This window comes from Vicia villosa, unplaced genomic scaffold, assembly GCF_029867415.1.
Source record: "Vicia villosa cultivar HV-30 ecotype Madison, WI unplaced genomic scaffold, Vvil1.0 ctg.001053F_1_1_1, whole genome shotgun sequence".
Lineage (NCBI taxonomy): Eukaryota > Viridiplantae > Streptophyta > Magnoliopsida > Fabales > Fabaceae > Vicia > Vicia villosa.
The window spans coordinates 12,497-156,675 of NW_026705461.1; the positions used below are offsets into that span (position 1 = coordinate 12,497).

Consider the following 144,179-nt stretch of genomic DNA (forward strand, 5'->3'; position numbering starts at 1 on the left):
TTTGATGAAGATGAAGATTCTGAGTTTAGATTTGAACAGCGTTTCAGCAAGTTTGATATGAGTTGTTTTGGTGCAGAATCGTTAACCTTGCTTCTCATCAGAACTTCATATATATAGGCGTTGAGAAGATGACCGTTGAATGCATTTAATGCTTTGCGTGTTCCGTACAGCTTCGCATTTAATGTTATACGCTTTTGTCAACTACCTCGAGCCTTGTTCACGCTGTGTCTACTGACGTAGCCTTTAGTAGCTTTAACGTTCCTTTTGTCAGTCAGCGTAGTCTGCCACGTGTACTTCCTTCTGATCTGATGTTTGTGAATACGACGTTTGAATATCATCAGAGTCAAACAGCTTGGTGCATAGCATCTTCTGATCTTCTGACCTTGAAGTGCTTCTGAGCGTGATACCATCTTCTGATCTTCAGTGCTTCTGATCTCATGTTCTTCTGATGCTTCCATAGACCCATGTTCTGATTCTGCTTCGACCATCTTCTGATGTCTTGCCAGACCATGTTCTGATGTTGCATGCTGAACCATTTGAGACACAACTTCTGAGCGCTGAATTATGCGTACTCTTTATATATTTCCTGAAAGGGAAATTGCATTGGATTAGAGTACCATATTATCTTAAGCAAAATTCATATTATTGTTATCATCAAAACTAAGATAATTGATAAGAACAAATCTTGTTCTAACAATCTCCCCCTTTTTGATGATGACAAAAACATATATAAATGATATGAATTTGCGATCAGAAAGAGTAGACGGCAAAAGACAAATTACACAGCTATAGCATAAGCATATGAATAAGTCTCCCCCTGAGATTAACAATCTCCCCCTGAGATAAATAATCTCCCCCTGAAATAAATACTCGAAGAACTTTAATAAAAGACTTCCCTGATTATTTCGGTAGAGACGATCATATAAGCTTCTGCCTTCAGAGAATTCATAGCTTCTGACTTCTGCTTCCATTGGACAGCTTCAGAACTTGAATTTCTTTAGATCCTTAGAACACTCACAGCTTCTGACTTCTGCTTCCATTCAGGACAGCTTCAGAACTTGAATTTCTTTGATCTTCAGAACATTCACAGCTTCTGACTTCTGCTTCCATTCAGGACAGCTTCAGAACTTGAATTTCTGGATCTTTTGGAGCATTCACATCTTCTGATTTCTGCTTCCCTCGGATAGCTTCAGAACTTTGAATGTCTACCAACATCACTTCATGCTAGATTTGTATCAGAACATTGTTGAATGTACCAGAGCATCATCAGAGCATCTCTACATCCTGAAATGTTACAGAACAAAAACTAAACGACAAAAGTCAGCATGAACGAGTTAGAACATAAAATGTATATTCAAATACATGATATGTATTAGAGCCAAATGTATCAGAGCATTTAGGCTAAAAACGTGTATCAGAGCAAATAATGTATCAGAGCCATAACATTATATGTATCAGAGCAAATAGAATTTTGTCAGAACAGGATAGACAATGATATTCAAATTCTATTATCAGTGCTTCTGATTCATTCTTCTTTCTTGCTTCTGATCTCTGAAGCTTGACAGCACTCAGCTTGCTTCAGTTTCCATGGTTTTGCTTTGAAGATTTTCTTCACTTCTCTGTACCTGCAAAACACTTAAACCATATAGAACTTGCAGTTCTTGTTAGTGAATGTGTGGGAGCCTTTACCCAGCAACTGATAGATTTAATCAAATCATTTATCATTTATCTTTCTCCCCCTTTTTGTCATAACATCAAAAAGAATGTTTAAAAAGATTCAGATGCATAAAACGACAAAAGAAAACATTTACTGGAATGTAAAACACAAGGAAACTTTTTCATTGATAATCAAAAGATGATTACAAGAAGATGTGCAACAAGGAAAATAAAACTACTAAGACCAAATCCTAGGACCCTAGCTAAGACCACGTCTGTGCCAGCATGCCATGAAGGAGTGAAACGCCTCATTGACTGCTTCTAGGGCTTTCAGGCGAGGGATCAGGGAGACTTGGTCCTGCAGCAGATCTTCCACCACCTTTACCAGAGACAACATCCTCAGCGGGTGAAGATGAAGAGATGTCTTCAGAAGAGATTAAGGGAGAGGAAAGATCAGAGGAAGCTGAGTCTTGAAGGTCGAAAGATGAGGAAGAAGATGGAGATGATGGAGGGCTTTCACCAGGAGGATGAAACACACGTCTAGAATAGTTTCCAGACAACATTGCTTCGAAAGGATTCACCTTGAGAGGATCATAGGTGATTTTGATCTTTTTGGGTTTGGAAGGTGATGTTTCAACAGCTTTTCGTTTGTTGTTTTTATCATTTTCATTATTTCCTGGGCTTGATGAAGAATTCATGATGGGTTTGCAGAAAAATGAACAGGAAGAGTTTGATATGGAAGAGAGAGAGAGACAACCTTTATGAGGAATGCAACGAGATAGAAAAAGTAGAGAGGGAACGAGAAGAGTTTAAAGAGTATTTAAAAGAAAATGAAATGAAACGAATGATGAAAAGCATTTAATGTTACGTGACGTGAGGAGAGATAATAAAGACGAATGAGGTGACTAGCACAGTTACCTATGGTCGGCGTCCCTTCAACTGCACGCGCGCTTATCCATGAATAGTAACGACAGGTTTACCATCCCGAGATAAAACGTAACAGCTGTTTTGCTTTAAAAGAGGTTCTGAATCAACTTAGACAATGAAACATTAGTAATAACCGAATCATAATTTCTAAAAGAATTCAATCAGAACTTCTGATAAAAAAAATTGTTCCACATTCATTTCAGAAGATACTCATACATGAGAACTTCTCATCTTCTCATTCTGGGCATAAATCCATACTGATGTTCTTCAGAATGAACTTAAACCTATCTTCAGCCAGGGGTTTTGTAAAGATATCAGCCCATTGATGGTCTGTATCAACAAAGTTTAAAGAAATAACACCGTTCTGAACATAGTCCCTTATGAAATGATGTTTTATCTCAATATGTTTAGCTTTTGAATGAAGAATAGGATTCTTAGATAAACATATAGCAGAAGTATTATCACAGAATATAGGAATGTTACTCTCAAATATCTGATAATCTTCTAACTGACTCTTCATCCAGAGCATCTGTGTACTACAACCAGCAGCAGCGACATATTCTGCTTCTGTGGTTGATAGAGCAATTGTTGCTTGCTTCTTGCTGTACCAGGAGATCAAATGACTTCCAAGAAATTGGCAACTTCCTGAAGTACTTTTTCTTTCAATTCTGTCTCCAGTATAATCAGCATCGCAGAATCCTACTAAGTTGTATTCTTTAGATTTTCTGTAAACTAAGCCAACATTAGTAGTACCTTTCAGATACCTTAGAATTCTCTTAACAGCAGTTAAATGAGATTCTCTAGGATCTGATTGGAATCTAGCACACAAACAAACACTGAACAGAATGTCAGGTCTAGAAGCAGTCAAATATAGAAGAGATCCAATCATACCTCTGTATAACTTCTGATCTACCTTCTTACTTACCTCATCCTTACCTAGGATGCATGTTGGATGCATAGGAGTTTTGGCTTCTTTGCAGTCTAGAAGATTAAACTTCTTCAGAAGTTCCTTCACATACTTGGTTTGGTGAACGTACGTTCCTTCTGATGTTTGATTTATTTGTATTCCAAGGAAGTACTTGAGTTCTCCCATCATGCTCATTTCAAACTCAGCCTGCATAGACTTAGCAAACTCCTTTCCAAGTGTAGCATTAGATGTTCCAAAAATAATATCATCTACATATATTTGACAAATTAAAATATCCTTTTTAAAGGTTTTACAAAAGAGAGTAGTGTCCACTTTTCCTCTAGTGAAACCATTATCCAGAAGGAAAGAACTTAAGCGTTCATACCAAGCTCTGGGAGCCTGTTTCAATCCATATAAAGATTTCTTAAGTTTAAAAACATGATTAGGAGACATAGAGTCTTCAAAACCAGGAGGTTGATGGACATAAACTTCTTCATCTATATAACCATTTAAGAAGGCACTCTTAACATCCATTTGATAGAGAGTGATGTTATGTTGAGTGGCAAAAGAAATTAATAAACGAATAGATTCTAACCTGGCCACTGGTGCAAAGGTTTCTGTATAATCAATCCCTTCTTGCTGACTATAACCCTGAGCCACCAGTCTGGCTTTGTTTCTTACCACTTCACCTTTCTCACTGAGCTTGTTTCTGAAGACCCATTTTGTACCGATTATATTGAATCCATCTGGTCTAGGAACAAGATCCCAAACATCATTCCTTGTAAACTGATTCAGTTCTTCTTGCATAGCAATTATCCAGTCTGGATCTTCTAGAGCATGATCAACAGAAGTTGGCTCGATCAAAGATACAAGACCTAATTGACAGTCTGCATTGTTCTTAAGGAATGCTCTTGTTCTGATTGGATCATCCTTCTTTCCAAGAATGACGTCTTCTGAATGACCAGAGATGAGTCTGGATGATCTTCTGACAGATGGTTCTTCAGATATGCTTAGATCCTCCAGAGAAGCTGATACTTGATCTTCAGATTCTTTGCTTCTGAGAGGTTCTGCTTCTGATGCGTTGCTTCTTGGCTCAACAACTTCTGATATGTCAATGTCATAACCTGCAAAATTATCAACCTGCTTTGGTTTTTCAGAACCAAGCTTATCATCAAACCTGATATTGATTGATTCTTCTACAACCAATGTTTCAGTATTGTATACTCTGTAGCCTTTTGAGCGTTCAGAATATCCAAGAAGGAAACATTTTTGTGCTTTGGAATCAAACTTACCAAGATGATCTTTAGTGTTCAGAATAAAGCATACACATCCAAAAGGATGGAAATATGAAATGTTGGGCTTTCTATTCTTCCACAATTCATAAGGAGTCTTATTTAGAATAGGTCTGATAGAGATTCTATTCTGAATATAACATGCAGTGTTTATTGCTTCTGCCCAGAAATGCTTAGCCATATTGGTTTCGTTGATCATGGTTCTGGCCATTTCTTGAAGAGTCCTATTCTTTCGCTCTACAACTCCATTTTGCTGTGGAGTTCTAGGACAAGAGAAATCATGGGCAATACCATTTTCTTTGAAGAATTCTTCAAAGGATCTGTTCTCAAATTCACCACCATGATCACTTCTGACCTTTATGATTTTACACTCTTTTTCAGATTGAATCTGAATGCAGAAATCAAAGAACACTGAATGAGTCTCATCCTTGTGTTTCAAGAATTTTACCCAAGTCCAGCGGCTATAATCATCTACGATGACTAATCCATATTTCTTTCCTCTGACAGATGCTGTTTTGACTGGGCCAAACAGATCAATGTGCAAGAGTTCTAATGGCCTTGAGGTAGAAACAACATTCTTAGACTTGAATGCAGGTTTGGAGAACTTGCCCTTCTGACATGCTTCACAAAGAGCATCTGATTTGAATTTCAGATTAGGGAGTCCTCTGACCAGATTCAGTTTGTTAATCTGAGAAATCTTTCTCAAACTAGCATGACCTAATCTCCTGTGCCAGACCCACTGCTCTTCAGAAACAGGCATAAGACAAGTCACCTTCTGACTCATAAGATCTTGCAGATCTGTCTTATAAATGTTGTTCTTCCTCTTGCCTGTAAATAGGATTGAGCCATCCTTCTGATTTACAGCCTTGCAAGACTCTTGATTAAAGATTATATCATAACCATTGTCACTCAATTGACTGATAGATAAGAGGTTATGTGTTAATCCTTCTACAAGAAGTACATTAGAGATGGAAGGAGAGTTACCAGACTTTATAGTTCCAGAGCCAATTATCTTGCCCTTCTGAACTCCTCCGAACTTGACTTCTCCTCCAGACTTAAGCACCAGGTCTTGGAACATAGACCTTCTTCCTGTCATGTGTCGCGAGCATCCAGAGTCCAGGTACCATGACATGTTGTGCTTTGTCCTTCTTGCAGCCAAGGATATCTGCAATAGGAATAATCTTATCCTTAGGTACCCACATCTTTTTGGGTCCTTTCTTGTTAGATTTTCTCAAGTTCTGATTGAACTTGGGTTTTACATTATAAGCAATAGGAGGAACAGCATGATAATTCTTAATGTGAGTTTCATGATATTTCCTAGGTTGTGTCACATGCTTCTTAGTGTGTGTAATGTGAAAACTTTGTGCATGTGAAGTGTGCCTAATATCATGTGAGTGGCCATACTTGAACTGATCATACAATGGCTTGTATGTGATTTTCATCTCATCAACAGGTTCAAGTTTGTATGGGGTTTCACCCTCATAACCAATGCCAACTCTTTTGTTTCCAGACACAGCATATATCATAGAAGCTAGCTGACTTCTGCCAATACTTCTAGATAAGAACTTCCTGAAACTTAAATCATATTCTTTCAGAATATGGTTTAGACTAGGAGTGGATTTTTCTGAATCGGAAGGAGATCCAACATTATTGGATAATTTTAAAAGTTTTTCTCTTAATTCAGAATTTTCCAACTCAAGCTTCTTTGTTTCAAATTCAAATTGCTTTTTCAGCTTTTTGTATTTGAGACTAATTTGAGACTTGAGTTCCAGAAGTTCAGTTAGACCGGAAACTAACTCATCTCTAGTAAGTTCAGAAAATACCTCTTCAGAATCTGATTCTGATGTAGATTCTGATCCGTCATCTTCTGTCGCCATCAGCGCACAGTTGGCCTGCTCATCTTCTGAATCATCTTCTGACTCATCCCAGGTTGCCATAAGACTTTTCTTCTTATGAAACTTTTTCTTGGGACTTTCCTTCTGAAGATTTGGACATTCATTCTTGTAGTGTCCAGGCTCATTGCATTCATAGCACATGACCTTCTTCTTGTCAAATCTTCTTTCATCAGAAGATTCTCCACGTTCAAATTTCCTTGAACTTCTGAAGCCTCTGAACTTCCTTTGCTTGGTCTTCCAGAGTTGATTTAGCCTTCTGGAGATCAGGGACAGTTCATCTTCTTCTTCAGATTCTGATTCTTCAGGATCTTCTTCTCTAGCCTGAAAAGCGTTAGTGCATTTCTTGATATTTGATTTTAATGCAATAGACTTACCTTTCTTTTGAGGCTCATTTGCGTCCAGCTCAATCTCATGACTTCTCAAGGCACTGATCAGCTCTTCCAGAGAAACTTCATTCAGATTCTTTGCAATCTTGAATGCAGTCACCATAGGACCCCATCTTCTGGGTAAGCTTCTGATGATCTTCTTTACGTGATCCGCCTTGGTGTATCCCTTGTCAAGAACTCTCAATCCAGCAGTCAGGGTTTGAAATCTTGAAAACATCTTTTCAATGTCTTCATCATCCTCCATCTTGAAGGCTTCATACTTCTGGATTAAGGCTAAAGCTTTTGTCTCCTTGACTTGAGCATTTCCTTCATGAGTCATTTTCAAGGACTCATATATGTCATAGGCCGTTTCCCTGTTAGATATCTTCTCATACTCAGCATGAGAGATAGCATTCAGCAAAACAGTTCTACATTTATGATGATTCCTGAAAAGCTTCTTTTGATCATCATTCATTTCTTGCCTTGACAGCTTCACGCCTCTGGCATTTACTGGATGTTTGTAACCATCCATCAGAAGATCCCATAGATCACCATCTAGACCCAGAAAGTAACTTTCCAGTTTATCTTTCCAGTATTCAAAGTTTTCACCATCAAATACCGGCGGTCTAGTATAACCATTGTTACCGTTGTATTGCTCAGCAGAGCCAGATGTAGATGTAGTCTTTTCACTTTCATCAACCATCTTTTAAATGAAGCGTTTTTCTCTTCCTGAATCTTTTCTAAACACGGTTAAGTGCTTGCACCTTAGAACCGGCGCTCTGATACCAATTGAAGGATAGAAAAACACTTAGAAAGGGGGGGGATTGAATAAGTGTGACTTTAAATCTTGGACGATAAAAATAAATTGCACAATTATTTTTATCCTGGTTCGCTGTTAACGAAGCTACTCCAGTCCACCCCCGCAGAGATGATTTACCTCAACTGAGGATTTAATCCACTAATCGCACGGATTACAATGGTTTTCCACTTAGTCCGCAACTAAGTCTTCCAGAGTCTTCTGATCACAACTTGATCACTCCAGGAACAACTGCTTAGTTCACTCCTAAGACTTTTCTAGAGTCTACTGATCAACACGATCACTCTAGGCTTAGTTCACTCCTAAGACTTTTCTAGAGTCTACTGATCAACACGATCACTCTAGGCTTAGTTCACTCCTAAGACTTTCTGCTCAGCCAACTGCTAAGACTTCCTGCTCAGCCAACTGCTAAGACTTCCTAGAGTATACTGATCACACGATCACTCTAGTTCCTTACAACTTAATGTAATCAATTCAAGAGTTTACAAATGCTTCTTAAAAGCGATAATCACAACTGTGATATTTCTCTTACAGTTTAAGCTTAATCTCACTAAAATATTACAACAGCAATGTAGTGAGCTTTGATGAAGATGAAGATTCTGAGTTTAGATTTGAACAGCGTTTCAGCAAGTTTGATATGAGTTGTTTTGGTGCAGAATCGTTAACCTTGCTTCTCATCAGAACTTCATATATATAGGCGTTGAGAAGATGACCGTTGAATGCATTTAATGCTTTGCGTGTTCCGTACAGCTTCGCATTTAATGTTATACGCTTTTGTCAACTACCTCGAGCCTTGTTCACGCTGTGTCTACTGACGTAGCCTTTAGTAGCTTTAACGTTCCTTTTGTCAGTCAGCGTAGTCTGCCACGTGTACTTCCTTCTGATCTGATGTTTGTGAATACGACGTTTGAATATCATCAGAGTCAAACAGCTTGGTGCATAGCATCTTCTGATCTTCTGACCTTGAAGTGCTTCTGAGCGTGATACCATCTTCTGATCTTCAGTGCTTCTGATCTCATGTGTTAGAACAAGATTTGTTCTTATCAATTATCTTAGTTTTGATGATAACAATAATATGAATTTTGCTTAAGATAATATGGTACTCTAATCCAATGCAATTTCCCTTTCAGGAAATATATAAAGAGTACGCATAATTCAGCGCTCAGAAGATGTATCTCAAATGGTTCAGCATGCAACATCAGAACATGGTCTGGCAAGACATCAGAAGATGGTCGAAGCAGAATCAGAACATGGGTCTATGGAAGCATCAGAAGAACATGAGATCAGAAGCACTGAAGATCAGAAGATGGTATCACGCTCAGAAGCACTTCAAGGTCAGAAGATCAGAAGATGCTATGCACCAAGCTGTTTGACTCTGATGATATTCAAACGTCGTATTCACAAACATCAGATCAGAAGGAAGTACACGTGGCAGACTACGCTGACTGACAAAAGGAACGTTAAAGCTACTAAAGGCTACGTCAGTAGACACAGCGTGAACAAGGCTCGAGGTAGTTGACAAAAGCGTATAACATTAAATGCAAAGCTGTACGGAACACGCAAAGCATTAAATGCATTCAACGGTCATCTTCTCAACGCCTATAAATATGAAGTTCTGATGAGAAGCAAGGTTAACGATTTCGCACCAATACAATTCAAATTAACTTGCTGAAACTCTGTTCAAATCTAAACTCAGAATCTTCATCTTCATCAAAGCTCACTACATTGCTGTTGTAATATCTTAGTGAGATTAAGCTTAAATTGTAAGAGAAATATCACAGTTGTGATTATCGCTTTTAAGAAGCATTTGTAAACTCTTGAATAGATTACATTAAGTTGTAAGGAACTAGAGTGATCAGTTGATCAGTATACTCTAGGAAGTCTTAGCTGTTGGCTGAGCAGGAAGTCTTGGCAGTTGGCTGAGCAGGAAGTCTTGGCAGTTGGCTGAGCAGGAAGTCTTGGCAGTTGGCTGAGCAGAAAGTCTTAGGAGTGAACTAAGCCTAGAGTGATCGTGTTGATCAGTAGACTCTAGAAAAGTCTTAGGAGTGAACTAAGCAGTTGTTCCTGGAGTGATCAGGTTGTGATCAGAAGACTCTGGAAGACTTAGTTGCGGCTAAGTGGAAAACCATTGTAATCCGTGCGATTAGTGGATTAAATCCTCAGTTGAGGTAAATCATCTCTGCGGGGGTGGACTGGAGTAGCTTCGTTAACAGCGAACCAGGATAAAAATAATTGTGCATTTTATTTTTATCGCTCAAGTTTTTTTAAGTCACACTTATTCAATCCCCCCCTTTCTAAGTGTTTTTCTATCCTTCAATTGGCATCAGAGCGCCGGTTCTAAGGTGCAAGCACTTAACCGTGTTTAGAAAAGATTCAGGAAGAGAAAAACGCTTCATTTAAAAGATGGTTGATGAAAGTGAAAGAACTATACCTACACCTGCATCTACATCTGGCTCTGCTGAGCAATACAACGGTAACAATGGTTATACTAGACCGCCGGTATTTGATGGTGAAAACTTTGAATACTGGAAAGTTACTTTCTGGGTCTAGATGGTGATCTATGGGATCTTCTGATGGATGGTTACAAACATCCAGTAAATGCCAGAGGCGTGAAGCTGTCAAGGCAAGAAATGAATGATGATCAAAAGAAGCTTTTCAGGAATCATCATAAATGTAGAACTGTTTTGCTGAATGCTATCTCTCATGCTGAGTATGAGAAGATATCTAACAGGGAAACGGCCTATGACATATATGAGTCCTTGAAAATGACTCATGAAGGAAATGCTCAAGTCAAGGAGACAAAAGCTCTTGCCTTAATCCAGAAGTATGAAGCCTTCAAGATGGAGGATGATGAAGACATTGAAAAGATGTTTTCGAGATTTCAAACTCTTACTGCTGGATTGAGAGTTCTTGACAAAGGATACACCAAGGCTGATCATGTGAAGAAGATCATCAGAAGCTTACCCAGAAGATGGGGTCCGATGGTGACTGCATTCAAGATTGCGAAGAATCTGAATGAAGTTTCTCTGGAAGAGCTTATCAGCGCCTTGAGAAGTCATGAAATAGAGCTGGACGCAAATGAGCCTCAAAAGAAAGGTAAGTCTATTGCATTAAAATCCAATATCAAGAAATGCACTAACGCTTTTCAGGCTAGAGAAGAAGATCCTGAAGAATCAGAATCTGAAGAAGAAGATGAACTGTCCATGATTTCCAGAAGGCTAAATCAACTCTGGAAGACCAAGCAAAGGAAGTTCAGAGGCTTCAGAAGTTCAAGAAAATTTGAACGTGGAGAATCTTCTGATGAAAGAAGATTTGACAAGAAGAAGGTCATGTGCTATGAATGCAATGAGCCTGGACACTACAAGAATGAATGTCCAAATCTTCAGAAGGAAAGTCCCAAGAAAAAGTTTCATAAGAAGAAAGGTCTTATGGCAAACTGGGATGAGTCAGAAGATGATTCAGAAGATGAGCAGGCCAACTGTGCGCTGATGGCAACAGAAGATGACGGATCAGAATCTACATCAGAATCAGATTCTGAAGAGGTATTTTCTGAACTTACTAGAGATGAGTTAGTTTCCGGTCTAACTGAACTTCTGGAACTCAAGTCTCAGATTAGTCTCAAATACAAAAAGCTGAAAAAGCAATTTGAATTTGAAACAAAGAAGCTTGAGTTGGAGAATTCTGAATTAAAAGAAAAACTTTTAAAATTATCCAATAATGTTGGATCTCCTTCTGATTCAGAAAAATCCACTCCCAGTCTAAACCATATTCTGAAAGAATATGATTTAAGTTTCAGAAAGTTCTTATCTAGAAGTATTGGCAGAAGTCAGCTAGCTTCTATGATATATGCTGTGTCTGGAAACAAAAGAGTTGGCATTGGTTATGAGGGTGAAACCCCATACAAACTTGAACCTGTTGATGAAATGAAAATTACATACAAGCCATTGTATGATCAGTTCAAGTATGGCCACTCTCATGATATTAGGCACACCTCACATGCACAAAGTTTTCACATAACACACACTAAGAAGCATGTGACACAACCTAGGAAATATCATGAAACTCACATTAAGAATTATCATGCTGTTTCTCCTATTGCTTACAATGTCAAACCCAAGTTCAATCAGAACTTGAGAAAATCTAACAAGAAAGGACCCAAGAAGATGTGGGTACCAAAGAAAAAGATTATTTCTTTTGCAGATTCTCTTGATAACAAAGAAGACAACATTCAACATGACTTGACACCTGGATTCAAGTTGGTCTCAACACTTGAAGGGAAGAAAGATTGTCTTTCAAGTTCTGGTTCTTAAAATCTGTTGAAGAAACTTTGTTTGTAGGAATTCAGAAAAGAAAGTTTATTAGTCTTGGAACCATCTGTTTTTGTTTGTCTCTAAAGCATTGATGTTTCATTCTTGATGCTACAGAATATACAAACATTGAAACATTGATTGTGGACAAATCAATAAACATCTGTTTTGATGATAAACTTGTTTCTGATGAATCAAAGAGCTTAAGAATTTCTGCAGATACAGTTTTATCTTATCAGAAGCTGCAGAACAAAGAAGTAAACCTCCAGAAGCTGTGCACATCTGAAGTAATGGATCAGAAGATCATTCAGACTTATATCAGCACACTTCAGAAGGAGTATTTCCAGAAGAGAAACTTGATCAACTCAGAAGCAGTGATCAGAATTTGAAGGCGTAAAATCTCTCTGATATTTACAGCTGTCATCTATTATCTATTGATGAACACGTATCTGTACGGTTGTACAAAGCGTGCAGTTGAAAAGACGCCGACCTAGGTAACTGTTTTTAAATTATTTCATTTACCACGTTCTCTCTCCTCACGTCACTCATCATTTAATAAAATTGATTTCCTTTGATTCTGGAACTGTTCAATTTTTTTTCGTCTCTATATATGCTTTTCAAATCATGTCATACATCTTTTTCGCTCCTTTGTCTCTCTCTCTTCTTGCATTCTCTCGTTTGAAAAGTTTTTAGCCGTTTTTCTAAAAAAAAAAAACCTAATCGAAAACCTAGTTCGCTTCCCTTGCTCGTTTTCGTTCATTCTGCATCAATGGCTGCTTCTTCATCTCATTTTGCTGGTTCATCTACTCTTCTTCATATGCACGATGAAACACACCAGGAACTCACCCCTGTTGTTGCATGCTCCATCCCCAAAGATAAATTGGAAGTTTTGTGTGAACTCATGGTCGACTTTGATAACCTTGAAGAAAATCAATTTCATCTTAAAGAAGACATCATCTTTCAAGGATGGACCTCGTTGTTTGCTGAGTTCGTCGGCCCTGTTTATCCGGATCTTGTCAAAGAATTCTGGGTACATGCTGTGGTTGCACCAAAAGCTATACTCTCCTTCGTCCATGGAAAGTCTGTTGTTGTTACTGAAAACATCCTAAGAGTGATGTTTGATCTGAAAAATCCTGAAGGGGTTTTTGAGTCTGATCAAAGAGAAGATGTGGAAGATATTCTATCCACTCTCTATAAAAATGTCAAGAAAACTACACATGTTAAGAACCTGAGAGATATCTACAGAATCTGGACAAAGATCCTTCTCGGGTGTTTCTATCATAGGAAATCAACTCATGCCTCGGATTTCATCAGTAATGATCAAAGGTATGTTCTTTATTGCATTGCCACTCAGAAGAAGGTTGATGCTATCTACATTATCTTCAACCATATGTGGAAAGCAGTAAAGGATTCCAGGAATGCTTTCAGAAAGGAAAATGCTGGAACAACCATTCCTTTTGGTAGGATTATTACAAACCTTCTGATACATTCCAAGATTGTTGAAAGCCTGGAGTCTGAAGGTATCATCAAAGATCTTGCTGTCACCACTGGATCTTGTCTGAATGCCTTCTCTTTAAAGAAGATGAAAATCATTGACACTTTTCTCAAAGTTCCTGAACCTCTAGCTGGAACAAGAACCATAAGAGAACCAGTTCTGGATGACTTTGAAACCTTCTTCAATAGTGAGGTACCTGATGTCAAAACTGTCTATCTGAAATCTCTTGAAGAGAATAAGAGCTTTAAAGATCAAGACAAAGGTGCCCCTTTCAAAGTAAATCGCAAAAGGGAAGAAAGAACTAAAAGAAAGCATGATTATCCTTCTGTTGTCTCTAAGAAACAAGAGGTTTCTAAAAAGGTGATTGCTAATGTTGTTAAGGCCGTATCTGATGACTTTGAGAAAGAGAAAAAGAAGAAGAAGTCACACAAAAATGATGAGATAGTTGAAGTTGTTGAAAAGAAGATAACCAAGAAGAGGAAAATGATTATTCAAAGCTCTGATGAAGATAATATCCCTCAAGAAGCTGAAAATCAACAAGAAGTTCAGGCTTATGCCAGAAGAAAAGAAATCTCTAGAGGCAAAGCAAAGTTTATTGAAGAGCCGAAGAGTAAAAAGCTGAAGAAAACGGAGGATGTGACCAAAGCGCTTCTGAAAGGTTCCAAAGGTATATGTATCTCTGAACCTATTTCTGTTCCTGTTGTTCGATCAGAAGTTACACCAATAGAAGTTGTACCTACCCCTGATCCAGAAAAAGCCTCATCAGAATCACCCGTTGTTGTCCATATTCTTACACCACCATCTTCCCCTATAACCATTCCTTCTTCACATGCAAACAAATCCAATTCTCTTCCTCCCTCACCATTTCCCCTTACAAAAACTCCACCATCTCCTCAATCTATTCCGTCTCCTTCACCCTCCACTAATCTTGTCTCTGACCAAGCTGTTGACAATCTGGTTTTGAATATACAACCCCTTCAAACTCTCTTTCCATCTCAACCTTCTCCCAATACCACTCTTGAACACACTCCCTCCACCTCTCAAAACAATCCTTGTGATTCCCCTTTTCCAACCTCTGCATCACATGAGCAACTACTCCGTGATTGCAACTACACTCCCAAGCCTCGTCCTGAAGCTGAAGTGGTAGTGTTAGATTCTGATACTGAAGCAGAATCTTCTTATAGGTTGGATAGAGAACCTCTTCCATACTTCACCTCCAACCCTGCCTTTTCAAAAACCCAAATAAAATCCAGCCCTGTATATCCTATTGGTGTAGTCTTTGACAACATAAAGAGGAATCTCAGAAGTACCTTTGATACTCTCAGACTCGCTGAAAGTTCTGGATTGAATGATGTTGCTATGCGAAACTTCTGGAGGATCTTTCGCAGAGAATCAGATGCTCTGTTTTTAGAACTTCAGGAAGCCTGTGTAGCTGCTGCCCCACGGCCTCGTGGAATTCTGAGGAATTATGAAGACTTCTGGTTTGCTCGCCTCAAAGGAGGATATCTTTTGGAAGAGAAGCCCTTTGTGGATGAATTGGAAGTATTGAGACTGGCTGCTGCAATGGAAGCAAACCCATGCAGGGACATGGTTCTCTGGATTCCTGAGTATCCTGTTCTGCTAGGAGACTTCAAGACTCTCTTTGACTTTCTGAGGGAAAACCCTTCTTTGAAAGACCCTAGCTTGGTCATTCCAGAAGTTGTTGACCCACCAGAAGTGGAAGGTCCCTCTGCTCCAAGGAATCTAGCTGCCATTCTTCAGGCACTTGAGAATGGCAACTCTGAAATTCCTGCTGCAGAGTATGAAGATGCTTCTATGAACGAAGCAGATGCTGAAGATCATGTTGCTAAATCAGACCCTGTTGAGGATATCCCAGCAAATGATACTTCTATGGAAGCTGCAGATCAACATGTCATTCCTGTGGTTGAAAGCGGTGAAACTTCTCTTGATGAACCTTCTCGTCTCGCAAGGACTCTAGAAGAAATTCAGAGGAGACAGGATGAGCAAAGCTCACTCAATGAGAAGTATGATGCTTTCATTGAGAGGCAAGAAGGACACAACAATGATGTCAAACAGATGCTGGCCAAGATCTTGTCAAGACTAGGGCCATCTTAGATTGAGTCTATGTTGTTTCTTTCTTTTCTTTGCATCTGTTTTGTTTCTGTGCATCTGATTTTTTCATCTTGTACTTCTGTACCCATTGGTTGAACCTAAATGAAATCATTTTCTTCCTCCATGTGTTCTGTTTTATTCATCTGAATCTTTTCTATTTTTTGATGATATGACAAAAAAGGGGGAGAAATACTGTGATAAATGATTTGATTTAATCAGTCACATTCACTAACAAGAACTGCAAGTTCTATATGGTTTAAGTGTTTTGCAGGTACAAAGAAGTGAAGTGAATCTTCAGAAGCAAACACTAGAAGCAAAACCATGGAAACTGAAGCAAGCTGAGTGCTATCAAGCTTCAGAGATCAGAAGAAAGAATCAGAAGCACTGATAATAGAATTTGAATATCATTGTCTATCCTGTTATGACAAAATTCTATTTGATCTGATACATATAATGTTATGGCTCTGATACATTATTTGCTCTGATACATGTTTTTAGCCTAAAATGCTCTGATACATTTGGCTCTGATACATATCATGTATTTGAATATACATTTTATGTTCTAACTCGTTCATGCTGACTTTTGTCGTTTAGTTTTTGTTCTGTAACATTTAAGGATGTAGAGATGCTCAGGTGATGCTCTGGTACATTCAACAATGTTCTGATACAAATCTAGCATGAAGTGATGTTGGTAGACATTCAAAGTTCTGAAGCTATCCGAGGGAAGCAGAAATCAGAAGATGTGAATGTTCTAAAAGATCCAGTAATTCAAGTTCTGAAGCTGTCCTGAATGGAAGCAGAAGTCAGAAGCTGTGAATGTTCTGAAGATCAAAGAAATTCAAGTTCTGAAGCTGTCCAATGGAAGCAGAAGTCAGAAGCTATGAATTCTCTGAAGGCAGAAGCTCATATGATCGTCTCTACCGAAATAATCAGGGAAGTCTTTTATCAAAGTTCTTCGAGTATTTATTTCAGGGGGAGATTATTTATCTCAGGGGGAGATTGTTAATCTCAGGGGGAGACATATTCATATGCTTATGCTATAGCTGTGTAATTTGTCTTTTGCCGTCTACTCTTTCTGATCGCAAATTCATATCATTTATATATGTTTTTGTCATCATCAAAAAGGGGGAGATTGTTAGAACAAGATTTGTTCTTATCAATTATCTTAGTTTTGATGATAACAATAATATGAATTTTGCTTAAGATAATATGGTACTCTAATCCAATGCAATTTCCCTTTCAGGAAATATATAAAGAGTACGCATAATTCAGCGCTCAGAAGATGTATCTCAAATGGTTCAGCATGCAACATCAGAACATGGTCTGGCAAGACATCAGAAGATGGTCGAAGCAGAATCAGAACATGGGTCTATGGAAGCATCAGAAGAACATGAGATCAGAAGCACTGAAGATCAGAAGATGGTATCACGCTCAGAAGCACTTCAAGGTCAGAAGATCAGAAGATGCTATGCACCAAGCTGTTTGACTCTGATGATATTCAAACGTCGTATTCACAAACATCAGATCAGAAGGAAGTACACGTGGCAGACTACGCTGACTGACAAAAGGAACGTTAAAGCTACTAAAGGCTACGTCAGTAGACACAGCGTGAACAAGGCTCGAGGTAGTTGACAAAAGCGTATAACATTAAATGCAAAGCTGTACGGAACACGCAAAGCATTAAATGCATTCAACGGTCATCTTCTCAACGCCTATAAATATGAAGTTCTGATGAGAAGCAAGGTTAACGATTTCGCACCAATACAATTCAAATTAACTTGCTGAAACTCTGTTCAAATCTAAACTCAGAATCTTCATCTTCATCAAAGCTCACTACATTGCTGTTGTAATATCTTAGTGAGATTAAGCTTAAATTGTAAGAGAAATATCACAGTTGTGATTATCGCTTTTAAGAAGCATTTGTAAACTCTTGAATAGATTACATTAAGTTGTAAGGAACTAGAGTGATCAGTTGATCAGTATACTCTAGGAAGTCTTAGCTGTTGGCTGAGCAGGAAGTCTTGGCAGTTGGCTGAGCAGGAAGTCTTGGCAGTTGGCTGAGCAGGAAGTCTTGGCAGTTGGCTGAGCAGAAAGTCTTAGGAGTGAACTAAGCCTAGAGTGATCGTGTTGATCAGTAGACTCTAGAAAAGTCTTAGGAGTGAACTAAGCAGTTGTTCCTGGAGTGATCAGGTTGTGATCAGAAGACTCTGGAAGACTTAGTTGCGGCTAAGTGGAAAACCATTGTAATCCGTGCGATTAGTGGATTAAATCCTCAGTTGAGGTAAATCATCTCTGCGGGGGTGGACTGGAGTAGCTTCGTTAACAGCGAACCAGGATAAAAATAATTGTGCATTTTATTTTTATCGCTCAAGTTTTTTTAAGTCACACTTATTCAATCCCCCCCTTTCTAAGTGTTTTTCTATCCTTCATCATGTTCTTCTGATGCTTCCATAGACCCATGTTCTGATTCTGCTTCGACCATCTTCTGATGTCTTGCCAGACCATGTTCTGATGTTGCATGCTGAACCATTTGAGACACAACTTCTGAGCGCTGAATTATGCGTACTCTTTATATATTTCCTGAAAGGGAAATTGCATTGGATTAGAGTACCATATTATCTTAAGCAAAATTCATATTATTGTTATCATCAAAACTAAGATAATTGATAAGAACAAATCTTGTTCTAGCATGACCTATCTTCCAAATTGTGGACAAGGACTGAGAAAAGGAGTTATTCTCTTTAGACTCTTTGGTATGGAGTTTAATTTCTGCATCCGAGATTTTGCTGAAATGTTAGAACTACCTCATGGATCAGATGCATACACCAGAGTAACTGAAGACAATCTTGCTTACTGGGAGTTGGAAAAATACTAGGGCAAGATCACTGGAAACGACAACCCTGAAGAGAATGAATTTCAATCTGAGAACATCCATAACCCAGCCTTCAGATACTTCCATAAGATCCTTGCTCACTACATTTTTGGTAAACCCGATAATGTCACTGAAGTCTCTAGAGAAGAGTTGTTCATAATGTTTTGTACCTCTCAGAATCGCCCGGTCAACGCCATCGCATTCATGCTAACAAACTTCGAGCGCATCACGCAAGACGAAGTTTCACCTATTAGGATCGGCGGATTCGTCACTATGATTGCTAATGCTATAGGAATGCGAGTACCTTTGCTTAGATTGACACCTCTTGGCTCCCACAACTCTATGGACATTCACTTCTGCTTTAACCGAGGTATCATCGGTAACCTTGGACCTGATCAGTTTGATTTACTCATTGATAACAAAGTATTGGATCAGTTCACCTTACCGAGTCCTAGGACGAGTGTGCACAACCCTGCCAACTGGCTTTTCTTTGATCAGATTCCTGAAAGAGAACCCTCACCTGAAACCCCTCAAGCCTATGAACATTTTGATGAGGAAATGCATGTATCAGAATCTGAGCCTGACACTCCTCCTGGTTACTATGAACCTAATCCTGAAGATGAACCCATTCCTGATTACGAACCTCTTTCTGTAGATGAACCTATATCTGAGTATGAGCCTGAAACTCGTTCTAAAGATTCTGTTGATGACTACACTGTCGATATGACTGATGTCGAGCTCGAGCAACAACAACCCGCTACATCTACCGCATCGGTGAATCAAAGAATGCCTTATCTAAACACGCACGAGCAAGCCATCACTGCACTTTGCAAATGCAGTTCTTCGATTTTATCGACACCGTAAATGCTCAGTTCGACGAAGTTTTCAAACACATTCAGTCTAATGAGCATAACAATAGACGTGGCTAGATGTTACCGTTTAGATTATTAGATTTTATTTCTAGTTTTAGCAATTTTTATTCATAAGTTTAGATTTTCATTTTTCTGCATTTTACATTCTGCTTATGTTAACACTCAGTACCGGTTTAATTTTAAATGCAATATTCTTTTGATTACTGCTATTGTGTTATATTACACTGCTATTGACTGCTATATATTTGCCTGTTTATCACTTTTTGTTGTTAATAGTATTTAAAAGACACTGCTCTGTACTGATGGACAATTTATGGTATCTGTCAGCACTGTCTGGTCCCTTGCATGCGTGAACCACTTGCCTACAACAGGAGACGCACGTCTCCATCTGTGTGGGACCAGCAGGAATCATTCAGAGGACAGGAGACGCCCGTCTCCATGCTTTGTCCCCTAGCAGACTGACTGCCTGAGACGCGCGTCTCCCAAGGGCAGCAGTCTGCATTGTTGACCACGCTGCAGCACCCCCATAACTCCCATTTTGAATTTTGAATTTGAATTTCAAAATTCATCTTTCAATCCTCCTCATTCTTCCCCTTATTTATTCCATTTAAACTCCATAAACCTCATTCATCCTCCATCATTCACCTCTTAAACTCTATTCATTTCCCATTTCTCTACCCCATTCAAACTTCAAACACCACCATTAATCCATTTTAATTCTCCATTAACCACACCATTTTCAAACCTCACTATAAAACCACACCACCACCACTCTTCTTCCTCACAACCTTCACACCATTCTCTATTCTTCTACACTACATTTCTATTTTTCATTTTCATACTCACTATGCCTCCACGTTCATTCATCCGTAGTGAGCGTCCCGAGAGACCATCTCCCGACCTTTCAAATATTATCTTCCGAGATGATGACAATGATGCTCAACGAACAAAATATGTCGCCTTCTACGAACGTTCGGTCGTTCCCACAAAATTTGTGAACACCGAGTGTCTAGAAACTCTGGGTCTCATTGTAATACGGTGAACTGACTTTTTATTAATCGAAATGTCGCGGTTAAGCAAGAGTCGCCACCGACTTTTATTTTATCCAAACAAATTCAGAAAGGCAAAAAGAAACAAAAAAAAACCTTTTAAAGAAAATCTGAGTTCGGGGGGTAATTTATGCAAAGGGAAGGTGTAAGGCACCCTTTGCATCCATGATTCTCCATGGGCTCTTAATTGCTTTGCTTGCTCGTTTGTTTAGAAAATGTAGATGAAAGAGATAGGGACTTTAGCTTGTGAATAAGCGTTGCCCTTTTGAAAAATTATGAGAAAGAATATAATAAAAAGGTTTGAGCATTGCAAGGCAATTAGGGACAATTACCTTAAACTCAGATGATAGGTCTCTTTTTAGCCTTTCAGAATGAAAGGGTCTATCCTTGCCATAAGAGGGCAGGAAGCCTTTCGTTTGGAGGTTGAAGGGTCGTCGAAGCATCCTTTGCCATAAGACTGTCCCATGCCATAGAAGGGCAGGTAGTCTAAGGCAAGGATCAGAATAAGCCATTTCGTAGGCAGCCAGAAGATACCTCAGCCTTTTTCCGTAGGCAACTTCCGAGGGTCGAGGTCATTTGTGTATCGAAGGCAGCATCATTTAGGGTCGTGACCTTTTTATCGAGGCAACATGGCTGAGGTATCCTCGTATTCGAGGGACTTGGCTTATTCTGCAAAAAACACAAAGGCAACAGGCAGCAGGCAACAGGCAACAGGCAACAAGGCAACAGAGAGGATTACCCAAAAGCGTGCGTGTGTGCACCAATCACGTGATTATATTCAATTATATTATCTTGTAAATTAATGAGGCTAATTCAATTTAATAGTTGTCACTCCCTATTTTACTAATCACGCAGATAATACAAGGCAAGAAACAGTAATATGGGGGAGGGGACAATGAAACCAGCGGATCCCTTAATAGGGTTTGGCATAAGTAATAATAAAAATAAAATAAAAAAAAGAAAAGATTTAGGGTTACCAATGACGTAGCTTTGGCACTCGACAAACCCTGAAAAAGTGGGAAAAATGGCAAACAAAAATAGGGTAAGTGCATTATCAGTTCAGTGGCGAACACAGTTAACCCTAAAAATAAGGATATAATGTATCTAGAATAAAATAAACAAAAATACTTAGCTTGATTTGATCTGATATGGTTAGCGGGAAGCCTCGGGGTTAACCCTGAAAAGAAACAAGGTAGGAAAAGATGAAGGCGAAACAAACCCTTATATAAAACAAACCAAACAGAAATTTAAATTAAATCAAGTAAAATACTTAACTTTGGGTTTTTGAATCAGGCGTGTATTCGGAAGGTATTTGTGAAGACAATCCTGAAAAGGCAAAGCACGAAAAGAAAATATTTCAGTGTATTGGAATGTTCGTCGTAAACCCTGAGTTAAGGTATGATTTAAATAAGAAAATATAAATGATTTAATTAATTATTGGTCTTGCGACCTAATTAATTAAATCAGGATAAGAAAATAAAATCGAATGCAAAAATAATTTTTATGAATTTTTTAAGGTTATAATAAAATAAATATGAATTTTTAAAGTAATTAAAGGTAAATTAAAATAAATAAATAAAATTATTAAACAAGTATATATGGATTTATTAATTTAAATAAATAAACAAATAAGTTAAATAATAAAATAAATGTATGAAAGATTTTATAAAAGTTTTCTAAGATTTTCTATATAGTTTTTATGTATAGAAACAAATTTAATAAAAAAACAAAAGTATATATATATATTTAAAAAAAACGTGGCTGTGTAATTAAAATTAAAAAAAATTCAAAAATACTTAACTTCTGATCGTGTGTGACGCGCGCGTGTTGTCCATGGTGCACCTGCGGCTTCAGTCCATTGGATGTGACGTTGATGAGATCTGACGGCTAGGAAACCAATGCACATGGCATGATGGTAGGTCGCAGAGCACAGGATCCCAGAGTCTGCAGGGAACGCTCCTTTTGATTCGAATAGACCAATGATTCCTCGCCACCTCATCATCTTCTTCAAGAATTTTCTGCAACGCATCTTTTACAGTGCTTATTGTACAAGCGCTATAAAAGCTCTACCTGCACGAAATAACGAACACGACCAAAACACAACCAAAATATGGCGCACCCCTACCAAAACGATCGTATGGTTCATGCGATTTCAACTATAACCATGTCATACGCTAATTTTACCTGGAACAGGAAGCCCTAATTCGAGGCTGAAACCCTAACAATGGTGATCTATCCATAAACGCATCACAACACACCAAACTTTGCAGAAACAATAATTATAACATTATAAACATGAATATGTCATTAGATTCGCGAATGGAAGTATGAAAATATGTAATTGAGAGAACTTATAATCGGATCAAGTATGGCTTACAGTGCCTTGTTCTTGGAGCTTTGAGACTCGAAAACGGTTGGGAATTATTTTGTGATGCTCCAGGAACGATTCTTGATCACTTGCAACCCTTGAATTGCTTTAGATCTCAGAATTGAAGTTTTAGTTTTTTTTGAATAATTTTGAGCTCGGGTTAGGTATGCTCTGGCTGCAGATTTCGTCCCCTTATGATCTGAATTGCTTGTGTATATATACTAGAATGATTAGGGCAAGAGAAACTGATCAAATCTTCTTTGAATCTTGTATTTGCATATTGAGAAAATTTGATTGAAATTTGATTTTTTAAAGTTTCCAATCTTGGCCTAACTCAATATTTCCCTCACAAATTGGTCTAGCACGAATTTGCAATGAATATTTGAATATATTTGGTGATTAATGATGATTCAATTGATTGGAAATAGAATCAAATCAAATTTTTTGTATTTACATGATTTATTTTAATTTTTAATCATTTTTATCATGAATAAAATTTATAATAAATCACATAATTTCAAGTAAATTCTTGGCTATTGGTTATTGGGTTTTTAGATGACTTGTGGATCAAGGTTGGATAAAAAATATCTTAGGCCCATTTGCAAAAATATTCACAATTCTTCATATTTTTCCTTCAAAAATAGCCCAACTTTGACAAGGTGTATCTCCTTCAATTCTTGAGGTATGGGAGTGTTCTTGGACATTTTGGAAACCTTAGAGAGTCCTCTAACCAACTTCTTTGGTCCTATATCAAAATCATTTTCCATTCTCATCTTATGACCTTTTGAAAAAAATGTCTTTTTGTTGACTTTTGAAAAGGACCTATAATGTATGAAGCCATATCTCTTAAACCATTGACCTATGGGCTCTGATTCTTGGATCATTGGATAGAGGAATGAATTCTCTTCAAAATGAGCTTTGGTGGGCATTTTTCTGATGAAGTATGAATATTTGGTGAATTTTCAAAGTTTGGTTGACTTTTTTAGTTCATGCCCAAAATAGTAACTCTTGACTTTTGACTTCTCTGATCTTTCCTTGCATCATCATGATCAACCCTTGATCAAATGATGATTTTAGGGTTATGAGGATGTTGTTGACCAAATATCTTGAACTTTGACTATATATTGACTTGAAATGACTGTTTTGCCCTTGAGAGTCGACTGTTGATCTAATCAGGGTTTGAGGGACTAAATTTGCTCTGTTTGACTTGAAACTTTATATGGAGATACTTTGGGATGTTAGTGACCCTATGGAACCACCTTGAGCCATTGATTCAATGATTTTCCATCGAACTAATCAAACCCTAGTTCAGATTTTTTGTATAGGAGAGTGTGTTTTGGAGCTTTGTCTTTTGTTCTGATTTTATGCGTGAAAAATAACATGGGCAAATTTTGGGGTATGACAGCTGCCCCTGTTCAATTATCTTAAACCTGAAGATGTAGAGTGGTCTATATGCCAGTCGGTATCTGAAGGTGGAAGATGATTGAACACTAGAATACCAAGAAATTTGCCCTATTTGCAGTAGGGACTTTTGTCGGAGATGGGCTTGTAGATGCCATCTGGCAGTTGTTGGAGTATGGATTGTTGCAACATTTCTGCTTTTGTTGTCTTCTCTTTTTTGAATGTTGAGGAACCGTCAAAGGTATCGATTCAAATTTGTGTTGGGTTATTTAAGGAACCGTCAAAGGTATCGACTTAAATTTAAAGCATATTGTTGAGGCACCGTCAAAGGTATTGACTCAGATATGCAGGTAGGTTGTATAAGGAACCGTCAAAGGTGTCGACTTATATCTGAAGTATGTCGTTAAGGAACCGTCAAAGGTGTCGACTTAACTCTTGATGTATGTCGTTAAGGAACCGTCAAAGGTGTCGACTTAACTTTGAAGCATATTGTTGAGGCACCGTCAAAGGTATCGACTCAGATATGTAGATAGATTGTATAAGGAACCGTCAAAGGTGTCGACTTATATCTTGAAGTATGTCGTTAAGGAACCGTCAAAGGTGTCGACTTAACTCTTGATATATTAAGGAACCGTCAAAGGTGTCGACTTAATACTTGGAAATAGATTGTTAAGGAACCGTCAAAGGTGTCGACTTAACTCTTGCAAGTAGAGATAGTAGTATCCTGAAAAGTAGGGGTTAGTTTTCTTATGTCATGATGCATGCGTTTATGTAATGAGTATCTCAAAATAAATGAGAAACTTTGTATGTTATGGATTTGTTATGCAATGATGTATGCGATGTATGAATATGTTTGTGTCGTATGGTATGCGAATATGATTTAGTCAAGAAAATAAATCTCCAAGTCTTTGTAGTTTGGATTTCGTCTTGAAGATACTCAGCTGGGGATTTATAATTTCTGCTTGGGGATGATCAGTAACTTGATGTTCCCTGATTGGGGATAAAGGGAAACCATGTTGGGGAGCCATGCCTTTGTCGGGGTAGGAGTGTTGGAAGACATCTTCTTAGGGATTACTCTGTGGGGATATGATCTTGCGAAATCAGCTTTGTGGGAAGACGCGGATGTCTTGAATATTGCCCCTAGTATTATAGTACCTGTCGCTCCTGGACTTTAATTAGGGCACGATCAAGATGTCAAGCTGGACTTGTATAGATTTGCCCCGGTTAGTAGGAACTTTGGAAAGATTCGTCTCGCGAGGACTTTATGAGATATGAACCATGGGCGACATGCCCCTTAGTAACCATTGGTCCAGGACAATGCCCCATATTGATTGGAAATAGCTTAAGATTTATTTGGATGCATGCCCTTGATTGTTTTTGGCATCTTTGAGAGATTCTCGGAATCTTGACTTGATTTCCCCAGATTGACCGGGAAATAGTTTGACTTCCGCTTGGGATGTATGCTTTTGACTTTTTGGCATTTGAGAGATTCTTCGAATCTTGACTTGATTGCCCCAGATTGATTGGGAGAAACGTGTCATGCCCCTTGTATATGTAGGAGACGTTGCCTATCGGGATAACTTTCTAGTCATTAGTTGTATCATGTGCAAGTTCTTTCTGATGATAACATTTGAAATTATGTAGCAGAATATGTTTAATAATGAATTCATGCAATGCATACGTTTGTCTTGAGTTTTTGAAAAAACATTAAAACAAGAGATGTAAAAGCGTGATATTTGTAAAAACATGTTGTTTTTGTAGAAGCGAAATATCGACTCAGCATTTTAGTAAACCTTAAGGAGTCGGGATACCTTTTTGGTGACAGTATGCTTTCGAACTAACCATGCTTCAATTAGGACTTTCAAGGGTTGTAACGTGGCTTGGTTCACGGTTTAAGAAACAAAGGATAAAGGCTCAAAATTTGTTTATACCCATCCCCTTCTTCGTGATGTTCTCCAGTCATAAGCTCAGTTAATTCAACTTATGCACTCAGGTTCCAAGGGACTTTTGGATTTGCACCTTTGATAATGATGATGGTTCACAAGCAGAGAGAACTTTTGAGATGGCAGTCACTTCTTCCTTTTGGTAGTCACAGCTTTGAGTTGTTCAAGAATTTATTGACTTCTTTTTTCATCTTTTTGATATCCCTAATTTTTTTCTGAACTGTCTCTTTTGAACTTACAGTCAGCGGGACGTCTTGATTTTTGCCTAAGTCTTCTTTTTTATTTTTGACTTAGCAGGCTTTTCTTTGTATATATGTTTTTTTCCATTTTTTTCTTTTTTTTTTCTTTGAAAGATATTGACTGCCTTGTTTGATGATTGATGAACCGTCATTGTCTTTTGATTGACATCTCCAACACTTCTTTGATGTGTGCGGATGAACGCTTGTGATTGAGACCTTTGTTAAAAGGTGTACTGAGTGATTCTCTTAAAATAGAATGCACAGCCAAATTAACTGAGAACTACCCTGCCCCAGGTTATGATCAAGGTTTTTAATTAGTAACAAAAAAAGAAATTTCTACTCCTTAGGCTCAAAGGGGTTGACGAGGGATTAACATCCTTATATCTCCACTGTTTTAGGAATTGAAACAATGCCTGTACATCGTCAGCATAGTCTGTTCGAAAGCATACTGTATGAGGTTGCGGTATTGTTTTCGTCATCCTCCCTCAAAAGGCTTACAGCTTAGCAGGAGTTGAATATCACAAAACACATGCAAAGTAAAGACGTAATTTAAAACGAGTGATAGCGAAATAATTTATTCAAGGCAAACATATGCAATGCACTGATGATGATTATTAAAACAGGTAATGTCTATCATAATTAGAATGTTTAAACAAACAGAATAGAAATTGCAAATGAAAGTAAATCTAATGATCTGAAAAGTTCATCCTTCTAGGTATTAATCAATCTTTTTGTGATTAGGCATAGGAGTAGTGATCACCACAGGAGTCTTGGGATGATAGAATTCAATTTCACCAGCATCGATCATGTCTTGAATCTTGTTCTTCAATGGCCAACAATCATTCGTATCATGCCCAGGGCTATTGGAGTGATATGCGCACCTCGCATTGGGCTTGTAGCTAGGGGCGGAAGTGTTAGGCTTTACAGGAGGATCCCTTAAAGTAATCAAGTTCTCTCTCAGCAAATGTTGTAATGCCTGAGCCAGTGACATGTTGATCTTTGTAAACTGACGTTTAGATGTATCTGACTTGCGTCTTTGTTGTTGAACTGGTGTAGAGATTAGAATTGTCCCCACAGATTGGTTGGGTTCATTGCGACCTTTCCGATTGTACCCAGTATTGGCCATATGAGGTTTCTCAAGTGAATTGAAGTCAATGATCTTGCAATCAATGAGGTCTTGGATCATGTGCTTCAACGGTCCACAATCCTCTGTATCATGACCAGGACTGTTTGAATGATAAGCACATCTTGCATGGTACTTGTACCCAGGAGCGGGATTAGTAGGAAGTGAATATGGAGGCAATATAGTTATCAAGTTCTGATTGAGCAGTTGTTGCAGAGCTTGAGACAGCGGCATATGTAATGGAGTAAATGACCGCTTAGGCTTGGATCTCTGATTATCTTGACCACCTTGATACTTATATTGATTCTTCTCCTTCTCGATCAGAAGTGCCTTCAATTCTTCTTGCCCCTTGGCCAAGTGAAAGATTACTTTTTGGAACTGGCTATTCTGAGCCTGAAGATTTTTGACAGATTGTTCGAGATCCATCTTTCTTACTGAAATAAACAGCATAAAGATGAGGCATTTGTCTTTATGAAACCTGTGATGCGATGTTTATAAATGATATGATTATGCATATGCAATGTTTTCAAGGAATTGAAAGAATTTTAACTCGTGTTGAAACAAAGAAAAAAACATTATTTATTAATTAAATTGTAAGGTCATAACCCCAAAAGTTACATTAAAATAAAAGAAATTAATAATAAATAAAGACACTAAATTCCAGGATTTTTGTCTTCCTGTCGACGCCTCCTCTTTAGGACTCGGACTTCTTCCTTGTGTGCCTTGATCATTTCCTCTCTTTCTTGAACAAGCCTAGAAATTTCGTTTTCCCATGAATTAATCTGATCTGGAGAAACAAAATCTTCAATCTTCCATTTGCGGGAAAAGTAATCAAGTAAAGTCTCTCTCTCTTTGGCATCTTGTATTAACACCTCTTTTTCAGCTTCCACTTTTAGTAAGCGTCTCTCAAAGTCTTCCCTTTCCCTTTTCAGTCGGTTAACAGTTGCAACCAGGTCTTCATTTGGAGCAGGAATATATGGCTCAAATGCAATTGGGGCAGCAGGAGGAGCTACCCTTGGAACTATGGGCGTATCAGATGGATAAGGCATCCCAAATTCCATAACTCGATCATAAACCCATTGGAAATATGGATCCCATGGCATATAATTTCTCCTTCCTATATCCTTTGCGCCAACTTTCTTTACTTTCATCCAAGCTTTGATGAAAAGGTCTCTCTTCTTCTCTTTGTCGGAATCATAATGGAAATATTCTGCACTAAGATACAAAGAACGTGGTTTATCCTTCAAGGCAAAGCCAAACTGATGTCGAGCTAGAATGGGATTATAAGTTATTCCTCCACGAACACCAAGAAGAGGTATATTAGGGAAATATCCACAACTATCAAATAGCAAGGTTCCCTCAAACTTCTTTTGGTACCATAGGATGTCGTCGAAAGAAAGCTTCATAATTCTTTGAGCCCAAGTTAATCCTTCTTCATTCTTTCTTACGGAGAGAGGTAAGTGCGAAATAAACCACTTATGCAATAGAGAAGCACATCCTAGGACACAACCTTTCCTTTTTGATACTCGGAAATGAATAGAATGTAGTAAGTCACCAAGTAAAGTAGGAACCGGATTCTTGCTAAGGAATATATTGATAGCAGCCACATCAACAATCTTGTCATAATGGAAAAACAAAACTTGTCCATAAATTAAGAGAGACAACACAGCTTCCAAGGCATCCATACTTGAAGCTTTAGCAAGAATCTCCGCTTTTTCGTAGAGGAAATCAAGGGGTAATCCAGAATACTCTTTCTTACTAATCCAAACCTTATCGATTTCTGATCTTGGCAAGTACAGAGCAGCAGCAATGACTTCCAACTTAGGCTATTCTTCTTTACCAATATAAGGAATTTTATTAAGCACAGGGAGTCCAAGCAAGTAGGAGAATTCTTCCAAGGATGGTACTAACTGAAAATCTCTATAAGTGAAGCAATGTAGTAACGGATCATAGAATTGAACCATGGTGTTGAGAAGAACTTCATCCACATTAGTTCGTACCAAACTTATGAGTGTATTGAGAGAATCACTAAATTTGAGAGAACCAGAGATGTTGTCGCAGAAAATCCTCAATTGTGTTGGCACTTTCTTGAAATTGAGGAAGAACGGTTTACGACCTTTTGTTTCCATATTCAAACAACCTACAAAACAACATAAAGTTAAAAAACCTCCAATTCCTTGAAATGGGTTAGTCATGCCATGTATGAATGATGCATGTATGCATGATGCACATACACAGGTAAATCCACACAAATCACACAATTTTTGGATTAAGGCTTGCGTGGAGTTTGATCAAGTGTCCTTCCCAAGGGTATTTCTACGGATAAGAAAATTTCAGCAACGGGTTCTACCAAGTGACTCAGAATTGTCGACCCTCCTAAAGCACCCTCGAACATGATACATACATACCATGCAATGATACTTTGAGAAAGAGCCTATCTGAGATGTAGTATCGGGTAGCGACTATGCTCTCAACATACATCAAGAGTAGTCCCCCCACTACGTTCCTAAAAGCCAGGATGGGTTAAAGGTAACTAACGGTCCTTGAGCTCCGACTCACCCACAGGTATCCACACGAACCTCCCTCATACAAGAGAAGCATGTAAACACCCATAGAGGCCTAACTCAAGCGTGAACTCTCATATTGACCAATCCCAAGCATACACAAGGGAGGTCGCCATGACTATGCCACTTCCTATCTTAGATGTACTTGAATCCGGGAATAGGATTCGTCCTTCAGTTAATTCCCAAAACGCCCCTGAAAAATAAAACAAACAAAACAAACAATAGAAAACATTTAAAATGAATCCTAAACTTTTAAGGTAACCCCTCTTTTATCGAAAATCCCCAGCAGAGTCGCCAGTTCTATAATACGGTGAACTGACTTTTTATTAATCGAAATGTCGCGGTTAAGCAAGAGTCGCCACCGACTTTTATTTTATCCAAACAAATTCAGAAAGGCAAAAAGAAACAAAAAAAAACCTTTTAAAGAAAATCTGAGTTCGGGGGGTAATTTATGCAAAGGGAAGGTGTAAGGCACCCTTTGCATCCATGGTTTTCCATGGGCTCTTAATTGCTTTGCTTGCTCGTTTGTTTAGAAAATGTAGATGAAAGAGATAGGGACTTTAGCTTGTGAATAAGCGTTGCCCTTTTGAAAAATTATGAGAAAGAATATAATAAAAAGGTTTGAGCATTGCAAGGCAATTAGGGACAATTACCTTAAACTCAGATGATAGGTCTCTTTTTAGCCTTTCAGAATGAAAGGGTCTATCCTTGCCATAAGAGGGCAGGAAGCCTTTCGTTTGGAGGTTGAAGGGTCGTCGAAGCATCCTTTGCCATAAGACTGTCCCATGCCATAGAAGGGCAGGTAGTCTAAGGCAAGGATCAAAATAAGCCATTTCGTAGGCAGCCAGAAGATACCTCAGCCTTTTTCCGTAGGCAACTTCCGAGGGTCGAGGTCATTTGTGTATCGAAGGCAGCATCATTTAGGGTCGTGACCTTTTTATCGAGGCAACATGGCTGAGGTATCCTCGTATTCGAGGGACTTGGCTTATTCTGCAAAAAACACAAAGGCAACAGGCAGCAGGCAACAGGCAACAGGCAACAAGGCAACAGAGAGGATTACCCAAAAGCGTGCGTGTGTGCACCAATCACGTGATTATATTCAATTATATTATCTTGTAAATTAATGAGGCTAATTCAATTTAATAGTTGTCACTCCCTATTTTACTAATCACACAGATAATACAAGGCAAGAAACAGTAATATGGGGGAGGGGACAATGAAACCAGCGGATCCCTTAATAGGGTTTGGCATAAGTAATAATAAAAATAAAATAAAAAAAAGAAAAGATTTAGGGTTACCAATGACGTAGCTTTGGCACTCGACAAACCCTGAAAAAGTGGGAAAAATGGCAAACAAAAATAGGGTAAGTGCATTATCAGTTCAGTGGCGAACACAGTTAACCCTAAAAATAAGGATATAATGTATCTAGAATAAAATAAACAAAAATACTTAGCTTGATTTGATCTGATATGGTTAGCGGGAAGCCTCGGGGTTAACCCTGAAAAGAAACAAGGTAGGAAAAGATGAAGGCGAAACAAACCCTTATATAAAACAAACCAAACAGAAATTTAAATTAAATCAAGTAAAATACTTAACTTTGGGTTTTTGAATCAGGCGTGTATTCGGAAGGTATTTGTGAAGACAATCCTGAAAAGGCAAAGCACGAAAAGAAAATATTTCAGTGTATTGGAATGTTCGTCGTAAACCCTGAGTTAAGGTATGATTTAAATAAGAAAATATAAATGATTTAATTAATTATTGGTCTTGCGACCTAATTAATTAAATCAGGATAAGAAAATAAAATCGAATGCAAAAATAATTTTTATGAATTTTTTAAGGTTATAATAAAATAAATATGAATTTTTAAAGTAATTAAAGGTAAATTAAAATAAATAAATAAAATTATTAAACAAGTATATATGGATTTATTAATTTAAATAAATAAACAAATAAGTTAAATAATAAAATAAATGTATGAAAGATTTTATAAAAGTTTTCTAAGATTTTCTATATAGTTTTTATGTATAGAAACAAATTTAATAAAAAAACAAAAGTATATATATATATTTAAAAAAACGTGGCTGTGTAATTAAAATTAAAAAAAATTCAAAAATACTTAACTTCTGATCGTGTGTGACGCGCGCGTGTTGTCCATGGTGCACCTGCGGCTTCAGTCCATTGGATGTGACGTTGATGAGATCTGACGGCTAGGAAACCAATGCACATGGCATGATGGTAGGTCGCAGAGCACAGGATCCCAGAGTCTGCAGGGAACGCGCGCGCTCCTTTTGATTCGAATAGACCAATGATTCCTCGCCACCTCATCATCTTCTTCAAGAATTTTCTGCAACGCATCTTTTACAGTGCTTATTGTACAAGCGCTATAAAAGCTCTACCTGCACGAAATAACGAACACGACCAAAACACAACCAAAATATGGCGCACCCCTACCAAAACGATCGTATGGTTCATGCGATTTCAACTATAACCATGTCATACACTAATTTTACCTGGAACGGGAAGCCCTAATTCGAGGCTGAAACCCTAACAATGGTGATCTATCCATAAACGCATCACAACACACCAAACTTTGCATAAACAATAATTATAACATTATAAACATGAATATGTCATTAGATTCGCGAATGGAAGTATGAAAATATGTAATTGAGAGAACTTAGAATCGGATCAAGTAGGGCTTACAGTGCCTTGTTCTTGGAGCTTTGAGACTCGAAAACGGTTGGGAATTATTTTGTGATGCTCCAGGAACGATTCTTGATCACTTGCAACCCTTGAATTGCTTTAGATCTCAGAATTGAAGTTTTAGTTTTTTTGAAGAATTTTGAGCTCGGGTTAGGTATGCTCTGGCTGCAGATTTCGTCCCCTTATGATCTGAATTGCTTGTGTATATATACTAGAATGATTAGGGCAAGAGAAACTGATCAAATCTTCTTTGAATCTTGTATTTGCATATAGAGAAAATTTGATTGAAATTTGATTTTTTAAAGTTTCCAATCTTGGCCTAACTCAATATTTCCCTCACAAATTGGTCTAGCACGAATTTGCAATGAATATTTGAATATATTTGGTGATTAATGATGATTCAATTGATTGGAAATAGAATCAAATCAAATTTTTTGTATTTACATGATTTATTTTAATTTTTAATCATTTTTATCATGAATAAAATTTATAATAAATCACATAATTTCAAGTAAATTCTTGGCTATTGGTTATTGGGTTTTTAGATGACTTGTGGATCAAGGTTGGATAAAAAATATCTTAGGCCCATTTGCAAAAATATTCACAATTCTTCATATTTTTCCTTCAAAAATAGCCCAACTTTGACAAGGTGTATCTCCTTCAATTCTTGAGGTATGGGAGTGTTCTTGGACATTTTGGAAACCTTAGAGAGTCCTCTAACCAACTTCTTTGGTCCTATATCAAAATCATTTTCCATTCTCATCTTATGACCTTTTGAAAAAAATGTCTTTTTGTTGACTTTTGAAAAGGACCTATAATGTATGAAGCCATATCTCTTAAACCATTGACCTATGGGCTCTGATTCTTGGATCATTGGATAGAGGAATGAATTCTCTTCAAAATGAGCTTTGGTGGGCATTTTTTTGATGAAGTATGAATATTTGGTGAATTTTCAAAGTTTGGTTGACTTTTTTAGTTCATGCCCAAAATAGTAACTCTTGACTTTTGACTTCTGTCATACCCCAAATTTGTCCGCATTGGTGTTAATAGTCAATTCAATTTATTTAAACTTTTCTTCTACCAATTTTATTTATTTATTTATTAATATATGTTTTAATCATATTCATTTTATAAAACCATTCTAGGTGAGGAGTCTTTTTTATGTTTTATCAAGTATTAACTATATGGCCCATTAAGACTTCAAACTTAATGTGCAATTAAAAGTTACATAACAAAATGATTAAAAATTATATTAGGATTTTTAAATAAATGCTTAGTATATATATTTAAATACGTGTGTATTGCATCTAATTTATTATGATGTGTTTCTTTTCATATTTTTGGGTAAATTAAGATGGTAATTAAATCTCCTTCTCACCTTAACTATTATAATTTATATTGCTAGTCACTCATTTAAATTATCCTCTCATTATTTAGAAATTTCGTTAAAATTAGGATTGCTTTTTATTTTATTTGTTTCTAATCACTACTATAATTAAATAAATATGGTAATTATCATCAGCTATTATTTTTAAACATTAAGGCTATTTACGATTATTTTTGTCATGATTAATGTATTAACTATATATTTTTTCATTCTTAGTAATTCATAAGATATTATTAATAAAAAATTGTGAATATTAGTTGAATCATGAAATTAATATCATCTACTTTTAATCAATTATTATCACTAAAAACATGCATAATATTTATTAATTTTAATATTAAAATTATTATTAATTGTTATTGACTTAGTCAAACTAGGATATTTTTTTATCCCTTTCTTCTTCAACCTCGATACGGCCACAGCGGCCACCCCTTTACCACCAAAAACTTTAATTCGGTTTCAACCCAAGCACAACAAGAATAGGAAAGAATCTCATCAATTGAATACCAAAAATTATGAGTTACAAGAAAATCAAATCTCTAAAAATCAAAATCCGAACAAATAAATACAATTTACACCAGCATTCAAATCTTTCCTAAATAAAAATCTGATATTATAACTAAATCAAATCAACCACAGATTCAAAACTTTTCCTTAATTGATTCATAACAATAATCAGACTTGAATTTATTTCCTAATCTAACTAATTCTAAACCCCTATAAATTCACCCTAAAACTAGTTGAAAGGGACCGGGGGGAAAAATTAACACAAAATTCAAAGAGAGAAGGTGTAGAAAAGAAGGATTTCGTCGCGAAATCTCCCAAAGTTGCGTCGCCGAATTAGGAGTTTCAAATCTGAAACCCTAATCCCTTCCTCATTCCGCCGTCCACCTGAAATCAGAGACAAGGATCAGGGATCGAAAGCAAATCCAACGCATCAAGGTTCACGGCGAGAAAGAGGTAACGACACTTAGCTTAATTTCTTGATGATGCATGTTGTTGTTGGGGTTTAAAATTGGGGATTTCAAGGTTAAGGGTTTGATTTATACATCGTAGTGATTGTTTGAGTGTGTGAATTTTTTCTGGGTTGAGTTTTGTTTTCTGGATTTTGAGAAGAATAAGGAAGAGAACGTAATGAGAGAGAAAGAAGGACTTGAGGAAATTGAAAATAATAAAATGAATCCTTTCACGTTTTTTTAACATTATTCTTTTACAAATTAAAATAAATAGTAATAATCAGATGTGCATTTTATCATTTGCCATAATTAATTTTTTTAATCTAAGTTAATCATGTACGTAGATCTATGTTAGTCTACCGTAACTTCGAGCGTGCATACGCACTGGATCCCAGCGGATCTTTATTAATTTACTTGGGCTTAAGCCCATGCGCTAATCACACCCTCCAGCCCGATCCTTTTTTTAGTTTTTTTTTTTTTAAAACAAATTACACCCTATAACGTTTTGGACTCAATTGATCTTTTGGGCCAAATTTTTCACTATTAGAAACCATCATTTTACTAACCTAGGAATAAGATGTATCCCTGTATAATTCTGTATAAAATGATTAATTTTAGTTAATGAATTCTATTTTGATTAATTAATATATACTTCTTAAAATCTGAACGAATAAATTAATATAATTAATATGTTTAATAATTTTTTTTTCCATTTAAATCTTTTTTTTTTTTTATATATTCATTAATTCTATAATTTTATTATTTATATAAAATTGTTTTTTTAATAATCTATTTTGAAATGACTAATATGGTTAGTAACTAATGAGCCGATGACATTCTAATAAATGGGTAAGCCATTAACTTTATGTCAATTAACGTTTCTCTATTTCTAAAAAAATCACTAAGTTTATTTTTACTTTTATTAACCCATTCCTTTTTTTATATATATATATATATATATATATATATATATATATATATATATATATATATATATATATATATATATATATATATATAAATTGCTGAAATATCTAAATAATTCAAACCTTTTTTCTTATTATCATTACTAACATAATAATTTGAATCTAATATTATTTTCCCAAAAAATAGGATAGTGAATTTATTTTTAAATCAACCACGAACTACGTCTACGATTATACCATTTCAACTCAGACAAATTCAAGGAGAGTTTCTAAAATACTTTCGCAATCCCTAATAAATACAGTTAACTAATCAAATATGAACTACGGTACTCTGACTTCCTCATTGCACTAGAGGATACGTAGGCATAGGGTTTTGAAACCCTAGCGAGTATAACTATAAAAAATACTAACATATGAATAAAACTATTTTTTGGATATAGGTGAACGTACGTTTACCGTATCTTCAATTTAAATTTATAAAAACCTAAACCTAGAAGGGGTCCCCTTGAATACAAGGGAGACGAAGGGTGCCTAATACCTTCCCTCCGTTTAACCGACTCACGAACATAGAATCTCTGACCATAGGGTAATCCGTTTAATTCCCTTCCTTTAGGATAAAAATAAATGGTGGCGACTCTTTTCCTTAAAATTTAAAGCCGGTTGCTACAACTTCTCTGATCTTTCCTTGCATCATCATGATCAACCCTTGATCAAATGATGATTTTAGGGTTATGAGGATGTTGTTGACCAAATATCTTGAACTTTGACTATATATTGACTTGAAATGACTGTTTTGCCCTTGAGAGTCGACTGTTGATCTAATCAGGGTTTAAGGGACTAAATTTGCTCTGTTTGACTTGAAACTTTATATGGAGATACTTTGGGATGTTAGTGACCCTATGGAACCACCTTGAGCCATTGATTCAATGATTTTCCATCGAATTAATCAAACCCTAGTTCAGAGTTTTTGTATAGGAGAGTGTGTTTTGGAGCTTTGTCTTTTGTTCTGATTTTATGCGTGAAAAATAACATGGGCAAATTTTGGGGTATGACACTCATTGATGGTGTTACCCGTTTTCTCACTAAATCTAGCCTCCACCATCTTTGTACCGAACCCGTCCCTACTTATGAGCCGCTCGTCTTAGAATTTTTGAGTTCTTTCAACTACGACACTCCCTCTAATCAACCATTCTCAACCGGTAGCATCCAATTTTGGATGTTCAACCGTGAATATACTCTAGATCAAGATGTCGTAGCTTCATATTTGCATTTTAATCATGCACCAAATGCTCACCTCTCAATCTTTCAAGAACTCAATGGTCGATCCTGGGAGGACCACACTTTTGAATTTTGGTTCAATCTCACTGGCGAAATTCCTACCGGTTGGAGAGCTCTCCATGCTTCTCACATTCAAAACCCCGCTATACGTTATTTTCAACGTGTTTTGGGGCATACTATTTTTGCGAGATCTAACAACCACAAGGTAAACCAAAATGAATTATTTTTCCTTTACTGTGCGCTTAACAATATCCGTTTCAACGCCGCACCGTTCATGTTCCAACACATCCAAGGCTTAGTCAACGCCCCCGCTACAAACCCATTCTTGCTTGGCGGAATTATTACTTCCTTGGCCTGTGCTTTAGGTCTTGGTGACGAGCTCCTCTCACTCTCACATCTCATGAAGCCTGCTCAGTCACTCGATCTCACCTACTGCCGTGACTCCCACTTGGTTTCACCCCGCCATGATGGCCGATACACTTTGGTCGTCAACAAAGTTCTTATTCCTTATGTCATCCTTCCGTGCCCCGAAAGAATCAACGTCCGTTATGTTCAACGTTGGAGGCTTATTGAAGACAACCCTCAAGATAACCAACAAGAACACCCTAATGAACCTATGGATGCAAATGAAGAAGAACTCAACCAAGGGCAAGCTGATGTCAACCAACCTCATCCAAACAACCCTCCACCTATCACTCTTGAAGCCATGTATGCTGCTATTCTACGCCAAGATCAACTCGTTCAGGCTATGCAGACAAACCAAACTGAAACAATTAGGCTCATCCGAGAGATGCAACAGGAGCACCGTGACTATGCTATTCGGAACGAAAGTCAATACACTGAAATTGCTACATATTTGCATGATCTTGACATTCGTGTGAATGACTCTCCTCCTGATAGACGTCGCCGTGTTCGTACAAGAGGCGCAAGCAGTTCTCGCAACCGCAACAATGAGGAGTAGTTCTTATGCACTGAGGACATTGCATCATTTAAGTCTGGGGGAGTCGTATTATTTCTATTTCCTTTAGTTTTATTTTTCCCTTCAGTTTATTTCCCTTCCTTGTAATGTTTTTCTAATTCAATAAAAGAATATTTATGGAATTTAAGTCTTATATGTATAATTCCGTAGCTATTTCAATTTCTTCCATTTTCTTGAACCATAACAAAAACTTTTGCTCTTAAACGATAAACACAAACCCCACACGTTTGAGAAATACGAAGCTACTCAAACACTCAACGCATTGAAACTGAATATAGTCAATATCCTTATTGTCCCAACACTCTAAAACCCCCAAGTATGCGTAACCGATTTGAATACCCGTTATACCGAAACCATCGACTTTAATTTTTGAAGTAACCCTTAGTAGTTTATTCTAGCAGTCGGCACCGTCTTAGATACAAACTACGCAGAGAGTCGATGAATATAAGTGTATGATCCTCATAATAATAATTATGTGCTTAACCATAATAAGAAATGTGCCTACTAAGTAAGGTGATCCTCACAAGATCATTTAACCTAACGGTCGCAAATCTCAAATACAAAGAATTTAAAAACTCATTGTCGATTGGTTCAGAAGTCATCTGGTACTGAACTTGGTAGGAAGGACTATTGTCCGATTCCCCACAATCTACAAGTGAGTGCTAAGGAGTATACCACATATTGTGCCAGAACTCCATGAGAAGGATCATAGTCACTAACCGACTACTCTGCTATGTGCGTGTCAAGATAATGGGCTTAATGTGATTGCGCGCGAATGAAAAGGGTAAAACATGATGACGAGTCAAAAGGTTGAGCTATAATGGCATGATTCGGATTGGTATGCATACTGGGAGTTGTTTAGTGTTGCTACTATAAGTTTATTGCTAGGATCATTATCATTATTTTCAAATAAGAACACTATGTAGCTAAGTATGACCGAACGACGTGGTGGAAGTGTGTTTCATTTATCTTTATCTTATTATTTTGCTTGAGGACAAGCAAAGGTTCAAGTCTGGGGGAATTTGATAACACGATTTTATATCGTATATTTAGCTTAAAATCCATAGATATTTATAGCATTTTCAATTTATTATGTAAATTTATTATGATATTACGCGAGTATTTGCTTTGTTTCAGGTTTTACACTCTAATCACGACTATTTGCGAAAAGGAAAGAAAATGGAGCTTAAATGACCAATATTTATGCCTAAAAGATGAAAAAGGAGTGCTTAAGTGAAAGAGGGGTGCAATTAGGACCCAAAAGGCCCAAAAGAGACAGTCCAGCCCACCATGGAACCAAAGGCGCGTGGCCCAAACCTTCCCAGCTAGTGGAGACGCACGTCTCCAACGTTCCAAAGGCCACCTCAGCAAAAGGAGACGCACGTCTCCAAGCCTTCCTACATCTTCTCCACTTGAGACGCACGTCTCAAGTCAGTCAAGGCCGCTTCCTGAAGAAACGGAGACGCACGTCTCCACACCCAGTCTGCAAAGTCCCCACTTTTCACGCAGCGTCACAGCAAAACCTCTCCTATAAATAGAACCTGCTACCTCACTTCCAAATGGTCTGATTTCCTGCCAACGAAGTGCTGCCGAAATTGTACCGCGAACCGTATTTCTTTATTCTGCTTTCATTCAAACACTTATTTTCTCACAACGATTTCTACACTGGAAATTGTTGTGAACTTTTTATAGATCTAGCCTTACGTTAGATTTATCGCTTTTACTTCCTTGTTTTATTTACTGCCATTCCAAGAACGATCCAGCCAACCTGTGGTGGAAGTTCAGTACTTGAAGATCCAATTACCATTTATTTAATTCAGGTTTTTATTTACCGCCTTAATTTATATTATTATTGCATGATATATTGTATGCCATTTACTATGCCTATTATTATGAACCGAACCGATTTATGCATGTTTAACCATATTAATATGTCTGGCTAAATTATTAAGATATCGGTATGTAAAGTAAGTTAACCGTAGGGATCCGAAATAAATTGGCTTAATTATGTTTTATTAACTATCACTTGTTTTTGGTCTGTATGTCTAATTTAATTAGTAAGTCTTAAAACCAATAGAGCGAAAGTTTGAGGGGTTAAGACGGTCAAAGGTTAAAATCAATAGAGCGAAAGTTTGAGATCTTTAACTGGATAGTAGACATGGGACATTAGTTTTAAGGACGGCGAAAGCGTATTAGAACTAATTAGAACTTATTTATTTTCAAAAATTGTTTTTACACCCGAGCGGGATGGCGAAAGCGTACGTTAGGGATATTAGCATGTTCCGAGTCAACAGAGCGAAAGTTTGAGATTAGGAGATTTAAATAGATAACAACTTCATAAAACGGGCATTTTATTAATTACGTTGTTTCCAAAAAGCTTTTCTAAAATCTAATGGGATGGCGAAAGCGTACATTAGGATTAGGACAGTAATCTAAATCAACAGAGCGAAAGTTTGAGATGAGGATTTTTAATCAATTGAATTAGTAAAGATTTTTAATTAAATTATGCAAAAGCCAATGGACCTTCGGATCACCTTAAGTTAAACGAAATACATACTGATATCTGTCTTTTATTATATTCTTAATTTTTCACTCACTTTCCCTTAGGAACAATCGAAATTTTAGTAGCCCTAGCTTTACATAGTAACCTTAGATAACGGTAGATCGATTCATAGTCCCTGTGGATTCGATATCTTTTAAAACTACACGACACGACTGTGCACTTGCAGTCATCAGATTTATAGACACGTAAAGTCGCGATCAAGAACATTTTGTTTTTCACGTTGAATTGCTTTTTGAGTTGGTTGATAATACTTATTTTGATATGTTTTCAGCTGATTTTTAATTATTACTCCCTCCGTTCCTTTTTAAGTGTCGTTTTAGATGAATTTTTTTGTTCCTATTTAAGTGTCGTTTTATAATTTAATGTTATAATTTGTCATTTATACCCTTATTTTTTCAATAACTCCACCTCAAAATTTTCAATTAGTTATTGAAAAAAGAGAGTGTATGATTGAATTTATTTAGAAAGTGAAAAATAAATAAGGGTATAATAGAAAAAGTAAATCTAATAATTCATTATCTTAAGTGAAGAGCTTTTTGCTAAAACGACACTTAAAAAGGAAAGGAGGGAGTATCTGACTTTGATGATACTTACTCTTGATATTCATGTACCGACTCTAACATTTGCTTTGTTTGTGCTGAGATTGAGGCTGCCTTGCAGGGTGACATTTTTCCTACATGTGAAGTTGTCGATGAAGTTGTTCATGCAGCTAAAGCTCTTGACATCCCGGCTGTCCCAAACACTTCATCCATTGAACAACAACCTTATTTAGAGATGAAACCACTCCCTAAAAATCTGAAATATGCTTATTTAAATAGGAATGAAAAACTCCCGATTATAATTTTTTTAACCTTGATTTTGATCAAGAAAATAAGCTTTTACAAGTTTTAAAGAAGCATAATAAGGCGGTTGGATGGACATTGGATGATATTCCAAGTATTAGCCCTTCCATGTGTATGTATGCACAGGATTTTACTTTTAGATGAAACAAAAGCAGCGAGGCAGCCCCTTCATCCATTGATCCTTGATGTTGTGAGGAACGACATCAGTTTCACGTGTGCATTCGACACTTGAAACAAATATAAAGGTGAAGGCACTAAAACAAATTTCAAGGTCAAAGAACATCTGAAACTTCTGCATGTGAGCCCTACTTTGAAAGGAGAGACTTTTAAGGAGCCCTCACTAGAAAAGGCTGTGTATGCAATCATCCATCCTCCTTGACTGCTCTGTTTGTTTTCTCCTTTCTCTCCCTCTTACTTCATATTTATGTTCTTTTCATTAAGGACAATGCATGTTTTAAGTGTGGGGAGAGAATCATTTCTTTGTTTTGTTTTCTTTCGGTTTTCTTTGAGTGAAAATAAATTTAGACTTAGAAATAAAATGCATCTTTTGAAAGTTTTAGGCTACAGATTAATTTGAGGTTAAATTGTGGAGACTTGAGAAAAATTTACAAGATCGGTATCGTTTTAACACCTTAAGTTTCCCGAATATGGAAATTAATTTGAATACTTGTTATGACATAGCCTCAAGTTCTCATTCTTTATTAGCTCTTAAGTAGTTTATCTAGTAGTCAACACCATCTAGAAATCACACACTAAGTAATTAAGCTGATTCAAAGAACTTAACAATCCCGTACTTTATAAGAATAAGAAATATGAATATGAATCTGCCTTCTAAGTTAGGTGACCTCACCCGGTCACTTAGCCTAACGATTGTGAAACCTTCAAGAAAAAATTTGTTGTTGCTAAAATGGTTAATTTTAAATTTTTTACAAGATATGGATCATAGTCACTAACAGGCTTATTTAACAAGTGTGTAAATAGATAACAGGCTTAATGTGGTTGCCATAGAATGAAAGAGAATAAAAAAGAGGATGGGTAAGTTAGGCTTAGGCTTAATAACATGATTCAGATTGGTTTGTAAATGAGGGAGGCTTATGACTGCACAATTGCGGATTTGTGTTCTTACGATATCTTTAATGTGCAAGATTGGTATCTATCAATGAAATCTTAACCGAATAAGAGTTTCTAGCCTAAAATAAGTATCTGAACGCTATTGTTTTTCATGAGTGATATTATTATGCTCGGAGTGCAAAAATTCAAGTGTGGGGGAATTTGATCAGTGCATTTTGATGCATATTCTTCTACTATTGTACTTGAACATTTCTTTAGTTTTTTCTATTATTTTTACTATTTTAATGTGTTTTTATATTTTAGTTTATTTTTGCCTTTATTTAATTTTTCGTATTTCATTTCCAGCATTAACTGTTATTTGACACCTCTTCACTGTACAGACCATAACTTAAGCTACGAGAATTGGATTGACGCGTTCTAAGATGCGTTGGAAAGCTAAGAGAAAGAGCTACAAGTTTGGTGTTGAATCCATGAGTTGATTTGGAGTGATAGATTGTCGAATAATTCGTTAAAGTTCTAGACTTAAGAAATATTTAGTTTTGGGCTTTTTTTGGGCCGGTTTTATGTTTTCCCACCCGGTTTGAATTAGAATGGTGAATCCTTATTTATTTTGATTGTTCACTATTCATGAAATATTTCTGAAGTTTCGTACGTTTGTAATGGATAATTAATCCCAAGGCAAAATATGTTGATTGCGTATTCCATTATACTTTGAGGTTATAATAATTTTAATCAAGTTTCTATTCTGTTCAATTATATTCTATAAACATTGTTTGCTTAATTCGATTTTCATAGAGTATATTAATTTAATTAGATTTTTGTATGATCCTTAACTATAATCACGTTAGCATTTGCGTAATTTGTTATCGTGTTTGATTAATTCGTGTTTGCTTAATCCGCGAAGGCTTAAATCTGTTTGCTTAATTCAGATAATATGAACTTATATCACATTAGACTCATTGCGCTTGTCAGTGAGTTTTGTAGTCGAATATGACTAGATTATGAGATTGAATTTATAATAATCGATAAGTCGGAACCAGAATCAGTAGATTAGTCGTTATAACTTATTTGATAATCACTTATTTTCTCTGCTTTCTTAAACAAAACAAACCCCCATAATCGCTTCAGTTTGTTAATAATAATTCAAGAGTCATTCAGATACGATACTCGAGTTGTCGTTACCGTAAATTACATTTTAAATTACTTGGTTTTGACCTGTGTGCGACAGCTGATCACATATATGTCGCTACTATTTCATTTTGGAACCAGAATTCGATGCAGTTAATGAACTGATGATCTTGAACCTGTGGTTTTGATCTCTGATACGACGACACTGGGTGAACTTGCAAGGTTAGCAGTCCAACGCCTAAGTCAACTCAAGATTGAAGATGAATGTAGTAAAAATTGGAGATCAGGAGAGTGTACATTGCTTTCCGTATGAAATGACTTTTATACCTTAGGTCAATTGGAGTGAATTTGAATTAAAGTACGCCTCAGCTATTTTGGCATTTTGCCGGCCAAAACAAATATTTTATATTATATTTTGTTTATTTTATTAAATATAAACTTTTTTAAATTGATGTTTTTCTTTAAGATTTGAAATTTGAAATTTTTATTTTTATTTTAAAATATAATATTGAGAACTTAATTATTTTAGAAAGCAAGTCCTGTCTTTTAGTTTTATTTTTATTTTTTTATGCATAATGTTTTTTAGGGTATAAGTCATGGAAAGTCTTTTTTTAAGAAATATTTGTCTTAATACATCCTTTCAAATTAATTCTAAGTATTTTTTAGCTTAAAAAAAATCTAAATTTATTTATTTGACATAAATGTGCCAAGAAAAAGTCAAAAAAAACTTTACCACAATAGCTGACTATATATATTACAAGCTCATAGCAGTTTTTCAAATGAGATTGAGTTGAAAACATTCACAAAACTAAGTTATAAAAGTTAGGAAATCAGACATTATTCATGAGAGAAACAATGTCATCATCCATTTGTCACATGTTAATATCACTTCTTCTTTTTGTTTTTCTGCAACATACCCTTGCAATTAAACAGGCAAGTTTTTTTTTCTCATTTTTACATTATTAAATAATCTCATTTTCATATTTGAGTGTTTAACTGTATGGTCTAATATTCTATAATTCATGTTTTTTTATGACAGTCCTATATTGTGTATTTAGGATCACATTCTTTTGGTTCAAATCCTTCGTTACTTGATTCTGAATCTATCACAAACTCTCACTATGATTTACTTGGATCTTACCTTGGAAGGTATGTAACTAAAATTAAGTGAATTTGTTGTTGTGGTTAATTATGAAATGATGATAGTTAATTTATTTTTTCATATATAGTACTGAGAAGGCCAAAGAAGTAATATTTTACTCTTACAATAAATATATTAATGGTTTTGCTGCAATACTTGAAGAAGATGAAGCAGCAGAGATTGCAAGTATGTAGTTATGTTATATCATGGATTTATCTTCCATATTACAAAATATTGTTTTATTTTAATTTTCTAATTAATTCTCTATACTATTTTTTTTTTTTGTGAATACAGAAAATCCAAATGTTGTGTCAATGTTTTTAAATAAAAGATATGAATTACACACGACCCGATCGTGGAATTTCCTTGGGTTAGAGAGGGACGGTGGATTTCCTAACGATTCAGCCTGGAAAAAATCATTGGGTGAAGACATCATTATTGGAAATTTGGACTCTGGTAATAAAATATAAATTAATAGCATTTTTTAACGATAATATTACACTCATTGAATTTCTTTTTATGTGCTATGCCTCAATAATTTTATTGATATTGTGACTTATGATAGGTGTTTGGCCAGAATCCAAAAGTTTTAGTGATGAAGGATATGGACCAATTCCAAAAAAGTGGAAAGGAATTTGTCAAGTTGCGGAAGGAAACCCAGATAAATTTTATTGCAACAGGTCTTTTACTCTCAATAATTTCATGTACTATCATTTTATTGCATCTCATATAACTTAACTGATGATTTGTAGGAAACTCATTGGAGCAAAATATTTTTATAAAGGATATCAGGCAACTCCCGGAGCGAAAAATGTAACCTTTAATAGTGCACGTGACCTCGATGGTCATGGCACACATACTTTATCCACTGCCGGAGGTAATTTTGTTGCGGGAGCTAATGTATTGGGCTTTGGAAATGGAACAGCAAGTGGTGGATCACCAAAAGCTAGAGTTGCAGCCTATAAGGTCTGTTGGGAAGGATGTAGTGAAGCAGATATTTTGGCTGGTTTTGAAGCTGCCATAGCTGATGGCGTTGATGTTCTTTCTGTGTCCTTGGGTGGAAATGATCCGCTAGAGTTTTTTTCAAGTGGTCTTTCCATAGGTTCCTTCCATGCAATTGCCAACAACATCACTGTTGTGGCTTCTGCAGGAAATTCAGGACCTGATACCGCGCCTGTAGTAAATGTCGATCCATGGATTCTTACAGTTGCTGCTAGCACAATTGATAGAGACTTTGCAAGTTATGTCATTCTTGGTAACAAAAAAATATACAAGGTATATATATAGCTATCAAATTTTGGGCATTTAATTTCTAGTAGTATATGCTTAATACAATTGTTTTCTGTGTTTATTTTTAGGGAGCTAGTCTTTCAGAGTTGAACTTACCACCTAACAAATTATATCCATTGATAAGTGGTTCAGATGCCATGTTTGATGAGAAGAAATATTTGCTTGATGATGCGTAAGAATGTATTTTTATTTTCTTTTCAAGTTTACGTTTCCAAATAAGTTGGGTACATTCGAATTGATTTAAGTTATTTCCCGTTTGTCTGCTATTTCTGTATAACTTTTATTATTCCATTTTTCACTGTAATTTAAATACACAAATTGGAATTTATTTGTGTAGCATGCGTTGCGTAGAAGGATCTCTTGATCCCAAAAAAGTTAAAGGAAAAATACTGGTATGTCTTAGAGGGGAGACTGGTAGAGTTGACAAGGGTGTGCAAGCTTTACGTGTAGGTGCTATTGGAATGATAATAGATAACTTTGATCAGGGGTACGAAGTTATAGCAGATCCTCATGTGCTTCCCGCTACGCATGTTTCCTTTAAATATGGGAATTTCATTAATAATTACATCAAAGAAACAAAGTAATTGTTCTCATCATGTCTTTATATTAAACTTTGAATTATTTATAAAGATAGAATCTTACATTTCATACATATATTTTGTAGGTCTCCTGTGGCTTTCATTACTAAAGTTAAAACACAATTGGGTATAAAGAACACTCCAATGATGGCTTCATTTTCCCCAAGAGGCCCAAATATCATTGATCCCTCAATCCTTAAGGTATACTGAAACTTGTGACAATTATCATTTTGATTATCGTAAAATAAGATTTCAAATGTAATTATATATTTATTTTGTACATTTCAGCCTGATATCACTGCACCAGGCGTCAATATAATTGCAGCTTATTCTCTAGCTACATCTCCGACAAATCAACCGTCTGATAAGCGTAGAATTCCCTTTGCTCCTCTGTCAGGCACTTCGGTATCATGTCCTCATGTTGCTGGACTAGTTGGACTAATTAAATCTGTTCATCCTGATTGGAGTCCAGCTGCTATCAAGTCAGCAATTATGACCACAGGTAATCAAATTAAGTAAGATCATTGGATTTTTTTCCAACTACCCCAAAAATATAGTTAATAGCACTTTTTTGGCCTTTAATAGCGGTATAAAAGCTCTCGTTATTATAGGTTGGTTATCTATGAAAGCGCCATTTAAGCGCTATTAAAATCCCAATCCATATGCTATTTTATCTATAAAATTTACACTTTTTACAGCAACAACAAAAACTAACAACGGAGTGGATATATTGGATTCATCACTAGAGAAGGCAACTCCTTTCGATTATGGTGCAGGGCACATTCAACCTAATCTTGCGGTGGATCCTGGCCTTGTTTATGACCTTAATGTTACTGATTATTTGAACTACTTATGTGGTCGTGGATACACGAGTGATAAACTTAAAGTGTTCTACGACAAACCTTATACTTGTCCAAAATCTTTTAGTTTGGGAGATTTCAATTATCCATCAATCACAATTAAATCTGGACAGTCTTTGAGTGTTACTCGTACGCTTACCAATGTTGGATCCCCAAGTGAGTATACAGTGGAGGTCCAAGAACCCCCACAATTTCTAGCCACAGTTGAACCTAAGATATTAAGATTTACACATAAGGGTGAAAAAAGAGAGTTCAAGGTAACATTCACTAAGAAGTTAAATGATGTATTTTTCACTTATCATGCCTTTGGGAAGTTGATTTGGACCGATGGAAAGCATCGTGTTGGGTCTCCTATTACAATATCGTTCCAAGATTAGGTTGATATTTCATGCATGCACTTTGATAGAGTTGTGGCTCTCTCTTTTTTACCTCTTTCAATAAAGGCACATGTTGTGTTATGGTTCTTCAAAGGTTGTGATAATATTCTTCTTTTAATGTTATTTTATGATGATTTGAATCAAATGAATAAGATAAAGTATAGCTATCATAAAATGTTTCTATCGTTGAATGAATTTAAATTTTTAAAGAACTCGTAAATTCTTCTTTAAATATAAGAACTATACAAGTATTACTAAATGCTTTTGAAATCAATGTTACAAAAATCGAATCAGAGATAAAAAAACAAATAGGTGAAATGTTCGGTTTAAGGTACAATAAATTAATAACATAAAATTAAATTTCATAGATATGTCACACAATCATATATTTATAATTTGATAAAACAAATATTTTAAAAATCCATTATAAATTTAATGCAACAAGATCAATAGAAATATTTCATAGATTAGAATGATTAGAGGTGGAAATAGGTCAGGCCGATAACACAGGCCTACATGCTAGACTACACAGACTCAGGCCAGACCATACCTTTTTTTTTAAATAGAAAAGACCAGGATTTTTTTATAAGTCTATTTAGTTAAAAAAATGCTAAGCCGCATGCTCTAAAAAAATTTTTTTAAATCTATCAGGCCGGCCTATTTAAGTCTAAAATACATAAATAAAACTTGATTATCTTGAAGAACTTGTGAAAATAAAATAAAAACACTTTATGAACATTGTTTTCATAAGTTCTCTTAAACAAATAGTCTCGCAGAACTTAAGCTAATAGGTAAGTTAAAATAAGTCAATGCAAGCAATTTTTTAAATCATCAGCTATAAGCTATCGGTCACCAGCCATCAACTAGCTTATCATTCAACCGCTATTTTTACCAAACGGAGCCTAAAAATCTTAAATTTTGAGACAGAGCGAGTACGAGATTTTCCAACAAAGTTCATTCTAGTGAAACTTGGCGACAAAATGTTGGGCAAAGGATTGTGGTCGTATGAAACAAGATAGTAGGGGATGCAAGGTTTTTTAAAGTGAATCTAACTGGGGTAAAGACTTATTTGAAGTGTAATATGATGGTTTTATAACTTTCTGTGAACTTACATTCACATACATGAGGGTGCAATGCATGGCAAATAAGTGAGCTACCTTGTAAACATAGTGCATTTGCCATTATATACACACGAGCAAAAGTGGAGGACTATTCTGTTGCATACTATAACAAAGATAATAAATACATCAAAGCTTATTCTAGTTTCATTTGCCATACTTAAATGTTTGTTTCACCAAGTATCTTCTTGAATAAAGTCAATATTTGTTTTTTGGTACACGGTTGCGACATTTTCACCATTAGTCCACATGATCGAAGAGAAAACCAACTTGAACTATACAGATTCTTTCATAAACCACAGATATCTGAAAGTATTAGCGACGCTATGAAGATTTTTCTTCCACTTCGCTATCCTTATTCTCCTTTAAGTTGAGCTTCCTTGCTAGTGAGAGGCACATATCGAACAGCAGTCTCAGTCCGTATACTGATAGAACCATCGGTGTTCTTGTCCACAACCTTTAAATCTTGAAACCTGTTTCCAACAGGAATAACCATTCGACCGCCGGGCTTCAATTGGTCAATAAGTGGTTGGGGAATCTCTGGTGCCGCTGCTCCAACATGAATGGCATCATAAGGGGCAAACTCAGGCCAACCCTGCCTTCCATCTGTCAACACAACAATTATACAAATGTTTCAAATTAAAGATCCATCAACTTAAAATAGCAACCAGTCAAGTTTTAACTGCTTAAGAAGCAATAATAAAACAGTGCAACTATTGCCGCGGGCCAGAAGAAGAACTTTGTGATAGTGAAAATGGAGACACGCAAATATCTTGGATGACCATAACATGAAGAAGGTTTATGGATCAATTCTACTTTTAGCTTAAGCTGACTCAATCATTTCATAAAAATCTCAAATTTAACCACTACGTTATTGTTTTTGTGTATATGAAAGACTCACAATAGTTTAACTATTCATCCATTACTATCTCCTTCATTTCCCATTACAAACATATAGACTAGATTAAACAGTCATTACTAAGTCCAGCATTAGGCAATACGAGATGTTCAGTGAGTGCTTAAGTGGCTTGTTCCTCAACCTTGCTAGCTAGCTATTATGGTAGGTTTCTGCAATTAGTTGGGTGCTTATTACATGGTATCAGAGCTCTGTTGATGGTGTCTCCGTAAGGGATACCTAATAGAGAAAAACTGAACTAACCAACTATGCTAGTAGAAATTAATTTAACCAAAAAAGGCCTTAACCTTGTAACTGATTGTGCTGAGTCAGCACTGTCCTAGCTAGGTATAAATATCTATTATGTTGAGTGCTGTTACTAACTTCTTCATTTGATAATATTCAAAACAGAAAATGCAATCTACTTTCCCTCTCTTTCTTTTCATCTTACAGTTTCTATCATTGTTACAGTTTCTATTACTGCCAATAGAGGAACTAACTAAAACAACTAAATGAAGTGTCGTAGAGCTTCATCGTTGGCTCACAGTGGTTCCACTATGATAGGTATTTGGGTATGATTGAGCACCTAAATCACACATCGTTATCATAAGATGTTCTGTGCAGTATTTAAATGCCATGTTCTTCTCCTTCGACCCATAGCATTAAAGGGATGATTCCTCCCAAGTGCTAGATTGCTTATCATGGTCAAATAGAACAAAAGAAACAGTACTATTGTTGTGCAAGAACTATAAAAGTTTCAATCTTTCGGATCCCTGGAAATAATAGAAACCATACCACCATCATGCAGAGAAAGGGAACCATCTTTCAATAATGAAGCTGCAGCACTTTTTTCAATATTCTTGATTGAAAAGGAAACCAATTCAGGAATATGTTCCACGCCAACAGTACGGCCATTGGGTCCAACCATCAAGGCAAAGCACGCTGTCAGGTACCCAGTCCCTACAAATTGGTTCAAAGTGAAACAGAACATCAAGAGAAACATAATTGTCTAATCAGCAAACATAGTCAACGTCTTTAGCATCACATTGCTCGACAGCTCAATCAAGCAAAGGAAACAAATCATAAGTCTTCGTGCGCTACACACCCTTGTTATTGCACTTCTTACCATCAATTTTAGCAATCAACCTTACAAAACACGACATAATAACTTCAACAATTTAACCACTGTCCATATCATTCATTAAAACCAAACCAATCACATACATTATTTTCTGATAAATCTGATGGAGAGCATACCAGAGCCAACATCCAAAGCATGCATTCCAGGTTGCAAATGATTCTCCAGCAACTGAAGGCAGGATGCATGCATGTGCGGTGCAGATATAGTGGCATTATAGCCTATAGCAAAGGGGCTGTCTATGTAAGGTTGAACCCCATTGGGTACAAATAAACCTCTGTCAATATTTTCCATTACTTCAACCACCTTTTGAGATTTGATTATTCCACAATTCTGCAAATTCTCTACCATCCCTTTGTTTTTATTGATCGCACTCCCAGACCAGTATTGCTGTAATTGTTTGCAATTTTTCAAGAAACATCAGATAAAGTAAGAAATTTGTGATCTGAAAATGAAGAGAACCTAAAAAAACTAATTAGTACTAGCTTATTTATATGCTTAGTCGGTAATTAAGTTTTAATGATCAGATCATTGGAACAATAAGGATTCCATGAAAACTCATTGAAAAGAAACATGAATTAGGTTAAATGGGAGAGGTTACCTCCATCGTAGAGAGGGAGAGAAGTGTGCTGATGGAGTTGGGGGTGTGTTGCTAGCGGTGCGACGAGGATCAGCGGGAGTGAAAATTAGGCAGAGATGCTGTAATCGGAAGTATTACGGGAACACTGACTAAATATGTTTATTCTCTTTCTTTCACTTCGGTACTTTGTTTCATGTTTCAGACACCCAGTAGTGCATGTGCGGAGAAATGGAATGGGCTTGTAAAGTTTGGGCTCGAGTCCAGTATTCCTGTGGGCTTATTGCTTTGAGAAAGAGAATTTCTATGTAGACACCCCTATGGGAAAAAATCTCCAGCGAAAAATTAAAAATACCCCAACTTCGGAAATGTATTTCCGAAGTAATTTTTTTTTCAAAATTTTTTCAGATTTCTGAAATGCACTTCCAAAAACATCAAATGGGGAGTGTTTTCGGAGATGCATTTCTGAAAACATTTTTTTCACATTTTTGGATCATTTCGAATATACATCTCTAAAATATGCAGAAATTGTTTTATTTTTGTGTTTTTCTAAACAACGTTTAGTTCCGTATTTTTAATTAAACGAAAACGCCTGCAGTAAACACTGGTTGATATAAATAACATATAATCCGAATAAAATACGTGACATATCAGCATAAAATCCTAATATTATATATACAAGCCGAATAAAATACTAATAGTGTGCGAAAATGTACGTGAATGTTAAGAAATACAAACCGAATACAATAAAATCCAAGAAAAATAAACTGGATCCTCCTACTGAGTATGTCTAACCCTAACGCTCTGGACCTCCTCTGCCTGGTATATGCCGCCATACCGCCAGCGTCTCCGACCATCCTCTCCACGACTGCAACCACCTCTGGACCTCCGTGCGCAATAATACCTCGGTCCAATGCGTCTCGCCCAAGCATCTCTATCTGCTGGAATATCGGCAGGAGATTAGTGGCATGGTCATCCTCGGCTTGCTGGTTCTCCAAGATCTCCTCATATGTTGGCCTAGGAGCTCCGGGAGCATCGGGTGTCATCTCCCGATAGAACCGTGTCACGTACCCTTCTACACAATGCCCTTAGCATCAGGTATCTCCTCATCATCCTGGTATCTCACCTCCTCCTCCTCCCGTACCTCCTCCTGCAGGGAAGAAGACACCCGAACCAGCCGACTCCTCAATCCAGATGAGGAACCAGCCTCATCCATCTGGACGGATACTAGTACTTAACCCCGTCCCTGTGTCGCTGCCAGCTGCGACGCCCGCTCGCGTCTAACCGACGTTGTCTGGGTCAATCTGCCTTGTCTGAGTCGTGCGGGGTTGTCTGTCATTTTCCTAAAAAAATTGAATTCCATAAGAATGCGAAACAATCAAGAAAATAAAAAAAAAAACATTTTTGGGTATATTTCGGAAGTACATTTCCGAAACTGGTCAAGGAGGTGTTTTTGGAAATGCACTTCCGAAACCCCCATGCGACACCATTTTTGCAGAAAACCCAAAAGTTTGCCCTAAGTGCATCAAAATCTCAATTTTCCTATCTAAATAACACCAGTGACATGTAATAACTTAAATGAACTACACTATACTAATTTCTAACACCCCTAAATCAATTTCAATCTTAAATTGAAAGTTTAAAAAACTTACAGATTTGAGGTGTTGTTGGAGGTGCTTTAGAAGTGGTCTATAAGCCTTTGGAGTAGTCTTTGATGGTCTTTGAAGTTACCTTTGGTGTTTATGCGAATGCTTGAGAAGAAATTTGGTGTTTTTGAAAGATTTAGGGTAAATAGAAATAGGAGGAGGCTGTTTTGTTTAAACAGCAAAACGCGCATTATTTCGGAAATGCATTTTTTAAAAAAAATTACGTAAAAAAAAGGTGATTTTGGAAATGCATCTCCGAAATCACTCTTTTTTTTCAACTTCGGAGATACATTTCCGAAGTATAGGAGCATTTTGGGAAATTCTCCGCAGTTGACCAAGAAGGTAGGGGGTCAATTAAGAAATTCTCTGGAGAAATGGAATGGGCTTGTAAAGTTTGGGCTCGAGTCAAGAAACAATGGAGGTATTACTTTAGGGAATTGCTAATTCCACTCTAAGGGGTGGAAAAGCACCATGTGGAAATCTGAAAGTATCCTTCTGATTCTGGAAATGCATTTTCGAACACACTCCACTCCATATACACATAATTCATTCGTTTTTGAACCACGTTCCAATTCTATGACTAAATTTATTCCGAAATTGCATTTCCAAAAACCTACTAAATTAGAGAAAAAAATGCAGAAACTTATTCCGAAGATACATTTATGGACTCGACATTCATGTCTACAAGCAAAAACTAGATTAATGCAAATAATGTAGAAGAAAAAACATGTTCTTTACTTAAAATTGCATCTTTTATGTTCCTTTTGATGTGATAAAACACAAAACTGTTGTTTTAGAGTACAAAATTTGATTGAGAATGAATGGAGATTTTTTATGTTTGAATTAAGTGCGTTCGGAGCTATATAAAGGCTTTGTAATGAGTGCAAAAGTGTATTCTCTGTCAGTTTCCTTCAAGCCTATATAAAGACTTTGTAATGCTAAGTTGTAAGCAAGAAATGTGTGGTGAATTCAATAAAACCAGAGTATTTCAATATTTATCTACCAGTAGAAATGTAGTGCAAAACGAGAATAAAAATAGTTTTTCCACTCATAATCCTACAACAATATAATTTATAACATACTACCACCTCTAGAATACCACCAACATGATTCATCAGCAAGTTGTGGCTCTTCATGCACTTCAAGCTCCCCTGGTTGTGGAGTTCAGACTAAGGTTATGGCTCTAAAAGGTTTGGTTCAATCGGCTTTGTTTTCTGCTAAAACTCTTGCACGAAGAGGCATCTGGTCCCTAGTCCCTCTAATGCAATCTTTGATAATATTCCTATCTGTGAGGTACTAATTAAACTATGTAGAACTTGTATATTTCATGATTGATACCATGGATTATGTTGTAAAATAAGTGTTAGAAAGGAGCATTATTCTTAAATAAACGATCATGGGCCATATTGACCCTCAATACAAATTTATTACTCTAAACCATATCTTATCATATGTTCCAAAAACACATCGTGATTCCTTATATGGAGTTCGCATAGAACAAGATAGAGGATCCCACTCCAACTTTGTCTACACCCAACTGGCCAACTCAATTTCTGACCAAAAAAGGACTTTGAATCATGAGAATCATCTGCTTCCACCACCAACAATCAACTAAAAATCTGTAATAAAAACCAACAAACTACCGCTGCACAAATAATCAAAGTAGTATCCAACCAAACAAAAATGTGACAAATCCTAGCCTTCATTATTGGTTAAACTGTTTGAAATTGAATAACTGTTTGTCTTTGATTTGTTGTTGTCTTTTTTATTGCATCTTTTCAAATATCTCGTGCTTTTCTCTATTTTGTTTTGATTTCTTAAAAAAGTTTGCAAAATATATACTCCCCTAGACTTTATTTATAAGCAATTTTATAAATTTTTTGACCTTAAATATAAGTAAAAGTGAACAAATCTAGGTTATTATCTCTATATTAAATACTTAATATTATTTTAATACTCTCTCCGTCCCATAATATAAGAGAAAAAAAACAAAATCACACTTATTTTGATGAAGACATTTTGTGATTTTATTGAAATGATTTTCTTGAAAAGATGTAAAAACTACTCTAATTGGTGGTTGATTTTAGAAAAGTAAGAGAGTAAATTAAATGTAATTTGTCTTTAATTCCACCATAAAAATGTGAAAGTTGATTTTTTTTTCTCTTATATTTTGAGACAAAAAATATCCACTTTTTTCTTTTATATTTTGGAACGGAGAGAGTATTATTAGTGGATGACAATTTAATTGAGGATATACTAATAATTATGATATATCTCTCACATGAAATAAAAAAAATTAAATGCACATAACTACCTTTTAAATAAATGTAAAATTTGTCTTTTTTTTTCTTATATATTAGGTCGGAGTAGTATGTGTCATTATCAAGAAAAGAAATATTGTTGAACCAAAATAATTAGAAAAATAAAGACCTCTTATTTTGATTTTGATGATAGCAAGATCAAAAAGAATAATTTTATTCTTTAATGTTTGTTTCATGTCTAAGAAAATTATTGAAACTTCTCTAAGTAACTTGTACTCTAGAATAATGTGCAGAAACAATATGAACTCAAAATACATCCAACAACATATAGTCTAGCACAATGATCAACAAGCGAATATGGCACCCTATCAAAAGACCACTCTCAATTGCCTTTTGGCTAGTGCTTACATTGTTACCCATTATTATCCCCTTATCAACTCTACACAACAAAGTCGACAATTTACCTCTTGTGTATAGAAGAGTAAGTTGTGATCCTCTGGTGACCAATAAATTTAGGAAATTTATTAAGAGACCTCCTAACCTTCTTGACTATCCCTGGCGAAATTCCCAGAATGCCCCTATATTTCGGAAATGTATCTCCGAAATCACTTTTTCTGAAAAAAAGGGTGATTTCGAAAGTACACTTCCAAAAACACGAAAAAAAGGTGTTTTCGGAGATGCATTTCCGAAAACACCCCTTTTTTGAGTTTTCGGAGATGCATTTCTGAAAAATCCCCTTTTTGGGAAAGGGGTGTGTTCGGAGATGCATATCCGAAATATTCTTGGAATGTTTCGGATATACACTTCCGAAAGAATTCAATAATTATTAAAAAATTAAAATCAAAGTGAATCAATACAATTAATAGGTATAAAATCAAGGTGAATCAATATATCAAATGAATTAAATCAAAAACATTTTAATTTCATAATTAAATTTTGATTATTTAGAATTAAATATAAAATTTATTCTTTAAATAAAATTAAGACAAAATCTTTTTTCAATTTTTTTAAACTAAATAAAAATTTATAACTCATTTTTAATTATGAATCAGAATAGAAATATATAAATATATAATAATAATTATTAATTTTATAAGTGAAGTATATAAATATATAATAATTATTATAAATTAAAACACTATTTTTTTAATTTTTTTTAATTATTATATAAATATATAAATATATTTATAATTAATATATAATAATTATTATATAAATATATAAATATATAATAATTTTTATAAATATATAATAATTATTATAATTATTATATAAATATATAAATATATAAATTAAAACACTCATTTTTTTAATTTTTTTTGCAAATATATAATAATTATTATAAATATATAAATAAAAAATTATAACTCATTTTGTAAATATATAATAATTATTATAAATATATAAATAAAAAATTATAACTCATTTTGTAAGTGAAATTATTTTAATTAAAATTATTTTAAATTTTAAAATATGAATCAGAATAGAAATATATAATTATTATTATTCATAACTCATAAATTATATCAAAATATATAATTATTATTATTCATTACTCATAAATTATATCAAATTTATGATATATGAATTAATTAATATCATAAAATTAATTTTTGGGATTTTTTTAGATTTTTTTTTGTTGTTTCGGAGATGCATTTCCGAATTTGTCAAAATCTCAATTTTTGGGATTTTTTTCGGAAATGCACTTCCGAAGTCTGAAAAAATTTTGAAAAAAAAATATTTCGGAAATGCATTTCCGAAGCGGGGTAAAATTGGGTTTTCGCAGGGGGTGACCCCATAGGGAGGTGGGTAAAGAAATTTTCTAAATTTATCTTTTAAAGATCAAGTTTGTATGAACACATTTTTGTGATCCTCTTGTGACCAATAAATAAATAGTACAACCTAATATTTGTTGTTAGTACAAGGTTGTATGAACTAAATATGGCATGTGGTCTATAACGTCTCTAATCCCAACGAATATATCCTACAACAGTCAATTGAAGAATTCAACACCTTTTTCCATTGTCTATTGGACAGAAACAGCACTAGGGTGTATTTAAAATATCATATAATCAGACGGTGGAAAACGTTCAGGAGTAGAATAGTCAATCAAGCATTGCAATATAACGAAACGAGAGAAACGGTCTTTCTTTTAATTTCAATGTAGAGAATTAGTTGTATTCCATACTAGCTCCCCAAAAATCTTCATGAGCATTATGAGCTTTTCATTAGATTCATGATTGGGGAGATAGAAGTTACAGATGAGCATTTCCAATCATCAAATGCTTTAGAAATCTAAAAGTAATTGAGGAAGAATACTCTCTAAATGAGTAGCTTCTATTTGACCATCACCCTCAGTCTCTGCAATAGCAACAGCGCGCTGAACAGCCTCTGCATCCATACAAATATTTGTCAAAAACAACATGACATAGAATATGTGCAAATCATAGTCATGAGAAAATATTAATGTGTTTCTCTATTTAATATGGAAGAACCTGTGACAAAAACCCGGAGAAGTTCACAGGTAAGCTTCAGAGCACTAGCATTAGCTGCATCGAAAAATATGGACGGATAGATGAGTTATGATAAACATCCAATTTGCAAATGCAAACACAACTATAGTGTGGCAAGATCACAGAACCTTCACCAAATAAGAATGTTAGCAGAATGATAACATAAATACCAGAAGTTGTCCGATTCTTCTTGGACGATCCGGCTCCTACCTGTAGCAGTAAAAACCCATTTGCAGATTATTGACAGACACGGCAACAATTAAGTAGATGTTCTGTGACTACAATAATTAAAAATATTAGAGAATGTATGACCAATTACAGATGCTACTCCCATTGAGACCCACCACCCAGCCAAATATAAACTACATTGTTGTAGATCAAGTCTTTTGTGAAATAGATTGAGAATGGAGAACCACCAAACCATAAAAACAAATGTCACAATACTTAAATAATGAAGAAAAGAGAATGAAAGGGAGACAGTTGGAGCCCAATATGGTCTACTGCTAAATATTTTGAGAAAAAAAGAATTACAAATTTGAATGAGTGAGATATAGTAAAAAAAAAACAGTAAGTAAACTACTATGCACTCTCTTGTACTTTAAAACTTTGTGCTTCGCTACATATAGCTCCCATTTATAACAAAAACCAACTCAAAACCCTCTTGCCTTTACCAAAACATGCACTACACACGCCTAACTCTTAATGCTGTCAGGACAGAAATTTCTTAAATATCCAGTTAGCATATGGTCTACAAGAACTTTTCACGGTCATTCAGATTCATATATTCATAGTTTCAAGTTGAGGGCTTCTCAATGATGTGGTCAAAAGTAACAATTAAATAAGTTTTTGAAAAACACATTTTTATGCAGCATTTGAAGGTATCTTGTATCCAATAAAATGACTGATATTGAAATATCCTGCAACCAATACTTAACCAAATGCTGTAGATATAAACAACAGTAAAAACAAATAACACGGCACACGGTAAGAACAAAGGAAGCAACCAAGCACAGTTTGCATCTATGAAGCACGGACCGACACGACACCACCGATACATCGACATCAGTAATATTTGAAAAGATGAATAAGTTGAACATAATCATAACACTGACACAAACATGCATTTTTTCAAAGGCGTCGGTGTTACATATGTTTTCATTATTGCTAATAAGAAAATCAAAGAATCAGAAAAAACAAGGAAAGAAATCTGATAAGCAGGGCTCCTAAAAAGTCCGAGAAACATTTTAATGAGTAAAGCCCACACAAGAAAGTGGATTTAGGTGTTTTCCACCGAAAAACATGCACAAGTAACAAATAAAGTTATTTTTTTAGGGGAAAACAACTTATCATGTTCCAAATCAAAAGTTTCCGAAATTCAACAAGTAGCATTCAGAAATTGATATTGAATTTCAAGAAACATAAAACTAATCATCATAGGTCTCACTCTCCGAGGCCAACCAACAAACACATAGCATGCATATGTTAGAATTTCAAGAAGGATGAAAATTTGAAAACCTCGGAGTCCAAAGCATCACTGGTTGCAACATTTTCACGCTCTGCAAGTGTAAAAACAAACAATTTTAAGAAATTAAAATGATAAAGTTAGGGTTTCATATAAATTGGGAAATTAAGATAAGGTATATAACCAAGGGTTCGCAAAGTCCAAATACGCTTCATGATGGAATGGATTAGATCCTGAATTGAACGAAGAACGCATGTATTAAGAAAAGTGCTATGAAGAGTGGAATGAAGAAGAAAGGGTTGTAGGAGCAACGTACAGAGTCGAAGGTAGGTTCCTCCATTGGTGAATGCTGCAGAAAAGTAAAGCGTGGTTTCGTCAATTACCGCTACAAATGAGACTCGTTTGGAGGGAAAATCACAATAACGATTAACTTTCTTGAGTACTATTGTATAAAAAAAATGACACTTGTTGTACACATTCATGTTTGGAAATGTCTAGATTGTGTCTGGTACATATTCTGATTTTTATTTGTAATGATTTGGCAAATTTTCTTTTTTGAATTATTTTTACTTTGAAATTTATATCTGTCCATTAACTTAAAAAAAATACATATTATTAACTTATTTATAAGGTTTTTATATTAGATATTTTCATGCAAATAAACATTGAGATAAAATTAAAGGACAAAACTTCCTATCAAATTTTTATTGGGGGACCAAAATAAATTATGAAATAAAGTAAAACAGATAAAAAAAATAAAATGAATCAAAATGAGAATAAGGAGTTTGGTGATGCTACAATAAAATAATGCAGTATTGGTTAGTGTAAAATAATCCAGTATTTTTAAGTTATTTAACGGGGTTTTAAAACCCTCGCAATCTTTTATTTTATGTTAATTTTAACTGACGTGATGTGACACGTGACCATGTCACGTAAGCCTCCGTTAGTTGAATCTAACGGGATTTTTAATTAACTAATCACTAATCAACATAGATAATTAGGATTAGATTTTTTTATTTAACAAATTTTTATTACTGCTTTTTTATAAAATAATAATAATTTTCTATGTTGGTGGTGAAGAGGATTTATGGTGGTAAATAACTAAAAAAAGAAAGAATTAAAATAGGAGAATAAGACAAAACCAGCGCTGGCATCCAGTGTTTCTGATTCTTGAAGGTTCACCATGGAGAACCATCTTCAGCGCCCTTGGATTGAGTCTTCTAGAGATCCAACATCAGAAGGAGGAAGGCGCATTGTAAGGCATGGCTGGCAGAGAGCGCTGGATTCTGTTGAGAGCAAAACACCTCAAACTAAAAATAAATAAGTGACGCCTCCATGGATCGAGCCCGCGCACGTTGGGTTTCTAAACTACACGCGTGAAAAACAACAAATAATGACACAACTGACCAAAAGCAAATTCAAAAGCAATAAAACCTGGGGCCCCCACGTCATGAGCAACCAATAGAATGAAGAGGGAGGATTACTGACTCTTTGACTGTCCAACGAACACACACCACGCGTGGAGAGAGATGCTGAGAAAATTGACCAGCGAATGGGATCCATTGCACGCACCACGTAGGAAGTCAAATATTCAATTATCACTGTTCATTGTCTTCCTCGAATTTCCTGCGGATTCTGTTGTGGACGTAGCTGCGGACTTACATGCAGATTTTTCCGCAGGTACTTTTTCTTCCATAAATCCTGCAAAATTAACGTTAATGAAAAAAGGAAACTGCCCAGATCATATGAATGGAACCTAGCGAGCTTCATGGTGATGTTTTTTTCCGTCGAAACGCCCTGCAACATGGGATCCGAAGCTTGGCTATGTGTATGCCCTAACAATGGTGGATTGCGATTCAAGGCTTAAAGGTCGAGTCTAATACGTTGGACCTGCACTAATACATCTCAGGAACACATTGATATTATTAGATCACATCAAGACGCAATAAACATCAAAATATGGAAAAATTAACATGGACGATGGTGATGGTTATGGTGTACTTATCCTGGGCGTTCTGAAACACGTCCAATGAACCAGATTTACTCCTTGGCATCTCAGGAGGAGAATAGAATTACTTGTTTGGATTGATGGTGTCTGCCAATAAGAGAACGAAAAGTTGCAAGTTTATGTATAATTTTGAACTTTGAAACCCTAGTACTCTTGCCTAATTTTTGTCCTCTCTTAGGGCTGAATATGTTATGTATATATAATGGAGCATGTTAGGTCAAGTCATGGGCTTGGATCCTTGCTTGTTTGGTGACTTGGAAATTTGAATCAATATGCATGAAAATCTTTATATTTTTGGGCCAATTTCTATTCAATGCATATTTGGCTTTTAATCATGGCTTATTGGATGATATTGAGTCAGATTTGATCAAGAAAATTTTGGTTAAAAGTTTGAAGAAAGAATGGATTGATTGGTGAGAAATATTTGATTGGAAATTCTTCAAACCTTTCTATTTTGGTTCAATTCCCTTTCCAAACATATCTCTCATGAAATTTGTGTCTATATTTAGCCTTTTGGATGATAGGAATTGATTAAAAATCAAATATTTGATTTAAACTAATTATTTCATATTTTACATGATTTATTAGTATTTAAATAAATTAAAATTCAAATAAATAAAATAAATGATATGAAAATAAAATAATTAGTTTAAGAATGTTTATAAAGCCCATAGACACGTTTGCAATCCATATCTTAGGCCCATTGGCCCAAAAATTCCATTTTGCTCACATTGACTTTTGTGCATTTCTCCAAAATTGCTCAACTTTACCAAGCCATAATTCTCTCAATTTTTTTGTATAGAAATGTTCTAGGACTTTTTGGAAAGCCCAAGATGTCCTCTACAATCCACTTTGGAACCTTTTTTGCATTTGAGGATTTTATCTTGATGATTCTTGATGATATTGCTCCTGACAAAACACAGCTTTTTGCGAGATTCTAGAAGGACCTGTAATGTTTTGGTTCATATCTCTCAAATGGTGCATTTCTTGGTCTTAGGCCCAACATCAAAGTTGTAGAGAATTTAATTTCATAGAGAATAAGCTTTGGTTGGAGAATTTCTGATAAATTATGAGAGAGATATGATCAGTCAAAGTTGGGTTGACTTTCTCCTAAAAACCCTAATTTAGCAACTTTAAGTTTGCATGATTTTTGAGCTTTCTTTGATGAGTCATGATCAATCCTCGATCAAATGATGAATGTGACTTCAAAATATTGATATTGACTAAAAATCAGGAGTTTTGACTGTAATTTGACCACAGTTGACTTTTAGGTCAAACTGATCGACTGTTGACCATTTGAGCAGTTGATTTGGCAATCTTGTGATTCAAGGCTTGCAAATTGGCATGAGGATACTTTGAAGCATATGAGATGCCATGGAGTTCACTTGAAGCATCAGAAGTTGATTTCACCTTGAGAGAAGCAAAACCATAGTTGTGGGTTGATCGCTTAGAAGAAGGTTAATTGTGCCTAATTCTTACACCATCTTGAGCAGTTGAGAGTCGATCATGTGAGTCAAAATATTTGGAAATATGATGGGCAAATTTTGGGGTATGACAGATAGCATTTTAAAATGAGAGATGAAAGGAACAAATATCAATCATTGAATTCATCAAGAGAGAAAAATTAATAGCCACATTGATGTATTAACATTCTCTCTCTTGATGAATTCAATGATTGATATGTATTCCTCTCACCTCTCATTATAAAATGTTCTCACATGATATGCTCCATATATGGGAGCATATCAAGTGAGAGCATTTTAAAATGAGAGATGAGAGGAACAAATATCAATCATTGAATTCATCAAGAGAGAAAAATTAATAACCACATTAGTGTATTAACATTCTCTCTTGATGAATTCAATGATTGATATTTATTCCTCTCATCTCTCATTATAAAATGTTCTCACATAAAAATTCTGTTTTTAAAAATATATTAAAATAGTATTATTAGATTTTTTTTTGTTTTTTATAATAAAAAAATAAAGAAAGTTTTATTTTCGCTTTTTAATAATGTTTTGTATATTTTTGTTTTGTTTTTTGTTTTAATTTTTAATAACTTTGTTTTAAAAAATATACTGAATTAATTTTTTGTTTGATTTTTTTGGGTTATGATGTGTTTTTCACCTAGTAAAAAATGTTTAATCTTAATCCTACTCTGGCACATAGTTGGCATGTTGTTCTATTATATACTCTGACATAGATACTTGCGAGGTAATTTTTATCTAGGCAAAATACCCTTTTTGGTCCCTTAAGTATACTCCAAGGTCCATTCTGGTCCCTTATCTCTAAAAAGTGTCAAAGTGATCCTTTAATTGTCCAAAAAGGACCACGTTTGTCCTTTCTGTCAGCTCCGTTAGTCAAAGTCAAAGGAAAGGCATGGGTGGCATACATGTGGCATTTACGTTTTTATCTTTATTGCCAGGTGGTTTATTTTAATTGCCAGATGTGTAAATCAGCAATTGACATAAAATAGAAAGGAAAATGAAATAGAAACCTCATTGTCTCTTCGTTGGTTCTTGAAGGAAACCCTAGCGCAGCTGCCATTGACGAAACTCCAATCTCTAGTTGATGCGAACGAGAACGAAGACGACATTCAAGGTGAAAGCAAAGACGAAGACGACATCAGAGGTAAGTTTCTGCATCTCTGTGGCTGGTACTCTATTATGGTTTTAATTCCATGTTTCTGAAGTTTATATCGTGCGCTTCTATTTAGGGTTTCGTTTGAAATGGACGAGTATCTAATCATTACAATCCACCATAGTGGTGAATTTGCGAGTGAGGACTTGAGCGTTTACGTAGGAGGTCAGATTGCTAAACTGAGGGTAGATGCTGATAAGTGGAGTTTTTTTGAGCTGTTAGGTAGTATCAAGGAACTAGGTTATCGAGCCATAGAAAACATATATTATAAGGATCCAACTGGTGGGATGAATATATTGGTAGATGATAGAGGGGCATTAGAGATTGCTGATTTATATAGGGTTCATCTTAGTGTTGAGGTCTTTATTAAGCACGCATTGTCCCAGGCTGTTTTTGCTGATGAAGCTGAAGTTGTGTTAGATGATATTCCACTTAATGAAATGCCACCTAATGAGATAGTAGATGAGGTAGCAGTAGAGATTGAGGAAATATTGAAGGAATTTGATGACAGGGCCAATGATGTAGCACAGGATGATGTGAGGAGTACTGATGTAACACAAGATGGTGAGAGGGCCAATGATGTAGCACAGGATGATGTGAGGACTAATGATGTAACACAAGATGGTGAGAGGGCCAATGATGTAGCACAGGATGATGTGAGGACTAATGATGTAACACAAGATGATGAGAGGGCTAGAGATGTAGCACAAGATGATGTAAGTGCAGTTGGAGCTGATAATGGACTTGTGGGTGGTGAGGTTGATGATGATTTAAGACTGACTGATGATAGTTCTGATGATAGCAACTTCGAGTATGATAGTGCAATGGAGATAGTATTTGATGATGATTCTGATGAGTATAGTACTGAACTGGAAGAGGAGGATGGAATGGACTGTGATATAGAAGATAATGAACAAATGAAAAGTAAAAAAGGAAAACAAATGTCTGATGAAAACAAAGAAGATAGTAAAGGAAGTGATAATGATAGTGAGGATCTTGGAAGTGATTGTGATAGTGATGATAGCAGTAGGGCTAGGAGAAAGACGTATCCAATTTTTAAGCTTTTAAAGGATATGTCCAATTACAGATGGGAAGTGGGAACATATTTTACTACAAAGGAAGATTTCAAGGAGGCAATTGTTACTTATGCAGTCCATTCTGGCAGAGATTTAAGGTTCACTAAGAATGACAAGATAAGGGTTAGGGTCAGGTGTAAGGATGGATGTGAATGGGAATCTTACTGTGCTAAGTTACCTAATGAGGATTCATGGCAACTAAGGAAAGTAGTTGACACCCATAGCTGTAGTAGAGAGTATCATGTAAAGTTACTGAAGACAAAATGGTTGAGCAAGAGGTTACAGAATTCACTTAAAACAAACCCTAGACTGAAGCTGAAGGACATTAAGGAAAAGGTTCAGAAGAAGTGGAATGTTGGGGTCAACAAAACCAAGGCTATAAGGGCTAGGTTTGCAGCCAGAGACATGGTTGATGGGTCATTTCTAGGGGATTATACAAGGGTGTATGACTATGCACATGAGTTACTAAGATCTAACCCAGGTTCAACTGTTAAGGTTTGTGTCCAGCCTGCACAAGAAGGTTCAACTGTTGAGAATTTACATTTCAAGAGGTTGTACATATGCTTGGCAGCTTGTAAGGAGAGCTTCAAGTGGAGCAGACATTTCATAGGACTTGATGGATGTTTTTTGAAAGGCTTATGTGGAGGTCAAATACTTGCAGCTATTGGCAGAGATCCCAATGATCAAATGCTACCAATAGCATTTGCAGTTGTTGAAAGTGAAAACAAGGATAGCTGGACATGGTTCTTGGAGCTTCTTATTGATGATCTTGGTGGGAGGGAAGAGTGCCTCACATACACTTTCATTTTTGATCAACAAAAGGTATGACATTTTCATTTTACATTTTACATTTTCATTTCTGATCAACAAAAATGTATGACACTTTCATTTTTTATGACTTAGGGTTTATTGCCTGCAATGAAGGAACTTCTTCCAAGAGTTGAACAGAGATTTTGTGTTAGGCATCTATACAACAATTTTAGGAAGAGGTTTGTTGGAAAAAAACTAAAGGAGATTATATGGAAAGCAGCCAAGTCAACTTACTACCAAGCTTGGGAGAGAGAGATGAAAGTAATGAAAGAGGTCAATGTAGAAGCATACAAGCACATGATGAGCACTCCTCCAAGATTTTAGAGTAGATCATACTTCAAAACTCATAACAAGTGTGATGCTGTACTGAACAATATGTCAGAAGCCTTTAATAGTGTCATATTGGAGTCAAGGGCAAAACCATTGATCACCATGGTGGAAGAGATTAGGGTATACATGATGGAAAGGTGGGCAACAAACAGGATGAGGTTTCAAAAATTAGAAGATGTTGATGTGTTACCAAACATTAAAAAGAAGATTGAAAAAACAAGTTCATACACAAATATGTGGCTTGTAAGGTAAATTCTGATTTCATTCTGATTTGAATCCTAATTTGTTAAATTCTGATTTGTTAAAGTCTGATTTGTTAAAGTCTGATTTCAATCTTGTTTGTTGAGTTTATTCTGATATAAATTCTGATTTTTAGGATGTCTGATGAGTTTATATTTGAAGTGAGGAATTTGGAAAACAATGCCGAAAAATTTACAGTCAATCTGAAAGATAGGACTTGTTCATGTAGAAGGTGGGAGTTGACAGGCCTCCCCTGTGTTCATTCACTATCAGCAATCAAAAGCAGGAACCAAAAGATTGATGATTATGTCCCTGAGTATTACAGGAAATCAAGATATATGCAAGTGTACCAGCCAGTTATTTTTCCAGTCAATGGCTCAAACCTATGGGAGAGGACAGAGTACCCTGATGTTCTGCCACCCAAATTTAGGAAAATGCCAGGAAGACCCAAAAAAAGGAGGAATTTGGAACAAGGTGAACTGGATGGAACAGATAGAAAGATGAGAAGAACTGGCTTCATTGTGAAGTGCAGTAGATGCAAGAAACAAGGACACAACAAACTTACTTGCAAGGTACCATCAACTACTGCACAAGCAGCTCCATCACAAGCAGCTCCATCTCAGACTACTTCTGTACAAGTATCCCAAACAGCTCCTTCAGCTCCATCACAGTCATCTCAATCAGCTCCTTCACAATCATCTCAAGCAGCTCCATCACAATCATCCCAAGCTCAGAAGACTACTCCAAAATCAGCCAAGAAGACTACTCCTAAAGCAAAGAAGTTGGCAGTTAGAAGGCCAAATGCCCCTTTTATCCCACCTGGTCCAACCACAAGGCTGACTGCTGCAAAAATAGCTATAGGTCCAACAACAAGGAGGACAACACATACTAAAAGGGCCACACCAAAATGGAAACCATAGTCTCTTTATTTTATGTAGTGTTTTGGATTTTTAGACATCAGTTTGAATATTTTGTAATGTGTCTGAATATTTTGTGTTTTTAGAACCTGGTATGCAGTATTTTGGCCAAGTAATTTTGTGCTTTTGAACATGTGATTTCTGATGGCAAGGTTAATGTTAAAGTTAATGCAATATTTTGGCCTATAATTTTTGCCTTTTTCTGTCTTATGAATATTAGTGGTTTGTGTCCTTTAGCAAAAGTCAATACATACTTAGCAGTGTGTAACAAATCATAACATTACAACACTAAACCATAACATAATTTTTGCCATTGATCACTTTAAAACATTACAACACTAAACCATAACATTACAAATGACCAACACTAAAATTCGATACATGAATAAATATCAAATTCAGTACATACTAATTCATAACCTTACAACATACTAATACAGACTTTTCCAAATGACCAACACTAAAATAACACAGAAAAGCCTTTTCCAATTTTTCTCAGAATTCATCATCTTCTTCAACTCTCTTGTCTTTTGTTTTAGTCTGTCATTTGTTGCCTTAAGAGTTACCAACTCCATTTTTGCTGCATCAAGTTCAATTTGAATCTTCTCCATCCTACTATTCTGCATCTTCATATACTGGTCTTTCTCATCCATCACATCATCAAAGAACCATTGAAAATAGACACACCCTGTTTGGGTTGAACCCTGTGAAATTCAAAATACCAATCATTCGAACCCTGCTAAGGCAATAAATGACATGAACAAACAAGTGAAGTTCGTTTTTACCTTGTAATTACGACAGCCCCAGAATTGCTTCCCGAAATTCGTGCTTGTTGAAGCCCTACGAAGCAAAGCTATCTCTCCACACCCACATACGGGTCTCCATCTCAAGTTTGCAGCAAAACCATCATTCTTCGTGTTAGATTCGTATGAACATGGCCCTGCGATTGATGATGATGTCTGCTTCATTGGAAACTGGTGAACCCTAGAATTTGGGGAAGAAAGGAGGCAAACGATGAACCCTAGAATTTGGGGAAGAAATTCTGGGAACGATGAAGAAGAGAACGTTGAAGAACGATGAAGAAGAGAACGTTTATATCATTCCACGTCACCTGCCACGTATACAGACCTAACGTCCGTTTGTGCCATTTGGACAGAAAGGACAAACGTGGTCCTTTTTGGACAATTAAAGGATCACTTTGACACTTTTTAGAGATAAGGGACCAGAATGGACCTTGGGGTATAATTAAGGGACCAAAAAGGGTATTTTGCCATAGATACTTGATCCTACTCTGGCACATAGTTGGCATGTTGTTCTATTATATACTCTGACATAGATACTTGCGAGGTAATTTTTATCTAACAAGGTTGTGAGGTGCTTTTCACCTAACAATTATAGTTGCAACTATCATTTTTTAGGGATATTTAGTCTCGACAAATTAATAGTTGTGAGATTTTTTTTAAGTTGTGAGGTGATTTTCACATTTTTGTAGTGACTCTCACATCTTTGTATTCAAACTTTTCTATAATGAAAGAATTTATCCATTCGGGTTTGGCAAACTTGTACTTCTTTTGGTTTGTGGTTTTTTATTTCTATTTCTCATTTTACGACCATCTCCAACGGTCTGATTCTTTTGCTTGTTCACCGACTGTCACGCATGAAATTGAATATGTTACTGTTGAAATTCGACAACTTATCGAGCGTAGCAATGCAATGCTACCGCTGCTTTGAATAAAAACATATTAAATGGATTTTCTCCCTTAATCACTCTACTAGCTTTGAATAAAAAAAATATTATTTTAAATATTATTTTATTTAATAAGAATAAAATATTAATACATAAAGTAAAATTGTAGAATCCAATATAAATTTTTTAGAGTTGCATTTTCGAAATAAAAATTAGATGAATTGCTTTAATAGCATGTTTGGATATACGGCAAAATCCCCAAAAGCACGGTACATTTTTACGATAAGGGAGAAGTTATGTTTTGTTGCTTCTCATTTTCAAGGTGGGAAGAGTTTCAAATGTGCGTTTAGTGTTTCTACCGCCAAACCAAACAGATACTAACATGATGTACCCCAATAAATCCCTCAAAGAACCCAAAGATGCTCAAAAAAAACAAAGAGAAGTAGAGCGAATAAAGCTTGTATAAAAATATCACCCATGAAGATACATACTTGCATTTACAATTATTTTTGTTTTACTTATTGCAACTATGGTTCTAGTCCTAGTGATGATGAACAAGGCTTAGCCACAAATCAGTTTTGAAATTTGATCTCATGCTCTTATGATAACGGGAAGCACGGACTTAAATCATTGTTACACCACCATTGCCGACAAAATCGCAACCGTCACGTCACGGTGACCCTTATTTAAAACCATCAATCATGTTAGTATTAGTTTCAACTTAGCTAGTTAAGATCATGATTTAGCAATTGATAAAGTTTCAAATCAAACCAAACACTCCCACACTCTAATCTCCCCGTCAAGGCTTCCACTAAACAGCTTAACCACCCCATCATCCGCTTCACCGATACCCGAAGTTACCACTAACGACTTCACCGGTTTTTCATGTCCTTCCAACACTCCCCTACAACAATAACCACCATCTCTTCTTTCCCTCCGCCAAATCCTCACTGTATGATCCGCTGACCCACTCACCAACAATTCATTCACGTTTACCAAACAAAGTATTGCCCCACTATGACCCCTCAACGTTTCCATCAACACGACGTTATTATTTTCCTCACACTTCTTATTATTACTCTCCCACCGGCATATCGTCCCGTCACTCCCGCCAGAAAATAGAACCCTCCCATCACCGTTCATCGCCAACGCATTAACGGTTGGTTTCTGCTTCCCTACACTCACAAAAGAATACCGTTTCACCTTATTATCCATCTTCCAAGCCTTGATGCACCCATCTGCCGAAGCCGTGTAAACCGTACCGTCCTCCGAAACAACGACAGCGTTAATGGCGTCATCGTGCGCGTGAAAAGACTCCAAACACCGGTAATACCCGGAAGACAAATCCCATATCTTGAAACTTTTATCCCAAGAAACAGAATACATGAGTTTCTCTTTCTCGTTTACTGCTAAACCAGACACCGTATCATTATGTTTGATCCAAAGACTCTTCCGGTGACGTCGAACAGTCACGTAGTTTTTCGGAACGATGCAGCGGCGCAACCGGTCTTTAACGGTGGGAAGTGAGGAAACAAGACAGTGCTGTTTTGAAGATGTAATATGCCAGATTCGAATTTTACAGTCTTGGTGAGCAGTGAAGACTCTTGAACCGGTAAACGTGATGGATTTTACGAAACCTGAAGTGGAGGTTTCGTTGAATGTGTCGATGAGGGTGTAATTGGAGGAGAGATCGAAGACGTTGATGAGGTTAAGAGAGGCGGCGTAGAGAAGGTTACGGTGGACTGCGAGACATGTGATATGGGGTGTTAGGGTTTTGATGGAAGTGAGATATTGGTAGTTGAAGGGTTGCATGAGGGGTTTTTGTTTGTGTTGATTGTGTTGAAGGTGGAGGAGGGTGGTGATGGTGAAGTCGTTCATTGTGGTGGAGAGAGTGCAGAATGAGGCAAACGGTGGGTGGAGGAGTGAGGAGACAAAAGGGTTGCTGAGGAAGGGAACATATGTAGCGGTTGGGATTTGTTGTTGTTATGGCATGTGGAAAAATCAGAATATTCAACACGTGGCAAGAGTAGAAAGCTATGAGGAGTAACTTGGTGGGGCACAAAGAAAGTGGAGGGGTCCATAGAAGATTTGCCGGACCTTAAGGATCAGATTGGTCAACGTGTCGTTGGTTGATTGATAAAATGTTCATTGATATATTATGGAGAGTGCTGTCAACTATCTTTTCAATAGGGGTGTTCGCGGTGCGGTTTGGGCGGTTTTGACGAAAAAAATCATCTGAACCGCAAGAGAAAAAATCGTGCGGTTTGGTTTGATTCGGTTGGCTTTTAAAAAAAATCCGAACCAAACCAAACTAATGTGGTTTGGTTCGGTTCGGTTGGTTCGGTTTTTTATAAATATTTTATTGAACCATATATATACATATAGATGACAACATAATTTTGTACTTAGACATTCATACACTATCAAATAACAACAAAACTCGTCATATTTTGACAATAACTTTCTATTTAATTCATAAAAATTAAATTAGACAAAAGTGGAACAATAAACATAAAATAATAGTATAAAACAATATAAAAATTATTAGAATGAAAAAAAAATAGAAGAGACGAGAGATTAGTGAAGGTGAAAAAGAAAAAACAAAAGAGTTGAATGATTAGAGAAGAAGATGTGCGATAAAAACGAAACTGAAATAGAGAATATTTGCATAGAAATGAGAAAGTGAAAAAGAAAGAATATAAGAGAGTAGAGATTATAGAAAAAGAGAGAAGATGTATGTGGCAAAGAATGCGTGATAATGCTATTAGAGATTTGAGAAGATCGGGACTAAAATCTTGTGTGTAAGGATGAGAAAATTATTCATAATCATAAGGTTAAGGTATTATAAATTTAAGTTTGGGTTGGATGTGAGTTAAGTAAAAGTTAGGTTGTAACATAATGCGGTTTGATTCGGTTTGGTTCGGTTTACAAAATACAAACCGCAAACCAAACCGAACAGTGCGGTTTTGTTAAAAGATGACTCAAACTAATCCGAACCAAATGCGGTTTTTTGCGGTTTCGGTTTAGTTTGGTTTGGTTTGGTTTGCGGTTTTCTATTGGGTTGGTTTGGTTTTGATCACCCCTACTTTTCAATACCCTTTATATGTTTTCTTTATAAATAAATCATAATGTATACTACTCTCTCCATTCCATAATAAGTTGTCTATTTAGAATAAAATGATGTTTTAAAATGAATGACTCATTTTATTTTTTAATACATTATTCTCTTATTTTTAACCACTTTTTTTAATCTATATGAAATAGTGGGCTGAGTCACTCATTATGGGACGGAGGGAGAACCTTACAACTATAATTTTTCTCTAGAACTACAATACAAAGTCCATGGAAGACTGATATCACTTTTATTAACAAAATTGAGTATGAAATTTTGTGTGTGAATTTATATTGATGATACCGTCTTTGGTAATACTAGTAATTTTTCATATAAGGAGTTTTTTTATATGATCAATAATGAATTTGAGATGTTTATGATGGGAGAGTTGTGATACTTTCTTGGAGTGCATAAATTAAAGAATGAGACCTTCATCAATTAAACAAAATATTACAAAAAATTACTAATTAAAGAGATTTAACATGGATAAAGGCAAATCAATCTCAACCCTTATGAGTATGTCATGTATTTTAGTCAAGGACGGAGATGGAAAGGCGGTAGACGAGAGAAAACACCATGTTATAATATACTCTCTCTTTTATCTTACTACTTCTCATCTTGATATCATGTTTGCCATCTGTTTGTGTGTTTGTTTTCAAGCAATCCTCAAATAATCTCACCTCACTAAAATAAAATGCATTATGAGGTATCTTACTAGCACATTGGATAGAAAAAATTAAGTAGTACTTGTAAAATTTAGTTGGGTACTCTGATTTCGCTGGTGCAACTTGGATAGAAAAATTTATGTAGTACATGTCGTTTTCTTGGGAACTCGCTTGTCTTTTGACATAGTAAGAAATAAGTAAATGTTATGTTACCCATAATCGAAAAAGAATATGTTCTTGTGAGTAGTTATTGTGCGCAAGTTATCTAGATAAAACAACAATTAAATTACTATGGAGTTAATCTCAAAACTATCACGATAAAATACAACACTAACATCATAAATCTCACAAAAAATCTGGTACTTCACTATCGTACTAAGCACATTGAGGTTAGGAACCATTTTACTAGAGATTGTGTAAAAAAAGGAATTGTATAATTGAGTTTGTGTCATCATTTAATTGTTGGAAAAATAACAAACATAAAGAAAAAAGAGGAAAACAATAACAACACAAGAGATTAACGTGGAAACTCCAAAACCGGAGAAAAAACCTCAGTCGTTGTCAATAGACAATTAGAGAATAAAACTATGTGTAAATTGTTACTACACATAATATACCCTCAAATATGCCAGTACACCCACACCCTCCAAAACAAATACTTAACTATATCTCACAACACTCTAATACAAGAGCATAAGAGAACAAAGAAAGTCAAATACAAGCTTAAAGTGTTTTTGAGTGGTGCATCTTGTAACGAAGAATTTGAATCCTTTATATAGCCTTGGACTCCCTCTTCCTTCACAAAATTAAGTGGTGTGGGACTTCTTCAACATATATACTTTCAACCAAATCCAACAATCTCCACCTTGATTGAAAATAAAACGTAAACTTTCATTGTCTTCACCGACAATCATACTCCACCATAAAGAGTATCAACATGTATATTTTTAACCAATCTCATAAATCTCCACCTTGATTGAAAATAATACATCAACTTTCATTGTCTTCACCGACAATCATACTCCACCATAAAGAGTATCAACATGTATATTTTTAACCAATCTCATCAATCTCCACCTTGATTAAAAATAATACATCAACTTTCATTGTCTTCACCGACAATCATACTCCACCATAAAGAGTATAGTCACTCGAAGCTACACCACTCCAAAATTTTCACATTGTATTCACCGACAATCATAATTTTAAAACTATCATACTCTTTCATGAAGAATATATTTCACTTGAAGATAAACCACTTCAAGAAATTCACATTGTCATCACCGACAATAATATACTTTATCATGAAGAATAAATTTCACTTGAAGCTAAACCACTACAAGAATTTTCACATGCCGAAAACCAGGTTGAAAACTTTATGGTGTAACTTCCTTGTTGGCAGGAAGCTCTTCAACCACCGATATAATCTTGCACCTTGTGTAATCTTGATTTTATCAACACACCTTTGACTGGAACTTTCCACAAGTCAAAAAATGATTCTTCCATCAATTTTCTCTAACCCAAACTGCACAGCGGAACTTATGACTACAACTCGACAACTCTTTCACAACACCACCCTTCTTTTCTGACTTGGAAGATCAGACAAAGCTGCAACCACATAGCATACTAAGAACTCATATCCCCGGATCGAACCAAAAGCTCTGATACCAGTTGTTGGAAAAAAATAACAAACATAGAGAAAAAATAGGAACACAATAACAACACAAGAGATTAACGTGGAAACTCCAAAACTGGAGAAAAAACCACGGCTGTTGTCAATAGACAACCAGAGAATAACACTATGTGTAAATTGTTACAACACATAATATACCCTCAAATATCCTAGGCCCCCAGTACACCCACACCCTCCAAAACAAATATTTAACTACATCTCACAACACTCTAATACAAGAGCATAAGAGATCAAAGAAAGTCATATACAAGCTTAAAGTACTTTTGAGTGGTGCATCTTGTAACGAAGAATTTGAATCCTTTATATAGCCTTGGATTCCCTCTTCCTTCACAAAATTAAGCGATGTGGGACTTCTTCAACATATATATTTTCAACCAAACCCAACATTAATCAAATGGAAGATGCTTTTATAAAACATTTGACTAAAGCAAATTTCTTTTTCATAAGAACTAAGTTAGGAATCTTAAATCAATCATGCATAGATTAATCTGCTCTCTCTCTCTCTCTCTCTCTCTCTCTCTCTCTCTCTATATATATATATATATATATATATATATATATATATATATATATATATATATATATATATATATATATATATATATATATATTAAAGATGTTTAATAGAAGATCATTTGTGCTCAAAGCACCAAAAGAGACTTGAGTGTGTTGAAAGAAGTGCATTGGTAGAGGAGATCGAAACATGCATTGGAGAAACCTAATGATGCAGTTGAGGAACACAATGGTGGAGGAATTAGGTGCTATTTACTGTTTTTTTTTGTATTAATCGAGTATAATATACATGTAAATGTAGAAACTAATTCTTCAAGTCGGATAGAATTATAATGGATAATAAAGCTCTTCTCCATAAAAAATTTAACACTATTACATGTTTAAGGCTAAATACAAACCCTTAACTTCTGATTTAAATTTGAAAAGATCATTTACCATCTCATTAGAATGTTATTTAATTTTCAAGTATATATTCTGTGTAGTTTTTATGTTGTTGAGAAACTCTTTATTTGTTTATTATATATTTTTCCATTAAAAAACAAGTTATTATACTAGACATAAATGTTTTATGACGTAGTATACATACTAACATTAAAGTTACAAAAATAGTAAAGTATTTGATGTCTATTCCACTAGCTGTATAGGCCGTCCATTATTATTTGAAATAATGGACACGGTAATGATAACGAGATAAATACTATTCTATTTCAAAAGTGTGAAATTCGTTCTCTTTTTTACAATTTAACATCAAAATAATTTTATGTTGCGTTAAGCTTTTTTTACCACTCATTAACTTTAATTTAACCTTTTTCTTAGTTTACTAGTATTTCCAAATCTTTACCTTTCTCACGGATACTATTGTTCCATTTATCTTGCGTCCGGAAGAACTTTTACATCATAGTATCGTTTTCATTGAAATCTCATCTTATTCCCAACAATGGAAGCAAACATGATACACACTGTTATATAACGACTCTATTTTTAAAGTATTTAATGACTATTTTATAGACTATTCTTCTTCTACACATCAAAGTAATATTTTTAAAGATATGGTCCAAAATTAAAGATGAATAGTATTCTCAGTAATTTCTTCTTTTATATTACAAAATGCCAATTTAAGATTACATGCATGTTTAACATTAAAACTACGCTAGGGATAGATTCATTCAAATGTCCCGCCTTTAATCTATTTTGAAATTTTTTTACAGACATTTTTTTTATTAGAGAGGACGACCTTAATAGTTTCTATATTCAACGAGCTATATATTCCCTTAAATATTTAGAAGGGTTTTAGGGAATGTTGAAGAAACTAGTGATAAACATTTTTCAGTTTCTTTCCATTACAAATTAATGATTTTTTTTTTAAAATCTTGGTATCCGGGCTTGCGACCGACTAATAATTATTAAAACCAATAAAAACTAGTCATTTAAACCAATTAAAAATGACCTAAATTGATTCTCAAATATGTAATTCCTTGATGAGTGTATTGCTTCACATCCAGAAGGGGAAGGAGATGTATTGTGTTGTCAATTTATCCCATAGATTCTTTATTTCAATGTACTACTCAGAAGCATCCCTCCACAAGATCTTCCTATACATCTAGAATTCTCATGAAAAATAATAGTCTGAGCTATTAAAATAAACTATAAAAAAAAAAACTTTTACATGAAACTAAAAAAAAAAAAAAACTTTAGAATACATTAAAGCATATAGTTATTTATTCTGGTGATATAGAATTGGTAACAAATGGTAGTTCAAAATATGATCTATACAATTTCAAGGTTTTTAGATAACAACCTCAGATTTAAAAAATAGTAGAATGAAGCAAGGAGATGGATTATTGTAGTCAACTAAAATTTGCTTGTTACCAACAAAAAAAAAATTGCTTCTCCTCTAACTTAATGTGGCTCAAACTATAATCTATGTTTACATCTTGATATAAGAAAAATTTCATAGAAAAACCATTTTCTAGTGTATATTTGGAATAGTTCACACTAGCTCATTGCAAAGGTAAAATCAAATTTTAGTGTAAAATGCAGAGAAGAATAAATAGTCGAATGTACTCTCCACGAAAGTGCTCTTGATACCATCGTATGAATAAATGATAAATTTTATCTATAATATAAGAAAAATTGTTGTTCTATAAATCACAAAATATTTTTTTGTTAGCTTAGTCTAAATTAATAATTTGGGAGCAAAAAATATCTTTTTTTGATTTTTTTTCAACTCACTTTTCACTTTTTACTTTTCTGAATTCAAATCCTTATTTTCTCATCTTTTTTCACTTCTCTTTTTTGTTTATATAAAAGTACTCCCTCCGTCTCATAATAAGTGTCCCATTTGTAGTTTTTCCTTGTCTCAAATTAATTGTCCTTTTACAATTCCAATGCATCAATCATTATTATTTTTCCACTATTATACCCCTATTTATTAACTTTCACGTTATTCAACTACTATTGATAGGGGTATTCTAGTAAATGACATTAACTTTTTTACTAAAACCAACACATCCAATCATTTTCTTAAAAACCGCGCATTACTCAAATGGGACACTTATTATGAGACGGAGGGAGTAGAAAATAAAAAACAAAGAATTATAATTCAACAATAACAATTAAAATGATTTTTTTTGAAAATCTATGCTAATAACAATACATCAATATAAATAATTCAATATGAAAACAAATTATAATTAATTTAATATTAAAATAAATTATGCTTAATATCAATATATATATATATATATATATATATATATATATATATATATTAACTAATTTAATAAAAATATTAATATGATCACTTTAAATAATTGTTAATTTAAATTTAAAATAGTATTTAATTTTTAAAACTTTAGTAATTGAATATTAATAACGAAGAAATATAATTTGAAATAATTATTATTTTAAGATACAATATTTTTTAATAAAATAATAATAATTTTAGTTTTAAAAAATTATTTCAATTAAAATGAATTTAAAAATATACTTGAAAAGGTATGTTATTGAATAAAATACAAAATATTATTATATTAATGTATGTCATTAATGAAGTTTATACAATTAAAATATTGTTTGCAAAATTAAATATTAAAAAAATCCTAAGTTATTGATGTCTTTTATTGATTTAAATATTTTTATATACGAAAATTTACTATTGTTTCAGATATTTTTCTAGATGATACCTAAACATAAATAATATTTGTATACAAAAAAAATTTATTATTAATTTAAATATTTTTATATATGAAAGATGGTATTTATTATGATCCAAAAGTGATATACAGAAAAAAATTAATTATTTAGTTAAATATTTTATATACAAAAAAATTTATTATTAATTTAATTTTTTTAAACCTTCTATTAAAAATAAATGTGCATATCAAATCAAAACTCGTGCGTATTGCACGGGTTTATCACTGGATGATGGAACCATACAATAAATTTATATAGAGATACATAGACACCATTGTATATAATGTGTATGAGCAAGTGGAATATAAATCTCTCTAACAAATTCTAACAAATTTAACTAATAAATATAACTAACTTGTATATGAACAAAGTGGTTAAGCTTAAGCTATATATTATTAGTGTATGAATTATTCTTTTTGAGTTAATGATTTTTTGAACGGACATCCATTATTAGGATACCTACGCAAGAAACATGAGTTTGATGCAAAATAAAAGAATCCCATCAAAGAAGAAAAAAGTATATTATATGGCCTTGGAATATCACAAAAAAATGTAATGGAGATGTCAAAAGCATTAAACAATGGTGGTGTGGTTGTTATATTGTATTTTAAACCAATTATAATTTGAGCCCTAGGGTCGGGCCTAGGATGAAAACGTGTCATTCTATGTTTCTTTATTCGTTTCTTGGACAAAACTTCACTCCAATGGAATTGCACTATGAAGTACTACTAATAATACTAATGGAGTATTATTTTGGGTTCATAGGATGTAGCACAAAGCTTAAGCATTTTATATTATGTCATCGAATGTGTTATTATAACTAATTATTATGTGCACATGCAATGAATACATGCGTATGTGCATATCAATGGGGTTGTTAAGATTTTTTCTGAAGTAGTATTTTATTCTGTAGAATTAAATTAATATCTTTCTAAATTTAAACTCGAGAGAGAAAATAATTGAGATATTGAAAATACGATATGTTGCTCATTAAGCAACTTAATCCATATTTTTTTTAGTTTAAATTTAGCTCATTAGAGTCAACTTTTGTTTTTACTGGAGAATAAAATTGAGCTAATGTAGACCCAATGAAGAATTTGAAGTAGTTCCTTAAAAATTACTAGTAGTGCTCTAATATTTTTATCGCATGAAGGGCAAAACACATGTACGATTGATTCTAAAGGAGGAACAACAAATCTTCATGCGATCCTTTTAACAAAAAAGGCCACTCGGTTAAGTTGATTTGTGGGATGACCCAAGTGTGATGATGATAATTAAAGTTTTATTTTCCACCTTTCTATATTTTTAGAAGTCATTATAAAATTTAAAATATTTTTCAAATTTCAAAATCTATAGCATGTTTTTAAACTTTTGGATTGAAGAATCTTAAAACATGAAGAAGTTATCTCTAGAACATAATCACAACAACAATCCAGACTCATTTTACTATATGGAACCGATTACATGAATTAACTTATGGTTTAATGTTCTATTTAAGATAATGCTTCTATCTAAGTAATTGATTTCGTGATCTTTCTTAATAATTTCTATTATAAATTTACCTTTAATTATTTGACTCACCTCCATCTGATCTATTATCCTTACCATATAATCTACAGTTCTTCTCTCTACATCTCAAATCATCTAAGTCTATTTTCCACTATCTTTTTATAATATATGTGAAAGTCCAACACTCTCTCGTAATCTTGTTCTTAGTTTTCTTATACTTTTTCCAAGTTTCAACATTTTTACTCTAAACTTACGTTAAAACATTCTCATTCTACCACCACAATGTTTTATCCCTAAGTCCAAAATCTATTGATTCTCTCAACATCTCTTTAGCTACTTTCTAATATCTTGGGTCATCTTATTCCACATTATTGGACATGTGACTTCAAACACAATATAGGTGAATTATGGATGTTTGAAAACTATTGATTGAAAATAAATCTTTGAGAAAATAAGAGTTTAAAATCATTTATAAAACAAACAAAGAAATAAGCAGCGGAATAAAGAAGAAGATGGAAAAACAGGAAAAAAAATAACTTAAATGTAAAAGAGATAACGTAAAGAGAAAGACACCAGTAAATTATAGAGGTTCGATCTAAATGAAAGTGACCTAATACTCTCGCAATGAATTCTTCTTGAGGGTTTCCACTATCTTGAGAACTTTTAATAGGATATGTTCATGAACCTCCTTTTTTTAAGGATGTGAAGTTTAATGACCAACTTCCAACAAAACTTGAAGTTTTGACTGGCTAGCCTCTAAACCAAGATGGAGTTTTATATTGGATATCCTCCGAATCGAGATTGAGTTTTACACATGTTAATTTTGAACCAAGATGAGATTTTACACGGGGTGATCTTGAATGGACAGAGGTTTTACACTGGGTTGAGCTAAGAAACCTTTGTGAAGATTTTGCTAGCGAAACTTCACGAACTAAATGAGAGCTTTTGTAGTAGACAAAACTCACGAACCAAATAAAGACTTCCTAATACAAACCCTAAACCAAGCGTTTCTGATAGTTTAAATAGCAATCAAGAAATTCTCATAAAAGATAATTTACTCAAGAGATTATACATTCTTGAGTAAATTAAAAAATGTCCATTACTCATAATAATGATTCTCACTAAGTATAAGAACACTGTCAAAGCACTAAGACAAGATACAAGGGAGAAAAAAGAGAGATTTATTGAAAAATATTAGAGAGTGAGAAAGTAGGATTAAATATCATTTTTTGAGTTATTTGAAATGGTAAAGGAGGTATACATTTACAACCCATAGCCTGGTATAAATTTGAAAATAATCTATGGGCTATATAATTATCATAATCAATTAGCCTAATCAATAATCACACCCCCAAAATGGATTTTTTTTGTTTCTAGATGTTTCTAATCATTAAGAGACTTGTTCCAATCAACTTTAGGTGTTACAAATATAAATAATTGATTACGATAATATGGCTAATATATTATTCACTTATAAACATATTTCTACTTGATCAGACAATTCCCTAATCAATTAGATAACCTTAAAAACATTGTTATGTGGCTTTAACAAATCAAGAAAAGTTACTCAAAGGTTTTAAGTGTGTGTTTAATTTTGCCTTAGTAATTCTATAAATACGCTTTTACCTTTACAAGACTCTGGTCACTCATAGAGACACGGCTAGTCGGGCTTTCACACTTTCTTTCTTTCATAACTCTGAAGCTTTAGATTCCTTTTTCAGCTACACTGATAATATAAGCACTTCAGTAAAACCTTGAATCTTTTACTTGAAGGGGTTTGAGATATATTTAATTTAATCACCATCATCAGAGAGTTGGAAAAATTTTACCACCAACTTTAACAGGCATTAGCGTCATCGTCATCAAAACATCAAGACAGTCAACAACATTAAGATCATTCTTATAGCAGTAGCTTTATTATATCTATACTTGCAAGCACAAATCTCCACATTCTCCTCCTTTTTGAAGATGAGAATGCATCTGTCAAGAAAGTGGTGAAAGAGAAAACAAAGAGATAAATTTTGGAGTGGCTAAACTCTTCCTCACATGAGTAGAGAGAATACTTTACTCCCTCTGAGAGAATCGGTTGCACCTATAATTGTCATTTGTATATTGACAGCAGTGACATGCTCCTAAGAAACTTTTTTTTGGTCAAGTGTCACTAGAAAGAGAACCTAAAGTATTTCGGAACTGGGGTATTCTAGATCTCATTAGAGAAAGGATGTGGATTAAAATCCTTTATGTCTTCTAGCTGTTAATTGTCTTGTCGTTGTTGTTGCTAGAGGTTCTAAGCGATTGTTTGTAGGGTATGATTTTGGCGACATAATTCCTCCGTAGCGGTTTGCACCTCTATTAGGGCTTTTTGGTCGCCATTAGTGGATGTAACTCTTGTGCCCACCATCATGACACAATGGTTAGGTTAACTGAAAGCTTTTGAAAAAGGTGTGGTCCAAGAATGTTTTACCGGATCCCATAGTGTGCGCCAACTGTACTTGTGGTGAGTATAATAGTAGTGAAATTACCTGTGATATACCTAGCAAGAGATCTTTAAGATTGGGATATGTAAATCAATGATATATATGACATAATCTCTTAGGTAGCCTTTGTCACCAAATAAAGTGAGATGAGTCTTTAGCCTACTATCTTGCTTATGAGTCTTATGACCGCGTTCCACAAGGAAGCGTGGTGATGAATCATTCCTCAAAATATAGCGAGGCATAGTTAGCGAATTTTATGAATCGTGGGGCTACATTATCAATTATGAATTACATAATTATACACAGCTAAAAAGTATGACATACGACTCATCCTTAAAGATATAGCATAATGTGACTAACTCGACTAAAAAACTCGTGTTTAACATTGTCATACCTTTTAAGACCTATTTCATCTCACATGATTATATAAATTTGGACCAAAATTGTTGACATTATATAAATTTGGACCGTAAAATTAATAAAGTTGCCGATCAAAATTGCACCCATTAAACTTGAGAGATAAAATGGCAAAAATAAAAATAAAATAAAACTAAAAAAGTCAAAACATTTGAGAAACTTGATTGTTATTTTTATGTGAGATTTGTGTGTGTGTGTGTGGGGGTATTATGAATGCTAAAATAACTCTCTGATTAATTAATGATTAGAATTTGTTTTTAATATTTTGATTATGAAAACTTTGAAAATTGCCTTAGACGTGGTGGGACCTTATTTTCAGGTCTCTCTAATCTTCTGAAAAATATTATTATTCCAATAGAACCCTAGTGCAAGTTTCTGATCCTAAATTCTCAATTAGGGTTCATCAATCTTCCCCCTTTTGTTTAAATTCCTGAAAACCAAACACAAATAGTCGAAGTAGTTTATTCAGTAGTTTGATTGTTTTCTCAGCAATGGCAAAAGCTTGCAAATCGCAAGAAGAAGTTGCGATTGAAGCAATCAATCATGCCTTGAAAGCTCTTCGGAAACGCCATTTGCTCGAAGAAGCCGCTCACGCTCCTGCTATTCTCGCACTATCAAAACCCATCGTTATCCAGGTACCTTTTATAACAACATTCATGTTAATTTTTTAGGGATTATTATCATCTTATTTATTAATCTAAAAAAAAATCCTTTTTTTTTGTTTCCTTTATCGTATGGTTATAAGAAATTAGTTCAATAATCGGTTCCAATAGAATAGTGCTTAATGGGTATTGATTTTGTTGTTTGGAATTTGGATAATTGCTTATGTGTTACAATAGGAAAGTTTTTGTTTTTTTTATTTGTTTAATTAAGTGTTGTATTTATTTTCTTGAAGGGCTCTGAATGGAAAGAGAAAACAGAGAACTTGGAATTGGAACTTCAGCAATGCTATAAAGCTCAATCTCGGTTGTCCGAGCAACTTGTCACGGAAGTAGCTGAGTCCAGAGTTTCAAAATCTTTGCTTCAAGAGAAAGAAACTGCAATCGCTGATATGCAGAAGGAGTTAACAGAATTGAGGTTGCTTAATATTACAGCCACTAATATTTATTTAACTTTTAGGTTTGTGATAAATTACGGTGACTGAAGTTAATGTTACGAATTGTAGGGATGAGTGCGCTCAATTAAAGACAGATTTGGAACAAAAGGTTAAAGAAGTAGAATTAGTTGTGTGTGAGAATTCAGAACTTAAATCTCAACTGAAGGAGGTGACTATTACAGCCAATAAAGCTGAAGCTGAAAATAAGATGTTGATTGACCGCTGGATGTTAGAAAAAATGAAGGATGCTGAACGACTAAATGAGGTATACACCATCTTATATTCTCATCCATTATACAAGTTTTGAACTAGATATTACTATTGAATATTCTGTGTGAATGGATTTGGCTTTCACAAGTTGTGAAATCTTGATGAAAATATTCTTTCGGTGGAAGTTTTCAATCATCACTTATAGGAGAAAAAAAGTTGAAATCATTTTACAATCTCTACCCCAATTTTTTTAAATAGAATTCTTGTTGCATATAATTTTGAATACCTACCTGTGTTGCGGATACAATTCCACTAACAATTCAGTTTCTATTTCTTTAGGCAAATGCACTGTACGAAGACATGGTTCAGCGGCTAAGAGCTAGTGGTCTAGAACAACTTGCAAGGGAACAGGTAGATGGAATTGTTCGGCGAAGTGAAGAAGGTGCTGAATTCTTTTCAGAGTCGAACATCCCTTCCATGTGCAAATACAGGCTAAATGCACATGAAGGAGGTTGTGCATCCTTATTGTTTGAGTACAATTCTAGTAAATTGATTACTGGGGGACAGGATCGTTCAGTTAAAGTGTGGGATACAAATACAGGATCCGTAAGCTCTAATCTTCATGGCTGCCTTGGCTCAGTATTGGATCTTGCTATCACACATGATAATCGATCTGTTATTGCTGCAAGCAGCTCAAATAATTTGTATGTATGGGATCTGAACTCGGGCCGGGTCCGTCATACCCTTACTGGACATTCAGATAAAGTTTGCGCTGTTGATGTCAGCAAGGTTTCAAGTCGTCATGTTGTCAGTGCAGGTTATGACCGTACAATAAAAGTTTGGGACTTGATGAAAGGTTATTGCACGAATACAATCATGTTTCACAGCAACTGCAATGCTCTTTGCTTCAGCACAGACGGGCAGACCATATTCTCTGGACATGTCGATGGTAACCTCCGTTTATGGGACATTCAGTCCGGAAGACTATTAAGCGAGGTTGCTGCGCATTCGCTTGCCGTCACATCAATATCCCTTTCTCGAAACGGAAACATTGCATTGACAAGTGGAAGGGATAATTTGCACAATTTGTTTGATGTTCGAACGCTGGAAGTTTGCGGCACATTAAGAGCTTCAGGAAACAAAGTAGCTTCTAATTGGAGTCGATCATGTATCAGCCCAGACAACAATCACGTTGCTGCTGGGTCTGCTGATGGATCTGTTCATATATGGTCAATATCTAAAGGTGACATAGTGAGTACTCTGAAGGAGCATACTTCTTCGGTTCTCTGTTCTAGTTGGAGTGGAATGGGAAAACCTTTAGCGTCAGCTGACAGGAATGGGATTGTTTCCATCTGGTCATAATCGTGGTGCGGTAAAACTCAACTATACGGTTTTTAAATTGGCTGGCTAAATTTTATTGAACTGTTCCATGTTTATACACGACACCAATCAAATTTTTGATATAATGTATATATTAACTCTTAAAAAAGGTACTTTTATTTAGGCTAGTCTTTCTCAATATCTCAAGGGAAGCATGAATGACAGTAATGTGCAATGAAGCTCTATTGTAATACAAATAGAGTTGGAAAAGGTTGATTAATAAATCACCGGGTCCTGATACTTGTTATTATTACAAGTCACATTTCTATGGAGAAATATAACTACGTATAGTTTCATCCATGTAAACCAGTACACTTATTTGATGGTATTCTGTTAAACTGTATGTTGAACTGTAACCTTTTGCATGGTATTCTGTTAAACTGTATCATTTTGCATTCTATTGAACTGTAATCTTTTGCATGGTATTCTGCTAAATCTTTTGCATGGTATTCTGCCAAACTGTATGTAACCTTTTGCATGCACCTCTGGTATCTCTGTTCGGAACTAAAACATTGCCATAGGGAGATACGGAATGTAATACTCACCAAATAATCTGTCGGTTGATTTTACATTTTTAAGTATTGATTCTCTTGGGGACTTGGATCCTCGCCTTCCCTTTTTCTTTCCATTCCTCTAGGCCCTCTCCATCTCTTTCTTAATCTTATTCTCTCTCTTTATTATAAAATTATTTTTGCTTTAGAGATAGATTGTGAGATTAAGAAGCCTATGTTTGACAACAAGTTGAAATACTGCTGCTGCGTGTTCAATGTTGTTTTCAGCGTGATTTTAGAAAACTAATAAGAGTAGCTTCTGCTCATCGTGGACTTAAACATGAGTTTGGATTTTCAATGTTGTTTTCAGCGTGATTTTAGAAAACTAATAAGAGTAGCTTCTGCTCATCGTGGACTTAAACATGAGTTTGGATTAGGATGAATAAAATTGATTTTGATAGAATTGAATTTAATAATATTGATTTTAATAGAATTGAGTTTAACATGTTTGGATATATTTAAGTAAAAGTGACTTGAAAAACAAACTTAAGTGTGAAAATCACGTTTAAACTTTGAAATTATAAATTTTAGTTTCAAGTAAAATCAATTCTATTTTAGAACAATCACGCACCTCAAAATCACAAACTTGCTATAAGAGAGATATAGAGGAAGGAGAGAAATTGAGAGAAAAAAGAGTGGAGAGGATTCAAAGTGATTATGTAATTATACAAGTTTACTAACACAACACTTTATTACAATGGTTAGTTGGGGTTGGTTGTAAATACACATGTTGAAGAAGTTCTACATCGTCTAATTTTGTAAAGGAATAAGGAGTTTAAGGTTATATAAAAGATTCAAGTTTTTCGTTATAGGATGCATTAGTCAAAAGCACTTTAAATATACATTAGACTTTTTATATTTTCTCTTATACTTTTGTGTTAGAGTGTTGTAAGGGGTAGTTAAATATTTTTTGTATAGTGCGTTGTATTAGGGCATTGAGTTGGTTGAGGGTAGTCTACGTGTTGTAACAATTTTCACATAGTTTTATTTGCTGGTTGTCATTCAATAACGGTCGTGATTTTTTTTCTTCAGTTTCTGGTTGTCATTTAATAACGGTTGTGGTTTTTTTCTTCAGTTTTGGAGTTTCTGAGTTAAATTCTTGTGTTGTTATTGTGTTTCTCTTTTTCTCTATGCATTTATTTTTCCTAATAATTGGTATAAAGAGCTTTGGTTTTGTTGGGTATAAATTTTTTAGTATGCTCTGTGGTTGCAGTTTTGTCAGATCTTCCACTTCAAAAAAGAAATTTTATTCTCTGTGCTGTTTGGGAAAATTTATTGCTGCAAGAAAGGTTTTGGCTGCAATGTCAAGTTTTTTCAAGTGCAATGAAGATTGACTTAGAGAAATTTGACGGAAGAATCAATTTTGTATTGTGGAAAATTCAAGTCAAAGATGTTTTAATACAAGTAGGATTACACAAAGCGTTGAAAGGAAACATTTTCAACATGGGCAACGTGAAGTGGGAGGAATTATAATCGAAAGCTTCAAGTATAATCCACATGTCTTTAACTAAGAATATTCTTGTGAATGTTCTTGGTACGTTGTCAGCCAAATATCTTTGGGAGAAACTTGAAGGGCTATATCAAGGAAAGAGTATATCAAATTGGTTGTTGTTGAAGGAACAATTTCATAGCTTGCGTATGGGTGAACATACACAAGTATCTGATCATCATGTTTTCAATGGTATTGTTTCTAAATTAGAAACTATTGGAGTCAAGATTGAAGATGAAGATATAACTTTGAAAATCATATGGTCACTTTCATCTTCTTATGAGTATATTAAACCTGTTTTGATACATGGTAAGAAAACCTTGAGTTTTGAAGAAGTTGTTAGTAAAATTATTTTCAAAGAAAGAAGATTGAAGGGTGAGAATAATACTTCATCAAACTCAGTGTTGGTTGCTACATGATGGTCTTATGTGAAGAAAATCAATGAAACGAGTGTGAGATGTTGAAAATATGGAAAGATTGAACATATAAAGTATAAGTGTCCTAATGGAGCAACGTTAGAGAAGGGCTCTGAATCAAATGCTAGCAATGTCTCCCTCGCCGTGAGAGGTGATCTTCTCTAAAAATTGACATATAAAGTATACGTGTTCTGATGGAGCAGCGTTATGGGCTCTGAGTCAAATGCTAGCAATGTCTCCCTCGATGTGGGAGATGATGATCTTCTCTAAAAATTGAGAATTGTGTCCTCGTGACATTTCCGCTGTCATGGAAAAGGACAAGCTATTGCTAGCAGATTAACACATGGACATTGATGTAAAGTGTGTTGTGAGATTTTGTCGATAGTTGAAGAGATTCCTACCAACATGAAAGTCGCACCATAAATTTTCAACCTGATTTTCGACATGTGAAAATTCTTGAAGTGATTTAGCTTCAATTGAAGTATACTCTTCTTTAGGTGGAGGATGATAGGTTTTTAAATTATGATTGTCAATGAAGACAATTGAATTTTTTAAAAGTGGTGTAGCTTCAAGTGACTATACTCTTTATGATGAAGTATAATTGTTAGTGAAGAGAATGAAAATGTATTATTTTCAATCAAGTTGAAAATTATTGGGGTTTGTTGAAAATATACAGAAGTCTCACATCATTTATTTTTATAAAGGATGAGATATTTTAAAACTATGTAAAAGATTCAAGTTCTTTGTTATAAAATGTATGTATTTGACTTTTTATGTTTTTTCTAATACTCTTGTATTAGAGTGTTGTGAGATATAGTTAAATATTTACTTTAGAGAGTGCGAGTACACTCAGTCTTTGGAGTAATTAAGAGTAGTTTATGTACTGTTGTAATAATTTTCACATAGTCTTATTTTTTGTCGTCATTTAACAACTCTCGCGTTTTTTTTTTCACTTTTAAAATTTATACTTTGTAACCAAAAAAATAAAAAAATTCCTGCCTTAAGTTTGTTATTGTGTTTTTTTATGCATTTATTTTCCAAACATTGTTTGGTATATTATTACTTCATATGTAAGTTGAAATTTTCAAATATTGATGCATTTATATTTGAGGAGGGATATTACTCCAAAAGTAAGTTATTAAGACTTACTCTTCGTCATGATCATTGATTCTTTTCAATCTAATGGTTAAAATTAATAAGTAATTAAATGTGGAGAGAGAAAAATAATACTCATTAACTTTAATCATTAGATTGAGAAGAATCAATGATTATAATGAGGAAGATAACTTACTCTTGGAGTAAGAATATCCCTCCTTTTATATTTTATGCATTTTCTAAAGCTACACTTTACACTTTGTAAATTCACGACGACTCATAGTTATTGAAGTATCTAATACAAAATTAAATCAATCATGGATTATTTTGTTGTTGATTAAAATCAATCATGGGTTTAGGAAGTGATTTTATTTTAATTTACTTATCATTAAGTATGATGGAAGAAATTAGAAATGAAGAAGGAGATGGACATGGGTTATTTAATTACTTAGTTTTCTGTTTCTTTTAGTTTTTTTTAATATTATCTTAAAATAGATATCTGTAGTTGAATTAAGTTTTTTTTTTTATATTCCGAATGTTTACTATCTTTATCGACCTCTTCAGAAATGAATAATTGATGATAGTGAAGTATCAACAATTGATTAAGTTGTAGTTTCTTTATCCGACTTTAGCCCATCTTTTTAAAGAAGCTACGGAAGTATAATCAAAGAAGCTCTTCCAATCCAAGTATTTGGGCAAGAAAAAAGGATTGGATATAATAACACTATTCGGGTTTGATTGAAAATATATGTTAAAAAGATTCTACATTGCTTATTTTTGTGAAGGAAGATAGAGTCCAAGACTATATATAGGATTCAAGTTTTTTTTTATAAGATGTACCAGTAAAAAACACTTTAAACTTAGATGATTGTCTATTGACAACATCCATGATTTTTCTTCCATTTTAGAGTTTCCACGTACTTAGCCCCTTTCAATTTAACTAAGACATGCAATTGATCCCTTATCAATATAATATGATATATATTAAATAGTCGGCCGCGAGTTCAAATACCAAGATTTAGAAAAATATAATATGATATATGAAATAGATCATCACAGAATTGACCATACTAGGCAACAATGGCCTACTTGATGATCTTCTTTATCTACAAATGCGATATAATTCAATAATAGGAACTGAGAATATCTGTTTTTCTTTTATTCTCAACTGATAATTTAGGAGAGTCCAACGCATTACGCCAATGCAACTCTTTACTACAAGCAACAAGCAAGCAGCAACGTCACAGTAGAGTCAAAATCCAATTATAATCACTACTACAAAATTCTTTTCTCATATTCCTAAAATCACATCTCTGTTCAATAATTCATGGAAAGTAGAGTTAGAACTTTTGTCCATTTTTCTTTTGCACATGGAACTACACTACCTTTCATAACCCATATCGTGGGTCAGGTTGACGTGCATAAGTCTCGTACGAGTAATATTTAAATTGTTTCGAGTAACATTTTAGTTAGAAACGAGTAATAATATCATAATCCATAAATAATATATGTATTATTTGTACACATCTATTAATTATGAGTAATTATTAATTGTGAGTAATGAGTACACTATTTTGAGTAATATTTACACCATTCAGAATAATATCGAATTTAACCAATCGTTAGTTGGTTCAGTGGTGATTGGCGCTGAACTTGGTAGGGAGAACCATGGTTCGATCCCCCGCAACTGCGATCGGGAGGGGGCTGGAACCACTTGATGCCAGAACTGACCCCCGAACCGGACTAAACCGGTGGTGATATATACCAAAAAAAAAAAAAAAAAAGAATAATATCGAATTTAACTATTTTGAGTAATATATTCATTGTTCTGAGTAATATTTATACTATTTTGAGTAATCTGTATATTATTTTGAATAATAAATATAATACTTTGAGTAATATAAACAATATTTGAATATTTATGCACCGTGCATAAGTATATACCTTATGCAAATCAACACATCCCCGTATCGTCATCTAGGAATAAATGTAGTTAATAATAATTATGATAACGGTTACTTGCAATAATGTCATCCTCTTTCAAGCATTAACATGGTTTAAGGTACTGGCGTGGCGTGTCGCATATAATTTAAAGACAATAACCTAAACGCTATGTTAGTCACATATAATTAATACTAACTTTTTTTTTTTGACAAAATAATTAATACTAACTTATAATATATTTTTCATTAATATCAAATAGCATTTGGATTTATAATTTATAGTGTATGATTTTTTATTTGATTTTACACTTTGTTATTTTATCTCAAATTCATTTTTACCTTTTTTAAATTTAAAATAAATAAAACATTAATATTTTAAGCATACAAAAGATGAGCGAGCGTCACTAAAAGTATTTCATTTATATCATTTTAGATTTATCATATGATTGTACTGATAATTTTACAAAACACTTGGATTATTTCATCTAATATCAATTATTTGTTATAAACTATCTATCATGAGATGAGACACTTCATCTACTATCATTTCATTCCCTATATTATTCTTTTCTATACTTGTCATTAAAAAGTCTTATTTAAATATGAATGGTTTTTAAAAAAATAATTAGATGGGCAAATTTTTAATGATATAATTAATATTTCTTATTAAAATATTTTTATTTATTATAATAGTAAAATATTTTTTAAGGTAAAAGTTAATAAATAAAAGTATAATAATAAAAAATATTATACATTAATATCTATTAAGTCCTAAGAAGGGACACACAAAGAGAAATTAACATCCAAAGATGGACTAGCACCAAAAGAAAGGCTAGCACCTAAGGGCTAGCGTCTGAAGAAAGGTTAGTATTCGAAGAAGGACTAGCAACCAAGGAAGGACTAACACCCAAGGGATGACGCCTGAAGATGAGCTAGTACACAAAAAAGTGTTAGCACTCGAAGAAGAGCCAACAATCAAAGAAGGGTTAACGCCGATAGAATGACTAGTACCTGAAAAAGGGGCAGCACTTAAGGACTATCGCTCCGAAGAAGGGCTAGTACCTAAAGAAGAGATAGCACCCAAAAAAGGGATATCTCCTAAGGGATAACGTTTAAGGGCCATCACCCAAAGGATATCACCCGAGGAGAGGCTAGCACCCAAAGAAGAGCTAGTACTCAAAGAAGGGCTAGCACCTAAAGTATATCACCCAAATATGGGCTAGCACTCAAAGAGGGGTTAGTACGCAAAGAATGACTAGCACCCACATAAGGCGACTGCCAACATTTCTCTCTCAAATAATTAAGAAAAAATGTGTCACACATTCTGGTCCAAAGAGACAATCAAAGGGAGGTGACAAAATTGTCCTCCTTATTAGTGGAGAAGAAATCGCTCCTCACTGAGCGACTTAGGAGGTGGGAATGAAGGAAGTTAACTCGATTTCCTCTCCCATTCAACATCCAAGAGTTCTATAAATACTTCAACATTATAGTTGAGAAACACATTAATTAATTCCACAAAAGATACGCAAACAAAGTCTCTTGCAACCCTAAGCAAGCAGCCTCACATTGTTGCTATTTTAGTAAATACATTTAATATAATTACTTCATTTTCATTTTTGTTACCGTACATTAACTACAAGGAATGTGCTCCCTAGCCACGTGAAATAGTGACGTGATTTTCACGTGTCTAAAATAAACCAGTAGTGACGTGAAATTCACGTCGCAACAAATTTATAATATTAAAAAATAAAAAGTAACGTTAATCAAGGGGGAGAGTCAGAAAGTTTATAAAAAAAATGTTGTGACGTGTAAAACACGTCGCAACTTAAAAAAAAAATTAAAAAACAATTGGCGTCAGATATGCACATGGGGGGAAGTTTGAATTTTTTAAAATTCAGTTGTGACGTGTAAATCACATCGCAACTAAAAATTGCAAAAACCCAAAAACTTTAATGCCAGAGTTGACTGACAAGGAGCACGTGGGCTGGGACGGTATGTTTGTTGCGACGTGAATTTCATTTCGCAACGTGGTGATGTGGAAATCACGTCGCTAAAATGTTTATTCACATTTGCCAAAACACTTCTTTTCCTCTCTCTCGTTCCAGAACACAAACTCTCTTCTTCCTCTCAATCCATTCTCTTCCATTTTCTCTCAAATTTTCTTCTCCCATTCTCTCAAATTCCATCCTCTTCCTTCCCAATTGTAAAATAGTTAAGGTAATTTTCAAATCTTTTTTAATTTTCTGTTATTTTATTTAATATTTTCGTTTTGGTATAATTTATTTCTTTGTGTTTTAAATTTTTTTAGGTGTAATATTTGTGATTGAAGGAGCATTTGAAGAAGATATTTGAAGATTGTTAAAAGATTAATAGAGGAAGATAGAGGTATTTTTGGCATTTTATTTTCTTTAGGTTTTTTTTATTGATGAATGTTAGGTTTGTAGAAAATTAGATTGAAGGTTAAAAAATTGATGAATGTTAGTTTTGTAGAAAATTAGAGTTGGAAATTAGAGTTGAAGGTTAAAAAAATTGATGATTAGAGTTGAAAGTAGATTGTTAAAATAGATTGAATATTGAATTTTGATGATTAGAGATGATGAAAAATTGATGAAATATATTAGGTATAATAAGTTAGTATATTAGGTATAATTGAATTTTGATGATTAGAGATCATAAAAATTGATGAAATATATTAGATATAATAAGTTTGTATATTATAAATAAAATGTTATTAGAAATGAGATATATTAGGTATGTATATTTAAAATAAAATACAATAGAGTAGAATTATATTTTATATTTCTTAAAAGGAATAATAAATTTGTTAAGAACAAAATAGTGTGAAGTAGTATTTTTTAAACAACATTTTAAAAGAATGTTATTACATAGTTATTAAAAAATAATATATTATTTTGTTTTAAAAATGTTTATTATAGTGTGAAGTATATTATCTTGTTTTTAAAAAATAATATAATAATATTTTATTTATAGTTGATATAAGGAAATGTTTAATTATTTACTTATAGTTGATATAAGTAAATGTTTAATTATTTACTTATAGTTGATATAAGTAAATGTTTAATTATTATTACTAAAAAGAGAATGATTGGATATATGTGCAGTATGGAATATTATTTGTATTATCGTAGTTGGATGTACGATAGATTGGAACCAGGAAGACGTGCACTTAAACCTAATTTTATAGAAGGAGTTAACGGGTTTATCACGTGGGCGTTTTTGTATAACTTTAGTTTCTTAATTTTTATATTTTAGAATATTTAGTTTATTGAATTAATTTATAAATTTTATTAATTAATTTTAATATATTTAGTTTATTAATTTAATTATATATATATATATATATATATTTGGTTTTTGCAAAAAAAAATATTAGTGACGTGATTTACATGTCACTAAGTGACATGGAAATCACGTCGCAACTTCATACATATCAATACGTTTTTCATTTACTCCTAGGCAAATTTAGTGACGTGATTTTCATATCACTAGGTAGTGACATGGAAATCACGTCACTAATGAAGATGCTTTTTCTGACCAAATGCTACTACGCCTGCTCTGACTGAAAGTGCATTAATCTCTGGTCCAAATGTTGCGACGTGATTTTAACTTCACTGAATAGTGAAGTGAAAATCACGTCACTAAAAGTTGCCACTTGCCTCCTGCGGCGTAAATGGCTGCGTCGCAAATATTGGTTTGTGAAGTGTTTTTTCTGTTTGTGGCGTGATATTCACGTCACTACTGAGCGTTTTTTTCGTAGTGATTATTATTAGTATTTAATTATATTTTTTAATTAATATTAAATCAAATAGTATATTCATCCAAATCCTACGTCGCACATCACGTAATAGTAAGAAAATAGAATTTGAGTATTAATATAAATAGAGATAAATAGTTTTAGTTTTTTATATAACAACAAAATGTAATCTTTTTGGTGTATTGATGATTTAGGTAGTTGTGTATCTAGAGAGGGTTTTTTATTTTTCTATCAAAAAATAGTTTGTTGAAAAAGTTTGCAATTTTTTTGTCAAAAAATTGTAGTAGAGAGTTTGTAATTTTTCCGTCTAAAAATTATAGTTCAGAGAGAGTTAGCAATTTTTCTGTCTAAAAATTATAATTAGAAAGAGTTTACAATTTTTCCGTTTAAAATTATAATTTAGAGAAGATTTACAATTTCTTTTTTCAAAATTGTAATTTGGAAGATTTGTAATTCTTTTTTTAAAATGACAATTTGTTGGAAGGGTTAGTAATTTTCTCCATGTAATTTACAAGTTGAATTATATTTTTGTGAGTTTTATTTTTGAATTTTTTTCTTTGTTGTATGTTTATGCGTGAGAAAAAATTTATTTTTTTATTTTTGTTATTTTCTCAACAATTAATACTAGAACTAATTTTAAGGAAGTAATTTCACTTTTTAACTTAATTAATTGCTCTCATATTTTGAAAATGCCAACATTAATTGTTGATGCACATAAGAAACTTTTAAATTAAGTTGTTTCCTATCCATTCTTTTAACTTATCTCCCTTAACCCAAGTAACTTTTCATTTCTCTATATAAAGGATTGGAATCCTTTCATATTTTCCATCACGACACAACAAAATGGAAATGAAGAAACTCATGTTTGTTTCGTTATCCCTCGCTTTAATTTTTACAATAGCCAACACCTTTGATTTCAACGAACATGATTTAGAATCAGAGAAAACTTTATGGGATTTGTACGAAAGATGGAGAAGTCACCACACAGTTACTCGAAGCCTTGATGAGAAACATAATCGCTTCAACGTGTTCAAAGCCAATGTTATGCATGTTCACAATACCAATAAATTAGATAAGCCATACAAGCTTAAGTTGAATAGGTTTGCAGACATGACAAACTATGAATTTAGAAGGATCTATGCTGATTCTAAGGTTAGTCATCATAGAATGTTTCGTGGTATGTCACATGAAAATGGAACATTCATGTACAAGAACGTGGAAAATGTTCCTTCTTCAATTGATTGGAGAAAGAAAGGTGCTGTCACGGGCGTAAAAGATCAAGGCCAATGCGGTAAGCAAAATAATTTAAATTTATTGAATAACTAATATGTCTGAACTATTGAACATAGTCTCATTTTCATTTGTTTTGATTGTTGTATAGGTAGTTGTTGGGCGTTTTCGACTATTGTAGCGGTTGAAGGTATAAACCAAATAAAGACACAAAAACTAGTTTCATTATCTGAGCAAGAACTTGTGGATTGTGACACTAAAGAAAATGAAGGATGCAATGGTGGGTTGATGGACTATGCGTTTGAGTTTATTAAACAAAATGGTATAACAACTGAAAGCAATTATCCTTATGCTGCAAAAGATGGAACTTGTGATGTAAAAAAGGTTAGATTTAATGGTTGAGAGAAATACTCTATCTACGGTATTTTATATTTATTAATTGAAATGAAAATTGAAAAGGTAAAGAACACGTAATATCCAAATTAATTTACCAATTTTCATTTAATGTAGGAGGATAAGGCAGTCTCAATTGATGGGTATGAAGATGTGCCTACAAATAATGAAGCTGCATTGCTGAAAGCTGCTGCCAAACAACCTATTTCTGTAGCTATTGATGCTGGGGGATATGATTTCCAGTTATATTCTGAGGTAAATTTTTAACTCTAGTTAACTTAAGGGAGTGTTTAGATTGATAGTGGACATACTTGATTTTGAGAGAATTGAATTTGTTAGAAATGATTTCAACATAATTGAATTTAAAAGGATTGATTTATGTTAGAATACAATCGTATAGAAATGATTGTTATCAATTAATGTTGTTGGGATAGTTTTAACAGAAAAAAAATTTAAAAGAGTTGTAATAAATAATATTTAAAATATTTAGAATTGGTTTTACTAAATTAAAAATTTAAGAATTATAGCTTCTACTAAAATTGTTTTTGGAGGAGGGGAATTAATTTTGGAAAAATATCAACAACAAAAAAAAAATCAATTTTACAAGTTGAAGTGGACTAGAAGTATTTTTGAGACTCATAAAGAGAATCCAAACATGCATTAAACAAAAATAGATGAAAAATGAAGTTTAAATGTATTTTTAATAGTTTTTATTCTGTCTGATTAATGATTTTAAGTCATAACTTTTAAATTTGTATATGCAATCACTCAATTTTTAAAGTTATAGGAAATTTTGCCTCATTCATTAACTTGAGGTGCTTTTACTCACAAGTAGGGGTGAATGAACTTGGCCCGTCATGTTTATTTTGTCTGTATTTTTTTTGTAAAATGTGCCAGAAATTTAGGCTCACACCTTTAATGTGTCAGCCCTACACCGTATTGTTTTTATGCAAGCACAGGTTTTTTCATACAATTTTACAATTTTTTAATTTAAAACTTTCAATGTCTGCGGACCCGCTCTGCCTCACCCTCACTTATTTGCAGGACGGACAAAGATTTTAGGCCTGCATTCTTAAATATGACCGTCCCATACTTTTATTTTCCGAGTTTTAAAAAAAGGGACCGGGACGGACATTGCTACCCCTACTCAAAAGTCACGTTGATTAATGGGATAAAAAAATAGCGAGGGCCTAACAATACATACATATAATTAAATTTATTGGTCCAATTCAATCTTTGAAAGTATTATTCATTCATATTTATATATTAATATAAACAATTTTAAAAATAAAATTTAAAAATATATTATCGCATATTCATTAGTGGCTTGTCAACTTATTATGCAGCCTAACAAGATATGTAATTATTATTTAAAAATTTCAAACTCATAATTGTTTGATAACTTAATTGCCAAAAAAAATTATTTTATAAAAATAAATAAATAGGATGTTGTGAATTCAAATTCACCTTTCTGACAATCTGATATCTGTAATTATTGAATTTCAAATCATGAAAAATATTCGTTAGATGTAGAAATTAAGGAATCAAAGCCATGTTTAAACATAAAATAGAGGATCAAGAGTCCATTTACACTTATTCATCTATCTCTAACTATTTAAACATATTCTAATATAACTATTATGTAATATTTTGGAAATCTATGGATAATATTGGTGTATGGGATTAATGGTTAAGAAAAATATAATTATAATTAATTACAGGGAGTATTTAATGGATACTGTGGCACTGATCTGAATCATGGAGTAGCAATTGTTGGGTATGGTGTAACTCAAGATAAAACAAAATATTGGACAGTGAAGAACTCATGGGGAAGTGAATGGGGAGAACAAGGTTACATTAGAATTCAAAGGGGCATATCTCACAAAGAAGGTCTATGTGGCATAGCTATGGAAGCTTCTTATCCAATCAAAAAATCATCAACCAACCCAACAGAAAGTTCTATTCTTAAAGATGAACTTTAAATGCTGCCATTGCCACACCAAAATTTGTGATACTTCATAATCATTTGTTAATGTAACCATGGAAGTTCTTATGCTAGGATTATGTCACATAAAAAAGAAATAATGTGTGTTTCGATTTGAAGTTTTAAGTTATTTGTATTTTATCTTTTTCTGTTGGAAATAGAAATTTATGTTTATTTTGTGGAAACATTTTTTGTTTTTGTTTTTTAATTTTTTAGAAATACATTGCAAAATTATCTTTTTAAATTCTTTTGTCAAACTATTATTGAGTGATAATGCAGTCAGTTTATTGATGACGTACGTGCCAAGTCCTCCTAAAATTTTAAGAAAAAAAATTAATTTTATTAATTGAAAATAGAAATTTATCTAGTTGATGATATTTTGTATAAAAAAAATTAAAAGTAGTGCACTGTTAGTGTTAGTGTAAACTAGGTTTACACCATCATCCAATAGAATTATAACATCCAACTATGTCATATTAGTATTTTAAAATTAAAAGTGTGACTTAGTTAGATACACGTTCCTGATTGATTGACAGTGTAAAAATATTTTATATTGTCAGTGCATTCTCCTTTTTCTCAAAACAGAATATATTGAGAATTTCTCAAAGGAACTAAACAGCAACAACAATTTCTATGACATCATCAAATATATGGACATTAGAGAATCTCTTCAACTTTCTCTTATGTGTAGGCACCTTCAATGACAAACAGGTCTTGTAACAATTAAAGTATAAACTATAAGTGATTTTAAATTAATAAGTAATAAATAAAAAACACATAAAATAAAACGTTTATACCTCCCTATGCCATAGTCTAAATGCCACATGATTGACATACACAGTGAGACATGTACGATCAGCAAGCTCTTCAAAGAAGCCCCTATGTGTGTGCACAAACAACTTCATATCAGCCTGAGTCGTCACCTCTGTTTCAGCTTGAGCCTCCACCTTGGTCTCAGCCTCAACAACTAGCCACCACTATGTCAGTGTGAGCCTCAACATCCGTGTTAGCCTGAGTATTTGTATCCTTTTAAGTTATTTTCTCTACACCGTTAACAATAGCAGCATCGAGCTCTGCATCAAAATACGCGCATCTCGTACATCGGAGAGTTAGGATGCACGTGGAGGCTAAAAAAATCTGGTTAATCGCACATGTTTTGTTGAAATTCTAAAAACTGACAAATGATATGAAACTTTTTCTTTTGTAAGCCAAAGGGTGTTATATAAACAAACAAATGTGGGGGTGCTGGTAAGATATTGAGGGCGCCAAGTCAAATTCTCCTATTGTTATCTCTCTAAGTGTGAGAAACTCTAATTCTCATAAGACTACTCATCTTTCTTTGAATGAAACTAGTAACAAACCCGTGCATACGCACGGGTTCTGTTCGGTTACGCGAATTTGGATACATCATTTATTTTAAATAAAAATGTTAAAAAAAAATTAGAGAAATAATTGATTATTTCATATATAAAAATATTTAGATCAATAATAGATTTTTTCCCGTATACAATTTTTGGATTAAAAATATCTAATCATAAATACCAATTCTCGTATATAAAAATATTTAAATCAATCATAATTTTTTTTCCCGTATACAGACTTCATTTTTGTTTATGTATCATTTACAAAAATATATGGATCAATAGTAAATTTCGTATATAAATATATTTAGATCAATAATAATTTTTTTCCCGTATACCATTTTTAAATAAAAAATATTTGGGTCATAAATACCATTTTTCGTAAATAATTGATTTTTTCCGTATACAAATATTATTTTTGTTTAGGTATCATTTATAAAAATATTTGGATCAATATTAAATTTTCGTATATTAAAATATTTAGATCAATAATATATTTTTTCCCGTATACCATTTTTTGATAAAAAATATTTGATCATAAATACAATTTTTCGTATATAAAAATATTTAGGTCAATAACAGATTTTTTCCCGTATACAAACTTCATTTTTGTTTAGGTATCATTTACAAAAATAAGGGTATTTTGGACTATTCCACAACCATTAATTTTCTTATATTATAGATTGATAGAATTTTTTTGGAAGAAAGAAGTGAGAAAGTAATGAAAGAGAAAAAAAATTAGAAAATAGAGAGAGGTTTGATAAAATATAAGAGTTGTATTATTTTAATAATAAAATTAAGAACTTTATGGTAAAAGACCAAAAAACCACAATTTTAATGTGGTGGCAAAAAATCAAATAAGGGTATTTTGGACTTTTCCACAACCTTTAATTTTCTTATATTATAGTTTGATAAAATTATTTTGGAAGAAAGAAGTGAGAGAGTGTTGAAAGAGACAAAAAATAGAGAATAGAGAGAGATAGAGATTTGATAAGTTTGATAAAATATAAGAGTTGTATTATTTTAATAATAAAATTAAGAAATTTATGGTACAAAGACCAAAAAACCACAATTTTAATTTGGTGGCAAAAAACCAAATAAGGGTATTTTGGACTTTTCCACGACCATTAATTTTCTTATATTATAGATTGATAGATTTTTTTGGAAGAAAGAAGTGAGAGAGTAATGAAAGAAAAAAATAGAGAATAGAGAATAGAGAGAGAGAGAGAGAGAGAGAGAGAGATTTGATAAGTTTGATAAAATATAAGAGTTGTATTATTTTAATAATAAAATTAAGAACTTTATGGTACAAAAACCAAAAAACCACAATTTTAATGTGGTGGCAAAAAATCAAATAAGGGTATCTTGAGTTTTTCCACAACCATTAATTTTCTTATTTTATAGATTGATAGAATTTTTTTGGAAGAAAGAAGTGAGAGAGTGATAAAAGAGAAAAAAAAAATAGAGAATAGAAAAGATTTGATAAGTTTAACAAAATATAAGAGTTGTATTATTTTAATAATAAAATTAAGAACTTTATGGTACAAAGACCGAAAAACCACAATTTTAATGTGGTGGCAAAAAATCAAATAAGGGTATTTTGGACTTTTCTACAACCATTAATTTTCTTATACGATAGATTGATAGAATTTTTTTGGAAGAAAGAAGTGAGAGAGTGATGAAAGAGAAAAACATAGAGGATAGAGAGAGAGAGAGATTTGATAAGTTTGATAAAATATAAGAGTTGTATTATTTTAATAATAAAATTAAGAACTTTATGGTACAAAGACCAAAAAACCACAATTTCAATGTGGTGGCAAAATATCAAATAAGGGTATCTTGGACTTTTCCACAACCATTAATTTTCTTATATTATATGATAGATTGATATAAATTTTTTAGAAGAAAGAGGTGAGAGAGTGATGAAAGAGAAAAAAATAGAGGATAGAGAGAGAGATTTGATAAGTTTGATAAAATATAAGAGTTGTATTATTTTAATAATAAAATTAAGAACTTTATGATACAAAGACCAAAAAACCACAATTTTAATGTGGTGGCAAAAAATCAAATAAGGTTATTTTGGACTTTTCCACAACCATTAATTTTCTTATATTATAGATTGGTAGAATTTTTTTGGAAGAAAGAAGTGAGAGGGTGATGAAAGAGAAAAAAAATAGAGAATAAAGAGAGAGATTTGATAAGTTTGATAAAATATAAGAGTTGTATTATTTTAATAATAAAATTAAAAACTTTATGGTACAAAGACCAAAAAACCACAAGTTTAATGTGGTAACAAAAAATCAAATAAGGGTATTTTAAGTTTTTCCACAACCATTAATTTTCTTATATTATAGATTGATAGAATTTTTTTGGAAGAAAGAAGTGAGAGAGTGATAAAAGAGAAAAAAAATAGAAAATAGAGAGAGATATTTGATAAGTTTGATAAAATATAAGAGTTGTATTATTTTAATAATAAAATTAAGAACTTTATGATACAAAGGCCAAAAAACCACAATTTTAATGTGGTGGCAAAAAATCAAATAAGGGTATTTTAAGTTTTTCCACAACCATTAATTTTCTTATATTATAGATTCTAAACGAATTCCTAGTTAGGTCTAGGTTTTCCCTTACATTCATCATATATGCTAAACATTTCTTTTATATTTCAAACACCACATCTAAAAAGCACCAATCAATCACAATCTCCTAATTCTCCCTTACATCAATTCATCATATCTTCTTAAAACATGATATATTTGATCTTTCTAAAAGTACGTGTTAAATATAACTTACCAATTCTTAATCCTTAACTTTGTAGATAATAACTTTGCTACATTAGTGGGATTTTAGTTATAACCAACATGTATAAATGTAGACACTGAGAATGATAACATGAAATAAAAATATTTTCTTTCTTTTTTCTTTTTCATTTCCATTTTAATATTTCTTAACGGAATATTACTTTGGTTATGATGTCCAATGGACGTGATTTGACATGGTATCATTAGATAAGCCCTATAATATATTTTTTTCTTTCACTTTCAATATTGCTTCTCTTCCTAATGAAACCAATTGTCTCTCTTGCATGAGACAAATGTGATCCTATGGTGATGTCTTGGATAACAAATTTAATTGAAGGAAAATAGCTCAAAACGTTCTCTGGATGAATATTTCACACGACATTTGGATAGAGCTTCATGATTGTTATCATCAATAAGATATTTTTTGTATTTTTGACCGTTAAGAAGAGATATCCAGCCTTCATCAAGGTGATCAGATCATAACTTAGTTTTACACCACTCTGAAGAAGCTTTGGCAAGAACTAAAATTTTTTGTCCACTTCCCATTTGTTCTTGTACTCCCAAATGTTCTTATAATCTCATCCCTACATTAAAATATTATAGAAAAAATGATTATGTCTTCAGATTCCTCAAAAGTTTAAATTTGCAATACATTCTAGTACGGTCCCAAATAATTCTAATAAGCCTTCTCCCTTAGATAAACAGGGTTTTCCCATGCTGATTCATTAAAATCATTAGTCAAATCCTCCACCTGGTGATGAAGACAATATTCTTGCTAATTTCTCCAAACCCATTCATAATCCACATCTTCCACATTCTCACAACAAAAAACTTCCTATACTGTCGTGGTAGAGGAACTAAGTTTTGTAGTTGCTGCAACAAACCTGGACAAACTATTTAAGTATACTTCAAGAATAATGGATTGCCTCTGTATCTCAAGAAATCAAATATTCATCAAGCCACCACTTTTGCTGACACTTCTGAAGATATTCAACATGAAGAATCAAATGATCAACAACCCAACATAGTTGTCTCTCATTTCACTAAAGGTCAACATAAAGTATTGTTTGCTCTTCATCCACAATCGTTGAATTCAAGCTCATCCAACATTCAACACTTTCAAACCACAATAAACAACTCTCCAGGTATTCTCCATACTTATTATTTCCTAGATAAAACTAAAACATGGATTCTTGACACTGGTACCACAAACCTTGTGTGCCATTGTCTTGCTCATTTCGAAAATCTAGTTAAGATCCCTAATATTACTATTAAACTTCCCAATGGTTCCACTATCTCTAATAATAAATATGGTACCATATACTTTAACAATAAATTTTACCTCATTGATGTTTTACAGATTCCTAAATTTTCACCAACCTTATTTTTATTCATACATTTACTAAGTTCCTTGATTCCAATGTTAACTTCAATTCCACTTATTGCACTATATAGGGAAACCCATATCACAAGGATGATTGATGCAACTAATATTCACCTAGGAATTTATTGCCTTAGTCTCCCCCATTATGATGTTCCTCTTAACACTAGTCCCCCTAACATTACTAGGACCAATGGTGTTAACAATTGTAATTTATGGCATTTTCACTTTTGGCATCCCTGTCGTCTTACTGCCACACATATTATTAAGTCAATGAGTTGTGGTCCAGAAAAAATACCCTTGTTATCCTTGTGAAATGAAATCTTAGTCAATGAATACCAAACCACCATGTCCTGATGTTGATCAAGGTCGTCATGGGTTTTAGCGCAAAAATCGGGGAGGGCTGAGCGAGGAGCATTCTTACTTTGTGGGACTTTCCTTGAAGCAATACACCTTTGTGGGAGACACATCACTTGTCCACCTAAAACCTAAAGGTTAGTGGATTCTCCCATTTATAAATGCTCAAGTCACCACATTCCTATCCAACGTGGGACTATTTATCTCACTTGTTATATTCTCAACACTCCCCCTCAAGCAGAAGTTATTCTTACTTCCACAAACTCTTGTACCACATAGAACATTTCTTACTCACCACCTCTGTGGCACCGTTGACACTCCTCAACAAAACGTTTCTTACTCACCACCCTTGTGGCGCAAGAAGAAGAAGAAAAAGACGAGGCTTCACCTATTTTCATCTCAAATAATTCATCATCTTCTTTGCAAGAGGTGAGTTCTTAGATAGTTTTAGCATTGGGGAAAATGTCATGAAAAATGGGAGTTAGGGTTTTGTAAAATTTATATTAACACATGATGTTCATGTGTTTGTGTTGTAACTGTAGTTTGATGCATATGAGTTTTGATATATTATTATCAACATTGTTATGAATATGTTTTGAATTCACGTGTATCTTGAATGTGTGTGTTTAAACTGCTACTATGTACTTATCGCTGATGTTATATTGTGTGATGATAGTTATGCATGTTATAATAGTTGTACTACAACTATTGCTCATGTGTGTATGTTGTTATTATGTTATTAATGGGTGTGCTAGCTATTATGTGATGTGTTGTTGTATGATAATACTTCATTGTCTTATATCTTAGTATATACATATGTGTATTTTTTTGCCATGTTTTATCCTATTAATATATGCATTTGATGTTTTAATTAGTTACTTGTTATAATTATTGTATAGGTAATCTATTATGTGCATTATGTATTGTTAATCTTATCACTCAGTACTTCTGAGTGAACATCTAGATACATTCTATACCACCGAGTTTGCATAGTCATTGTGTTTTTATGTTTATAATATTCGGTATGATGTGTAATTTCATGTTGTGTATGTGTGTTTATGACTTGTTTCCCTGTTTTTACCATAAAACGGATTCGTAACTCAGATTGATGTGAGGTCGGATATATTGGAAGGCTATTCCAATGATCTCTATTTTGGTAAAAAGAAACCATGTTTATGATCCAATTATTGGTTGGATATTTAGTGAGGAACCATTGTTTCGAAAGTCCTATTTGGTGAGGAGCCTTTATTCGAAAATTCCTTTTGGTAATGAACTATTTTGTGTGCTTCATGTATGATATAATGATGCGTATGTTATGAACTATATTATGACTTGTTTGCTTGTGTGTATGTACTAAATGATTAAAAATCTTAATGACGAGCAAGGTTAAACCTATGGATTGTAATTAGGAGAATGGACTAATAAGAATAATCTAGGTAATGACAAATGACTTAGATAGCGACATTCGGACGCGAAGGTATCTCGGTGTGTACCGTGGACGAGTAGTCGCTAGAATTGTAGCTTAGTCACGAACTAATATGCTTTGTATGGAACATGGGTTAATGTTTTGAGACTTGGTGAATGTGATCACCTAGTGATTGACGAGTACAATAACGTTGTGATTGATGAACTAGTCATGTATTTGGGAACAACCCCATTGTCGTGTTCGTTCCATATTGAGATGCTTATGAAACGTAAGAATTAGGATACATGCATTATTGCTTTGCATCAACCAAATGGGTTAGATTCCCATAATTCAACCAAACGGGTTAGAGTCTCATAGAAGACGTGGACCTCAAAGTGGGTTAGAGTCCTATACGAGGAAAAGGCTTGAAATGGGTTTGAGTCCCATATGGAGCGATGATTCTTGAAGTGAGTTCGAGTCCCATGGATAATCTGAAATCCATAAGAAAGTCGAATCATGATACACGTATCTATGACCCGCGTCGATAATCCTAGACATAGGGTTGGCTGGGGAAAGATGCCTTGGTATGGTTTCCGATTAGTGACTTATTTGAGTTGGTGAACTGAATGTACATGTTTCTATACAATGCAAAAATCCCTTAGATACTTGTGTATTTCTCTATTGTGTAAGAGTACACAGGTGATTCTTAGCAGGTTAAAGGCAATTACAAGTTTCTTGATCTTCCGTTGTGGATTACGTGCAAATTTGGATATTGTACATAGATCTTAGTTGTTGATTAGGTACTTTTGTATATCATGTGTCATAGTTATTGTAGATGTTGTTGATTGGCTGTAATTTTTGGTAAAACTGATTGTGGCTCTATCTTGTCAAAAACAGTGTCATGACATACTTTCTGTTGTTGTGATGTGCTTCCTAATACAGGCCTTTACCTGATGTCAAGGCCGATGTCATGACATTCGCAGCTGTTCGTTATTTTCTATTACTTCTTATGGTTGTATGTTCTGTCAAGACCTTATGCGCTATATTTGGTAATAATGGATTCTGGTGTGTTTAAAGGACGTCTTGGATGATTACTATTATCAATTCCTTGTATAATGGAGATTTGGTTTAATTAGGGCAAAAACTATTTTGTGGATCCAAGGCCCATTTGCTGTATTGTCTGAAGGGTTTTTAATCCGTGTAGGAGCTGCTGTTGCCGTTAGGGTTTTTGTGTAAAGAAACTGTTAGAGCTTTTGTTGATTTAGTTTTCTTGTTGTAGTTTTCTTGTAAGCCAAACAATCATCATGATGATTGTCTTGGTCTAGGTGTTTCTGTTTTGAGTTGTAAAAAGTACTTGAAGCTTTTAAGCAAGAGTACTATTGTACTTGATCAAAGCTTTTAAGCAAGATCAAGTTGTGTTTTTGAAGAGTGTCTTCTGTTGCTTTTCGTCTGTTAGTTTTTCATCACTGCTGTGATTGAGGGGGAGTGAGTAGGAACTCTGGTCTAGTTGTTTAGATTGAAGTTGCATTGGGTAGATATTAAGTGAGAGGCGTAATATTGAGTTGTATTACCTTGAATTAATATTACTTATAGTGGACTTCCTCCCTGGCTTGGTAGCCCCCAGATGTAGGTGTGTTTGCACCGAACTGGGTTAACAATTTTCCTGTGTTGTTTACTGTTTACTCTTTGTTCATCTGTTTGAAAACATTCAGATAATGATGTCGTGACATCCTGTAAGACATCGCGTGTCTGAGTCCAGAATTTCAATTGGCATCAGAGCAGGCACCCTGCCTGTTTTTACTGGGTGAGATCTAGGGAAGGTACTTTCTGGTTCGATGGACAAAGAAGATGGTGGATTTATAATGAGACCACCCATTCTGGATGGTTCTAATTATGATTATTGGAAACCTCTCATGGTGGCTTTTCTGAAATCTGTGAATAGCAAAGCATGGAGAGCTGTGAACAAAGGATGGGAACATCCTGTTATTACTGATAAAGATGGCAACAAAACTCTTAAACCAGAGGAAGAGTGGGACAAAGATGAAGAGGCATTGGCGCTTGGCAACTCTAAAGCTCTAAATGCTTTATTCAATGGAATTGACAAAAATATATTCAGACTGGTGCACCAGTGTGAACTAGCCAAAGATGTCTGGGATATCCTAAAGACTACTCATGAGGGCACCTCCAAAGTGAAGATGTCAAGACTTCAACTGCTAACTACAAAGTTTGAAAATCTAAGGATGAGGGATGATGAAAGTATTAAGGATTTTCATATGAATTTAATCGATATTGCTAATACCTCAGGAGCTTTGGGAGAAAAAATGTCTGATGAAAAGTTGGTAAGGAAAATTCTTAGATCCCTACCTAAGAGATTTGATATGAAAGTTACAGCTATAGAAGAGGCACAGGACATCAGCAGTATGAAGGTAGAGGAGTTAATTGGATCTCTTCAAACCTTTGAAATGGGAATCAGTGAAAATTCTGAAAAGAAGAACAAAAGCATAGCCTTTGTGTCCAACTCTCGAGAGGAAGTAGAGGAAAGTAGTAAAGAGAATCTATCTGAATCTATAGCTATGCTTGGCAAACAATTCAACAAAATTATAAGGAGAATGGATCAGAAGCCAAGACCTAATGTCAAGAACATCTCATCTGACATCAGTAGATCTTATGACTCTGGCAGAAGAGATAAACCAGAAGAAAAATACAATCACAGTAAAGGGATTCAATGTCATGGATGTGAAGGGTATGGACATATTAGAGCTGAATGCCCTACCTATCTCAAGAAACAAAAGAAAGGATTGTCAGTCTCCTGGTCTGATGAAGATTCTGAGAGTGATTTTGAAGAAGAATCAGCCAAACATGTCACAGCTCTGACTGGAGTCTACAACTCAGATGAAGACTCTAGTGAAGATGAGCTATCCTTTGAAGAACTGGCAACCTCCTACAGAAAGCTCTGTATCAGAAGTGCTGAAGTATGTCAACAAGGTGAAAAGCAGAAGAAATACATAGCCCAGTTGGAGGCAGACAACAAAGAGCTTAATGAAACTATATCTGAATTGAATGATGAAATTATCCTGTTACAATCCAAACTTGATCAGATGTCTAAATCAGTAAAAATGTTGAATAATGGCACAGATATGCTGGAGGAGATCTTGCAGGTTGGAAAAAGTTCAAGAGATATGTCTGGCATAGGATTTGTCAGTACAAAGAATTATGTCCAAGATAGTAGCAGAACTGAACCTGAAGCTGAGATGTCGAAGCCGATGTCAAAACATGTGACTCAACATCACGAGAAAGGTGAAATGAAGAAGAAGTTTCAAAGATGGAGATGTCATTACTGTGGAAGATTTGGACACATTAAGCCTTTTTGCTTCAGACTATATGGATATCCAAATCAAGCTCCTTTTTACAAACCTAAGCAGATCATGCCCATTCAGAAGCAACAATGGAAACCTAAAAGTATGGCTTTAATAGCTCATACATCTCTTAGAGTTTCAGCCAAAGAAGACCGGTATTTTGATAGTGGATGCTCCAGACACATGACTGGACTCAAGAATCTGCTTGTTGATATCAAGAGTCATTCTACTAGTTATGTAACCTTTGGTGATGGAGCTAAAGGTGAAATCAAAGGAGTTGGAAAATTAGAGTGTTCAGGAGTGCCAAATTTAGAAGATGTTCTATTGGTCAAAGACCTGACTGCCAATCTTATAAGCATCAGTCAACTCTGTGACCAAGGATACCAAGTCAACTTCACTAAAGATGAGTGTGTGGTTACTAATGAAGAAAAGGAAGTAGTAATGAGGGGTGTCAGATCCAAAAATAACTGCTTCTTGTGGGTGTCTCAGGAATCCAGCTATTCTAATATATGTTCTAAAGAAGAAGAAGCAAAGCTATGGCACCAAAAACTTGGTCATCCTTATCTAAGAGACTGGGAAGGCAGTGCTGATAACAGAAAAAGAACTTCAGGAGGATGTTCCTTCTTGGGAAGTAGCTGTTCTCAACTTGTTTGGATGAAACAGATGTTATCAGAATACAATGTCACACAAGATGTCATGACATTATATTGTGACAACTTAGGTGCCATCAACATTTCAAAGAATTCCATCCAGTACAGCAAGACCAAGCATAGTGATATTAGACATCACTACATCAGAGATCTTGTTGAGGACAAAATAATTGGCTTGGAACATGCTGCCACAGATCTTCAACTTGCTGACAGTTTTACAAAAGTCTTAGATGCAAATAAGTCTGAAAATCTAAGAAACAAATTAGGCATTTGTCTTTGTGAAAGACTATGGCAATTAATTGTGGGTGGGGCCAGCACTATTTCTCTCTCCAAATCTTGGATATCATTACACATTAAAGTGTATTTTCTCCCCTTCTTGCAAGTTACTCAAACGGTTTCCATTCCTCCACAACCTCTCCTCCACACTCACGCTATCTCACTGTGTTCCTGTATTCATCACTCCTTACCCAGCCCCTCATTTTCTCTCACCATGTCTCAGAGTCCTTCCTCAAAGAAATCTTCTCCCATCTCTGAAACATCATCAGGTTCTAGGGCACCAAATGTTGTGAGCAATCAAGATGTTGTGCTGGATGTTGTGCCATTGAACTCTGTCCCTCCTTCCGATTCTGCTCGCAGTCAACCAAGAAAGATGCATGCAAGAAAATCAACCGGAGGATCTGTCCCAGAAACGTTTTCTGTCCAACATAGAGAGGGCACTTCCTATGTTCATAATGCGATTGCAAATATGGTTACCAGAATCTTGAATGAAGGGCACAAAGTTGAAGGAATTTCTGTTCCTCTAGCCCAAATGCCTGCTTCCGATGATGATCAAGGTGTGCAAGATGATGAGACCCCTGTTGATAAAGATGTTAAGACAACTGTTGATAATGATGAAACATCTGCTGAGAAAAATGATGAGACTTCTGTTACTAAGGATGTTGAGACATCTGTTAATGAGACCCCTGTTGCCAAAGATGTTGAAACATCTGAAGCTATCAATGTTGAAGCATCTGAGTCCAAAGATGATGAGACTCTTGCTCCTGAGAAAGATGAAGAGGTTTCTGCTGTTCCTGCTAAGAAAGATGAAAACCCTAATGTTCATGATGTGGTGGATCTAGATGATCTTGATGATCCTATTGATATTGCTGATGATGACCTCATCTCCAGCATCTCCAACAGGGTCAAGGCTCGTAAGGGAAAACAAGTCTGTCAACAACATTCTCTCAAGCCACAGGTTACTCCTTTGAAGACTGTTACTAAAGATAAGATGAAGAAAGTTCCTACTGGACCCTCAAAATCTGGAAGCAAAGTTAGTGTGAAGAAGAGGAAGGAAAGAAGCATCTCTGACTCTGAAGCTGATGTCCCAAGTGATGTCCCCGACATTCCCTCCAAGAAGAAAATTGCTGTTACTAAATCTGCTACAAAGGTCCGTGATGTTCCCTTGGATAACATATATCTGCACTATGCTTCCAATGCAATCCAGTGGAAATTTGTGTATCAAAGAAGGTTGGCCCTTGAAAGAGAGTTAGCAAATGATGCTCTGGAGAATCAAGAGGTAATGCAGCTCATCAAAACTGCAGGTTTGATTAAGACTGTTTCTCAATTCTCTAAATGCTATGAAATGCTTGTGAAAGAATTTATTGTCAATTTATCTCAAGACTGTGCTGATGGTAGAACAGATGATTTTCATAAAGTTTATGTTAGAAGAAAATGCATAGAGTTCTCCCCTGTTGTTATCAATCACTTTCTAGGTAGAAATGCTGAAGCTCAACCTGAGCTTGAAGTAACTGATAATGAGGTCTGCAACACCATCACTGGGGGTAAGGTGAAAAAGTGGCCCATCAAAAGCAAACTGTCTGCTAGTTTCTTGACTGTTAAGTATGCTCTGCTGCATAAAATTGGCTCTGCCAACTGGGTGCCCACCAATCACACCTCTACCATTGCTGTTGGTTTAGGAAGATTCATTTATGCTATAGGGACCAAGACTGTGTTTGACTATGGAACCTATATTTTTGACCAGACTATGAGACATGCAGGTACCTCTGCTACTAAGCTTCCTATTGCCTTTCCATCCCTAATATGTGGAATCATCCTAAAGCAATACCCTGGCATCTTGAAAGCTAAAGATTCTGTTTGCAAAAGGGAAAGTGCTTTGACTTTTCACTACAAGCTGCTTCAAAGGACTGATGCCTCAACATCTGCTGGGACATCTCAAACTAGCAAGTCTGTGACCAAAGCCTCTGTTATAGCTGAGCTGAAGGAGACCTGCAAAGAGTTGGAAAATAGGAAGATGAAGCTTGAACAGCTTATACTCAGTCTTGAGCAGTCTGCTGATAGTGATGTTGATCATGCTGTTGGTGGTGATGGTGAGAAGATGAATGATGATATGGATGCTGATAGTGAGGATGAATATAAGTCTAGTAGCTCCAGAGATGAAGAGATGAGTGAGGAGGATGATGATGGTACTGCTGGCTCTAAAGATTAAATCTTCATTTGGTGCTTGGCTCCTTTTGTGGCTAAAAAGGGGGAGTAGTGTGTGTGCTTTTGGTTGTGTTGGTTGTAATGGTTATCTTATTGTTCTGGTGATCTTTTGGTTTTTTTTACTTGGACATGTTTTTTTTTTGGTTCCCTTTATTTGGGTGTTCTCTGGTTCTCCCTAACAATGACAAGTGGTTTCTGTAACAATTGATTAAGTAGTTGTTTTTTTTTGGTGATTAATCAAGTTGAATCAAGTTGCTGCTGTTTTCTTACAGAATTTATTTTTCTGTTGTTGGCTGCTGTATGCTCTGGTATCTGCTTTGCATCTATTAGTGTTTTAGCCAAAAATTCGCCAAAGGGGGAGTTTGTAGATGTTGTTGATTGGCTGTAATTTTTGGTAAAACTGATTGTGGCTCTATCTTGTCAAAAACAGTGTCATGACATACTTTCTGTTGTTGTGATGTGCTTCCTAATACAGGCCTTTACCTGATGTCAAGGCCGATGTCATGACATTCGCAGCTGTTCGTTATTTTCTATTACTTCTTATGGTTGTATGTTCTGTCAAGACCTTATGCGCTATATTTGGTAATAATGGATTCTGGTGTGTTTAAAGGACGTCTTGGATGATTACTATTATCAATTCCTTGTATAATGGAGATTTGGTTTAATTAGGGCAAAAACTATTTTGTGGATCCAAGGCCCATTTGCTGTATTGTCTGAAGGGTTTTTAATCCGTGTAGGAGCTGCTGTTGCCGTTAGGGTTTTTGTGTAAAGAAACTGTTAGAGCTTTTGTTGATTTAGTTTTCTTGTTGTAGTTTTCTTGTAAGCCAAACAATCATCATGATGATTGTCTTGGTCTAGGTGTTTCTGTTTTGAGTTGTAAAAAGTACTTGAAGCTTTTAAGCAAGAGTACTATTGTACTTGATCAAAGCTTTTAAGCAAGATCAAGTTGTGTTTTTGAAGAGTGTCTTCTGTTGCTTTTCGTCTGTTAGTTTTTCATCACTGCTGTGATTGAGGGGGAGTGAGTAGGAACTCTGGTCTAGTTGTTTAGATTGAAGTTGCATTGGGTAGATATTAAGTGAGAGGCGTAATATTGAGTTGTATTACCTTGAATTAATATTACTTATAGTGGACTTCCTCCCTGGCTTGGTAGCCCCCAGATGTAGGTGTGTTTGCACCGAACTGGGTTAACAATTTTCCTGTGTTGTTTACTGTTTACTCTTTGTTCATCTGTTTGAAAACATTCAGATAATGATGTCGTGACATCCTGTAAGACATCGCGTGTCTGAGTCCAGAATTTCAATTGGCATCAGAGCAGGCACCCTGCCTGTTTTTACTGGGTGAGATCTAGGGAAGGTACTTTCTGGTTCGATGGACAAAGAAGATGGTGGATTTATAATGAGACCACCCATTCTGGATGGTTCTAATTATGATTATTGGAAACCTCTCATGGTGGCTTTTCTGAAATCTGTGAATAGCAAAGCATGGAGAGCTGTGAACAAAGGATGGGAACATCCTGTTATTACTGATAAAGATGGCAACAAAACTCTTAAACCAGAGGAAGAGTGGGACAAAGATGAAGAGGCATTGGCGCTTGGCAACTCTAAAGCTCTAAATGCTTTATTCAATGGAATTGACAAAAATATATTCAGACTGGTGCACCAGTGTGAACTAGCCAAAGATGTCTGGGATATCCTAAAGACTACTCATGAGGGCACCTCCAAAGTGAAGATGTCAAGACTTCAACTGCTAACTACAAAGTTTGAAAATCTAAGGATGAGGGATGATGAAAGTATTAAGGATTTTCATATGAATTTAATCGATATTGCTAATACCTCAGGAGCTTTGGGAGAAAAAATGTCTGATGAAAAGTTGGTAAGGAAAATTCTTAGATCCCTACCTAAGAGATTTGATATGAAAGTTACAGCTATAGAAGAGGCACAGGACATCAGCAGTATGAAGGTAGAGGAGTTAATTGGATCTCTTCAAACCTTTGAAATGGGAATCAGTGAAAATTCTGAAAAGAAGAACAAAAGCATAGCCTTTGTGTCCAACTCTCGAGAGGAAGTAGAGGAAAGTAGTGAAGAGAATCTATCTGAATCTATAGCTATGCTTGGCAAACAATTCAACAAAATTATAAGGAGAATGGATCAGAAGCCAAGACCTAATGTCAAGAACATCTCATCTGACATCAGTAGATCTTATGACTCTGGCAGAAGAGATAAACCAGAAGAAAAATACAATCACAGTAAAGGGATTCAATGTCATGGATGTGAAGGGTATGGACATATTAGAGCTGAATGCCCTACCTATCTCAAGAAACAAAAGAAAGGATTGTCAGTCTCCTGGTCTGATGAAGATTCTGAGAGTGATTTTGAAGAAGAATCAGCCAAACATGTCACAGCTCTGACTGGAGTCTACAACTCAGATGAAGACTCTAGTGAAGATGAGCTATCCTTTGAAGAACTGGCAACCTCCTACAGAAAGCTCTGTATCAGAAGTGCTGAAGTATGTCAACAAGGTGAAAAGCAGAAGAAATACATAGCCCAGTTGGAGGCAGACAACAAAGAGCTTAATGAAACTATATCTGAATTGAATGATGAAATTATCCTGTTACAATCCAAACTTGATCAGATGTCTAAATCAGTAAAAATGTTGAATAATGGCACAGATATGCTGGAGGAGATCTTGCAGGTTGGAAAAAGTTCAAGAGATATGTCTGGCATAGGATTTGTCAGTACAAAGAATTATGTCCAAGATAGTAGCAGAACTGAACCTGAAGCTGAGATGTCGAAGCCGATGTCAAAACATGTGACTCAACATCACGAGAAAGGTGAAATGAAGAAGAAGTTTCAAAGATGGAGATGTCATTACTGTGGAAGATTTGGACACATTAAGCCTTTTTGCTTCAGACTATATGGATATCCAAATCAAGCTCCTTTTTACAAACCTAAGCAGATCATGCCCATTCAGAAGCAACAATGGAAACCTAAAAGTATGGCTTTAATAGCTCATACATCTCTTAGAGTTTCAGCCAAAGAAGACCGGTATTTTGATAGTGGATGCTCCAGACACATGACTGGACTCAAGAATCTGCTTGTTGATATCAAGAGTCATTCTACTAGTTATGTAACCTTTGGTGATGGAGCTAAAGGTGAAATCAAAGGAGTTGGAAAATTAGAGTGTTCAGGAGTGCCAAATTTAGAAGATGTTCTATTGGTCAAAGACCTGACTGCCAATCTTATAAGCATCAGTCAACTCTGTGACCAAGGATACCAAGTCAACTTCACTAAAGATGAGTGTGTGGTTACTAATGAAGAAAAGGAAGTAGTAATGAGGGGTGTCAGATCCAAAAATAACTGCTTCTTGTGGGTGTCTCAGGAATCCAGCTATTCTAATATATGTTCTAAAGAAGAAGAAGCAAAGCTATGGCACCAAAAACTTGGTCATCCTTATCTAAGAGACTGGGAAGGCAGTGCTGATAACAGAAAAAGAACTTCAGGAGGATGTTCCTTCTTGGGAAGTAGCTGTTCTCAACTTGTTTGGATGAAACAGATGTTATCAGAATACAATGTCACACAAGATGTCATGACATTATATTGTGACAACTTAGGTGCCATCAACATTTCAAAGAATTCCATCCAGTACAGCAAGACCAAGCATAGTGATATTAGACATCACTACATCAGAGATCTTGTTGAGGACAAAATAATTGGCTTGGAACATGCTGCCACAGATCTTCAACTTGCTGACAGTTTTACAAAAGTCTTAGATGCAAATAAGTCTGAAAATCTAAGAAACAAATTAGGCATTTGTCTTTGTGAAAGACTATGGCAATTAATTGTGGGTGGGGCCAGCACTATTTCTCTCTCCAAATCTTGGATATCATTACACATTAAAGTGTATTTTCTCCCCTTCTTGCAAGTTACTCAAACGGTTTCCATTCCTCCACAACCTCTCCTCCACACTCACGCTATCTCACTGTGTTCCTGTATTCATCACTCCTTACCCAGCCCCTCATTTTCTCTCACCATGTCTCAGAGTCCTTCCTCAAAGAAATCTTCTCCCATCTCTGAAACATCATCAGGTTCTAGGGCACCAAATGTTGTGAGCAATCAAGATGTTGTGCTGGATGTTGTGCCATTGAACTCTGTCCCTCCTTCCGATTCTGCTCGCAGTCAACCAAGAAAGATGCATGCAAGAAAATCAACCGGAGGATCTGTCCCAGAAACGTTTTCTGTCCAACATAGAGAGGGCACTTCCTATGTTCATAATGCGATTGCAAATATGGTTACCAGAATCTTGAATGAAGGGCACAAAGTTGAAGGAATTTCTGTTCCTCTAGCCCAAATGCCTGCTTCCGATGATGATCAAGGTGTGCAAGATGATGAGACCCCTGTTGATAAAGATGTTAAGACAACTGTTGATAATGATGAAACATCTGCTGAGAAAAATGATGAGACTTCTGTTACTAAGGATGTTGAGACATCTGTTAATGAGACCCCTGTTGCCAAAGATGTTGAAACATCTGAAGCTATCAATGTTGAAGCATCTGAGTCCAAAGATGATGAGACTCTTGCTCCTGAGAAAGATGAAGAGGTTTCTGCTGTTCCTGCTAAGAAAGATGAAAACCCTAATGTTCATGATGTGGTGGATCTAGATGATCTTGATGATCCTATTGATATTGCTGATGATGACCTCATCTCCAGCATCTCCAACAGGGTCAAGGCTCGTAAGGGAAAACAAGTCTGTCAACAACATTCTCTCAAGCCACAGGTTACTCCTTTGAAGACTGTTACTAAAGATAAGATGAAGAAAGTTCCTACTGGACCCTCAAAATCTGGAAGCAAAGTTAGTGTGAAGAAGAGGAAGGAAAGAAGCATCTCTGACTCTGAAGCTGATGTCCCAAGTGATGTCCCCGACATTCCCTCCAAGAAGAAAATTGCTGTTACTAAATCTGCTACAAAGGTCCGTGATGTTCCCTTGGATAACATATATCTGCACTATGCTTCCAATGCAATCCAGTGGAAATTTGTGTATCAAAGAAGGTTGGCCCTTGAAAGAGAGTTAGCAAATGATGCTCTGGAGAATCAAGAGGTAATGCAGCTCATCAAAACTGCAGGTTTGATTAAGACTGTTTCTCAATTCTCTAAATGCTATGAAATGCTTGTGAAAGAATTTATTGTCAATTTATCTCAAGACTGTGCTGATGGTAGAACAGATGATTTTCATAAAGTTTATGTTAGAAGAAAATGCATAGAGTTCTCCCCTGTTGTTATCAATCACTTTCTAGGTAGAAATGCTGAAGCTCAACCTGAGCTTGAAGTAACTGATAATGAGGTCTGCAACACCATCACTGGGGGTAAGGTGAAAAAGTGGCCCATCAAAAGCAAACTGTCTGCTAGTTTCTTGACTGTTAAGTATGCTCTGCTGCATAAAATTGGCTCTGCCAACTGGGTGCCCACCAATCACACCTCTACCATTGCTGTTGGTTTAGGAAGATTCATTTATGCTATAGGGACCAAGACTGTGTTTGACTATGGAACCTATATTTTTGACCAGACTATGAGACATGCAGGTACCTCTGCTACTAAGCTTCCTATTGCCTTTCCATCCCTAATATGTGGAATCATCCTAAAGCAATACCCTGGCATCTTGAAAGCTAAAGATTCTGTTTGCAAAAGGGAAAGTGCTTTGACTTTTCACTACAAGCTGCTTCAAAGGACTGATGCCTCAACATCTGCTGGGACATCTCAAACTAGCAAGTCTGTGACCAAAGCCTCTGTTATAGCTGAGCTGAAGGAGACCTGCAAAGAGTTGGAAAATAGGAAGATGAAGCTTGAACAGCTTATACTCAGTCTTGAGCAGTCTGCTGATAGTGATGTTGATCATGCTGTTGGTGGTGATGGTGAGAAGATGAATGATGATATGGATGCTGATAGTGAGGATGAATATAAGTCTAGTAGCTCCAGAGATGAAGAGATGAGTGAGGAGGATGATGATGGTACTGCTGGCTCTGAAGATTAAATCTTCATTTGGTGCTTGGCTCCTTTTGTGGCTAAAAAGGGGGAGTAGTGTGTGTGCTTTTGGTTGTGTTGGTTGTAATGGTTATCTTATTGTTCTGGTGATCTTTTGGTTTTTTTTACTTGGACATGTTTTTTTTTTGGTTCCCTTTATTTGGGTGTTCTCTGGTTCTCCCTAACAATGACAAGTGGTTTCTGTAACAATTGATTAAGTAGTTGTTTTTTTTTGGTGATTAATCAAGTTGAATCAAGTTGCTGCTGTTTTCTTACAGAATTTATTTTTCTGTTGTTGGCTGCTGTATGCTCTGGTATCTGCTTTGCATCTATTAGTGTTTTAGCCAAAAATTCGCCAAAGGGGGAGTTTGTAGATGTTGTTGATTGGCTGTAATTTTTGGTAAAACTGATTGTGGCTCTATCTTGTCAAAAACAGTGTCATGACATACTTTCTGTTGTTGTGATGTGCTTCCTAATACAGGCCTTTACCTGATGTCAAGGCCGATGTCATGACATTCGCAGCTGTTCGTTATTTTCTATTACTTCTTATGGTTGTATGTTCTGTCAAGACCTTATGCGCTATATTTGGTAATAATGGATTCTGGTGTGTTTAAAGGACGTCTTGGATGATTACTATTATCAATTCCTTGTATAATGGAGATTTGGTTTAATTAGGGCAAAAACTATTTTGTGGATCCAAGGCCCATTTGCTGTATTGTCTGAAGGGTTTTTAATCCGTGTAGGAGCTGCTGTTGCCGTTAGGGTTTTTGTGTAAAGAAACTGTTAGAGCTTTTGTTGATTTAGTTTTCTTGTTGTAGTTTTCTTGTAAGCCAAACAATCATCATGATGATTGTCTTGGTCTAGGTGTTTCTGTTTTGAGTTGTAAAAAGTACTTGAAGCTTTTAAGCAAGAGTACTATTGTACTTGATCAAAGCTTTTAAGCAAGATCAAGTTGTGTTTTTGAAGAGTGTCTTCTGTTGCTTTTCGTCTGTTAGTTTTTCATCACTGCTGTGATTGAGGGGGAGTGAGTAGGAACTCTGGTCTAGTTGTTTAGATTGAAGTTGCATTGGGTAGATATTAAGTGAGAGGCGTAATATTGAGTTGTATTACCTTGAATTAATATTACTTATAGTGGACTTCCTCCCTGGCTTGGTAGCCCCCAGATGTAGGTGTGTTTGCACCGAACTGGGTTAACAATTTTCCTGTGTTGTTTACTGTTTACTCTTTGTTCATCTGTTTGAAAACATTCAGATAATGATGTCGTGACATCCTGTAAGACATCGCGTGTCTGAGTCCAGAATTTCAGTTATATTTTTTCCTTTTGGACATGTATATAGTGATGTCATTAGACATTTGTGTTATATCAGTACTAATTAACATTATGTATAATGTATTTTCTATATGTATATTATACATGGTGTTACATAATCATCATGGTAGACATTCAAATTTAAAATGAAACTCGATACTCTAAGATGTTTTGGTAGTTATAGTAGAAAATCAGTATGACTTTTAAACTAAGTACAATAATATTGTTTTTGTATGTATTTATTTTCAACGTATACAAAGATGATTTGACTCAATTGAATTTTTTTATAATGTTAATTAACTATAATTTATTAATATGTTAAGGCGTGTTTGTTTCATGGATTTAAATTTTATTCTCAGAAATGTGTGAGGTTGGAAATCAAATTCTCACGTTTGTTTCAAGTTTTATTAAATTATTCTTGGGTATTTTTTATTCCTGGAAATATGATTTACATATGACTTTTATATTTTTTATTCCCATTCAAAAGGGTGGAAATCTTACATTCCCATGGGAATAAGAGATAGCCACCCATAGCTTCTCACTCTAAATTAATTTATCATTTTTATATTTTTTTAACAAACATTTTTTTTGACAAAAGCAACATCAATTCATTTCATTAAATAAATATTGTTCAATACACGGAGGAATCAAGTAGAGAACCGCGCGTCGAGACCAATAATTGGCTTGATGCTTAACAAACTTAACCTCAAAGTCGTCTCGAGAATTTAGCAAATTTTGGATACTATTTATAATCATATTGTATTCAGAGTTACCCGGAGAAGTAGCATGAGTTGCTTGGACCACTAGTTGGGAGTCGCTTTCAAAAATGATGTTCTGCAGATTTAAGTTGATTGCTCCTTGGATTGCTTCCTTCAAAGCAATTGCCTCCACTTCAACAATAGAAAATCTACCATTATTCCACGATGTACCCGCCACAATGAATCTTCCACCGCCATCTCTAACACACCATCCTCCATTAGTCGTGCCTAGATGCTCATTGAACCCCGCATCCACATTGCACTTCAACTAACCCGGTTGAGGTGGTCGCCATGTAGTCTGGTAGTGAATTCTATTGGTTTCGTTACCCATTGACCCTTGGGCCAAGAACCACTCTTGCCACATATGATAACCTTGCGCGCCTAATTGGTTAGCATCTTTTTTATCTTCATTCCAAATCCAATTATTCCAGTTATTCCACAACACCCAAACCATGACCGCCACCTTCCCTGCATCTGTGGCATTCTCCTTACAACAGATGTCTTGGATCACATCTCTCGCATTGTCAAATGTAGCCATCTGTGGTCTAATGATATGATCAATACCTGCAACCAACCAACAATTGTTAGTTAACGCACAATCAAATAAAATTTGCCACTCACCATTCACTTCCGCATTACACAGATGACAACTAGCGGGGCAAGGAACATAGTGGTGTATAAGGTTTTTCCTAGTAGGGGGGCAACCCCGACAAACTCGCCATATCAAATGCTTAAATTAAATATATTTTATAATATTTCAAGAAATTTCAATTACTTACCAAACACATAGATAGGAATACGATCCCTGTATTAATGTTCTAAAGAACGATATTCCTATAATAATAAATTAATCCTTTAAACAAACACACTCTTATAGAAAATTTATATGTAAAGGATTATATATTTTATTGAATATTTTGAATTTAATTTTGTAAGATATAATTGTAGATACAATTAAAAATTATATTTTAGAAAGAGTTTGAATTATTTGTATGTCTATTTGAATGTTATAAGTAAACTTAAAAACATTGTTTGCTCATTTTAGTTTAAGCATTACAATAAGAATATTTTTGTACTATAGATTTATAACGACTAAATATGAATTATCATTCTTTAAATAAAAATATTTTATTTATAATTTTAGTGGAATATAAAAATTTGATTTTTTTATTAGATTTTATGAATGTAACGTTGAATTATAGTGAAATAAATATTAGAAGTTTTAGATAGTTATATTTTGAAGAGTGACACATCATATTTTAATTGATGTGGCAAATTATCAGTGGATGATTTGTCAATTAAATAAAATAAAGGTGAATTTTTGTTTGTCTCTTTAAAGTTGGGGTAATTTATCTGATTAGGGATGTCAACTTGCATCCGTTAACATAATTTTTCGTGGGAATTCTCCGTTTGGATCTCAAAGACGAAAAAAAATTTCCGCAGAAATGGCAATAGGGAACAAAGTCTCCCTGAAAGCACTTCGAAAATGGGGGTGGCGTAAATATCCTCCGTCCGTGACTCTCCGCCATACCTAAAATAGCATAATATCCTTAAAATATATATATATATATATATATATATATATATATATATATATATATATATATATATATATATATATATATATATATATATATATATATATATATATATATATATATATAATAAATGATGTAGGAAAGAGAAAAAAAAGATTCACTCATAATCTCCACCATTTATTTTAAAATTCAATGGTTCAGATTCATTCTCACATTCTCATATAAATATGGCATTCTCATATGATATGCCCTATATATATATATATATATTTATATATATATATATATATATATATATATATATATATATATATATATATATATATATATATATTAAAATTTTAAGACTTTATAAATGAGATGGGATATACACTAAATATTTTAATGTTTTTGGTTAATATGTTATTTTAAAAATTTGATTTTTTTATTAGATTTTATGAATGTAACGTTGAATTATAGTGAAATAAATATTAGAAGTTTTAGATAGTTATATTTTGAAGAGTGACACATCATATTTTAATTGATGTGGCAAATTATCAGTGGATGATTTGTCAATTAAATAAAATAAAGGTGAATTTTTGTTTGTCTCTTTAAAGTTGGGGTAATTTATCTGATTAGGGATGTCAACTTGCATTCGTTAACATAATTTTTCGTGGGAATTCTCCGTTTGGATCTCAAAGACGAAAAAAAATTTCCGCAGAAATGGCAATAGGGAACAAAGTCTCCCTGAAAGCACTTCGAAAATGGGGGTGGCGTAAATATCCTCCGTCCGTGACTCTCCGCCATACCTAAAATAGCATAATATCCTTAAAATAATATATATATATATATATATATATATATATATATATATATATATATATATATATATATATATATATATATATATATATATATATATATATAATAAATGATGTAGGAAAGAGAAAAAAAAGATTCTCCACCATTTATTTTAAAATTCAATGGTTCAGATTCATTCTCACATTCTCATATAAATATGGCATTCTCATATGATATGCCCTATATATATATATATATATATATATATATATATATATATATATATATATATATATATATATATATATATATATATATATATATATATATATATATATATATATATATATATATACATATATATATATATATATACATATATATATACATATATATATACATATATATATACATATATATATATATATATATATATATATATATATATATATATATATATATATATATATATATATATATATATATTAAAATTTTAAGACTTTATAAATGAGATGGGATATACACTAAATATTTTAATGTTTTTGGTTAATATGTTATTTTAAAAATTTATTTTATGTGGAAAAAATTCATTAGGATAGGTTACTTTGAGGGTAAATTACCTCAATTTTATCAGGGATAGCCTTGGCCTACAAAAATACAGCTCAACTTTAGTGTTTTATAACAGAAACTAATAGATAGATTTGTTGGTATTCGCTTTTCTCAATTCTATAAGAGATAAGAGATAGTGAAGCTGATATTTAATACAAATAGCTAACGAGAAAAATTTGCTAAAATACATTTGAAGAATAAGTGCACAGTTGGAACCAGTCACGTTTGGTGGCCGTTCTTGCAAACTTCATGGATATGCGCTACAATGACTTGCTAGTAATGGAGATTTCTAAAACTATTACTTTGCATAGAAATCATACAACTAACAAAAACTTCTAACATGTACTTCGAAACTCCACCCTCACATTCTCATTTGTTATTTTGATATCTTTGGAAATAGTTTGTACCTCAGTGGAAACATTTAACATACCATCAGAATCCGTAGCAAAGCAACAATTGATAGGAAGGGCTAGAGCAGTATCAGGAAGTGAGACATCAAACGAACCAGGAACATTAAGAGTAATTCCAACACCACCTTGAAAATCAATCATGATCTTAGAACTGTTATCCTCAATTGTAAGCTTAACTCTTTTATGATTCACTATATTTCTTGGTATTGGCTCTGGTTCCAGTTCTGCAAGAGACAACCTTGTAAGATATTGATGCACTTCCTTTGGAACATTCTTAAGACTTCCACTCAACAATGCAGCATGTATAGTTGCACCACAAGCAACAACCTCATCAGGACCGATTATATCGAAGATATTCTTCCCTTTTTTGAAAAAGTTCTGCAGTAGCTGCCGAACTTTGGGAATCCTTGAAGAGCCACCCACTAGAACAACTTCATCAACACTGCTATTGTTTATCTTCGCATCAAAAAGACAGACCTTAATTATATTCATAAAAGTATCAAAGAGGTTTATGTTGAGTTGCTCAAACTTAGCCGACGTTATTGATGAAAAGAAATAAAGTCCATCATATATATCTTCTACTAAAAAAGTGGAACTATAAAATGAAAGTGCATTTTTCGCCCTCTCACACGCAGTTCTCAACCTCCTAAGCGCCCTTGAGTTTCTACTAATGTCGCTTTTGTGCTCTCTCTTGAACTCCTTCACAAAATGGTTCATCATTCTTTCATTAAAGTCTTCACCTCCAAATTGAGTGTTTCTCGCCGCCTTTATTTCAAACTTGCCATCCTTGAATGTGATGAGAGACACATCAAAAGTTCCGCCACCAAGATCAACTACGAGAATATTTCTATTTTCAACACAAGTTGCTCTCTTATGAAGACCATATGAAATGGCAGCAGCAGTTGGTTCATTAATTAATCCCTTTACATTGAGGCCAGCATTGACAGCAGCATCATTGATGGCTTTTTGCTGAGAATCGTTGAAATATGCAGGCACTGTAATCACTGCATTTTTTACCGGTGACTTCAAAAACGCCTTCACAGTATCCATCATCTTTTTGAATATCAAAGCTAATATTTCTTCAGGCGAAAGGTGTTTTTCCTTATCTTTGTAACTAAAACGAATCATGGGCTTGTCATCTTTACTAGAAATGACCCTAAACGGCCACGACAGTAGATTGTTCTGAATTATAGGATCACTGTATTTTCTTCCAAGAAACTTCTTTACATCTGCAAAATTCAAAATGTTGATGTATAATTTGTACATTTGTAACTTGTAAGTAAATAATAGCCGAAAAATGATAATAGTATAAATTACCAAATACAGTGTTGGATGGATTAGAGGCTGCTTGATTTTTGGCAGAATTACCAATCAACCACCTTCTATCATCAGTGAAAGCAACAAAAGAAGCTTCATTGTAGATTATCTCCGCTCTGTTGTTTTGCTCCTGCCACACAGCAATACGCGAGTTGGTTGTACCAAGGTCAATTCCAATTGCATGTCCTTCATATTTTCTGGCCATTCTCTTTTTTAAGTATACGATTTGATTATTAGACTTTGGAAGAGAAAGAAAATATGGTACTATACTAGTATTGAGAATTTAGGGTTGGCTTTTATAAATGTCGAATACGAAAGTTATTTGAATGTGACAATGTGTGTTGCAGTTAACAGAGAGACCCACGCCACCATGTTTGCTCTTACTGCAAGGGAGTGGGCACGATGTGTGTTGCAGTTAATTGGTGGTGATATAAAGTTCTTTGCCTTTTTTATAAAAATAAAAATAAAAATAGAACATCATCTTCAACAGTTCAACCTTAAACTAGATCAACCCATCTATGATAACCCCTAAACTCAGATACAAATTTGAAATATTTCTGAATATTTTTACATCAAAATCAACAATAAATTTTAAAAAAACAAAACGTTATTTTTATGGAAATTTCTTCACCCACCTCCTAACCTTCTTGTCCACCCCTGGTGAATTTACCACAATACCCCTTGTTTCGGAAGTTCATTTTCGAAACTGTACTTTTTTTTCTTAAAAAAGGTGTTTTCGGAAATGTATCTCCGAAAACGTGTTTTTTTTAATATAAAATATTGATTTCGGAGATGCATCTCCGAAATAAAGTTACTTTTTCAGAAAATGTGGTGTTTCGGAAGTTCATCTCCGAACGCACCCCCTTGGGGGAATTCGGAAATGAACTTCCGAAAATATGTCTGGACAGAAGAAAATGAAAAACAACAGCAATTCGCTTTATTTAATCGGGTGAAGATTACAACGATAATTTACATATAATTAAAGTTACATGTTGCTGATCACAGGTAGGTGGGGATGAGTCAACATTTTGATAACGTCGTCCGCCGATCTTTGAAGTTTCGCGTCCAACTCGATCGGGCCTTTCGAAGAAAATCGGTCGAACGTTGTCCACAAAACCGCCAAATCTTCGTCGTTCTTGATCTCAAAAGGTGTGAACTTAATGCCTACCCCAACCTTTCGATTCTCGGGATAGTGCAAAAGCGTGTTGAGCGACGGTATCAACTCCGCCAACGGCGTGTCGCGCGAGAAGCGAAATTGGAACGGCATCGGGTAGCCAGTTTCAAAGTAGACGAATGCTAGGTGGGGGTAGGTTTGTGTCATTTGTGTTTTGTGGTGTGAAGAGGATGAAGAAGAGTGTGTAGTATTTATAGACTTATTGGAGCATTGATGGCCCAACAAACCTTATCCTGCCTCAGGGGACATTTCGGAAATGAACTTCCGAAAATAGGCTCCAGACATGTATATTTCGGAAGTTCATTTCCGAATTATGCAGAAACAGAGGCAAATTTCAAATTTTGTGCATTGCATTCAGTTTTGTGTTACCAATACCAAAAGCATTCAAAATAGGCATAAATTACACAAAGATGACATAAAACATACTTATATTATATATGTATTGAATCGGTCCGATTTTACATGGTGTTCCATAACCGTCTTGCTCCGACCGAACGATGTTTGAATTTCATTGTGTTGATTTTCAAGCATTTGGTTCACGGTGTCCCATCCCCGACACAAATCTCCCTTGCTATCACCCAACCACCTCTTGAAGACCGCATGTGCGGATTCAACACGGTTAGTCGTGGTGCAACCAAGATGTCTAACTCGATTTGTCCAAGCGCACACGACTTTTTCTCTAACTTTGTCAAGAATGGTGGATTCGACGTAATGACAAAATGTCCTAATGGAACCACACAAAGACCTAAAGTGTACCAATTTCTCGGTATACACCTCTTCGGAGTGTGCATCCAAAATTTTCTTCCATGCCGACATTATCCTTTCAACCACAACACCGGCTTTGACAACTTTACCGTTTTCATCCGGCCTATCTTTTGTCCCAACCGCGGGTTTCAACTTGCTTCTCACGTTGCAAGTTATGTGATACCGGCAAAGTAACGCGGTCGATGTCGGGAAGACGGTATCGACCGCATTCATCAAAGCATTGTCTCGATCGGTGACAATGACGTTTGGCATAACCTCTTGATCAACTAACAAAGACTTGCAAATTCCCAAGGCCCACGTAAAGTTTTCTTCTTTTTCACACTCCAAAAAAGCAAACCCCACCGAATAAGTCTTGTCCGTCGAGGTCACACCGACGATCTCTAGAAGAGGAAGCCTATAATTGTTTGTCTTGTACGTCGAATCCATGACTAGAACGGTTGGAAATGTGTTGAACAATTTGATACTTTCGGGATGAGTCCAAAAAATATCACGCACGGTAACTTTGTCCTCGGAGGTTCGGAAGCTTGAAACATAATTGTTATCGCGTAGAAGTTTCAAAAGTTGTTGCATTTCCGACCGAGGGCCCATATTCAAAACCTTGAGATTGTGCCGTTCATTGTAAACTTGCTTGATATTTGAAACGCTATCCGGTTTCTTACGCTTCAAATCGGCAAGTATGTTGCGAGGCGCCACTTTGACTATCGTTAGGTCCGATATCACATTTCTCTCTTCGCGGGACAAACGACACGCCATTGGATGCCCGTGTAACTTGACATCCAAGGCATGATTATGCATTCCACAAATTACGGTTAACCGCCACAAATCATCAACCCTCCGAGTGGCACGCAACTTAGACGGACACCCGCACTTTCTCGATCCCGTGTCCACGTGTTTTAGCACCCGGTTTGATTGTACATATCTACCACCCCGTTCGCAATTCAAAACAACGAAAGCTTTCCGCCTACTATTTCCGTTGTCCGACCTTAAAATAACAATTCTAAATCCATGTTTGTTAGCTTCCTTCCGAACCCAATAAATCAATTGTTCTCGACTACCGAAACTCCGATCATTTGTAAAATGTTGCCGAACATCGACCGCATTGATCATGGGAGTAGCGTCAATAACCGGATCGTTATTAACGTTGACAATTTCCGGATTTAATACTCCATCGTCTTGCACAATGTTGTCCGAATGCACCATACCTAACAAATGCAAAAATTAGCAAAATTGGCCAAAACTGTTTTTTTTTTAACTGCCAAGGCATATTTCGGAAGTTCATTTCCGAAATTTATTAGGTGATATATTTCGGAAATGAACTTCCGAACCATATCAGTTTTCAGCATAAATTTGTTGAATCAATGTAGTGAAATAGGGGATGAAATGAGAGATGTTTACCTGAAATTGTAGCTTTCTATGCTCCCTTTAACGTGATCAACGGTTTGAAACTTGATTTTAGGGCGAAAAATTGATGGAGATTGATTGGATTTTAGAGAGGGTTTTGAGAAGTTTTGGAGAAAAATGATGAAATAGTGAAGGAGGGAAATTTGTATATGCAGAAATATTTTCGGAAATGAACTTCCGAAAATATTCACGGTTTTGAATTTTTTATGACTTCGGAGATGCATCTCCGAAAATACCAAAAAAGTGGTGTTTTCGGAGATGCATTTCCGAAGTCAAAAAAAATCAAAAAAAAAAAACTTCGGAAGTTCATTTCCGAAGCAGGGACAGTTTTGGGTTTTCGCTGGGGGTGACCCCCCATAGGGAGGTGGGTAAAGAAATTTTCATTTTTATTTAGACTCCAAATTTTGTCTTAAGTTAAAATAAATTAAATCACAATGTACAAATATGTTTTTTTTTTTTTTGAGAATATGTATCAATACCATACAAGTAACATGATAATGGCGCTATTTGTCAATCATCCAATTTGATTTTTTTTTTTTTATAGTTTCAATATTTTTTTGGGTGAGTGAAAGGATTAACAATGAGCATCAATACTTTAGAGAAATTTTACATTCACTTCTTTCGTTGTATGATATTAAAATGGGACCGGCAAGGCAATCAAAATTTGTAAATTGTAAGTATAGATGGAATTATCTATATATTTTTCCTATCACTAAAAAAATGTGTTGTTATCTATATACTTATTGGAGTAATGCAATTTTTTGTTGGAGAGTATGGGGAGCGTCAGAAGTGTTAATGGTCAAAAGTTCATGATTTCATTAGACTTTGACATCACATATCCACCAAAAATTTTAAGATAATTAGTGTATGGGTCCTCTTACTTATAAAGTGTTCATTTTTCACTTTTTTCAAGCAATTTGGAACTAACAACTCACACTTGTTATTCAATAATCCCCTCTCAAGTGTGACTCCATCCACTATGTTCATCTCAAGCGGAAACTCTTTCATCTACGTATACTTGTACCACCATTTGGAAACTAAAATGCGACAAGCCGCCTGACTACCACCTTGTCAGGAAGACTTTCGATACAACGAGTTGTCCCTAAATTGAACTAAGCCTCTGAAACCACTGTCGGGTCAGAAGCATTCACATTGGACCAAGAGCAATAGACATGTGAGAGAGACACCACATATTCACCAAAAACCTTAAGGTATTAGGTAGATGAGTTCTATCACTTATAAAGTGCTCAATATTGCTTGAATAATTGTTGTCACATGCAATACATATATGTTTGATTGCGGCAAGTGATAAAGAAAGAGTGTCGTACTCACAGAGAAAGATGTAATTACTTAGATGGATTTTGCATTTGATTATATTTGAGTTTTTAAGCATGAGCAGAGAGAGAGAAATAATATGTGGTGTGTTGTGTCCAGTTTTCGCCTAAATCAGTGCTAAATAGTGTAAATAGAAGAGTGGAAATATATGAAGAGCGAATGAGTTGAGCCATTATCTATTAATATTTTAGAAGTGAATATGTGTGATGATGTGCAATGTCGTGACATGTGAGGTCAAAGTGATCATGTGGTGTATCTCTACAACATCAAAGCATGCATATAAAGGGCAAGGGATCTCTAAGCCTCACTTATAACTTTAACATACGTTTGTTTGTATTCTAAGATCCTCAATAGTTGTAGCTCTTTATCTCTAAGCAAGCTAAGAAATTGAATATCCTATCCAACTTTATCTTTCAACCATTTTTATTAAGAAAATCACTTGTTGTTGGATCTCTCATAACAACAAATTGTTAACTACTCCTAAGTTGATCAGGCAAAGAATTAGACTTATAACAGGTTAACATATAATAAAACAAGTCGTTTAACCACACATCATATCACACAAAAAAACAACTTAATATTAACTTCACATTGCTCAACTACAATAGGTTTAGCTCATAATGAGCTGAGTACAATTTACAAGTATATTTCTAAGAAGGAACATCCTTAAACACTTAATGAAAAAAAAGATGTAAACTTAAGAGAGACTTGAGAACTTCTTGAGACGGATAATCTTCAAGAGATAACTCCAGTCGTGGCGGGGCTCAGCAACTGGTACAAGATTGAGTGAGAAAAATAAAAAAGACGGATAATTAAATTAATTGTATGTGTCGTGCCTCATGTAACTTTCAATGATTTTGTTAACTCTGTAGCATTTTTAACTTTCCTTTTAGACATATTAAGGCAATTTGCAACTTTCTGCAAAATAAGGAAACAGTTAAAGTAAGCTTACTTTAAAACTTTTGAAAAAAATGATAAAGATTGCAGTTGCTTTTTTTGTTGTACATTTAGCTGACTTACACCAATAGTTGGAATGACTCCTCTCTCTTCGAGTCTATTCTGGGCATTGCGGATCAAAGATAGCCTCTCATGCAAATGAGTTGGCAATCTTAGTGTTCTTGAGTTCTCAACTAGAGCTCTTGATACACCCTGTCACCAGAATAAAAATTCTCAACTAGAGCTCTTGATACACCCTGTCACCAGAATAAAAAAATTATTTAGGGACGTAACTCAGACAAATTTTAGTTGCCAAATTCCCTAGTGTTGATCTCTCAAAACATAGTTATGTAGTATTCCAAAACTAACGAAAACAAAAACAAGATTAAATTATGGAGAAAATGAATTCTCTCAACCTAAAATTATGTAGAAATTATGGCTGCAAGAGATTAAAGATGATTATAAAATAGAAGCTATGTGGTAAAAACTTGAAAACAGCAGTACTTTACAGAAATTACTTTAAGAGATACAAAAGAAGTTAAAAGAATTTAGAGAGAGCATAGTTTCTTACACACCTGAACACACCTCAACAATAATGTGGTTGCTTAAATGCTTACTATATCTTAAGATTCTTTTTGGTAAAACTAGCTCGTAGCTGATAACTAATAGCTGATAGCTGGTAGCTTATAGCTGGTGACTGATTGTTGATAAGCTAACATGTGTATTTGATAAATTAGTTGTTTCATTAGCCGATAGATATAAAATGACATAAAAGATCATTTTAATTAATAAGGGTAATAATATTTTGTTAAATAATTATGATATAAATGAAGAAAAAAAAGTCACAAGCTAAAAGCTACTTCAAATAGCTTTTGAAAAAAAAAAACTAAAAGCTAGTAAAAAAAACTATAAACTAAAAGCTAAAATAATATTACCAATCAGAACTTTCATTAATGTGAACTGAAAAGTTAAAAGCTAAAAACTTTTTTTAGGGTTTTACCAAACAGACCCTAAGTTATTATGGTAATGGAGCTGAGAATAGAATATGGGTTGAAGACAAATAGATTGTATTCAAGGCCAACTTGTATAGGATTATTCTTACTTTGATTTCATCTCGGCTGGTCTAAGGACAAATTTTGTAAAGAATAGGCTCAGATTGCCATTCTTTAGGTTCCTCAATTCGTGATAGAGTTTTGGTTGATGTCCCCTCTATTTTTTTTTGTAACAATCTTCTTTTTTTATATATCAATTTTCATTTAAAAAAATATGATAAAAGAGCCCATAAATAAAAATTTAGTACATTTCGTTTTAAAATTAAAAAAAAAGAAAAAAAAAAGAAATAAGAGACATGAAGGGAGAGAGAGCTATAAAAGGTGATAAAATGTTGTCTTTTCTGAAATTATCTTGAAAATTGTCATTTAATGTTAAAATAGTTATTAAAGGATCAAATTTCTTTCAGCAAAATAATACTAATTCCATCTTTAAATATAAAAAAATCTCTTGAAATTTTGCTACATTTATTTTAAACTTTTAACTATATTAATTATTTTTAAAAAAATATATTTCTAATAATACTAGATCTTTTGCTATAAAATATGTAATAAATATTTAATGAAAAATTTTAAATAATTTTCTCTATAAAAGAATAAATTTGTAATTACAAAAAAAATAATAAAAAATTAATATCATGGCCAAATTTTTGTATTCTCATGTTTTCGATAAGGTGATTTTATATTAACAGAAAGAGACCGATCCTCACGATTAAAAACTAAATTTATGATTTACTTGAATATACGGTATGATATTGTCAACCAATGCTATTGTTTATGTACAAGAGTTATTATCCAAACACTCTTATTTAAGATATTAGTGTCCACTGCCCATCACCACTAGGCTAATACTCGTTAGTATTCAAAATTTACACCCACTTGAGAATAGCACAACTTACACTTGTATGATTTTGAATTAATTGTTTGACTACAGCCACGACAAAACTGAATCGTCATCTTCATTTAAGAAATTTACCATTTGGCACTATAGTTTCGGATTTGGATACCTGCCTAACATTATTATTACGTCGAAACCTTATAATATAGTTTCTGTTAATTTGTTCAAGTTGGACAATTGGACTTACTATATACTGTATTTAAAAAAAAGAAAGAAGTAAATCCTATGTTGGAGGAAAAAGATCGGTTGCTGACAAGTTGAAGACTAGAGATCGTTTGTTAATTGAGTAGGAGACCAAGAGGCTAATAATTCTAGCAAATAGACTCACATGTTGATGTTTCTTTATAGGCAATTAGTCATCATCATCACAATAGAGATTGTCACCAAGATCATAAACTACTTCAAATAACAAGTCTATGTGGTGCAAGTAATTGCACTTAATTTATTAAGATTTTATTTGAGAGTTTGAAGCGGAAAGGAAGCAAAGACTTTTGAAAATAATTTTTTTAAAAATATAAAAATATTTGATATTTTTTAAAAGAATAATTTTGTATAAAATAATAAGAGTATTAATCATTACTATAATTTTAATTATTATAATAGTATAATAACATAAAATATTTTTTGAAAAATTTATGTAAGTCCTTCAAAATCTTTAAAAATCTTCATTCAATATAAATTTTGAATTCTCCAAATTAGGAGGATTTTGGTGTTATGAATAAAAACAAATTCTCCAAAATTCTCCCAACCAAAATCCTTCAATTCTTTCTACTCAATCCTTCCATTTTTTTCAAAGTTCTTCTCTCCATTCCCCTCCAAACTCCCATAGAGACTCTAAAAAGAATAAAATTGAATAGTTGTCTTTATAAAAATCAAAGTTACAAAATGACAATTAAAAAGACATAGAGTATTTATTTGTTTAGATTTTATATAATCGTTAGTACTAATTTTTGGACGCAAAAAAATTAAACATTTAACATATTATGTCGATGTCTACTTTACTAATGGGCCTCAAAGAGATCAGTCCATCAATTATCCAACTCATAGAAGATATGAAAGGGACGAACTAGGCTTAGGTGACTTTAGGGCATCAAAGTCATCATGCCTTTGGGTCTGTCTCTTTCAAGAAAACCTTCTCTCTCGTTATATTTCCCTTCTTCTTTTACTTTCTCTTTCATCAAAAAAATAACTAAAGTCACACAAAGTTACATAATTTAAAATCATTGAATCCTTTCCCGAAAGGGACTTGGGTATAATAAGGTGAGATCATGTGGCAAGCACGTGATCTCTCCTAGCTCAATTCTTACCATTCATGGATCGTGGAAGCATGTTTCAAGCCACATATTAAGGAATAACTAAAGTTATCACAAGTCTTGGGGTTTAACTACACTTTCTATTACATGGGATGATTGTCTCCAGTCTTACCTATTGGTTGGTCAAGGCTAGGGGACATGTAGCCATACTAATAGGCACTTGTACTGGTCCTCGTATCAACCGATTGACTAAGGAACAAAATCAATGAATATCCCAGCCATACAGCTGAAGCATTTATTTACTTTTTTAAAAATCAGAAGGCAAACAGCCTTTTTATGCATCTCATTGTAGGCATGTATCTTTTATTATACTTACCACAAATATAGTTTGCTCTCTGTGTGGGTATTAGTTCACCAAATAGTTTGAAGTGAAGGCGGTATCCAACCTGGTCCTTCCCAAGGAAATTTCATCGTTACATAGCATTAAATGAACTGCCTTCCCCAAAAATCTAATAATCGCATCTAACTAAATTGCCACTCGAATATTATGGACTACCACACCCTAAAAAAGAAGACATGTCCCATCTCTATTGGAGGGACTAACCCTTTCAGGTTTATAACTTATGGGGCTCGTTCTTCCAAGTCTCGTGCTTTAGGGAGACGAACTTTCATGTCCCATGCTAGATATAGTCACCCTCCCAAGCCCTATAGGCACTCGTTCATTCAAGTCTCATGCTAGAGGGACTCACCCTTCCAGGCCTCGTGCAAGATGAACAGTGAACCAAGATAACATACATAAATTGCATCGCCCTTCCAAACCTTGTGTTTGTGGGATTATGATTATGTATGCTTACCTTAATCACATCACTCGTTAAGGTCTCGTGCTCAAGGAATTGTGAATTGGAATAATTTTGTATGGGCTCCTGATCTGAACGCGATCAGAAGGATCTTCAGTGGCATGCAATACTCGAACTGTGGTTGGTCCAGAAGAGAATGGGGTGTACCTGTAAGACACTCTGATGCTAAAGTGAGGTTCAGAGTGAAGAGCGCAAGTACAAAGTAGAGAATGAATTAAATTACTTGACCCTCTTATGAAATAGGGTATTTATAGCCCCTAGTGGGTAAGGCAAGATCAACGCGTGATCTTCTTCTTAGGTCAATTGCTCGTGAACCTCGGAAGGTGGAGGACCGGTGCTTTCGAAAGGCAATTGGCCACGTGCCCTAGGATGGACACGTGGGTGAGAAGCTCCCCGACGATTACTGCTACCTGGATCGCTCTTGTTGGGCCTTTATTGCATTATGTTGGACTGGACTCTGTCGACGGTTGGTCAGCTACATGCTCACTCCAGAACAGGCTCCAAAGAGGTTGACCCACTAATTATTCAGCCTGTGGATGACATGAAAGGGACTTGGGTGCGATCTGGCGGGATCAAGTGGCAAGCGTGTGATCTCTCTTGACTAAATAATTATCAGTCATGGGTCACATAAGAACGTGTCAAACCTCGTAGCAATAAATAACTAAAATCACACAAGTCTTTTATCAACTAGTTGACTAAAGAATCGAACTATAAAATCATACATGTATTAATTTTTTTAAGATCAAAACAAAAAAAAACTCTTGGACATTTCATCGCAGGTAGAATATCTCCATTGTGATTATCACAAATACAATTATTTGTTATTTTTAGTTAACTATAGTATAATGCTTGGTGAGGGAGTATTGACAAAATCTAAGATTTTTTCTTTCGACCAATTACTACTGTCAATATCCGGAGGACTAAAGAGTACTGGTCAATGTTTAATCCTCATATTTAATACTATTTCAAAATATTAGTGTCATCATTGTATTGACAATGTTATGCTTTCTTGTGCATGAGCAAAGCCCATGATAATGTCCCAAAATTATAGATCTTTTAGCAATACCAGGGCCGGCCCTGGGCCTGAGCAAGCAGGCCCACAGCCCAGGGCCTCAAAATTATGGGGGCCTCAATTTTGGAAGGTATATTTAAAAAATTACAATACCAAAATAATATTATATATTTATTAGCGAAAACAAGAAACAGTCAATCATTCGTGAACCACCGGTTAAGACCATGCAATAAACTGTTTAGTGTGGCACCAGTTCGAAACTTAGGTTCCACTGCCATAGTTTCTAGTATATTTTTTTTATATAGTAGTTCACTAAATAAAGGGAGCTTTCCATAGTTTTTAGTTTTTTTTTTAATTGTAGTTCACTAAATAAAGGGAGCTTCCATATTTTTAAGTATTTTTTTTTATTGCAGTTCACTAAATAAAGGTGGGGATAAAGTGGTAAGTAGTGCTTAGTAGTTACGGGATAAGACAATTAATATTTTTCAAAATTTTGATTATAAAATAATTTTTATATAATTAATTGAAATTTATAATGAGATTTTAAACTAAATTTTATTTTTAACAGTTATTTATTATAATCCTTATAAATTTTATTTTAGTATGAATTTTAGAGATTATTTATATTTTATAATTAAATATATAAAATTAATTTATTATTAAATTTTTATGATGAAACCAAATTCATTATTATTTTATCATTTGTGCTATGATTTATTATTTTGTTAAATATGGAAATAAATTTCTTACTAGTCAGTTAAATCTGTGTATCATGGCCAACATATGGTTTAGACCTACTCATATATTTCTTGAAATGGTGGTTGTAGACTACAAATTAGAGCATTTAAGACCCTTAAAAGATTCTCATTTTTAATTCAGTTAATCATATTGCAATTTTGAATTCTTTAATGATTTGTAGATGACTTCTTATCTGCATTGAAATTCTTTTTGTTGTTATAAACAATCAAGAATTCATATTTTTGATATTGTTTTCGATATTTTTTTATTTATTTTGAAGGCGAGTAAAAAGTCAATTTTTGTTAGGGGCCTTTTTTTGTTTGCCCTAGGCCTCTTAAATGTCGGGACCGGCCCTGAGCAATACTTCCCATAATTATGTCATAATCTTAATTATAAATTGGAAAGTTTTATCAAACTAATTCTGACATTGTTGGCTTTAAAAAAGAATATTTAAAAAGATAAAACTTGTTATGAATAAATATTATTGTGGATATTGTAAGGTTTTAACGAGGCATATCCTCAATGGACATCCAAGGATATTGTACTCTTTTTCCTTCACTAGAATTTTTTCCACTGGTTTTTTTTAGTAAGGTTTTAACGAGGCATATCCTCGATGGACATCCAAGGAGGAGTGTTATGAATAAATATTATTGTGGATGTCCATATGTATTCTAATCTTTCATCTTCATATTCCCTATTAAGTGGTATAGTAAGGTTATGATTTTTCACCTTCCTAATGTCCTATAAATAAGGTCCATTTTACAATGTAAATAATACTTCTTGAAGAAGATAATAGAACACCACTTTCTCTCTTACTTTCTCTACTTCATCTCTATATTGTTTTTGTTAATTTCATAACACGTTATTGTTGCACCCCAATTTTTGACCTCTGAGATCCCATCATTTTCTAAGTGTTATGATCATTATTGTTATACCCCAAAATTTGCCTGCGTTTTTTTTTAAAAAAAAAAAAGAGAAAGTCAACAAACTTCTGTCTAAAAATTTGGAGTTTTATACAATCTTGGATTTTTATTTCATAAATATCATGATTTTATGAATACTCAATTTTTAGAATTTTTTTATACAGTATTTTGGTTCGCTGTTAAATTTATTCTTACATAAACGCCAAATACTATTTATCACTTCATACACTGTTTATTTGAGATTTATTTTCAGATAAATAATGCTGACGCAGTTGGTACAGAATTAAAATTTGCAGGCGCGGAGTCCGGGTTTCAGATTATACTGGTAACAATTAAATTATTATTGGTTTTATTTCCCACTAATTTTTATTTTTATACTATTTTATTTTCTCAAAATCTCTTTCTTTCTTTTCAAATATCTTCCTTTCTTTTCAAATCTCTTTCTTTCAAATCAAATCCTAGCTTTATTCTACACCCCTTTTCTTTTCAAAACCTACCATACTTTTTTTCAAATCCTACTACTATTCAAAACGGTAACACTCCATTCCCAACGTCTCTATCTCTCTCTTTTCACTCTATAAATACTCCTCATTTTTTCCACAAATTCTCACATCAAATTTCACTCATCTCCCAAATTTCTCAAACTTCTATCTCATAATTATTTTCTCTTCTTCCTCGGCAAAAATGGCAAAGTGGATGGATACACTTTTTCTTATAGTCATCACTATTTTTACGGTGATCATGTCCTTCTTCTGTCTGCATAGTCCTGAAAAATGCGGACCTGCGATGGTTACACTTCCGATCATCTATTTTCTGTTGTTTATAGCATGGGTTTTTAATCGTCATTTTTAAAGTTTGTCGTATCTTTCGCTTTCAAATAATGTACCGTTTATTTTATTTGTCGTACTGTTCATTATATTATGTAACATTTGTACTGTTAGTATTAAATGTTGTACTATCTGTCGTACGGTAGTTTAATTATCAAGATAATATTATGTGTGTTAAATATTTATTTTTCTGTGCATTAAATATTTTTTCAAGGTTATTATCGGTAATTTCGTTCGCGTACAGTATATTTTATTTATTTATTATGTTTGTGTTTTTCTAACAGCTCAGGTAAATAAATTTTTCACCATTAACACAACAAAAAAACAAAAAGAAAAAATTAACTTTAACTATTGAATTTTCACTTTAACTGTTACGTTAATGCCCGGACAACCAGTTAACAGTCAAACCCGCTGACAGCAAAATTCTCCGTGTTTGCACTATCATTCAAATCAATCTTTTGCATTTCAAAATTTCAAGATTTTTGTTCTAGGAGTCTTCTGATAATCACGTGATCAACAGAGACTCAACACTGCATAAAAATCAGGTACGCCTAACTGTCTCCTACACAAACAGTCCCTAACTAGGGTTTTTGTTTTTTTCAGGAGAACAAGTTTTTGAGACCTCAAATGGATTTCATGGAACTACATATGTCTCAAAGTACCACCAGACAAATTTTCAAACTTCGATTTGCTCAGACGCACAGTCAACAGCTCAAACAGTCAACAGACGACCAGTTTGACCAAAAAGTCAACAGACAGTCAAAAATGCAATTTTTTGTCAACATGCATATTTTGTCAAAGATTCATCATGTGATCAATGGTTGATCATAATTCATTAAGAAAAGTTCAGAAATCGACAAAACTCCAAGTTTCAAAATTAGAGTTTTTTACCTTAAAGTCAACTGAACTTTGACCGACCATAACTCTCTCATAATTTATCAGAAAAATTCAAACAAAAGCTCATTCTCAAGGAAATTCAATTCTCTACAACTTTGATGTTGGGACCAAAGTCAAGAAATGCGTCCGCCTAAGAGATATAAGCCAAAACATTACAGGTCATTTTCAAAGTCAACAAAAAGCAGTTTTTTGTCAAAGCCCCTATCATCAAGATAACTTCTCCAAATGCAAAAACGCTTCCAAAGTGGCTTATAGAGGACATCTTGGGCTTTCCAAAAAGTAAAAGAACACTTTCATAGGATCAAAATTGAGGGAGATATGCCTTGATGAAGTTGACCTTTTTTGGGAAAATGCATAAAACAAGTAATGACTGATTCTTTTTCAAAAAGGCCAATTCTTTTGTGATTCAATCTTGATTCCCATATGTCTAAAGGGCATCCACGACCTATCCATGATTCATGACACTTTTATTTCATTTTAATTAAATTTTATTCATTTAAAGTTTAATTAAAGTGAGATAATTCAAAGATATTATCAAAGATGCTTATGGTTGCCAATCAAGACCAATTCAAGATGCTTAAAGATATTATTGCAAGATTGAAGAGAATAACACTTGAGTGTTTTAACCATGGTTAAAGAAATGCACTCATTGAAAGAATATTCCATTCTTTTTCCACAAAATTAATCATGACAATTCCAACTTGCAAGGCTTCCATATCAAATCATTTGCCTATAAATAGAACTTCATTTTCTTCATTCAAGAGGAGGAAAAAAAAAGAGAGGAACAAGAAGAGAGCATAACAACAACAACAAAGCCATAGCTTAAGAGTTTTATATTTTTCAAAAGTTTCAATAAACTTGTAAAAATCAAGGCTCATTCAAATAGCCACCTTCAATCAATTTCAATCACTCTATTCCACTCTTGGGACATCATAGAGTAAGTACAATGTAGTTTTTAATATGTAGTAGTGTTAGGAGTTCATGAATTAAAAACTCCATATTTATGCATATTTTCAATTTCTCAAAATAAAATGTTTTAATTTTAGTTTTAAGTTGATAAAATGTTTATTTAATTTTTAACATAAAAATATTTTATTTCTTTTCATAATTAATTTATTTTGCTTAATTAATTAGTAATTATGTAAATATTGCTTTTTAATTATTTTCAACCAATCAAAAAACTCCAAAAATATTTTCCTTTTAGATTTAGGTTTATATTTTTATAATCTAATATTTGACATAAAAATATTTTATTTTTATTCATATTTAATTTATTTTGCTTAATTAATTAGTAATTAAGTATATATTTGCTTTTTTTAATTATTTCTAACCTATCAAAAAATTTGAAAAAAAATATTTTATTTTGTTAAATTAGGTTTATATATCATATACTAATTTTATACATAACTAGATTTATTTTTCTTGTTAAGTTTAATTATTTGTATAATTATTTGTTTAATTAGCTTGTTAATTAACTTAAAATCAATTCCAAAAAAATCACAAAAAGAATGAATTAAGTTTAATTTGTTTTATATTTATTTTTGTATATTATTTGATATTATTTCTTATCTTTTTCCTTTGCCCCGAATCAGAATAAAAGATCAAATATGGCAGAGATTGTATGCAGTTGATTTAAGACTTTTGGAAATTTATCGTGTAGTCGCTATGATTCTATTAAGCTTCTGATAAATTTTCATTAACTTTAAATCCGAGATCATCATTCACTCACCATCGATCTTCACTAACATCGTGAATATACTTGACTAGCTTCAAGATGATTCACGTGCTAACATACTAACAATTGACTTTAATTTCCGCATTTTATTATATTGTTCTTTATATTTCTTGCTTTATGCTTTATTTTATTATTTATTATTTATGTTTCTGTTATTTGTTTCTTTGTCCATTTGGACATATTATTTATATTTCTGTTATTTTTTCTTTGTCCACTTGGACATATTATTTATATTTCTGTTATTTTTTCTTTGTCCATTTGGACATATTATTTATATTTCTGTTATTTTTTCTTTGTCCATTTGGACATATTATTTATGTTTCTGTTATTTTTTCTTTGTCCACTTGGATATATTATTTATATTTCTGTTATTTTTCCTTTGTCCATTTGGACATATTATTTATATTTCTGCTATTTTTTCTTTGTCTATTTGGACATATTATTTATATTTCTGTCATTTTTTCTTTGTCCATTTGGACATATTATTTATATTTCTGCCATTTTTTCTTTGTCCATTTGGACATATTATTTATGTTTCTGGCATTTTTTCTTTGTCCATTTGGACATATTATTTATATTTCTGCTATTTTTTCTTTGTCCATTTGGACATATTATTTATATTTCTGCTATTTTTTCTTTGTCCATTTGGACGTATTATTTATATTTCTGCTATTTTTCTTTGTCCATTTGGATATATTATTTATGTTTCTGCTATTTTTCTTTGTCCATTTGGACATATTATTTATGTTTCCGCTATTTTCTCTTTGTCCATTTGGACATATTATTTATGCTTCCGCTATTTTTTCTTTGTCCATTTGGACACATTGTTTATGTTTCCGTCATCTTCACTTCTTCTATTTTTAAATCAAAAGTGAGCTAAGCAATTAAGAGCCCATGGATAACCATGGATACAAAGGGTGCTTAAAACCTTTCTTTTGTATAACCAACCCCCCGAACCCAAAATCTGTCAAAAGGTCTTTCCTGTTCTTTTATGCCTTTCCTTTTTTGGATAAAATAAAAGTCGGTGGCGACTCTTGCATAAAATAAAAATATAAAAAAAAGAAAGAGCAAGGAGTCAGTTCGCCTCAAAAAACCGAGTTACAGTTATCAGCATGAAGCTCTCAAGTATGTTTTTCTTTGTTTGATTTAGTTTCAAGCTATTGTATGTTATTTGATTAGCATAATATCAATTATAATTTCCATACATCCTAGAAGGATTGCAGGAAGAATACTAAAATATCCCAAAAGGATTTCATAAAGATTTTTTGATTTATCGATCTAAAATTTTATAACTTGTAATATGCTCATTAAAAGATTGTCATTCCAGAAGAATGACACACATAATTTTAATGCATCCTAGAAGGATGATTATATTTTTTAGATCATTGTTTATAACAAATTATTTATATAGTTTCTGAAGAACTTATCAAACATCTCTGAAGGATAGCAAGACAAATTATTAATATAGTTCTTGAAGAACTTATCAAGCATCCCTGAAGGATAGCAAAACAAATTATTTATATAGTTCCTGAAGAACTTATCAATCATCCCTGAAGGATAGTAAAACAAATTAATTATATGATGATATAATTTTAGTAATATGATTTTGTATGACTAAATATGTTTAATTTTTAAGGGATAATTTTTTGATAATTATATGATAATATGTTCATATGCATATGTATGATTAAAGTGTTTAATCATGAGATACTATTATATTGGTTTTGAATTATATGGGAGGTATTGAATATCTCTGTATTACACAAATGAATTTGGACATAAAATGTATAATAGAAAAGCTATCGGCTTTTTCCTCGGGCTTGTACTACACTTATATCAATACAATTTAAGCACATGTCATTGTAAACCAGTAGTTTACAAATTACACTTAAATGTGTTGTTGGTAAAACCGGTTGGGTCATTTCGGATATAATATGATGCGAATAATTTGTATTGAAGAACCCGAAGTTTCTTCAATCCAGACAATATTTGTGTGTTTCTAAAGGAAAATAAATATTTGAGAAATTGCGATTTTATGACATTAATTGTTGCATTGACTAAAATATCATGCATATGTCTCTACTCACAACGAGAAGTTTGTGAAATTATTTTCTCAACTAATTAGACTAAGATCTTGTTTTATGGATTTTTTAGAAATTCCTGTATAAGTATCACATATATTATTAAAATTGATATTGAATATCATGTAATATATGTTCATAAAAAGAAAATGGACTCGAAGATCCATTCTTTAGACGTCTAAAGTTAATTATATGGTTGATACTTATGAGATTATCAATTCTAAATTATATATTTGAAACACCCAATGTATGATATTAAGATATTTATTCGCATTAAGCCAACAAGCTACTATATCTTAGTCCTCCCTAATTTATTCTAATATCTCTCATCTAAGTGAACATTTGGATGTGTTGTGTATATTCCAATTGCTCCAATATAATACATTAAGATGAGTCATGAAAGAATATTGGAAAAATATAATTAATATGAATCTCAATTTTGAGGATATAATTTGAGAAAATAATCAAATACTTGATTGCAGCCCAGTAGGCTGATTATCACTTGATAAATTAATTTTCCCAATATTAGGGGGGGGGGGAAATGAACAGCTGAAATCATGAACAAGAAGTTCAAATGAACAAGTTAAAATAAATTGTTGTCTTGATCCTCGTACAAATCAATATGAACAAAAAGTTCAAAATATTATTCATTTGCAAAGTTTATGAAATAAATTATCACCTGGTAATACTCCACTCAAAGTGGGTTCTCCTATTGGATAATATAATATTGCAAATGAGTTATTGTTGCGCCTGAAGCGTGGTATGAAAGTCGGTTCCAATCTTAAAAGTCCTCTACTAAGAAAAGAAACTAAAGATGACCCAAGTGAGGATATGAAAATGCTAAGAGCACTTTGACCTAATTTAATTTTCAGTTCCAGAAGAACAAATCAAGTACTTGAAATATGAAATAAAGAGATCTCGATAAATTATGTCATGGATGAAATGGAATGGAACCGAAATTGAGATAACCAAATAAAGTCAATATTGACAATATCTTTGTATACAATATAGCGCTAAAAGTGATCAA

At 34.1% G+C, this 144,179-nt stretch overlaps 8 protein-coding genes across 9 annotated transcripts; 3 read left to right on the plus strand and 5 right to left on the minus strand.

Annotated features, from left to right (window-relative positions):
* The first annotated feature begins 44,892 nt into the window (after nucleotides 1-44,892).
* Nucleotides 44,893-48,401, plus strand: LOC131632940 (subtilisin-like protease SBT5.3). Its single transcript, XM_058903655.1, has 11 exons — nucleotides 44,893-44,970; nucleotides 45,077-45,186; nucleotides 45,267-45,364; nucleotides 45,473-45,634; nucleotides 45,744-45,858; nucleotides 45,931-46,453; nucleotides 46,537-46,640; nucleotides 46,806-47,048; nucleotides 47,133-47,247; nucleotides 47,335-47,548; nucleotides 47,745-48,401. The coding sequence occupies exons 1-11, from the start codon at nucleotides 44,893-44,895 to the stop codon at nucleotides 48,281-48,283; spliced, it is 2,301 nt and encodes a 766-aa protein (XP_058759638.1). The 3' UTR covers nucleotides 48,284-48,401.
* A 947-nt stretch (nucleotides 48,402-49,348) lies between these two features.
* LOC131632934 (protein-L-isoaspartate O-methyltransferase 1-like) lies at nucleotides 49,349-52,209 on the minus strand. Its single transcript, XM_058903649.1, has 4 exons — nucleotides 52,036-52,209; nucleotides 51,554-51,824; nucleotides 51,092-51,256; nucleotides 49,349-50,007 (listed from the first exon to the last, which is right to left on the minus strand). Exons 1-4 carry the CDS (start codon nucleotides 52,039-52,041, stop codon nucleotides 49,757-49,759), a joined length of 693 nt encoding a protein of 230 aa, XP_058759632.1. The 5' UTR covers nucleotides 52,042-52,209; the 3' UTR covers nucleotides 49,349-49,756.
* A 5,913-nt stretch (nucleotides 52,210-58,122) lies between these two features.
* LOC131632937 (protein MHF2 homolog) lies at nucleotides 58,123-60,385 on the minus strand. 2 transcript variants are annotated; one of them, XM_058903653.1, is made up of 6 exons: nucleotides 60,210-60,385; nucleotides 60,078-60,126; nucleotides 59,947-59,987; nucleotides 58,602-58,641; nucleotides 58,414-58,467; nucleotides 58,123-58,309 (listed from the first exon to the last, which is right to left on the minus strand). In XM_058903653.1, the coding sequence occupies exons 1-6, from the start codon at nucleotides 60,231-60,233 to the stop codon at nucleotides 58,206-58,208; spliced, it is 312 nt and encodes a 103-aa protein (XP_058759636.1). In that variant the 5' UTR covers nucleotides 60,234-60,385; the 3' UTR covers nucleotides 58,123-58,205. The 2 variants fall into 2 exon arrangements, with proteins under 2 accessions (XP_058759636.1, XP_058759635.1); XM_058903652.1 differs by having other exon boundaries at nucleotides 58,560-58,641.
* A 7,936-nt stretch (nucleotides 60,386-68,321) lies between these two features.
* On the minus strand, nucleotides 68,322-69,159 carry LOC131632944 (uncharacterized). Its single transcript, XM_058903660.1, has 2 exons — nucleotides 68,700-69,159; nucleotides 68,322-68,618 (listed from the first exon to the last, which is right to left on the minus strand). The coding sequence occupies exons 1-2, from the start codon at nucleotides 68,880-68,882 to the stop codon at nucleotides 68,346-68,348; spliced, it is 456 nt and encodes a 151-aa protein (XP_058759643.1). The 5' UTR covers nucleotides 68,883-69,159; the 3' UTR covers nucleotides 68,322-68,345.
* Nucleotides 69,160-70,051: 892 nt separating this feature from the next.
* On the minus strand, nucleotides 70,052-71,538 carry LOC131632943 (protein JINGUBANG-like). Its single transcript, XM_058903659.1, has one exon. It carries the CDS (start codon nucleotides 71,477-71,479, stop codon nucleotides 70,367-70,369), a length of 1,113 nt encoding a protein of 370 aa, XP_058759642.1. The 5' UTR covers nucleotides 71,480-71,538; the 3' UTR covers nucleotides 70,052-70,366.
* Nucleotides 71,539-83,465: 11,927 nt separating this feature from the next.
* On the plus strand, nucleotides 83,466-86,224 carry LOC131632939 (autophagy-related protein 16-like). Its single transcript, XM_058903654.1, has 4 exons — nucleotides 83,466-83,817; nucleotides 84,078-84,259; nucleotides 84,348-84,543; nucleotides 84,828-86,224. Exons 1-4 carry the CDS (start codon nucleotides 83,674-83,676, stop codon nucleotides 85,848-85,850), a joined length of 1,545 nt encoding a protein of 514 aa, XP_058759637.1. The 5' UTR covers nucleotides 83,466-83,673; the 3' UTR covers nucleotides 85,851-86,224.
* A 9,726-nt stretch (nucleotides 86,225-95,950) lies between these two features.
* LOC131632935 (vignain-like) lies at nucleotides 95,951-98,929 on the plus strand. The gene is made up of 4 exons (XM_058903650.1): nucleotides 95,951-96,428; nucleotides 96,519-96,751; nucleotides 96,878-97,015; nucleotides 98,482-98,929. Exons 1-4 carry the CDS (start codon nucleotides 95,981-95,983, stop codon nucleotides 98,740-98,742), a joined length of 1,080 nt encoding a protein of 359 aa, XP_058759633.1. The 5' UTR covers nucleotides 95,951-95,980; the 3' UTR covers nucleotides 98,743-98,929.
* Nucleotides 98,930-120,462: 21,533 nt separating this feature from the next.
* On the minus strand, nucleotides 120,463-125,476 carry LOC131632941 (heat shock 70 kDa protein 18-like). The gene is made up of 4 exons (XM_058903656.1): nucleotides 125,272-125,476; nucleotides 123,891-125,183; nucleotides 120,891-121,181; nucleotides 120,463-120,845 (listed from the first exon to the last, which is right to left on the minus strand). The coding sequence occupies exons 1-4, from the start codon at nucleotides 125,474-125,476 to the stop codon at nucleotides 120,463-120,465; spliced, it is 2,172 nt and encodes a 723-aa protein (XP_058759639.1).
* Between the last annotated feature and the right edge of the window lie 18,703 nt (nucleotides 125,477-144,179).

Excerpts from the sequence above, each read along its gene's own strand:
- LOC131632940 (XM_058903655.1), top strand. The coding sequence starts at position 44,893 with ATGTCATCATCCATTTGTCACATGTTAATATCACTTCTTCTTTTTGTT. Across the intron at positions 46,641-46,805 it reads AAATATTTGCTTGATGATGC|CATGCGTTGCGTAGAAGGAT; the intron begins GTAAGAATGTAT and ends TTATTTGTGTAG. Across the intron at positions 47,549-47,744 it reads GTCAGCAATTATGACCACAG|CAACAACAAAAACTAACAAC; the intron begins GTAATCAAATTA and ends CACTTTTTACAG.
- LOC131632934 (XM_058903649.1), bottom strand. Across the intron at positions 51,257-51,553 it reads TGCTTTGGATGTTGGCTCTG|GGACTGGGTACCTGACAGCG; the intron begins GTATGCTCTCCA and ends ACCAATTTGTAG. Across the intron at positions 50,008-51,091 it reads CCTTTCTCTGCATGATGGTG|ATGGAAGGCAGGGTTGGCCT; the intron begins GTATGGTTTCTA and ends TTGTGTTGACAG.
- LOC131632937 (XM_058903652.1), bottom strand. The coding sequence starts at position 60,233 with ATGGAGGAACCTACCTTCGACTCT. Across the intron at positions 60,127-60,209 it reads AGGAACCTACCTTCGACTCT|GATCTAATCCATTCCATCAT; the intron begins GTACGTTGCTCC and ends CGTTCAATTCAG. Across the intron at positions 58,468-58,559 it reads AACATTCTTATTTGGTGAAG|CTAATGCTAGTGCTCTGAAG; the intron begins GTTCTGTGATCT and ends TTTTCGATGCAG.
- LOC131632944 (XM_058903660.1), bottom strand. The coding sequence starts at position 68,882 with ATGAAGCAGACATCATCATCAATCGCAGGGCCATGTTCATACGAATCT. Across the intron at positions 68,619-68,699 it reads GGGGCTGTCGTAATTACAAG|GGTTCAACCCAAACAGGGTG; the intron begins GTAAAAACGAAC and ends TGAATTTCACAG.
- LOC131632943 (XM_058903659.1), bottom strand. The coding sequence starts at position 71,479 with ATGAACGACTTCACCATCACCACCCTCCTCCACCTTCAACACAATCAA.
- LOC131632939 (XM_058903654.1), top strand. The coding sequence starts at position 83,674 with ATGGCAAAAGCTTGCAAATCGCAAGAAGAAGTTGCGATTGAAGCAATC. Across the intron at positions 83,818-84,077 it reads CAAAACCCATCGTTATCCAG|GGCTCTGAATGGAAAGAGAA; the intron begins GTACCTTTTATA and ends ATTTTCTTGAAG. Across the intron at positions 84,260-84,347 it reads AAGGAGTTAACAGAATTGAG|GGATGAGTGCGCTCAATTAA; the intron begins GTTGCTTAATAT and ends TACGAATTGTAG.
- LOC131632935 (XM_058903650.1), top strand. The coding sequence starts at position 95,981 with ATGGAAATGAAGAAACTCATGTTTGTTTCGTTATCCCTCGCTTTAATT. Across the intron at positions 96,752-96,877 it reads GAACTTGTGATGTAAAAAAG|GAGGATAAGGCAGTCTCAAT; the intron begins GTTAGATTTAAT and ends CATTTAATGTAG. Across the intron at positions 97,016-98,481 it reads ATTTCCAGTTATATTCTGAG|GGAGTATTTAATGGATACTG; the intron begins GTAAATTTTTAA and ends AATTAATTACAG.
- LOC131632941 (XM_058903656.1), bottom strand. The coding sequence starts at position 125,476 with ATGGCCAGAAAATATGAAGGACATGCAATTGGAATTGACCTTGGTACA. Across the intron at positions 121,182-123,890 it reads TGTGAGGGTGGAGTTTCGAA|GTATTGATCATATCATTAGA; the intron begins GTACATGTTAGA and ends GGTTGGTTGCAG. Across the intron at positions 120,846-120,890 it reads ATGGCGACCACCTCAACCGG|GCACGACTAATGGAGGATGG; the intron begins GTTAGTTGAAGT and ends ATGAGCATCTAG.